The sequence below is a fragment of the Phoca vitulina genome, unplaced genomic scaffold (genome assembly GCF_004348235.1).
Source record: "Phoca vitulina isolate PV1807 unplaced genomic scaffold, GSC_HSeal_1.0 scaffold3, whole genome shotgun sequence".
NCBI lineage: Eukaryota > Metazoa > Chordata > Mammalia > Carnivora > Phocidae > Phoca > Phoca vitulina.
Genome location: NW_022589706.1, coordinates 6,402,150 through 6,546,328, shown reverse-complemented (window position 1 = coordinate 6,546,328; position 144,179 = coordinate 6,402,150). Strand labels below are relative to the sequence as shown.

Here is a 144,179-nt window from a genome sequence, read left to right as displayed (position 1 = left end):
GTCTGCTGCTTAGTGCTCCATAAAATATCTATTCTCTTTTCTGTCCCTCTTTTATAGCACAGACTACAAATAGTATAGGCATTCATAGAGAGGCCAATGAGGACTATATGCATCAGTGAAAAGCTCAGGAAAGAGTCAGGGAAGGGGGATGCTTAGCTCAGTTTAATGCCTGGGTGGAATTTGTAAAAGGTAAGGTAAATCAGCTTGACAAACTACCAGGACATCCTACACTTCGTCTACAAATAGATCTTCAGAGGCAATTCTGTATCAGCACCGTGTGTGTGGTTGTGGATACCAAAGTAAGCTGCCCTGTTCTGTTTAGCTCTTTGGTTCAGCAGAGAAAATAGGCCTACCTAGGTTAATATAATGTTACAGGTCTCTAGGGGGACATTTTTTCATGGTAAAAATTTTTCTGTGATATTTTAGATATACACAAATGTATGAAAATTAATAATGAACATCATATACCCAGTTAAAGGAATAAAGCATTGCTAATACAATGGGAACTCCCTGTGTTTTCTCCTGATTGGCACCTCTCTCCATGACTGGTGGGAATATTGTTCAGGAAGTGATGCAAGTAAACTAGGTTGACACCAATAAGAAAATGGGGACCTCAGTCCTATAGCCACAAGGAACTGAATTCTGCCAAGAACTTGAATGAACTTGGAAGCAGAGCCTCCAAATGAGAATTCAGCATGGTCAACACCCTGATTTCAGTTTTGTGATAACCTGAGCTGAAGGACTTCACACCCACAAAATCCAGAGATAATAAATGGGTATTATTTTTAACTGGAATGTTGTGGTAATTTTGTATGCAGCATAGAAAAGTAATAAATGCCATAAGGAAAATGTTCAAAAGCTGGGAATGTGTACTCTGTAGTTAGTGGTGCTGGCTTCCCAGTTTGGGAGGCTTGTGGATTCCAGACAATGGTACTATGTGCTTGAACATTCTGACTTATCCCCAAATCTCTCTTATCCTAAGAGAAAGGCGAAGGACATCCCAGTGGCTCCTGAGTTCTACTTGGGACATTGCAAATTAGAAAAGAGAGCAAAAGCAGAGAGAAGGCCCAAATGCCAACCAAGTGAAGGACGCCTTGTCTGGCGGACGGTGGGGAACAGAGATGGTTAGCAGAGGTTGAAGAGAGAGGCCACTCTCTGAATAATAATTGTTGTCTTAAGCCACGTTTGGGGGTGGTTTATTATACAGTAAAGAGATAAGTGGAATACTCTCTTTTCTGTCTTTTCTGTCCCTTCTAACTCTTCAAGGAAACTGAGGCTCGGTGAAATGAGGCGAGGCAGCCGAGCCGGGATTGGAACACAAGGTTATGTGACTCCAGTACACACACATTTCTATGGAGGTGTCTTAGCTCTGGCTGCTGTAAAAAAAAATGCCTTGGGGTGGCTTAAACAACAGAAATGTATTTCCTCACACTTCTAGAGGCTGGAAAGTCCAAGATCAAGGGCTGGCCTAATCAGTTCCTGGAAAGAGCTTTCTTGCAAAAGACTGGCTTCCTTGCTTATCCTCCCATGGCCCTGAGAGGAAGAGAAAGCTTTCTGATCTCTTCTTATAAGAGCACCAATCCCATCATGGGGGCTCCATCCTCATGACCTCATCTAAATCTAATTACCTCCCAAAGTCCCCACCTCCTAATACCATCACATGGGGGTTAGGACTTCAACATACGGATTTTGGGGGGACACAAACATTCAGTCCATAACAGGATCTTTCAGGGTCAGAGATATTGCCGCCAAATATCATGATCAAAAGCCCTGTGGCTCCTGAACTGGATGCCTTGGAGATGAAAATAAATTGAAATCCTGAATGGGGGAAAGGAGCGAACAAATCTCCATGGGGCTGCCGGTTTTCATACCATCTTAATGCCAGCGCTGCCCTTGAACATCAGGAGTTCCTGGTCATTAAGCCCTGACCAGCCATTCAAGCCCACATCAGCACACTCTGAGCCAAGGACATCGTCATTGCCCTGGTAACAATTCAGGCTCCACCGTGGGGGCCACATTCCGGAGGCCAGGGAACAGATGGAGGTGGAGAGCTGGCATACAAAGTGACACCGCTCAGAAAGCAGCCCAAAAGAAATTCACAAAAGCCCCATTTGCCTTGGTCTAATATTTGCCATTCCAGAATTCCCCATCTGCAAACAGCAGGGTTGAGCCCGTGGTCATGGACGCAGCCTCGGCTGAGTGCCGCTTCTTGCTCTTTATGGCTTTTCCAAGAAACCTGCTGTGTTCTGCAGGCATCAGATGATTTGTCTTTTGAACCTGTCTCTCTTCTCCTCCTTACCTCCTTCTCCCACTCTCTTCCCACGAAGAGGCTTGAAAGAAGACATCAACAAATTAATATTTACTGGGCACTTACTGTGTACTAGACATCACATTGGGTAAGGAATGCTATTTTATTTGATTCTTATGTTAATCCCATGAAAAGGGGTGTATTACCTCGACTGGTGGGCGAAAATAGTTAAGTTCAGAGATGTTGAGTAAAATGCCCAAAGTCATACAGCCCATAAGAAGGAGGGAGTACTGGGATTGGAACTTCTGTCTAGTTGCCCTCAGCTCCCTGCTCTGTCCACCCCGCCTTTCCAGCAGAACGCTGAAGCAAAGCAAAAGTAGATCCAATGGGAAAGGTGGTAGGTGCCCTCTCCAGACCAGAACTTGAGATGAAAATCCTTTCGTCTCATTGCCTACCTAGGACCCAATCCCAGAACCACAGGGCCTATCTGAAGGGCAATTTAGGGGAAGGTTGGGTGGGGACAATGTCTGATCTTTTATCACAACTTAGAGCAAACACTTTCTGAGGTCCTAAGGACCATCTGTGGAATGAGAGAGGCTAAAAAGATAAGATTCATCACAATCATTTTTATAAATGTCGAAGTTCTTACCATTGTTTTATTGCTGAACCTAAAAAAGACTAACAAGATCATCTCTACCCTTAATAATGGCATATGCTGTTACCAAGCATTTAAAATGTTGTACTCTCTTCTTATTTAATTCTCACAACAAGAGAGTTAACAACTGTAGGGGCGCCTGGGTGGCTCAGTTGGTTAAGCGACTGCCTTCAGCTCAGGTCATGATCCTCAAGTCCCGGGATCGAGTCCCGCATCGGGCTCCCTGCTCAGCGGGGAGCCTGCTTCTCCCTCTGATCCTCTTCCCTCTCGTGCTGTCTCTCATTCTCTCTCTCTCAAATAAATAAATAAAATCTTTAAAAAAAAAAGAGAGAGAATTAACAACTGCTTAACAACTAGTTAAGAACTAACAAGCTGTTAGGCATGCCTGCTTTCTAGAAGAGAAAGTCCAAGTCCCAGTGATCTCAGCAGGACCCACAGCAGGACAGACACAATTGCTGCCAAAGGTTGCCGAAGTTGTGCATGGTCAGTGAGTCCCAATCCATCGCAGCAACTGGAGGGGCTCGTCCTGGTTCAGGCGACGAGAAGGTCCATTATCTGAAGACAACCTAAAAACAGCACTAAAACCGACTGGAAGTCTGTTTTTTATTACCACTATGCCCTCATAACACTGTTCAATGTCAGTGGTCAAATACTTTGCTCTGAAAAAAATATTTTGCCCCTCAAGGTTGTAAACCATTCTGCAGTTGCTATTGTGACTTATTATAATGCAAACTTCAGATAGGCTCATTTTCACTTGTTATGCTTTAATACATGATGTATTCTACGCAGAAGTTAAGTCGGAGGCCTCCCAGGTGTCCAGTTGGTCCCTGACTCCCACAGAGTCATGGCCTTGTTTCAAGAGTAAATTTGTAATGGTTTGAAATTGTTTGAGCTTGCTTCACAGGCAGTTTGTGTCCCCAGCACAATACAGTTCTGCTATTAGTGATTACCAAGCACTGCTGGGAGCCAGGGTCTGTGCCAGGCATGGAATAAGAAAGGCATGGTCCCTTCTCTCATGATGTGTCTATCTTGTGGAAGAAGGCAGATAATGAACAAGAAAAGAAATTGAAACACAAAATGATTTCAAGTAGTGGAAAATGCTCTGAAGGAGAAAACAGCAGGGTTCTTTGGGAACATAATGGGATGAGGAACCCATTTTTTGATAGGATGACCAGGGAGTCCTTTCTGAGGAAGAGGCATCTGAGCAAAACATGAGGAATGAACAAGAGTTGACTAAGAATCAGCTCCTCAAAAGCCAGTGCGTGAGGGCCCTAGCCTTGGAAACAGCAGGTACAATGTGAGAGAAAGTTCTAGAACGTCTGAGGACCTGGGGAAAAGCCTTGATGAAGCAAGCCTAGTGAGGGAATCAATGACACATACAGAGCTTGGATAGGACAGGGGCATGGATTTTATTTGCATTTCATTCCACTTGCCATGTAAGGATTTTATTTTATTTTATTTTATTTTTTATTTTTTATTTTTTTAAAGATTTTATTTATTTATCTGACAGAGAGAGACACAGCGAGAGAGAGAACACAAGCAGGGGGAGTGGGAGAGGGAGAAGCAGGCTTTCCACTGAGCAGGGAGCCCGATGCAGGGCTCAATCCTAGGACCCTGGGATCATGACCTGAGCCGAAGGCAGACGCTTAACGACTGAGCCACCCAGGCGCCCCATGTAAGGATTTTAAAATGGGAATAACCTTATTCTGATTTACATTTTCAGAAGATCTTTCTTGCTACCATATAGTGATGACAGTGGGTGAAGTCAGGAAAGATGAGGCAATGTCCCTGGGAGTGGAGAGAAGGGGGGGCTACCAGAGATATTTGGGGGTATAATTTTATTGATGAGGCTTGTGAGGTCAAGAGAAATAAAGATGCCTGGGGCAGCCCCTAGCTGCTTGTTTTCTTTTGAGTAGGTGGTGGAGCCATTTGCTGGAATAAGAGCAGTCGGGGAGAAATATTTAAAGAGAGAGCAAGAGAGAGTGAGAGTGTTGGGGGATATATAAATTAATGTTTAAGAAAATTTGGAAAATATTGGGGCGCTTGGGTGGCTCAGTCGATTGAGCATCTGACTCTTGATTTTGGCTCAGGTCATGATCTCAGGGTGGTGGGATTGGGCCCCACGTAGGGATCCCCGATCAACGGGGAGTCTGTTTGAGATTCTCTCTCTCCCTCTTCCTCTACCCCTTCCCCCCCACTTTTTCTCTCTCAAGTAAATAAATCTTTAAAAAAAATTTTAGAAACAGAAAATTTGGAAAATAAGAAGGAAGTGAAAGCCATCTCACCACTTAGAGTCAAACACTATTAGCAGTTTAGTATAAATATCCTTCCAGTTCTTTTTATTTCTTTATTTTTATATTTTTATTTCAATACTCAGTATACCGTTAAAGGCATCACAATGTATCAAAGTGATTAGGAGTTAGGTAAACCAGAAGCTCTTACTTCCTTTACCTTGCATGAGACCTTGGCAATGTACTTATCCTCCCCAAACTTCATTTCTTCTTCTGTAAAATGGGGTGGGGGACACGAATCTGCAATCCAATGCATGGTTGCAAAGATGGAATAAATGAGGGAGATGATGTGCTTGGCACAATCCCTGGCAAATCTAAGGCCCAAGAATTGTTAATTATCATTATTATTATTGTTAATATTTATATTATTACTTCTCTATAATAAATTCTTAGAATTAGAACTGCTATCCTCATGTCTTGTACAAATAATAACAATAACAGAAAACAAGAAAACAAAGGACAGAGTAAATTGCACGCACCACAATGATTCCTCCCATTCTTCTTCTAACCCAAAGGGACTTGGAAGAGAAAAAAAAATAATGAAAAATTCACATAGTAAAAATCTGACCTGAAGCCATATTCACATATTTTTCGGAATACTGATTTGGCGGGGATGAAACATTACAATTGTCATTCTCAGTTATTTCTAAAATGATCCAATCTTGCATTGAGTCTTACTGGATGGAATTCTTTCCTTGCCACAAATCAATGTCATGTTACTGCTCCGGGAGGGGACATTCCACTTGGGCCAGGTGAACCAATGGATGTCTCAATTTACTTTGATGCTTTCTGAGGACGGCAAACAGGTGTGGTGACAAGGTAGGTCAGAGTCACTCCGGAGGCAAAGTTCACCTGGAGCTGCTATCACTAGCTTGCCTCTACAATTGATAAATCTGCTCTTTCCCGGTGCTTTTTGTTGGCCAGATTCCCATGCCTCAAAAGTGCTTCCATTCATACCAAAGTCATTTAAAGGACCCAAAAAAAGCTCAGTCCATGGGAGGGGCCAGTGGCTACCCTGGAGGCTAGGCATGAAGCCAGGGAAACCTTCAGTCCAGCGTAGGAATAAACTCAACTATGAACTCAAGAGGGGCCTCAAGGCAAGTGATGGAGTCTGTCCCATTGATCCTCAGTGCCTTGGAAAACCCTGGGGACACCAGCACATAGAACAGTGAATGCAGGCCAAACAAATATGAAAGTGCAAGGAATAACTCAGAAACTTCATGAGCACTGGTTAATTACCTTGTCAAATTAAATTCATTAGCCCAGAAGCCAATTAAGTTGGAACATTTGTTTGTTAATAAAAACAGCACCTAACAAGGACCCCCTTTGTGGATGTCAGAAATGATTTGGCTACACGGAAGAGACCAGAGCTAAAGGAAAGAAGTGGTTCTGATCGAGGTGTATTGTCATCGTAAAGCCTTATTTTGTAGAAACTTAGATATACTGGCAGGATTACAGAGGGAAACCAAGAGGGTGAAAATATGCTATGGCCATAAGATGCTCTAAAATGTTTAGCAATATTGTCTGTCTCAAACCCACAATGTAAAGATGATGAAATAGCTCAGAGAAGTTAGATAACCTGATACGGACACATAAGAAGTTAGTGGCGACCCAAGGAAGCTGCATCCCTTAACCCCCCAATTCACTGTTCCTTTTCTATAGCATGAGGCCTCTACAACCATAATGTTAATACATAGAGTAATTCTCACTGATGGGGCATTAAGCATTTTTCATACTAATCTCACTAAGTCCTCATCAGAACCCTGTACAGTCACATGGTTATCTTCATTTTCTGGGTGGGAGGAGAGGTTAAGAAACTCACTTGTAACAGAGGCAGGAAAAGGGGGACCTGGGAATTGAAACCACGTATCTCTGGTTCTAACATCTATATTCTCAACCACTGCTGTATGTTGCCTCCCACAGATAGCCTCCATCTAAAACCATATCTCAATGGTGTCAGCAATTCTGTAGAAAAAAACTGACGCTTAGTAAGCATTTGCTGTATTGCCGGAACCAGGCCAGCGACATCCCAAGCATTAACCCACGTCATCCTCCTGATCCAGTAAAGCAGGTATTCTTAGTCCTAGTTCATAAAAGAAGAAAGTCAGCTAATAGGAGTCAAGGAACTTGCCAAAGGTCAAAGTGTGGGTGGGACCACTCCTCCTTTGCCTGACTCCCAAGAAATGTCTTTGTACTTGTAGCCTCTCACATAGCTGCCTCGGGAATATTGCAGGTAAGTTAATAATCATTGTTAGGAATAGAAACTGACTCTAGCAGCAACCATGGTCACTACGACTAACTGTTGAGGCAGATGGATTAGGAAGGAACAAAAGATAAAGTGTTAAAAGCATTTTTTTAAGATTTTTTTTTGATCGAGAGAGAGAGAGAGAGCGCGAGCGTGAACACATGTGTGAGCAGGGGGAGGGGCAGAGTTCGAGCGACAATCTCAAGCAGATTCCCTGTTGAGGGTGGAACCTGATTCAGGGCTCCTTCCTGCCTTGAGACCATCACCTGAGCCGAAATCAAGAGTCAGACACTCCACCAACTGAGCCATCTATGCATCCCTAAAAGTACTTAAAAAACAGATTAGGAGATCAAGGGAGGGAGAGATGAGATGACAAAATGAAGGAGTGTATGGCAGATAATAAAGAAAGAAATAATGTCTTTCATCAAGCAGGCACAGGTACTCGTGTCCTGATAGACAGGCATAGTTCTTCAAGGAAAAATGGATTTATAGCTCAAAAAAAAAGTTTGTAAACTAATGGTGTAAAATCAAGTTGATATACATGTGTGAGCTTGTTCATGTATCTGTATGTTTATACTTATGCAGAACTCCAGATTTTTTTCTTGTTTGAGTAAAATTTAAATTTTCATGAAGACATATGCCACTTCTTGGGCTTATGTGATGGTAGAACTCCTTCCCACTTTTTTTCTCAGAATACTGCTTTGTATCTAGAACAGAGATAGGCAAATTTTTCTGTAAGGCCTAAATAATAAATACCTTAGGCTATGTGGGCCATACAGTCTCTGTTCCAATTACTGAACTTTTCATATTCTATGAAAATAGCCATTGTATGTATGTAAATGAATAGGGCATAAGTGACTGTGTTCCAATAAAAGTGTGTTTACAAAACCAGGTGGTGAATGGGTAGGATGCGGCCGATGGGCTATGGTTTCCTGACCCCTGATATAGTAGAACATTTGTTTCCTAAGACAGTTTAGGTGATGTTACATTACATTATATTCACTGATTGTTTACAAAGTGCTAGAGTCGACCATGCAGTTTACCTGGCTCTGCCCATGGCAAGCATCAGAATCTTGAGTCTAATAATTAGGTAGAACCTATGTAATAAAGGTATCTGTAAAAATATCTGGAGGGATTCTTTAACTGAGAGTTTATCTATATGATAGAATTAGCTGGTACAGATGATCCCAGACTCTAGAATAATAATTCCAAGTCATACATTTATACAAAAAACATAAAACACATTGTTACTAGTCTTCTTAACATAAATAATATGCAAACAATAATGATGTTAAATGGCCATAAATAAATTTAACATCTACTAATAATAAAAATGCTAAATATGTAAGAACTTGAAGTCTACATTATTAGCATGAAAGAGTATATTCCAAAACAGCCAATATTGTGCGTAATGATAAAACTCCAGAAGTTTCTGCATTGAAATCAAGAATAAAACCAACCTCCAAGCTCCTAGCATCCCAATCATTATTTAATTGTATTCTATATGTCCTGGACAGACTAATAAGGCCTTGACCAGATATAAGTGTTATAAGTATAAGAAGGGATATTGTTATGTGAAGATGCTATGATTTAGTACTTACAAAAATCCAAATGAATCAATTTTAATGCTTTTAGAACTAATAAGAGTTTATGGGTAAAGAGGCCAGAGAGAAGATAAATATATATAAATCAGTGCCATTTTTCTAAGCTAGCAATTGCTAGTTTGAAAATGTAAGGAAAATACAAATCAAAAGCAGAATGATAGTTAATTATAAAATATGAAGCAATAATTTTGACCAAAAAAAAGTGTGTATATTTATGTCTTCACTAAAATATAAATATGATTTGAATATAACTCTCCGTGGTCCCCACATAGGGGCAGAAAAGGAATTGGAGCCATGCACTAACCCAATGGGGACATCCTAAGAGACTTTCTTTCTATTGGGTGTCACACCAACAGAAGAATAGGAGTCAGAAACTGGGTCGTTCATCTTAGGAGTGGCCCTACTAGTGGTAAAGGAAGAACATTCTAGGAATATTAACATCCATGAGATGATGTTGTATCCTAATTGATCTGATCTTTATCCAATGTTCCTGGCACAGAGTTTCTGAAATCCTTGTAATTTCCAAAGTGATAGAAGTGTCCATTATTCAGGCATCCCTTGGACGACATCTGAATTTATGCTAATGAGATGACTCATGGTTGGCCACTAGATAGTTTCAGGATGGGAACTGGTCACCGCAAAGACTAACCACATGATTAGAGGGCTGAGACTTTGAGCCAGCTTGACCTCTGAAGAAGGGAAGGGGACTGGAGATTGAGTTTAATGATGTGGCCAACAGTTTGATCAGTCAGGTCTACATAATGGGGCTTCAATAAAAATCTGGACACTGAAGCTTGTTGGAGCTTCCTTTTTTTAAAAATTTTTTAAAAGATTTTATTTATTTATTTGACACAGAGAGACACAGCGAGAGAGGGAACACAAGCAGGAGGAGTGGGAGAGGGAGAAGCAGGCTTCCCGCTGAGCGGCGAGTCTCACGTGGGGCTCGATCCCAGGACCCTGGGATCATGACCTGAGCCGAAGGCAGACGCTTAACGACTGAGCCACTCAGGTGCTTCTAGTTGGAGCTTCCTGGTTGGGGAACACATCAGTGTGCTGGGAGAGTGATGTGTCCTGATTTCATGGGGAAGAAGCACAGAAGCTCTGCATTCAGGACTCTCTCAGTCCTTGCCCTACGCGTCCCTTCCTCTGGCTGTTCCTGAATTGTATCTTTGATAATGAAACTGTAATTATAAGTATCGCACCTTCTTGAGTTCTATAGGTCTTTCTAGCAAACTGCCAAATCAGAAGGGACTATGGAAACCCCCAAATTGTAGCCATTTGGTCAGAAGTGTGTGTGGCTCCGGGACTTCACTTGTGGCTGGTGTCTGAAATGAGGATAGTCTTTTTGGAGCCATGCCCTTTAACTGGCAGGGTACACACTGATTCTGGGTGGGTAGTACCAGAATGGAATTGCAGTACATCAGCTGGTGTCAGGAGAGATGGAAGACATCTTTCCCTGAGCAAATAATCATGTTTATGTGCCAGTTAAAAAGTCTTGCAGTACGATGTCTCATAACCTTTAATAATTGCACTATCTTAACTAAAATCCTTATGGTTAGAGTATTTAGCCTTTTTTTCTTTTCCAGAATTTAGAATTTTTAGAAAGCTATGCCCTAAAACTCCTAGCAGAGTCTGGGCAGCACCTCCCAATACCCAATCCCTTATACTGCCCCCAGAGATACATGTGAAAATTGATGCTGAGATAACAAGGACTATAAGTAGCCCTACTTGAATTCAAGTTAGGTGTTACCACCATCGGAGTTAAGTAAAGTGTTGGTTCAGAGCTTTCTAGGTTTTGGAACTGTGGTTGAGGAACTGAGGGCCTCTGTATGCTGGAAGGAGATCTGACATGCAACGCAAACTCAACTCATCTGACCAGAGAACATGTTTTTTGTTTTTTTCAGAAGACAGACAAAGGTAGTGAAGAAGAAACAAAGGTTGAAATGTGTAGAGCCCGGAAACTAATCTTTGGAAAATTCTTTCAGTCTTGCCATGTGAAATCACTAACAGAGAATTCAGTACTCATCAATGCCTAGGCAAAATAGAAGCTGTTAGGAATACATATATGATAAGGGACTACTGTAGTCCTGAAGGGGATGGCACTATAAAACATGTCAGAATTACTGGATCTCTAAGGCACAAGTGTGTAATAAATAATGCCTCTGTAGGCAGAATTGTAAGATGAGCCCCAAAATATATACTAAAAAAATTATAACCTGGCCCTGGTCTACAGACACCTTCCTCTAATTAGTGAGTCAAACACTAATCTAGGTACTGCTATCACAGGATTTTGCAGATGCAATGAAGCTACCAAATCAGTTGATTTTAAATATGGAGATTATCCAGGGAGAAGTGGAGGGGCTAACCTAATCACATGAGTCCTTTGAAAGCATAGATTTTTCTTCTGGCTGACTGCAGAAAAGGAAGTCATAGAGATGCACCCCAGCTAGCTTGGAAGAAAACAAACATCCATGTTGTGAAATTCCTACCAGGGCCACGAGGCAAGGACCTGGGCGCAGCCTCTTGAAGCTGATAGTGGTCTCAGGCTTAGAGCTCAGTCTTCTAGGTGCAAGAAAATGAATTCTGTCAATGACCAGTGAAACCAGTAAGCTTGGAAGAGGACCCTGAGTTCCAAATGAGAATTGCCATTCTGGTTAACACCTTGTTTCCTGCCTGGTGAGACCCTGAGCAGGGAATCCAGCTACACTGTGCCTGGACTTTGGACCTGGAGAAATCATGAGATAATGATTTGTGTTGTTTGAAGCCACAAGTTTCTGATATCTTGTTAAACAGGAGTAGAATGCTACTACGAGTATCAAACAGGGAAAACACTGCCCCAAGAAGTCACCTGTTTGGCATTCCCGCATGTACAGATCTGATGTACAAGAAAGCTGGACATTCCGGGTGAAATAGCACTCAAAATTGCCGTTGATGAAGTCCTCTAAAGACACAAATATCCCAGTGACTAAAGCTCTATATATGCACACCAATATGTCAGTGTATGTAAAACAACATTAATTTGATTGCACACTATTATGTAGCTCAGTAAAATGCTTTGAATTACTTTTGTGTTTGAGCTAATTTTGTATATTCTTCAGAATTGTGGGTTATACCAATTTAAAGTTTATTCTAGGTGGGTAGGCCAGATAACTAAAATATATTATTTTGTGGTATTTGCGGTATTTGTGGTAATTTATTAAATTTTTAAAATATATGATTTGCATATTTTTTCTCATTTTAAATAAATATTTTTCCATACTTAATTTTGTATAGGATATCTGTCCCCCCAAAATATAAGCTTCATAACTACAAAACCTGGATCCACACCTGAGCAAGGCTAAACTCTATAATCTGTGTTTCCCAATGTAGAGTTTGAGCAAATCTTGGGGTGGTAGTCACTGTTCCTCTACAGCTAATGCCCTCCCTCTTGCCTCCCACTCTCCCTTATTTTATTTTTAGGTTTCCCCTCTTAAGTGCCCAGTGAAGCAGGCCTTGCCCTAGTCCCATCACATGACTGATGAGTGGCCAAAACTAATCAGGGCAATTCCTTCCATAAGCCACTGATTGAAGAGTGCATGGTCACGTGACGTCAACCTGTCCAGTGAGATGTATGGGAAAGTTGGCGGGACCATTCCTGGGAAGGATCTCCCTCCTTAACAGAAGTAAGGAGCCACTGCCCAGCGAGAGTCTGGACTGTGCTAAGATGCCATGGTTCCCTGATCTGAGGCTGCAGCAGCTACGGGGCTGACCCACTGAGGATAGACCACCTGGGAAAACACAAAGCTTTGGAGACGTTGTGGAGCTGATGAGCTAACCCAGAGAAGCCCCGCCTGAGGATTTCTTCTTGGTGAGGGGATAAGTCACTGCCAGTGGTTCAGGCCACCTCGTTGTTGGGTGTTGTGTCGCTTGGAGCAGAAAGCCTCCGGTTGTAGTGGGGAAGCCAGAAAGGGAGACCATGATGCTTAAGACTTCCTGAGGCAAGACGCTCCTCATATATGCGGCGGTGAAACTTCCTCCTGGGACAGACTTTACTGAATGTTAATGGGACTACTTCACTTACTAAAACAAGTCCTGTCACAATGCCAAAGGGAATTTTTTTTTTTATAGGAATTTAACAATATGATCCCCAAATTCATCTAGAAATGTAAACAGAAAAGACAATAAAAAGAATAATGAGGAAAAATTATTGATATGACCAGCCCTAAATATATTAAAACATATAAAGCCATAATAGGTAATTGATTGTGTCCCATGCAAGTATATATGAAAGTTAGTAACAATGGAGAGATCAGAAAAGACCCAATTACCCACTAGCAAAAGAAGAAATGCAAATTCAAATAGCTTTATGTGATTTCATTTAATTATAAAACTGAAAAATATCAGTTTTAGTGCTGGTCAATGTGCGTATGATGGCTACTTTCATATTCTGCTGGGGAGAATATAAATTGGAAGGACTTTTCTAGAAAACTATTTGGAAATTCATAGCAAGAAGTAAATCTGTACATTTTGATATAATTGTCCCACTTTTGACAATATATCCTAAGGAAATAATTCTAAGTATGGAAAATGCTTTATGCAGGCAGATGTTTATTACTGTAATAATGAAAAATGGAAACAAATTAGATTTGCAACAAGCAGGGGAAATTTAAGTCAATTATGGCACATATACTCCCCTCTTGTGCAGGTATTAAAAATGATGGTTATGAAGACTAAACGAACAATGAAAAATGTCTATAATTTAATATAAAAAAATGATATAAAGTTATATACAGTATAATTACATCTTGAAAAACAACAATTGTATGTGTAGGAACATACTGAAAAGAAATGAAACAAAATATGAATTAACAGTTGGATTTGAACAGCGGGATTATCAAGATTTTTTTTTTAACTTTCTAAATTTCTATAAAATGGTACATTTATAATGAGTAATTTTAAAAATCAAAGTAATTGTCTTCAAAAACGTCAAAGGTGTGGTATTTAGTAATGCTTCTCCAGGAAAATAGAATCAATAGGAGGGTGTGTGTGTGTGTGTGTGTGTGTGTGTGAATGTGTGTGTGTGAGAGAGAGAGAGAGTTATTAAGGGATTGCCCCATGTGATTATGGGGGACGAGATGTCCCACGATCTGCCATGTGTAAACTAGAGACCCATCAGAACAGGCAGTGTGGCTCCAGTCGGCGTCAGAAGTCCTGAGAACCAGGAGAGCAGACGGCATGAATTCCTGTCAGAGCGCAGAAGACCAACATCCCAGCTTGAAAACAATCAGGCAGAGTGAATTCTCTCCCTTACCCCACCTTTTGTTTTATTCGGGCATCCAAAGGATGGGCTGAGGCCCACCCACACTAGGGAGGGCAATCGACTTTACTCAGTCTACTGATTGAAATGTTAATCTCATCCAGAAACACCCTCACAGACACACCCAGATTAATGTTTGCACAAATATGTGAGCATGTCATGGCCCAGTCAAATTGACACATAAAGTTAATCATCACTGATATAAAATCTTTGACCACAGTAGTATTATAATAATCACTTCACTCAATTATTCGGTATATATATCAAAGTATCTTTATATCTCTGTCTACATATGTGTGTGTGTGATCTCAATATATGCCAGGCACAGTTCTAAGCCCTAGAGAAACAGCAAGACAAGATCCATACTCTTACAGAGCTTATGTTCTAGGGGGTGAAACAGATTATAACTGGAAAACAACGAGAGAAAGAAAGAACAGAACTTTAAGCAATGAAGCATACTATGAAGAAAAATAAAGGAGAGTTAAGTGGTTAGGTGAGAGTGCTATTTTCAATAGTGTTGTTGGGAAAAAACCCTTTGAAGAGATACCATTTGAGCACACTCCTGAATGAAGTCAAGGAGCGAGCCACTTGACAAAGGCTGCTGGGCAGATGGGACATTACATGGAGGTCCTGAGGAGGACACACTCACCAAGGCAGCTGGAACTGAGTGCAGGAGGGGTGTGATAGCAAGGTAGGCCACAGGGTGGGCAGGAACGAGATTGTGTCTAGCCTTAAGGGTACGGGGAGTGGTTTGGAATTTCCTCCAAGCATGCTGGGGGCCAGTAAATGGTAGTTAGCTGGAAAGTGACTTGATCTGATTTATATTTAAAATTCTGGCTGGAAAGTAGGACAAGCAAGGGTAGAAGCTGGGAGGGAAGTTAAGAGCTGTTGCAGTAGTCCAAGTGAGAGGTGTTCCCCATCACTGAAAGGGGATGCCAGGGATCCCTCAGAATTGACTGAGGCTGGGAAATGGATGAAGGCCAAAGGAACTCTGGAGAAATGGGCAGAACTGCCAGAAGAGCCTGATCTTCATGCTGGGGCCACGGTGATTATAAGGACCACTCACTGTCCAAGGATAGTGCGGTTAGATCAGCTTGTTACTCTCCTGTTACGGTGTGGTTGTAGGGGATATTGTGCAGAGACAGAGAGAGGATCTCTCCATGGTGGGAAGTGGGTCCTGCCTCCCACCAAGGCTACACCCATTCCTTAAATGAATTCCTTTAAATGGAGGGATGCTGAAGGGAGTGGAAAGATTATTTTGAAGGGAAAGAGGTGTTGTGTGCTATGACAGGCAAAGAATGACACATTCACTCTAACTGAATAAACATATCTATGTACCATATGTTGTTCTGGGAAAGTTCTTGTTGATATGCAGTATACTGAATGAACACAATCAGTTCTCCAGAAGTGCTTGTTGAATAAATTCATTTGCTTCTCCCTTAAGTCCTAGAAGCATTATTAGGTATATTTAAAATACTAGGAAACTGTCCTTCAGAAGGAGTAAGTGGATTCATTGAGGCCCCTCAGTTTGTAAAACAGCGATATGAGGTCTGAAAGGCTTGAGTCAGAATCTCAAATCTGACACTTGCCAGCTTTGTAAACTTAGGAACATTATTCCACCTCTCTGTGCCTCAGTTTACACTGTGGAATGGAGTTAATATTAGCACCGACCTCACAGAGGTGCTGTGAGGATTATATTAGATGATGAGCAGAGCTGATGTTATCATTCTTAGAGCTGAGGTTCTTTCCCAGGCTTTCTGGCTCCAAGTAAATGTACTGTTCTTGGTACTTATTTGACTTGTTATAAAATTATGCCAGTACACAAAATCAAATCAACACAGTCATCTGACATTTAATAGGAGCCAATTTCTCACAACTACCTTGCACATAAAAGAGTCTGCTCATAACCAAGATCAGCAAGGAGCTGCTCTTTCTTTTCCAAAGGATCTTTGTTTGGTAGAAGCATCCTGGTATGCAGGGAAGAGCCTAGCTGGGTCAAAGAACACACCATCACTGTTTCTCCTGCATGGGCTGGTCCTTCTGCTTCTTCCAAGTCCAGTTTCCCTGAGGGTGTCATATGTCTCCCCAAATGGACCATTACTGCCTTGAGAACAATGTGCCAAATACTGAACAAAGGCTCCGTTTAGGTCCTCCCACTGGAGAGCCGAAACCAAGGGTCACATTCCATTTTGGATTTCTCCATGTTGCATCTCTGTTCACTTTGGCACATATTATCAGAGAATACAGACTACAAAGCTCCCCCCACTGCACCCCCTGACATACAACCGCAGCTCTGTTTTGAAACTTCTCTTCCTTTACCATTGCATGGTGGACCTTCCTCCTGGTTGAGGAAAACTCTTGTTAGTGGTGCCTATTTGGAAACACATCCCTTCCCAAAAACTCGAGTGTGTCTCAGTAAGCACTGCTCATATCACCCTCTGAAGTCATGGAGGGAGGCTGTTTCCATTTTATTAGTAGAAACTTATGCCCTGACTTAAAATTGGAGGAGTCATTGAAGACCATCTTGTGAGTCTCCTTTCTGATGCTTTGTAGTGCTCGACAGTGTCACTGCCAGGTGGTGACCCTGCACTGCCTCCATTCTATCCCATAAGCTATCTACTACAATTTCAAACAAACTCATTTTGATTGAAAGCTCTTTCTACATGAATAAGGCAGATGTATCACTTCCTTATAGCAGTCTTCATATGTCACTGAATTAAGAGTATTTGTATGACAAGAGCATATCATGTTGATAAAAATTATTTATTTGGTCCTAAGGAGGAGCTAATAAACTTTTGGGGAGTATTCTTTTTCTTTTCCATTTGCTCCTCCAGATCCACTCTTAACCCTCCTCTGCCCTGCTCTGTGACTGAAGAGGCTAACTTTTATGGACTGCATCAGTGAGCACCCTTGGCCTCTGACTTCCTACTGGTTTCAGTGAGGTCAGGGCATGTGTCATTCCAGATTCCCCCAAAAGCAGAGTCCAAGAATAGGGTTTATGTGCAAGTGGTTTATTTTGGATGTGATAACAGAGAGCAGGGGTAAAGGAAGAGGGAGAGTAAAATCAGGTAGGAAGCAAAGTCAATATAAAGACCTCAGAGTTGGTTACTGTGGTGAACAACTCATGTTTAGTCCTACTAACTCAGTGGTTGTGAGAAGAAAACAATATGCCTCAGCATTTTCCACCAGAGGGAAGCAAGGAAGAAGCAATTAACCATTGTCTCCGGTCTTCATTTCCTGAGGTTGCCCCATGGGCTATTCATTTCCTCCACATTTATGGTTTCTCATGGATAAGTGCTGAGAGGGTTGTCATAGGCATTAGAGAAGATCTGGAGCGAAAAACAAGGGAAGATCAGCATGCACATGAGTGCAGCACTGTCAGCCTGAAACAGCTCAAAACCTGCATGGAATTGTTCACCAGAGCAATGGCTGGGGTTAGAGGTGAGGACAAGAGTGTGGGAGTTGGTGTACCAAGGTCTCATATACTATACCAGACGTCTCATATACTGTGGATGTATTCCCCTGGCTCCCTCCATGCTTGTTTGTTTGCTCTTTTTAAGATTATAGCTCCTATTGGGTGGTGCACAAGAGCGGGATCTGAGCTAATATCTCTGAAAGTTCCATCGAGTAGGAGGCCTGAGGTGCTAATATAAAACGTGGTTCTGGACTGGGGAATCTAATACTCTGCAAAACCACAAGACCCAGAAGAATGGACATTATAAGTGGGAGAAAAACCATAAGGAACGTCTACTCAAGATGAATCAGAAAGCAAAAATTACAAAGTATGTGATCAAAACAGTTATCAAGAAGGATTGCCTACAACCTCAATGAACAGAAGAATTTATTCCTGAGAAGTTCTAAGTATTAGAGCCATCTTCTAATAAGGAGTTTAATGATATAGATTAAATTCTCAAAATAATAAAGGAAGACACCATATTCATAAAGAAAAAAACCCAAGAAATTATGATATAAAAACAGGTAGGTGTGAACCAAGAACAGAAAGGTTTTGAGGGGGAGATGTCTTTTCAAAATAAGCTTTTTTTTTTTTTTTTTTGAAGAACTCTAGATTTCTATGGGATGATTGCAAATATAGTTTCCCTTATCTGCCATGCCCAATTTCCTTTATTATTAACATATTACATTAATATGGTACACTTACCACAATTAATGAACCAATAGTAACACACCACTAAGTAAAGTTCATACTTACTCAGATTACCTTGGTTTTTCCCTAATGTCCATTTTCTGGAATTTCCAGAATCCCATCCAGGATACCACATTATATGCATTAGTCATGTCTCCTTGGTCTCCTCTGGTAGGCAGCACAATGAAGCTGGAGGCTGGCTCAGAATATTAAGAATGCAGAAAACAACAGAATGGAGATGGTGGCTCTTGGGCACTGAAATGGTACAGCTGGAAGTGGAGCTCTGAACCAGGTGGGCCCAGAGGAGGTATTACCTTCCACAAGCCAAGAACCAAGAACCATGCAAGGGAGTCTCAGTTGTTGATGCTTGTTTTCAATATCCTTAAAATAGAGCTGACTAGAATTCAGCAATATAAAAAAGGAATTATACATCATAACTAAATGGGGTTCCATCCAGGGATGCAGAGTTGGTTCAGTATAGAAAAATCAATCAGTAGAATCCCTCATAAAACAGTGTAAAGAAAATCACGTGATTATGTAAATTGTTGCAGAAAAGGTATTCAACAAAATTCAACAGCCATTAATGATAAAAACTCTCAGAAAAACAGGAAAAGAGAAAACTTGCCCAACTTGAAAAAAAGAGCACCTAGAATACCTAGCATTTTATTTAACCATGAAAGACTGAATAGTTTTCCTTTAAGATCAGGAGCTACAATTTCAAACAAACTCATTTTGATTGAAAGCTCTTTCTACATGAATAAGGCAGATGTATCACTTCCTTATAGCGGTCTTCATATGTCACTGAATTAAGAGTATTTGTATGACAAGAGCATATCATGTTGATATGCCCCCTCTCACCACTCTTGTATGACATAATGCTAGAAGTTTTAGCCAGTGCAATAAGGCAAGAAAAGGTAAGAAAAGGTGTACATATCAGAAAGGAAGAAATAAAACTGTCCCTAGTTGTGGATGATATAACTGTCTGTGTAGAAAAATCCCATATATGCTACAAAAAACTTGGAGCCAATAGTGAGTTCAACAAGGTCACAGGATACACAATAAATACACAAAGATCACTTTAATTTCTATGTACTAGCAATCGACACATCAACACCAAAATTAAAAGTATAATTCTGGGGGTGCCTGGGTGGCTCAGTTGGTTAAACCTCCAACTCTCAATTTCAGCTCAGTCATGATCTCAGTGTTGTGAGATCAAGCCCCATGTCAGTATCTGTGCTGGGTGTGGAGCCTGCTTAAGAGTCTCTCTCTCCCTCTCCCTCTGCCCCACCCGCCTCTCTCCCTATCTTGAAAAAAAGAAAAAAGTACAATTCCATTTACAATTACTCATTAAAAAGAGAAATACTTATCTGATAAAACCCATGTAGGACTTGTATCCTGAAAACTACCAGATGCTGATGAAAGAAACCAAAGAAGAGATAAATAGAGAAGCATACTCTGTTTATGGAGTACAAGACTCAACATAGTAAAATGTCTGTTCTCTCAGATTTATACACATGTATAACAGTTCCTCTCAAAATCCCAGCAAGACGTTTTGTAGATATAGACAAAATTATTCTAAAATTTATGTGGAAAGACAAAGGAACTAGAATTACAAATAATTTTGAAAAAGGAGAATAAAGTAGGAAGAATCTATCTGGTTTCAAGACTTATCATGTAGCTATAGTAAACAAGACATGTGGTATCGGCAGATGGATAGACACACAGATCAGTGGAACAGAATAGAGAGCCCAGAAATAGACCCACACAAATACGCCCAACTGATTTTTGATGAAGGTGTAAAAGCAATTCAGTGGAGGAAGGATAGTCTACTAATAAATGGTGCTCAAGCAAATAGACATCTACAGGCAAAAAAAGAAAATAAACCTAGACCTAAGCCTCATACCTCATATAAAAATTAACTAAAAATAGATCACAGACTTAAATGTAAGATGTAAAACTATAAAACTTTTAGAATAAAAACATAGGGGAAAAAATCTCTGGGATCTAGGGCTTGACAAAGAGTTTTTAGACTAGACACCAAAAGTACCAATTGTTTACTTGTTTGGTGCATAGGTTTTACACTGATTACTTAACAGGAGATGGCATTTAGCTAAATTCCCTTGTATATAATTACATATTTCTTTAAAGATTGAGGTCAAGAAAAGACATACATAGGACCAATAGGATTTGGTCTTTGGGGATGTGCTGTGCATGAAATTTCTCAAGTGCACCAATAATAAATGAGCTTTTCAATACATTTGTTGAATGGTTCCTACCACTGGTTAAAGCAAACATTTCATATGACTGACAATAATAATAAAAGGACTAAAGGAGATATTTTAATCCTTGAAATTCATGACTGTAGGTAATTCTCAGTGGCAGGTATCTTTGAATGGGCCGGGCATTGGTACTGGATGCTGGTTATAAGATGATGAAAATACATGTTGCCCATAGTCTAGAACAGGGATTGGCATACTATTTTTGTGAAGGGCTAGATAGTGTGTGGCCACATGGTCCCTGTTGCAACTATTCAACTCTACTGTTGTAGCATGACTGCAGCCGTAGACAATACATGGCTGTAATTCAGCAAAACTCTGTGAAAACAGGCAGTGGGCTGGTTTTGGTCCATGAGCTGCAGCTCGCTCATATCTGGTCTTGAGGGGTGATAAGCATTAAATGCATAAATATGTATTGGGCATATCATCATATATTGTCATAAGTACCATGAGAGAAAAGAGGAGATCACCATGCTAGAGAAAAATGAGGTACAAAAAAATTAGCTCCCGACTGGGTGGAAGGGGGCCAACAAAATAGCATACAGTACAATATATCTTCTTGACCCTAAATTGTCAGTAAAGTCCACACTAATCAAGAAATGCTTATGCTAAGGGGATTTCTTATGGAAACCAGTAGCTGAGCTCGATAGTGCAGCCCGGTTGATACGTGGTCGACTTTGAAATGGTACAAATGGAGAAAATGGCAAGGAGCTGACATTGGGGTTCCATATATGTTTACCTGTGTGTAGGAGAAAGGTCTAGAAATGTGCACACCAAATGTTAGCAGCAATTACCTCTGGGGAATGATTGTTAGGTAGGCAGGCAGTAAAAGGGGACTACTTTGTTACAGATACTTCTTCCATGTTGTAATATCTTACAACAAACATGTGTTATTTCTAAAAACTAGTCTTTTCATGGCATTTTCAAAGCCGGATTTCCTAGCACTGAGGACAGTGCAAAGTCTATGATAAGGACTCTGGAGACATCTCTGGAGAGACCCCAAATCCTTTTAGTTAGCTCACAATGACATCACATCACACGGGATGTGTGCACACACACAAAACCCCAGGTGCACAAGGATCAAAATATAAAAGGTAAAAATATAAAGTTTTTGGAAGACCGTGTAGAAGAATATCAACCTGATCTTAGGGTAAGGGCACAGTTGAAAATGGTGACCACATTGGACTACATCGAAATTAAGAACATCTATTCATTGGAGAGTGAAAAGGCCAACTGTGGGAATAAGAAGATATATTCAAGACATATCACTGACAAAGGGCTCATGTCTGGAATTACGCTCTTACAAATGAGTAAGAAAAAAAACACAATAAAAAATAGGTGAGAAACTTAAGAGCACTTCAGAAAAGAGGAAATCCAAATGGCCAAGAGACACTTACACAGTAAATGTGCTCAACCTTATCAGTAATCTGGGAAATGAAAACTACCCCAAGATCGACAATAAAATAAAGGCAGACAGAACCTAGTCTAGACTAGGATGTGGAAGGTCAGAGTTTATGCAAATTGCTAGTGAGTGTATAAACTGGTGTAACCACTTTAGAAAACAGCATTATTTAGTATGTGGAAGCTTGTGTACCCTATGACTCAAGCAATTCACTCCTGGGTAATATTCTCGTGAAATTGGGGCATCCATACCCAAGGAAATGTTGTGATGTTTACAGTAGCACCTTTCACAATAGCCAAAACCTGAAAATGATCTAAATGCCCATCAACAATGTTGTATATTTGTACCATAAGATACTGCCCGACAGTGGGGGTGCCTAGTGGCTCAGTCAGTTGAGGCTCTCTGACTTGATTTTAACTCAGGTTATGTTTTCAGGGTTGTGAGATAGAGCCCCGCACTGGGCTCTGTGCTGGGTGTGGAACCTGCTTAGGGTTCTCTGTCTTCCCTCTCCCTCGGACTCTCCCTGCCCTCTCTAAAAAAAGAAAAAGAAAAAAAAAAAAAAGACACTATCTGGCAGTGAAAATGAATAGCAGCTACAGACAACACAGGTGTATTTTACACAAAATAATGTAGCACAAAAGCAGACACATAAATACATAGCTTTGATTCCCTTTATTAAGAGTTTAAAAATCATACTGTTTTGGAATTCATGCTTAGGTGATAAAACTAAACAAATATGAAAGCTTGGAAAGGGTTTGCTTCAGAGAGGATGAGAAGGATGGTTATGCTTGAGAAGACACAGAAAGGTTTCTGGATACTGTCAATTTTCTCTTAATTTTTTCTTTTATTGTAGTAAAATATACATAATACAGCATGCACCATCTTAACCATTTTTAAGTGTACAATTCAGCAGCATTAAGTACATCCACCCTGCTGTGCAACCATCACCATTATCCATCTGTAGAACTTTTTTTATTGTCCCCAGCTCACCCTCTGTACTTACTAAAGAGTTAACTTCCATTTCCCTCTGTCCCCAGCCCCTGGAAATCACCATTCATTCTACTTCTGTCTCTGTGAATTTGACTACTCTGGGTACCTCATCTGATGAAATCATAAAGTCTTTGTCCTTTGAGAAGGGTTATTTCACTTAGCATACTGCCTTCAAGGTTCATCCAGGCTGTAGCACATTTAAGAATTTCCTGCCTTTTCGGGCTGAATGATATCCCACTGTATATATCTACCACATTTTGTTTACCCGTTCATCCATCAGCGGACACTTGGGCTGTTTCCACTCTTTTGCTATTGTGAATAATAAAGCTGCAATGAACATGAGTGTACAAATACCTGTGTGAGTCCCTGCTTTCAATAATTTTCTATTTTCTTGACAAGAGTTTTACAATTATTCATAGTGCCAATTAATGCTTAATTCATTTTCTATACGTGCATTACATTTCATAAGAAGATTTTTAGAAAAATCCTATAGATCTGGAATTCAGTTACCATGGAAACTAGCTTTCTGATTCTGTTTTTGCCTTTCTTCCTGTGATCCTCTCTCTCTTGTCCCTTCTATGAAGCAAGCAGTGCTTTCTTGCCCATTTAAAAATAAACCTTTTAGTGAGGTATGAAACCTACAGAAAATTGTGCAAGTAATAAACATCAATGTGACAAATTATTCACAAAATGAACAGTCTGGTTTGAGGGTATGTGTTAGGTACATGAAGGGTGTGTGTCTGGAAACAAAATAATGCACATTTCAGGAGGTCAACAAAGTATCTATCTATCTATCTATCTATCATCTATCTATCTATCTATCTATCTATCATCATCTATCTATCATCTATCATCTGTCTATCTCTTTATATCTATCTATCTGTCTATCATCATCTATCTATCATCTGTCATCTATTTAAGGAGGTCAACAAAGCTTTAAACTGAAAAACAAGTAGCTACTTAGATCTAAGGAGGTAAATAACATGATATTGTAAAGTTTAAAGTGTTTGCCTCTCAGGAGTGAGTATTGGGGGTGAAAAGTATTGGGGCAGTATGTTATTCTTTTCATGATTTATGTATTTGACTTTAGAAAATATATACGTGCTACATATTGCAATTTGAGAAATAATTTCCTATTTACAATAAATTAATCAATATCTATAATCTATCCTCCTCCACTCTAAACCTTTGTCATCATTTCAAATGTTCATCTAGGTTCTTCTCTGTTTTGTTTAAAATACCTTGACTTTTAGTATTATCTTGATACCATGTTTTAAATCATGTCTCTACTATTTGGACTTATTTACGAATTGTGGTAAGCTTTTTGGCCACATTTTATTTCCTAGCTATAAATTAGACTGGTGTCTTTACCCACAACAGCATCTACTATCCCATGTTACAATTCTGACACCAGTTACGTGTTTTTCCCAACACACCACCAAGCAATTCTCTGACTCCTGAAGGATATCCTACAGTTCAACCCAATTCAAACACTATCTACTTGGAGATAGCATCAGATGCCACAGATTAAGGATTCAGCCCTACAAGACTGCCCACCCTCCCATTTCAGACATCAAAATCCGGGCTGTTACCTGTGCTTCTGACTGACTGGCTACAGGTAGATTGGAGGTCCAACAACCGCCTCCTTGGGTTTGACTAATTATGGGTTTAACCTAATTACAGCCAGATGGAAGAGATTCATAGGGCAAGATATGGGGAAAGTGTGTGGAGCTGCCATGCCATCTCCGAACTGAGCTACTGTCCCCGAATTTGCACCTGGTCACCAACCTGGCAGTTCCCTGAACCCTGACCTTTTGGGTTTTTATGGAAGTTTCACGACTTGGCGTGACTGATTAAATCACTGGCCACTGGTGATCAATTCAATCTCCAGCCCCAGGCTCCTTCCTGGAGGTGGTTGAACGGGTAGAACTCAAAGTTCTACCCTCCAATCACATGGCTGGTTCCCAACCCTTGGGTGCTTCCCAAAAGTCACCTCCTTAACCAACTCAGGTGTGACTGAAAGGGGTTTGTTATGAAAATCAAGACCTCTTTATCACTCTTACCACCTAGGAAATTCCAAGGATTTTAGGAGCTCTGTACCAGAAACAGAACAAAGACCAAATATATATATTATAAATCACAGTATAACATGTCTTCCCGTTGCTGGGATATTTTGCTGTTATTCCTTCTTTTTGGTGGAATAGATCTTCAAGTAATTTTCTGAGAAATGGTTTGTGAGTGCTCAGTTACGCGTTCTTCTAATTTTTCGCTCATACAAAAATTCCAAATGCTAACTCCTGAGAAATTCTTAAACAAAATCATTTCAGAGACATGAAATCACTTCAGCAGTCTTTCCCTTTGCCCTTGATACACATTCACCATGGTCTATTTTATATATTACATTGAGATTGAATTAACCTGATTTTTCACCTACAGGGCTGTAAAATGGCCTGGCAACCAAGGATCCTGCATTGTTAGTGTCCAACACTGGTAGGTATTCAAAATTTATTCTTTTCTTAAATAACAAGGGGATGGGAGCACAGGAAGATAATCTTTATGTCAGCAGCTGGGGAGGGAAGACAATGAGAAACTCCCGCTAAGTCTTAAAGATAGGCCAGAATGCAGAAGAGGCTCTTCGTTTTTGTTATGGAAGATTTATTGGCCAGAAAGGAAGGAAGACTCCAAATAGAAAAATGGTAGCACATGCCAAGATGCCGTGTGCGGAGATGCATGATCTGCTTGGAGGACATGGGTGACAGTGACAGGCTCTGAGGTGCTGCTAATGTCAAGATTAGCCCATTTAAGGAGTTTCTGTGACGTCATGTAGAATATGAAGAGATACAGGGTTTCCCCTCTCCGGGATACCTATGTCCACAAAGGTAAAGCAAAAAAATTGACTACGATCAGTGATTTTAAAAATATTTTCTAAAAAAGCAACGAAACTCCACCCCCCACCATGCCTGCACACCAGTTTAAGAATTCTAGCTTTGTTAAAGTTAAAAGAAGAGCTGTTTTAGCCATCAGTAGGATGAAGAACTTAGCCTACACCTCTTCTTCTCCTTCTTTTTCATCAATAATGTGGCCTTTGAAGAACTGATAGGCTGTGCTGAAAATAAGGAGGAAAATGACAAGTGACTTCCAACCAGAGGGTGTCTGAAGAAGCATCCTGGAAACTGTGCACTTATAGCAAAATGATCGACAGGGTTTCATTTTCTGAATGCAGCGTCAGTTTAAATATGGTAAACACGGATGATCTGGGATGATTGCAACACCACACTAGAATTTCTACGGAATGTACGTGGAGGCTAAAGGGCGAGAGTGGGGAGGAGAACTGATGCCAGGAGTGCCGGGGTCAAAATACTGAGAAAAACTGGGCTACTGGTCTCCAAGTTTCCCTCGCAGCCCTGACACTGAGCTCCAGAGGGCCCTGGGCTGCATATATTCATGTCACAAAGCTCCCTGAATAAAAGTTTACTGGCGTTGATGAAAATTTTTGTAGATCTGAAGAATAAGATTCCACAACTATGCCAATAACTTAATAGTTTATTAGTCAGTCAACAATATTACAAATATTTAAAAATTACTTAATATAAATAGTTGGCAGCAAACTATTCCATTACAGAGTTAAATTACCAGTACAACAGACAGACTGGAGATTTAGACATCTGGAAGATAACAATAAAATAAACTAAAATATTTTAACGAAAAAATTTAAGCTGAAGGCGTTTACCTAGTGTCCATAAAAGCATGGGTTCTCTTTTTATTTAGAAAAAAATAAAAAACGGCTTTAACACCCCATTAGGAATATAAAATAAAATCAACTGAAAATATTAATTTGCATATCAAAGAACCATTTATAATTACAATCCAAACACTCCATAAACCACTTGTGCGATTCTATACAGAAACTGGGAATTAGAAACTAGTTGCTTTAATATTACAAAGATTTCAGCTCCAAAAATAATTCAACATAAAATAAACTTTAGCAATTAGTGTCATAAAATTATATATTTCCACATAAAAATACAAAATAATATTAATGACAAGAATATGAAAAATTATTCCAAGTATTTTACTACTATTAAAATAAAATAAAACCCAAAAAAACAAAATAGAAATATGCATGAAAAAAGTCTCTCCTTTTGTTAGCAAAACACTATCCAAAATAACTACAATCATTTACATCAGTACAAAGATTTCTGGATTTAAAAAATAGTTGCAATGACAAAAGGGGTATCTTTTCTGACAGTAAAAAATGACACTGTGGATAAAATCTGCAAAATATGCAATGAAAAAAATAAATTTGCATTAAAAAGGTTTACACTGTTATTTTTTTTTATACAAACATTAGAAACAGTATTGCACATCACAACACAGAATCGAGGTTAGTCAGCCTTCCAAAATGTGTTATATTCAAGTTTTGTAGCATCTTTGAGGAGAGGCTCTGTGCAGCCAGATGCAACAGGGATAAATATCAAGTGTTTTCCATACACAAATATATAAATGCTAAATGTTTCCTTCTTAACAAAAAGTGTGGATTTTTAAAGTTTTTTTTTTTTTCCTCCACAGTCATACTTTTGGGCAGCAATATGAACATTTAGGGAACACAAGTGAAGAAGCTTTGAAAATACAAAAATACAATCAAAATTAATAATTTTCTACAAAAATAGTAAAATAAATATGATCTGTAAATTAAAAAAAAAAAAAACTCCAATACAGTGTTTAACAGTTAGAAAATAAGAATGTAGTACATAAAAGGCAAAAAAAAAAAAAAAAAGAGGTAGGGGTGAGGTGGGGAAGGACAAAAGATTAGCTTTAACTACAACAGAAACGAAGGTAAAACAAACCATACATTTCTGCCATTTTTACCCGTGGGTGAAAAGGGGGTTCTGTTTCATTTCCCTTCATTCCCAATATTTATTTCTGTTTAAGAAGGGAAAGTGATTTTCAACATCTCCAATTATTTTCATCATATAATTTATTTTAGTGTTCATTATTTAATACATGAAAAGGCTCTTCAATTTTAAACATTAAGCAGAAATTATGAAAATAAAGTTAAAAAATCTGCGAAATTAAATATCTAAATAATTAACATTGCAAAACTACTGATTTCTTTTCTAAATTCCAAAAATTGAGGTATAGCAAAGGAGATGTCATCAGTCAAAAAAAGTGTGCCATAAAATAGCTGACTGTTGGAAAAATCTCTCACAGAGATATAAAAATAGTGCATAACAAATGTCAAATGGATCAAGGTTGGCAGGGTTAAGGTTAGAAAAGAATACTCCAAAAATCTGGAGGATCATGGTTAAGTAACAAATAGGGAACATCGACAAATAAATTAGTAAAAAGCTCTTCTGAAAACAGCATCAACTTTAAACATTAAAAACTTGAACCACAACCACAATAAAACAGCAGAGTTAGACATGAACCACATATTTTTACAGTACAAAAAAGCACACCAGAGACAACCTATATTAAGATCAACACTTTGCTCACGTGAAGGATTGTCCCAAGGGGTTGCAATAAGGCAACACCCTTGTAATTTTCTCTCTTTAGAGTCAAGAACCTTAGTTCTGCATTTTTAAAAAACATCTACCATTGTTGGGTGCTTTGCTTAGATTGCAGAGTAACTTTTACATTAAAATATAGGGGCTAGTTGCATTAAAAATGCTCTAAAGAGAAAAAATATCACGAATGATATTCTAATAGTGTTCAGTACCAAGAGAAACTCATTAACTATTGCATGTTTCCATGCCACTTTCTCAAAAAAACTGCAAGCAAAGTCATTACCAAAATTCCTTCATCAAAATCTAAAAAAAAAGCAATTCTTAACCGTTAAGAACAATGTTCCATGCAACAGTGACCCCAGTTTAGACAGAAGACCCCAATATACATAGGTCAAACACATAAGCAAGTTTAAGCCAGATTTCACCATTGTCTTTAAGGTAAAATTGAATTTTATGCAACTAGCCATCTGTATGTTTCCCCATCTCCATTTTGACTTTACTTAGGTTTACTAAGTTTTGCATTCCTCTATAAAGTTCATTTGTTTAGATATGGGCTTCCTGTGGGTCTTACATTTGGTGACTGGTTAGCAGTGTGCTGGCCATCTTTGGTTTATAAAGGATGTCTTAACCGTGAACTATCAAAGGGGCTAAAATCAACCTTCTTTAAAATTCTAGTATTTTTCTTTTATTCAATCTTTTATCTATACTATATCACTGCACATGAATTAGAACCGCACATCACAAAATTGCACAGGGATTACAAATATTATATCCAGTCTGCATAAAATCGAATTCCACTACCGACCAGATCACAAAATGGCTGCACTCTCTAATCTAAAACTAATTTGCATATTGTACACATGTAGGACAAATTTTTAACTTGAAGTCACAATAATGCATGCAAGTTTGCTTTTTTTAAACAAATTTTATAATTTGTTCATGCTACCTAGATTCAAGAGAGCTTTTTTGAACATTTGCAATACCTCACCTCTTGTTAATAATTCTAGTGCATGCATAAGGTGTATACAGGTAAGTAAACATGCATTTTTTTCACATTCTAAAACTATGGCAGTTTAGGCCATATTGTGCTGCCTGCATTTTATCTGCAATGCAGTGTGTCTCTAACGTTTTCAATCCCGTATTAATAGGTGGCATTTACACATAACACCTATATAGCAGCAAAGCTAATACAGCTTGTGATTAAAAATGTTTAAAAATAGCTAATAAATCAGATTATCTTGAGGTATTATTTCTTGCAAGTCAAAATGGAGAGCAAAAAAATCAACCCTAATTTTTAGTTTATGTATACACTGAAAATAGCAACAATAAAAATAAGCATTTGTAGCAGACATATTCCATCTTCACTATATTTTGCTACCTTTGGTAAATTACTGGGGCAGATCTTGAAGTTAAAAACCCACGTTTAGAAATAAGTGCACGCTTCACCCACTATATAGCAGCAGACTGTTTGCCCCTACGCAAAACATTCTCATATCTAATTTTAACTTTACATATAAAAATAACTTGGAGAAAATACAAAAAAACATTTTATTTTAACATGAAAATATCACAAAAATTAGTAAGCCTGAGATGTAGGGTTTTGGTGAAAAACAAGAGGCTTGTAGTGTTTTGGCTGCTGATAAAGATGCATGTATTGGTAGCTGGGGTGAAAGCAGAAGAATGCACTTATTTCTTCCGCATGTCGCGTCTTCAGACACAGTAAGCCACATGCACCCTTTCTTTCCTTGTTACATACACAGAGGCCGGTGTGCTATTCTTAGTTCCAGCGGAAGTGGATCTGACGTGGGCGATCAGCACCTTCCTTTACCAATGGCTTATGGAACTCACGTCCTGCACGGGAGTGGATATTTGCCCAACAAAACTCACAGTAATACTGCAGGCAAGTGACATTGGCACAGAAAAAGGGAGCAAATTTTCCACCACAGCGTGCGCCCTGGCATTCATCACACATCTGGTCATCTAGCACATATGGCTTTACCTCCACCTGGAGAGAGAGACAAAAAACATCTCCCATTAATTCTGCTTCAGAAATCATTTTAGTGAATTTAAAATGTTCAGGGTATTCTCGAGAAAAGGACCAGCATTAAACACTGAGAAAGTAGGCAGTTTCCCAGGGAAATAGCTTTACCATGTAGTAGGTTAAAAAACAAAAAACCAAAGCAAAAACAAAAACCAACAACGAAGTCACTCTGTTCCGGCACTAATCATCTTTGTCTAAGATGTTTCATGTTCGTAAGTGACCATGTGGTTAAACGAGCGTTTAATTTAATTTAATTTTGATACTTTTTCTTCAGAGGACTATAAACTGAGTGGTATTTACTGTATTTTTCAAAGGAGAAAATACTTTAAAAATCTATACATCTAACTGATTCGTAAAACATTCTACCCTCACCTTCCGTGAAGTAACATCTTTAAAACACCTGTGTGTTAATGTTTTGGCGGCAGGGTGATTGTGAGTGAAAAAGAGAAGGGCATGGAAGACAAGTGGTTTTTACACCTTTTCCCCTTCATTCCAGTAGCACCTGAGAGACAGCCCAACCCCAAACCACCAATGATTATGGCAACACTTCTGTATGCACCCTGCTTGTAACTACTTGGTACACACACACCAGAACTGGATAATCTTATTAAGGGCATGTCCAGACTTCTGTGAATTTATGAGATATAAAGTCAAAGGTCCACAGAGAAGGCCTGACTCAGAAGACCTCAGAGCCCAGGGAGCTGAGTGTCAAGCCTTTTCAACCTTAGTTTCCCTGTCTGTCAAGTGAGAAGAATCCTAGAACCTAATTCACGGAGCTGCGAGGATTAGATGATGCGGGTAAAAGCAGTGAAGCAGTGCCTGGCACACGGCAGAGACTCTGTAAGCCACTGCTGCCTAATAATTACTACAGATGTAGGGCTACTACCTTTGTCTGACTGAACGGGGCCAGGCAGCCTAAGACCTCAGCCTTTCCTGAGGAGAGGAGGGAAATCTGAGTGTTTAAAGGTTTGGTTAGAGATAAAGTAGTGTTTGCCCAAGGTAAAAAATAACAAACCAACAGTTTCTATTCTGAATGTATTAATACTTGCATGTGTGCAGAAAATGAGCATATAAGGGTATTTTCTGAAGCATTTTTTGTCACAACAGCAACAATGAACAGGGAAAAACCCAAAAGCTGATGAAAAGGACTATAAAAGAAACATTTGATAGAAAGGTAATGGAATTAAGTTGTTGTTTATATTTGCATTTCATTGATTAGGGCTGGATAAACATTTTACGTACATTCAACATTTTGCTTTTCTGAACAGTCTGTATCTTTTGCATATTTTGCTGCTGGAGGTTTTTTTCCATTGGCCTTTGTTGTTTTTTTTTTTTTTTAAAGATTTTATTTATTTATTTAACAGAGGGAACACAAGCAGGGGGAGTAGGAGAGGGAGAAGCAGGATTTTTGCTGAGCAGGGAGCCCGATGCGGGGCTCCATCCTAGGACCCTGGGATCATGACCTGAGCCGAAGGCAGATGCTTAACGGCTGAGCCACCCAGGCGCCCTGACCTTTGGTTTTTTAAAAGATCTTTGACACTCAGTCTAAAATTTTTATGCTCTATGTTTATTTTTCAACTTTTTCCTTTATGGATCCTATCTTGATTGCCAGGCTGCTATTTCTGATTCATTATCTTCATTATAATATTATATAACTATGTATATATAACTATATATAGTATTGTTATTAAAGAAATTACCAAAGAATATCCCAAAGTGGCATGAGAATTACTGGATTTCATTTTACTAGATGATTAACAAAATGAGCACAGGGAAAGTGTCTGCTCAATACTTAGTACCCAGGATCTAGCAGAATATTTAGCACAAAGTAGAAACTGTATCTGAATAAATGTGGTACATTTACATATGCTTCTGGGTTTCTTTCTCATGATTATATCTCTTGGCTTTACTGTAATTAAAGACAGAGTGTCTGTGTGGTTTACTTCATTTCCATAATACCTCATAAAATTCTTAGTGCTCAGGAGCTACTTAATGTAAAACTGTTGAATAAAATTTCAAAATGCAATGACTTCAATTATTTGTATTTCAAACTTCTAGGTATCATTTTATGAAGCTAATCTAATTACCTTCAAAATCAGACTTTAAAGATAGAAAACTGGATTTCAGACTTAGGGTTTTAGATTATTCTGATTAATAATCTCTAAAAATTAACTCTTGTATTTGTGAAAAGGAGTTGGAGTTTCATCAGTTCTGTACCTATTCTTATTTTCTATTATGATGCCCTTCCCTATTTTACTTCAGAGAACCTATCTGTATACTTTGTCACCTGGATTCATAACTAATGAAATAATTCATATTTAATTATCCAACTTGAACTGTAACACCGCTCCCTTCAGTAAGTACCAGAAGGCACAGTGAGTAATACTACTTATGGAATAACATACCAAAATTACAATGAATTACACTTTTGTGGTGACAGTGTGTCCCAGCTTTTGGGAAGATAGGGATTAAATCTCAAAGTGTTCATGAGCCAAAAGAGTAAGCTGAATGAACAATTTTAATCCTCCCCAAATCTTTGGGTTATCAGTTATAAATTTAAAATTAATCTGATGTTATGGTTTAATAACTACATTCATACTAGAGACATGAAAGGTATAAAGATTAATGTTTTTTATGTGTGTGTGTGTGAGCAATGCTAGTGACTTACAAGATACTTAAGGCTCAAATTCTTTTTCTTTTTTTTTTTTTTAAGTAATCTCTATACCCAACGTGGGGTTCAAACTCATAACCCCAAGATCAAGAGTCACGTGCTCTACCAACTGAACCAGCCTGACATCTCTTGTTATTTCAGATAAAGTTCAAAATATGTCTTAAGCAGCACATCTTAAAAAATAAACTTTTCTCTTAGGCATTTCAATGCCTTTTTAAGAAGACATGCATGTGTTTCTTAATTCACTTGCTCTGCATCTGAGTTGCTCTTTAGGAATCAATACTCTGCCCCAAATAATTGGTCCTTCACTATCATTTTGGAAACAAAGAAGGAGAGGTAAGACACTGCAACAATTTTTTACCCTTGCTCCTGCATGTTAAATAACTATAATTATATACAATGTAGGTAACCTCCTCAGTTGACTGGATCACTTCTTTGCAAAAGTTAGGGTTAGACTAGATACATGGTCTAAAGCATGGCTGCACATTAGAATCACCTGGGAGCTTTATAAATTCCTGCTGTCCCTGACCAATTATAACAAAATCTCTGGAGGTCAGGGGATGGGAGAACCCAGATGTCAAGACTTTTCTCAATTCCCAGGTGACTTTTTTCTGTAGCTGAGCGTGAAAACCACTGGATTAGAGGAATTCCAGTTCAACAAATTTTCCTGCACAGTGGAATTAAAGCAGAGACCTTCCACTTAGATATTGTGTGTGTGTGTGTGTGTTTTGCAACATTTTAAGTAACAATGCAAAAAAATCACTCTGCTTGTATGAACTGAACCTATGCTGTACTTTTTTCCCCCTAAATGGGATGGCTTGGTAATTAAACTGATGACTACTTTTAGAGTCCATGGTCTAGTCAAACCATATTCCTTAACCAGCTCCCCTGCCTCCAAAATAGTTTTTAATATATACAGACAGGCTCAAAGAAGAAACTTCAAGAAACTGTTACACTGGGAAAATACAGACTCAAGTTATATCTACTAATTTGGATGTAAAAAAAGTTAAATTACCTCTTATTCTTAGCATATCTCATCTGTACTATAACGCAAACATGATTATTTTAGCATACTGCTTAGCTGTACATAGGAACTATGAACAGATTTCAGTATGAAATAGATTTGCAAATGAACAACTGAGTTTGGGTCACTCCTTTTCCCTATTTTAGATGGTAATCAGTACTAGGAATTATTCAATGGGGTGGCTTTTAGTTAACATTGATAGGACTTCCTAAAAAGTTTTTATTGTGATTACCTAAACAATGCTACTAAAGAGTAAATGTTTTAAAGTTTAGGATAATAATCTTGTGTGTTAGACTTACGAAAATATACACAGAATATTATTTTAAATTTAATGATAAAAGATAAAAACACGTAAATAACACTCAGTGCCAAACTCTAAATGTTTCTACATATGAGAATTCATTTAATCCTCAAAATAGCTGTGACAGAGATACTACTATTGCTTTCCATTTGATAAGTGGGGAAAAAGAAGCAAACCGAGGGTTAACGTCCTGTGGGTTACGGAGCACATGATGGAGAGGGCGTCCTGGGCGTGCTGGCTCCAGGGCACAAGCTCTTTTCTTTTTCTTTCTTTCCTTCCTTTTTTTTTTTTTAAAGATTTTATTTATTTGAGAGCGAGCACGAGCAGGGGGAGAGGCAGAGGGAGAGGGAGAAGCTGGCTCCCCGCTGAGCAGGGAGCCCGATGTGGGACTCGATCCCAGGACCCCGGGATCATGACCTGAGCCGAAGGCAGACGCTTAACTGCACCCAGGGTACAAGCTCTTAAAACAAGCTCTGCCTCTATGGTTTGAAAGGTATTAAGACCTTATTGGTGGAGTAAAAAACAAAAACCCAAAAACCAAAAAACAAAAAAAACAAACCCACAACTTGACATGCTTTTACAATGACATTTATATTTTGTATATTGTATCTGAAGTTCAAAGCACGGGGACCCCTGGGTGGCTCAGTTGGTTAAGCATCTGCCTTCGGCTCAGGTCATGATCCCAAGGTCCTGGGGTCGAGTCCCGCATCAGGCTCTTTGCTCAGTGGGGAACCTACCTCTCCCTCTGCCTGCCCCCCCCCGACAAATAAATAAAATCTTAAAAAAAAGAAAATAAAGTTCAAAGTATGTTCAATAATGTTATATTTCAGTGATATTTTGATATAATACTCTAAGAGTTAAAGATATATAAAAAAATAAAGTGTTTGAATTATATTATTAACTCGGTAGGGTAGTAAGCTTTGGATCAGCACTTTATTATAGGACGTTAAATGCTTTCCCAATATGCAACTTACGCGTTTATCAATATCCCCATGCTGAAGCTGAACAAACCGAGCACTGATGGCAGCAATATAGCTCTGCTGATTGGAGAAAGCAACTCGACCAGCACCTTTTGGGTATTTTAGCTCAGGATCTGTATCAATTCCTGCATAACAAACTCCACCATACAGCCGGTCCATGATCATAGCAAGTTCCACTTGAAAAGGAAAAGAAATTCACATCAAATGTGAGAGAACACAGTAAATCAACAGTTTTAACTACTTTTTTAAAAAGGAAAAGTCAATAGGGTAATAGTTTTATGCCGTTTTCTACATCCAATCCTTTCACCTGCATACTGGACCCAATCTGCTCTCAATACAGAATTACTTGGCAATTCTCCTCTCTCCTTTTTGTATCATGTTTTTCCCTCTATACTGGATCATTCCCAATCTTTAAAAAAAACACAAAACAAAACTCCTAATTCTATTTTTCTCCCTCTCAGTGACTGCTTAATTTCTATGTTCTCCCTTTACAGCCAAATTGTTAATCTTTTTTCTTCTACCACCTCATCCCTCTCTCTTCCCATTCCTTATTCAAAACTTTCACCCTATGACTCCATTTTTAATTGCTCATGCCACCGCCAAGTACAATGGTCAATCTACCTGGAAGCAGCACTGAACACAGTTAATCTCTACTTTCTCCATCTGGCTTTCAGGACACATTTTTCTACTAATTTTCATCCCACCTCACAATTCCTTCTTAGCCTTCCTTGCTGGTTCCTCTTCAACTCCTTAACTTTTCGATGTCAGAATACTCTTTCAGTCCGTGTTTTTTTCCTCTATACTTGTGACTATGGTGACTTCATCCCATGTCATGGCTTTAAATACCATCTATCTGTTTTCAGCTCCTAAATTCCTATCTCCAGCCTGGGCCTCTTCTCTGGACTCCAAACTCATCTATGCAACCATCAGAAGACAGTCAACTGGAGTTGTTGTCCTGGACAACTCATATTGATATTTAACAGACGTTCATCACTTAGTTTGAAATGGCACTCCTGATCTTCCACTATCCCATTAAATCTGCTCCAATGAGTTCCTGCTGACTCAGCTGGTAAGCAATAGAGAAGATGAAGTTGCCAAGACCCTTGGCTTCATCCTTTCTATTTTCTGTTTTGCCCCACTATACATGCAATCCTATGAACCTGATTTTCCAGACCTCTCTAAAATCTAATCTCTTCACCTCCATCAACTAACATCCTCTTCCAAACTCTATTTTTCATCTGATCATGGCAATAGCCTTAACTCTTTGCTTCTGATTTACTGTCAAAACAATAGCAAGGCCAGGGCGCCTGGGTGGCTCAGTCGTTAAGCGTCTGCCTTCGGCTCAGGTCATGATCCCGGGGTCCCGGGATCGCGTCCCACATCAGGCTCCCTGCTCGGCGGGAAGCCTGCTTCTCCCTCTCCCACTCCCCCTGCTTGTGTTCCTGCTCTCGCTATCTCTCTCTCTGTCAAATAAATAAAATCTTTAAAAAAAACAAAAACAAAAACAATAGCAAGGCCAGTCAAAATTTATTTTCAAAACAGTAGCAACAGTAATTCTTAGTTATCAGATATAAATGGCTTAACTAAAATTTCTACTTAGGAGCTCGAAATGGTACCACAAACTTGCTTTCAAAACCAAGACCACAATCTTCCTTCTCCAGTGTTCTTTATCTCAGTAGAAGGTACCATTATCTACATAGTGGCTTAAGACTGAAAGCTGAGATTCAGCCTTTGAGTTTACCTCATAAATTGTCTGTGACATGTGTTCACTTCGCTCCTCACCACTGCTACCTTCAATCCAAACTCACATTATCTTTCTCCTGTCCTGCAAGAATGGGCTCCTAAAATGGTCTACCCATATCTACTCTCAACCCAACTGCCCCCAAAACATGTCACTGGCTACACTTATCTAAAAGTCTTCATTAGTTTCCCCTTGCTCTGAGGATAAATACCAAATTAGCTTATCAGACTTGTATGATCTAACTCCTATTCACTTTTTCAATGCCTTTTTTTAATCTCTCCCCTCTTCTTATACCCCTAGTCAGCCACTCTGGATTTCTTTCAGTTCCTCCAATGCCCTCCACACTTCCCTCCACTAAAGATCTTTGAATATGCTCTTCCCTTTGTCTGAAACACACTCCTCACAACCCACCTGCCACCTCAACTCTATTTCTTCTACTGTGTGTCAGCTCAAATACAAGTATCTCTAAATATCAGACTATACCACATTCCCTTGATGCTCTATTTTCTACAGTCTTTCTTTGTAGCAGTTATGTTCTATAAGTATTTACATGTGTGAATGGTTCTTTTAACATATATCTCCTATACTGACTGGAAGAGGATGTTCTCAGTGGTGGAAGGCACTAACACACTTCACAGGGCACATGGAATCATAAAACATGCTTGTACAGTGGACATTTAGGTCTGTAATTATGTTCCTAGATGACATTTCTGGTAAATCTCTGGTTTCTGCTTACTCATGAACAGAAGTTTCTTACTTATCAAAGCACTATTAAAAAAAAATCCCATACTTCTTCAAATATCAGAATCAACCCACATAAAATAAACAGACCCCAAATTCTTATATTTTAGAGAATTACACTTAAGAAGTCAGAAGTATTTGGATTCTTCTTATAGAGTCTGCTTGGAGTTAACTATTAATATTGATAGATGAGTGTCCACTTCTCCACTTACTTGATGGTTTTAAGAATGCTTCTCAGAATTCTGTAGTGAACAACTCTTGGAGCATAAGGAATCTGCCCCTTGCCTGCCCAATAGTGCCATGTACATAATAGCTCCCCAAACTTTACTGAATTAATTAATATTTAATTTTTTTTTTTAAAAAGAAGCAACATTTGTTAACATTCTACTTACCAGCCCTTAATGGCCTAGGAACACCTCCAACAAAAATTGTTTTTCGAGGATCCAAAGGCTGAGAACCATCCATCACAAAATCACTATCACTTAAGTTCCAAGGACGGATCTGAACCTATGAAGAAAATCACATCACTATAATGGGTCTTATTCCCTTGACAACTTAGGCTGCTTTGTGCCAATTAACAGTGGTCCTTTTATTTTTCAAAATTCAGTTGGATTTGAAAACAAATTATTTTTTTTAATCTAGATACTGTAAGTTATCCAGATTTTTAAAAACTGAACTCTTAACATGGTATTTTAACTTTTTTATCATTAATAATTACTTCAAATCAGGTTTTGGAAAACTCGCATTTGTAGCCTAAAGTTCACGTAGTATTTACTTACTGGTTTGTCCTTGATGGTGGGGCTGGAAACACACAGATACAGTTTTCCATCTTCTTCAATACAAGCATCAATTAGTGCCTGAACTGAGCTCTCTTCTTGAAAGAGAAGGAATGCATAGCCTGTAATAACCATTAAAAATGAGGCAATATGGCAAAGTAAGTGATTTCACCCAAATTTCAGTAGTGTTTAGAAAATACATGCTTTTGGAAAAGAAAAAAAAAATTATCAGATAGAACCGGAACCATTAGACTTTCTATAGGAGAACACAATATCCTATGGAATACACACAAAAACAGATACTCATTAATTAGCTACCCTATATAGAGTGCTTACTATACAGTTCCTTGCTAACAGCTTTACATAAATTATTGCATTTGCTTTCCACAACAAGTCTGTCAGACATTATTCCCATTTTATAGAAGAAAAACCCGAGGTATCCAGCAGTTAAAATGATTTGCCCCAAGTCAGTCAGATGAGCAAACAGTTGATGGAGTAATTTCAAACCCAGGAGAGCCCCCAAGGTCTCCCAACATACTGTCTTATTCAAGAACTTGGCAGGATTAACCCCTTGAGCATATTAGAAGAAGATTCCTAGAAATGCCCTCAGGCTAAGACACGTTCTGGTGCACACTTTGGACTAGAGCACACTTGGAAAGGCCCAACAATTTCCATAAGGAGGGGGAAATAACCACAGTCAGCATGACAACTTCAAAATTGTACTAAGGAAACTACCTTAAGGAGGCTGGAGTGAAAATGGGTACTCCAGCATGGGTCAGAACCTTAAAATCAAACTCTCAACTGGGATGAGCTGTGGAACACTCCTTTCAAATCGTCTGGAGACTATGTTTGGACTTTGGACCCAAGCTCTTGCTTAGATGCCTGTACCTTTGGGAAATATGCCCTTCCTCCTTTCTTTGTGATAACAGATTGTCAATCTTTAAGTAGAAGAGACTTCATTATAAAAAGAAGGTATCAAAATTTACACTGCAAGTTCACCATTACGTAATTATTCCTTAGAAGCTGATAACTAACTGACCAAAATACACCCCTTTCCTTGACGAGATTTCTATGCAAACAAACCTAGGGGATTGTAATCTGGTTCTAATACGAAGAAGTCATCAAGCAGGCCATGCACATCTATTTATTCCATTAGACAATGGTAAATGTGAGGTCATGTTTTATGCAGAAATCAAAACACATAGCTTTATTGCCAACAATGGCTGTAATTGCCACAAAGGTCTGATGTGACACAAAAGTGCTTCATTTTAAATTTATAATACCTGATGGCATAAATAAGCCATCAAACCAACCTTTGCAATAGAAACTTCCAAAGGTGTGATTATGCAAGATTAAGAAAACACACTGTAGACGTTTCCAACTGCTAGAAATAATTTAAATATGCTTGAATAAAAAATGAAGACTGGTTTCAAGTGAAGGCTTTAATTTTGATCCAAGTTAAGGATTTGAGAGTTATAACTGTTTTGTAATAATTGAGAGGATATAAGACCAATTTACTAAAATAGTATTTTAAATTCAGTATTTTTAATGTTAAGATTTGTGATATTAATTTTTGATATTAATATTTTAATTTTGCTTAGTTTTTAAAGTAATACTTTACATTCAATATATTTTTTAAAGATTTTATTTATTTGACAGAAAGAGAGAGAGAGAGAAAGCACGAGCGGTAGGAGGGGCAGAGGAAGAAGCAGGCTCCCCGCTGACGGGGCTCAGATCCCAGGACCCTGAGATCATGACCTGAGCCAAAGGCAGATGCTTCACTGACTGAGCCACCCAGGCACCCCTACATTCAATATTCTTAATATTGCTTAATGATTTGTGTGATTATTAGGGAAGAAACGTTTGTATCACAAAACTAATTAAGCAACATGGCAGGTAAATCATGATCTAGCTAAGGAAAACCATTAAATATTAAAATACTCTTACCAAAAACATACTATAGAGCAAATTAATACTCACACTGGGTGAACCTTATTCACTGTAAAGGAAACCTAAGTACATGTGTGGCTCCATATCCAAGGGCTCATTGGATGCTTCTGCACCAGTGTTTCCAAACCATGGAAAATGAATTACAACAATGACAAAACTGCTTAAAAGAACAAGGTTTGGAAACACTGGTCTTTGACAATGACAATTAACTATAATTGTACCAAAAACTATGATTGGCCAGTGCTACTTTTTTGAGGTCTTTTTGTTTTGTTTTCAGTCTGAGAAAATAAACTAACTATCACCACAAAAACCACAATGACAACAACAATGGCAACAAGAGCAACAAAGACAGCAACTATTCTGTTTGATTAAATTTGTGCCAACACATCTTTCTAGGCTTAGAGTCCATCATCCTGTTATATGAACAAGAGGCTCAGGCAAAAAATGTATACCTGTCTCCACACAAACCAATTTTCATTCCTTTCTAAAACTGTATTTCAATTCCTGCCTGGAACTCTGTTCAACAACTTTATGTCTATATAGATTACACAATACCTTCAGATTTCATTCAGAACTTCTCAGTGAAGCCTTGCCCACCTACTTCAGGTCAAAGGAACTTCTCCATCCTGTAGTATTTATAGCTGTTTATATCATTTGTTAGCCAATTATTATTCTGTGCATTACCAAGAATACAAAGATGAGTAAAGGCAGAGTCTTACAGACTATGGGAAGAATTGAGTATTAGCAAAACCATCACAGATTTATAGAGTTGTAAAAATGTAACACCATAGCTGTGACAAGTGTTATGAAAGAGCAGAGCCGTGCTAGGAGAGCCTACAACAGGAATTTGTGAACCGTTAGGCGCGTCCTGAAAGTATCCTGTGAGCAACCAATGTTTAAACAGATAAACGGGGGTATGTAGATGAAGACACATGAGAAGGGCCTTCAGGGTGAGAGAGAATACCATACACAAGAGCCCTAAGGCAGGAGAGAACAAGGCTGGTTTTTGGAACCGGAACAAGAACCAATAGTGGGAGAAGAAACCAGAGAGATGGGGAGGCTGGGCAGGGCAAACAGATTTTTGCCTTTTTTCTAACTAAAAGAAACCACTGAAGGGTTTTAAGTAGATGGTCAAGGGATAGCACTATCAGATGAGTTTTCAGAGAGATTATTCTGGCTGTGCTATGGGAGAAAAACTGAAGAGAGCCAGAGGTATGGACAGACTAGTCACATTCCTGAAGTAGGCCAGGGCACTGGTAACTTAGGCTGGAATATTAGAAACTAATTGGCATTTTTATTGAACACTTAAAAAACTATAAAAGGCCAAGAGAGTGAAACAATGGACAACATATTAAAATTCAGCTTAAAACTCAGCAATAAATTAAAACTCAACAACAGATTAAAACTCAGATGAACAAATGAACATCCACATCTATATGGAGCTAATTTTCTCTCTAAGTATCAGCACCTCCAAGTCCAGTAAACTCCAAATTTGGGTGAAAATTTAGAGTACGTGGAGAAAGGTCTATAGCTTTAACCAGATTCTCATAGAGACCTGGGATTCAGAATTCCTGCTCAAAAGATGTTCTTGATTCCATAAATATAAGATCTAAAGGTATAAAACAAAAACCACTGTGTTATTCCATTTCTCTAAAAATCTACGTGAACTGGTAATGGAGGTTCTAGAATTCTCAGTGACGAAAAGTGAGATATCCCATATAATTCAGTACCAGAAACCTTTAGTTTTTGTATGCCAATAACTATTCTAACATGTTTCCTTTCCCAGAGCCCGAATCAGGCCATTTAACATATCTATTGGGAGTCTTTTTTCCAGGCTTGAAAATTCACTTAGCCATGAGAATAACAGGGTTTTTGTTTTTCTAAAATTTTATTTCAATGATGTTCAAAGAAAAGTCTTAGTTTTTCAACCTCTCCCTTTCTTTTTATTCATTTCAGAGAATCTGCCATTAGTAACCTGACTGGATTCATGTTTAATTCTCTCCACTCACCTCCCCTGCTCATTGTGGGCAAGGGGTACCTACTTCTGCTCCCCACTGATGGTGGCCTTGCTTTTGCTCACACGAATGAGAGTGTGATTTGTGATCTTGTGCTATGGTGACAAGCCACAGTAGCATCCTAGCAATAAGTTACTAGCACAACTAGGTATTCTCTTCACATCTGATCTCTTTATATAATGGGGGTTCGGAGCAGTCACCTTCTCCTCTAACTAAATTCACCCACAGAGTAAATATTGCTCTGTTGCTATCTCCTATTGTTTGGAACACTTAAGTAAATCTTGCAATATTTATACTATTCATGTGTTTATATTTTTCTCTCACTTCAAATAGATCTTAATTTCACTGCATAGAGGGACACTTTTTATATGTCTGTACCCAAGTTACTTAGAAGGATGCTTCAAACAGAGAAAAAAAACCTCAAAACATTTGTTGATTTGAGTCTTTGAAATTATTGTCAAATCATTATAGAGAAAGCACGACAAGGGTCTAATGGTTCCTGAGTGGCTTAAAGTGAAACTATGACAGTCCTTAGGCCCATTCTTCCTCACTTGACACATGTTATCAGCCTTCACAAATTATTAGTTTTTATATAAAGATAGGATGACACACAATTCTAAAAGAAAAGAAAACACAAAGTAATTGATATTGTCTTATTTGCTCTCATAAAACTGATTCCTTAGAAAATATTAACAATAAAAATTCTTACCTTTTGGTGGAAAATAGGACTTGCTTTCGGCTTTATGAGGCCAATCTACTACCAAGGGCCCAAATCTTCTGAAGCTAGCAGTTATTTCGTCTTAAAAAAGTACAATAATACACATTAGGAATTAGTTTTAATGGTTCATTTTGGAAAACAAAACAAAACAAAACAAAAAAACGAAAAAAAAAACCCCAAACCCATATTTTATAAGTTAAAGATTTAATATTTAAAAGTACCAAGTACCCTAAGCTAAACTAGAATATGAAAACTCAAAACACATCTAATACCCTTACTAAAAGAATATATGAAATAAATAGGTATTTTAGTCAAAATAAATTTATTTTTAAGCCGCACATTGGCCAGAGCAATCAATTCAGTGTGAGTTTTAAAATTTTATATAACATTGTGTAGATACTAATGGATTGATAGTATACCAAACTATAAATATTACTGGCTTGAAAAACATGCCGATGTTATCTCAAGTTAAACAAAGAGACGATTACTGTTTGATAAGTAAAATCTCATAGGGAAAGAAAAGGTCTGCTAGAACAAGACATGTAGAATTATCACACTCATAAAATACACTAAGGGCTGACACACACCGGGTAGCTTCACTGAGACAAATACAAGTCAAATACAATGATATGCTCTAGGTTATTTCATCACATGAAAACCTTATTATACTAATTAACACTTAGAATAGGTTGTGGATATTTGAATCATAATTGAAACATTTCTCAAAGTGTATCAATATCCTCTTAGTTGTGAATAAGAGTGGCAGATTTCCCACAACTGCACAAACATTAGACAGCTTCAGTATTTTTAATCTTTACTTTGAATTTTTTTCTTTTGTTATTATTATACATGATTATTTTTACTATGTTCTGTTTCCATTACCCTTTTGGGTTTTATTACCTATTTCTTACCTGTTTCTAACAGCCTATTTATTCTTAAGGAAATTAAACTTTTGACTATCATGCACTGCAGGTATTTTAGTTTGTGTCTTGTATTATGGTAATACAAAAGATTTTAAGTTTTATTAGAAATAACAATCTGCATTTTAACATATAAAGAAAAAATCTTTAAACTGTTCAATTACCTCCTATTTCATATTTCAACAGGTGACAGAACATTTAAAACAGAGATGGATATCCATTCTGACTGAAAATCTTGAGGTAAAAAATTCCATACCCCCAATCACATTGTATTTTAAGTTTTTGTTTGTTTTAAGCTCAAATTATCACTCTACCTTCATCAATATCTGGAGGAAGACCACCAACAAAAACTTTTCGAGAGAAGCGTTCTATTCGTTCTCCATTTTGATGAGCTGAGTAACATGTGGGTGAATTTAAAACACCAACTTGATCATTATGACCATCATCAAGCAGACCATCATCTATTGGAAAGAGGGAAGAACGACCTAAAATATAAGAACAAATATAACCTGAGTCTCAGATACAGGGAAATGCTAAAGTCAGGCACTAAAATAGCAATGACAAATTCAAAGGCTTAAAATAAGGTGACACAGGCATAAAAAAAATAAGGGAAATTCAGATAGTTTAAGGTTTTAATTACCTGGATTCAAAAGAGAAGCAGTCTGAAGAATGACTCAGAAATAAACGTAGTCATATGACAACAATTATACTGCAAACACTAGATCACTTCAATTTTTTATTATGGAAAGCAGCAAGAATCTGATGTATGGGGACAGTTTAAACTGGATGTGTTACAGGAGAAACCTTTGAGAAATTGGTGGCAAAAGGGAAATGGCACAAACTAAATAGATAAGAGCACATAATAAAAAGCTACTTGCAGACCACAGTAAGTAAGGACAAAGGCAACAAGTAAGACTTGCATATAAGGTTTTGAATTAATTGATTACATATGTGACAATTATATAAAAGGGTAGACAGGGCTTCTGCACATGTGCAAAACAGAAAAAGGCATCCCCTCTAGGGCTTTGGTCCCCATCTAAGCCCACCATTCAGGGGGTACACCCTTTGTACAGGGCACGTCCTGTATAATTCTCTGCAGCAATCCTGATGCTAGACTCCATGGGATTCTAAAAAATAAAATGACCTAATAAAATATAGTCCCCTGTTCTCAGGGAATGTACTTAGAAAAGATAAGATCTATACATATAACTATTGCACATATCCATAAGAAAGCTTCAAAGTACTTCAGAGGAAGTTTGTTGGAGGAAGGGAGTAGTCTGCCTAATAAATGGGTAATTTCTTAAATCCCCAAGTGAAACTGAATGGCAATTGTGGTGAAAAGGGAAAGCTAGTGGTATTTACTCAGTGCATTAGAAACGTTAGAACATGGTTTTGATATCTTCTGCCCACTTTTTGACTTGATTATTTGTTTTTTGGGTGTTGAGTTTGAGGAGTTCTTTATAGATCTTGGATACCAGCCCTTTATCTGTAGTGTCATTTGCAAATATCGTCTCCCATTAAGGAGGGCACGTACTGCATGGAGCACTGGGTGTTATAGGAAAACAATGGATCGTGGATCACCACATCAAAAACCAATGATGTATGGTGACTAACATAACATAATAAAATTAAAAAAAATTAAAAAAAAAAAAGCACATGGTTTTGAGTAAATTTTCCAAATGGAAAAGAGGAAAATATGAATCTATTTAAGAAATAGGGAGAAGTCAAAATTGACTACTACATGTTGGAAATAAGGAGATTACAAGTAATAAAACAGCTTTGAGGCTGGTCAGAATACTTAGCCTTGAATGCCAGTGCTAAAGGAGATGTTTTATTTAGTATGTGATTAAAATAAACAAAAAAATGGATATGCGGGCTCAAGCAAGATAATTTTACTGGTGCTTTGGGAAGACATATAGCAAATGTGGTTAAAGTGATTAGAAATGAGCAGATCAGGAAGGATGAACAGAGGAGATAACTACAGCAGTAAAGAGTAGATATCTGGGAAACAAAACAGAAAAATGGAAAGGAGAAACTAAAAGAAAGCATTAGAACATGAATAATAAGAATCATTAACTAAATATAAGGACAATAAAGACAAAAACTGGTATAAGAAAGGGTAGATATGGAAGGAAACAATCAACAAAATTAAAAGGTAACCTTTGGAATGGGAGAAGACATTTGCAAATGTCACTGACGTATCTTTTTTTTTTTTTTAAGATTTTATTTATTTATTTGACAGAGACACAGTGAGAGAGGGAACACAAGCAGGGGGAGTGGGAGAGGGAGAAGCAGGCTTCCCGCTGAGCAGAGAGCCCGATGCGGGGCTCAATCCCAGGACCCCGGGATCATGACCTGAGCCGAAGGTAGACGTTTAATGACTGAGCCACCCAGGCGCCCCAGACACTGACATATCTGTTAAAAAATTGGCAGAAGACCTGAACAGACATTTTACCAAAGAAGACATACAGCTGGCTAACAGACACATGAGAAGTTATTCATCATCACTCATCATCAGGGAAATGCAAATCAAAACTACCATGAGATTATCACTCACACCAGTCAGAATGGCTAAAATCAACAACTCAAGAAACAACAGGTTTCGGGAAGGATGCAGAGAAAGGGGAACCCTCTTACACTGTTGGTGGGAATGCAAGCTGGTGCAGCGGCTCTGGAAAACAGTATGGAGGTTCCTCAAAAAGTTAAAAATAGAGCTACCCTATTATCCAGCAATTGTACTACCAGGTATTTGCCCAAAGGATAAAAAACACTGATTCAAAGGGATACATGCACCCCGATGTTTATAGAATTATCAATAATAGCCAAATCATGGAAAGAGCTCAAACGTCCGTCGACTGATGAATGGGTAAAGATGTGGTATGTATATGTACAATGGAATATTACTCAGCCATCAAAAAGAATGAAATTTTGCCATTTGCAACAATGTAGATGGAGCTAGAGAGTATTATGCAAAGCAAAATAAGTCAAAGACAAATATCATATGATTTCACTCATACGTGGAATTTAATAAACAAAACAGATGAACCCGGGGTGGGGGCAGTGGCAGGGAAAGAGAGGCAAACCAGGAAACAGACTCTTAACTACAGAGAACAAACTGAAAGTTGATGGAGGGGAGGTGGGCAGGGTGAAATAGGTGATGGGGATTAAGGAGTGCACTTACTGTGATGAGCACTCGGTGTTGTATGTAAGCGTTGAATCACTAAATTCTACACCTGAAACCAATCTTACACTGTATGGTAAGAAACTGGAATTTAAATAAAACCTTGAAAGAAAAAAAAAAGAAGGGTAGGTATGTGAAGCTGCATAGACTGAGAGGATATTCAGAATGAAATATAAGATAGGGGGTTGCAAATGGTGTGGAGAAGGGAAATAAGCCACATTTTTTAGAAGAGAGTCAACTTTACAGAAATGACACTTGAAGGTTCTTTGTAGTATCACTAGACAACTCCAGAGAGAAATGATGAGGTAGTTCCTTGAGAAACTTAAAAGGAAGTAATGGAACATTCAAGGAGCTCAAGAAAGGAGTGGTAAGAAAAGTATAAGGGAAGTCAAAATATTATTGTAACACAGTGCCAAAGAAAAATGTGATAAAAGTAAAAACAAACAAACAAAAAAAGGAGCCATGAAGTAACAGTGTGAGATGTTAAGATAATCATTTTAAAAAATGACAACTGTATTCAAGGACATGCATGATCTTTGAAGGTAAGCAGTTTTAATAAAGTTGGATGGGAGCCATGCTGTGTGTAGAGTTTTATAAAGACATCAAAAGAAGATGATTCTTTAGAAGTTTATTAGAGAAGGAAAAAGAGAAAATAAGAATGCAGAGAAATTGTTTTTCTTTCAAGATGGAATGAAAGGTTTTTTTTTTTTTTGGATGAGGAGACTATGCACAGAATCTATAGCATGTGCCTTAACATGTACAAGTAATATTCAACATTAAAATGTCATTAATATATCATCTTGAAAAATATGACACATGATACAAGTGATATAAACAAAGACAATGTGAAATGTGATGGCCTGTGGAGAACTGGGGTTGGGATGAGAAGGAAGGGGTTTATATGTTTGTGAACTGTAGTTAGCTGGGTGCTGGAAGTAAGAATCTGAAGTTTCTAACACCAAAAACAAGGAGGAAGATCCTATTTGTATAGGAATAAGGAATTATTATACAGATTCAAATTCAATTTAAATAAGATGTTTTGAAAGATGTCCTTGTTCACTGAGTTAACTTTGTGAATATTAATTTAACTTTTCCAATACCTTTGCTATCAGAAATAAGGACCAATGTAAAACAAATGTCATTAGTCTGTGTGAGCAACAGAAAGAAAGCCCTTCAAAAGTATTTTATCTATTTCATTTAAGAAAATAAACCTCATCAAGATCCATTACAAATAATATTGTGAATAACTGGTTCAACTTCTAAGGTTGGACTTTAATATTCTGTATTTTAAAAGGAATAAGATGAAGCAGAGAACATGCATATTAACTAGTTTTTAGTAGAAAAATTACAAATCCAAATTTTATACTTATTTCAGACATGTCAATACATTTGAAATTATTTCACTTTGAAGTGCCCTAACACACATGTGAATTTAGCAGTTCCATGAATATAATAAACAAAGTCTTTCTAATAGATTTTTATCTTGAGCAAAAATATAGATCATAAATATTTAGGTTCTAAATAGAAATACTAAATGCAGGACAAAGGAAATCACTACATAAGAGAGGTGACCCAAAAAGGGTTTAAACTTTTTGTATTAACTATAATACTGTAAGCACATTCATAATATAACTATATTTTAACAATGATTCTATATTACTAACTATAATAGTTTTAACTATAACCAATAAATTATAGTAAATAAAATAACTATCAAAAATCTATAATCTATGTCTAAAATCTAGTAACCAAGGCTCAGCTGAACAAAGGATGTAATAGAAAGTCTAAGAAACATCACACACTGGCCATACTAACAATTTTCATTGCTAGGGGTGCCTGGGTGGCTCAGTCAGTTAAGCATCTACCTTCGACTCAGGTCATGATCCCAGGATCTTGGGATCGAGTCCTGCATCGGGCTCCCTGCTCAGTGGGGAGCCTGCTTCTCCCTCCCCCTGCCTGTGTGCTCACTCTCTCTCTCTCAGACAAATAAATAAATAAAATATTAAAAAAAAAATTTTCATTGCTAGAAAATCATGACCACTTTCAAGAAGCCATAAAAACTATGGAATTAAGTACTCATTTAAAAGAGGAGTTAACCGAGTATACATCAAAAATTTCACTTTTTATCTTGCCAATTATCTTTCCCTATAACCTAAATTAATATGACTATAAAAGGAGAACCACTAAATAATGACATCTTTCATGTGCAGTACACTTTAAACATGCTTTGTAAGAATGATACACACATATATTTAGTGCCTGAAAATGACTAGCAATAAAGGTAAAATTATATATGTGGGGAGAAGTAAAATTTGATTATAAAATGATTTGGACTAAAATACAATGGTTTTCAACCAAAATTAAATTACCTTTCTCTTTTTTTGCTCTGAAACTAGGATGTATTTTCAGGTTCTTACACTTCAAAAGACTGAAGCTGAATGATAAGGAAAACACAATATAAAATTTGCGGGAGGTAGCAAAAGCTATATGCTTAGAGGAAAATTTCCATACTTAGAGAAATCAATTTATAGTTTTAAATGCATATTAGAAAACAAGGAATGCTTAGGTAATCCTAGTTTCTGCCACAAAAAGATAGAAAAAGAATAGCAAATTAAATACAAAGAAAGTAGGATGAAGGAAATAAAAAACTAAAATCAATGACATAAAATATAGACTAACATGAAAGCAAATCAATAAAGCCAAAAAATCGCTCTTCAAAAACTTATAAAATTGATATACCTCTAAGCAAAGTTTATAAGCAAAGTTTATCAAGTTTATTAAGAAAAAAAAACTCGGGGGGCCAGGTGGCTCAGTCGTTAAGCCTCTGCCTTCGGCTCAGGATTGGATGGAGTCCCACATCAGGTTTCCTGCTCGGCTGGAAGCCTGCTTCTCCCTCTCCCACTCCCCCTGCTGTGTTCCTGCTCTCGTGTGCGCGCTCTCTCTCTCTCTCTCTGTGTCAAATAAATATTTTTTAAAAAAAACCTCAATTTACCAATACTAAGTATGGAAAAGGGGACATCAACCAACACAGAGTCTATGTACTTTTAATAAAAGGCTACACTTCCTAACTAGTTTTACAACCCTGATATTAAAACCTGGTAAGAACATTACAAGAAAAGAAAACTACCTTCCAATATCCCTTATGAACATAGGAGGCAGAAATCCTAAAGAAAATACTGACAGATTGAATCTAGAAATATACATAAATGGAAAACACATCATGATTAAATGGAGTTCACCCCCAGGAATATACGACTGAGTCAGTAAAGCATGCCACTCTTGATCTCGGGGTTGGGAACTCGAGCCCCACGCTGGGTGTTAGAGTTTACTAAATAAATAAACAAATAAATGGAAAAAAATTTTTTTTAAAGTATAGTGATATAGGATTAAAATTCTGCTCTTCTCTCTGTTCAAAAGACAAAGTTTTCTTAAATTGCTGGTTTGCACTTGATAAAAAAGAGTAAGCAAAAAAAAAAAGAAAATCAATTACTGTAATTCACATTAACAGAAGGAAACAGAAATATCATACAGTCATTTCCACAGATATCGGAAATGCACCCTGAAAGTTCAACAGCCATTCATGACTAAAAACTCCCAGGAAACTAGGAATAGGAAAGAATTTCCACAATCTGATAAAGAGAATTAAAAACTCAGAGTTTACATCTTCAATGATAAACTATCAAATGCTTTCCCCCTGAGGTTTGGAAGAATGTTCACTATTTCTATTCAAATTATTTTGAGATAGAACTAGTACAGTAGAATGAGAAAAATAAAGTGTCAAATACTCGCAAGGAAAAAATAAAGCTGTTCCTGCTAAGAACATGATTTCATATGGAAAATTCAAAAGACTCAAACTACTAGAAATAAGTGCATTTAGCTAGGGGACAAATACAAAGTCAACTTACAAAAATCAACTTATTTCTAGATGATAGTACTAATTGGGAAAAAATTTAAAATAATGCCATTCCTTATGTCATCAAAACTCATCAAACAGTAGGAATGAATTAAACGAAAGATATGTAAGACCTTTACACTGAAAACAAAAATTCGCTGAGAAATTCTACAAGACTAAAGGAAATGATAGAGAGAAGAAATCAACATGTGAGATGTAAATTCTCTCCAAATTATAAATTTAATACAATGTCATTCAAAATCCAAGAAAATTTTGTCTTCTAGAAATCTCAAGGACATTCTGAAATTTATGATAAATCAAAGGATTCAAAACAGTTTTTAAAAATAAAAGTTAAGGAGGATTATACAACCTGATTTCAAGACTTACTAGTTAGCTATGATTATTAAGAATGTAACACTGACGTTAAGACAGGCAAACAGCTAACTGGAACAAAACAGAGTCCAGGAAGAGACTCACAAATTTACAGTCACTTGATGTTTTTCAAGGTTATCAATGCAGTTCAATGTGGAAAGGGAGATTTTTTTCAATAAATGGTGATGAACCAGTGGATATCCAGCTGGAGGGGGAAAAAAAAAAGGAACCTTGATCCCTATTCTCACACCATACCAAAAATAAATTCAAGACTTAAATGTGAAAGATAAAACAACAAAGTTTCTGGAATTTCTTCATGATGTTTGGGGATAGGCAGTAATTTCTTAGGACCAAAAGGCACTAATGATAAAAGAAAACAACTGGGCTTCCATCAGAATTAAATACTTTGCTGCTTATCAAAAGACAGTAAAGTGAAAAGGCAAGCAACTACTGAAAGTAGGACAAAATACATAAAGAACTCTTCTTAAATGAAATGGACAAAAGACTTGTATTGCATTAAAAATGGGCAAAAGACTTGTACTGAAAGTTTACAAAAGAATATAATGGATGGGTTATAAGCATATGAAAAGGTGCTTCAACATCACCCTTAGTTATCAGGAAGATGCAGATTAGAACAATAATGAGATGTCACTTTCATGCCTCTCAGGATGGGTAAAATTAAAAAGCTTAACAATACAAAGTCATGAGTATAAAACTGGCAAACTAGTTGGTAGTTTCTAATAAAGTTAAACATACATTCACTCTATGAACTAGCAATTCCACTCTTAGTTATACATCTAAGAGAACTGAGTGCTTATGTGTACACACACACACACACACACAGAAAAGAAAAAGGGAATAAAAATGTTTATGGTAGTTTATTTATAACAGGTCCCAAATGGAAACAACTCAAATGTCTGTAAATATTTGGGAAAGGGACAAACTGTGGTATACTTATACAATGATTCTACTCATTAATAAAAATAACTACTGATAGTAATTTCAATTCTATCTTCTATACAATCTTAATATCTTACAATTTCCCTTTGAGACTGAAGTTTGTAAGTATTTAAAAGCAATTATTTATGAAATTTTCAAATGTCTTCTTCTTTTAAAAGAAGAACTGGATATGGTTGTTCCTAAGGTTCTTACCATAATAATTAGAAGTGTTTTTTTTCTCCAGATAAATAATCTTAAAGGTGAGATTTCCATGCTGTTAAAACCAGCAACAATGGATACTGATTAACAAGCCCTACAGTCAAAAGAATTTTAAACTATAATTACAGTTGCATTGTTCGAAGGGTTAAGGTTTTTTTTTTCCTACTTTTTGAAATCATTTGATCTTGGACATCAAACACCTCATTTATATTCTCTGGCTATTGTTATGAAACTCTTGACTCAAAATTCTTGACCATACTATAAGGTAACAAGGATAAACTGTTATAAAGAAATCCTACTTTAGTGATTCTAACTTAAAATGTATATACATCCATATTTGCTTATAATATGTATGTCTAAATATACATACATTTATAACACATGCATGTATATAAACATGAAAATTAATACAATGCAGATGAGTTATAACCAAGATTAGAGTGAGATTCTTTTTTTTAAAAAATTTTTATTGTTATGTTAATCACCATACATTACATCATTAGTTTTTGATGTAGTGTTCCATGATTAATTGTTTGTGCATAACACCCACTGCTCCATGCAGAACGTGCCCTCCTCAATACCCATCACCAGGCTAACCCATCCTCCCACCCCCCTCCCCTCTAGAACCCTCAGTTTGTTTTTCAGAGTCCATCGCCTCTCATGGTTCGTCTCCCCCTCCGATTTCCCCCCCTTCATTCTTCCCCTCCTGCTATCTTCTTCTTCTTTTTTTTTCCTTAACATATATTGCATTATTTGTTTCAGAGGTACAGATCTGTGATTCAACAGTCTTGCACAATTCACAGCGCTCACCATAGCACATACCCTCCCCAGTGTCTATCACCCAGCCACCCCATCCCTCCCACCCCACCCCCCACTCCATCAACCCTCAGTTTGTTTCCTGAGATTAAGAATTCCTCATATCAGTGAGGTCATATGATACATGTCTTTCTCTGATTGACTTATTTCGCTCAGCATAACACCCTCCAGTTCCATCCATGTTGTTGCAAATGGCAAGATCGATCAGAGTGAGATTCTAACTAGGAGTTATTTAAGAGATTTACAAAGAATGTGATAGTTTTAGATAGAAAAATGTAGACGAGAAAAAAGAGGGGACACTTTATAGGTAGAAGATACCTGCTTGAGCAAAAGTACAGAAACATTCCAGAGGCCATATCAAGGTAAAATATAGAAAACTGGAGACATTCTTAACTATGTGCTCAAAAGCCCTACTTAACAAATGCAAGTAAAATACCTTACAGTAAGTTAGTCACCTAAAATGCACAATAAAAATTTTAAAGGTAAAACAGTTACAATAAAGATTATAGAGGAAGTAATAAGAAATGAATGACAGATGGAGATGAAAAGAGTCTAAGATGGCTTCCCTGCTGCCAGGGCTCTTTAACAGGTAACCCAAATCCTTCTAACACGAAGGCAACATTTTAGGATCTACATTCCTCTAACAAGACTAAAAATATACCTTCTACCAAAACACAAAATTGGCAAAGGTTTTAGAGTAAGAAACACAGCCATTACCACAAATATGAGCCTCGTTTGTTATGGATAATTAAGATTCAAATTACTCATTTCAAAATATTTTAATAAAAGGGATTAGAGAATGCTTGAGACTTTTCTATATTCCCATAAAAAATGTTTACTCCAACCAATAATAAAAGTTACATGATGAGCTTCCTAAACTGAAGATGGGGAGAGAGACTAAATTATGAATAGGATGCTTGTGTGACAGGACGGTTGGCCCCGACACCTGGTTTCCTGGTGTGGGCAGGTCTGTGCTGCACACATGCCTGGAGTCAGAAGGGGTTGTAAGCAATTACTAACTTTACTCTGGTGGCTATGTTAATATGCCCAAATCTATAGCTACACTGACTCTTCAGATTTTGACCTTATTTTGGAAGCCCAGATTAAAGAAATTTCTCAACATATCCAAAGGGGGAGGCAGGAAAGGAGAAGAAAACATTTGACAAAATTAGGCATGTACAAAATGTACAAAATTTGAATCTAAGCATAGTTCTTTGATCTCAATGCATTATCCTGTACTTTCATTTACTAAATGTTGTTCTAAAAAAAAAAAAACTATATAAATTAAGGATGAATATGAATATTCTTCCCATCTTCTAAGATCCTAGCAGTCACTCTCTTGGAGTAGAAAAATCTACCAATGTGATGGCATGATTTTTATTTAATATGAAAGGATCAAAAAAACTATCAAAACAATAGAGGCAGATCCAAGACTGAACTCTCTCAAGCACCATCTGTTTAATCCGATAGAATCACTGAGAAGGCATGCTTTCCCAAAGAACTGAGGAAGAAGCTATAAGGTACCCTTCCACCTAAAAAGATTTTGCCCCAATAATAGGTTCCTCCTTTTCTCAGAGAGGATGGCTAAGACACTTAATTTTAATAATCAATTATAGCCTAGTATGTCTTTGTAAATTACTTTCTGGACATAATATATCTGATAAGTTCACTAACATTTTGTTTCTTTTAGATACTGGTATGGCTGGGTATAGGTGCAGAGTAGGTACAGTCGGCCTCTTTGAGGAGGAGGGGTAAGCAAATTTCTTTCTGTAAAGGGTCAGAAGTAAGTATTTTAGACTTTGTAGGCCACACTGCTGTGTGTACTGTTGTAACTACTGAACTCTGCCATCACCGTAGCTCCAAAACAACCAGACAAAAAGCGAATGGGCATCGCTGTGTTCTAATAAAACTTTGTTTAGGGGCGCCTGGGTGGCTCAGTCGTTAAGCGTCTGCCTTCGGCTCGGGTCATGATCCTGGGGTCCTGGGGTCAAGCCCTGGATGGGCTCCCTGCTCAGCGGGAAGCCTGCTTCTCCCTCTCCCACTCCCCCTGCTTGTGTTCCCTCTCTCGCTGTCTCTCTCGGTCAAATAAATAAAATCTTTAAAACAACAACAACAACAAACTTTGTTTATAGTTTGGAAGTTTGGCCTGTGGGCCACAGTTCGCTGGCCTCTGTCTTACAGTATTAATCTGGCTTTTTTTATTTTTCATGCTTTGGAGATTTTGCTCATTCTCTGACAGTTATAAAAGTATTTATCAAAGATGAAGAATTTCAGCCTTGACTTCATCATAAAAGGATTTGATAGTGGTGATATTTAGGGGGTGTACCCTTACTCTGGCTACTTCACAAGATTAAGAGTCAAACAAATTTGAATCAAATCTAACCAAATCAGAAAATCCTGGGTCAATTTTATTTTATTTTTTTTTTAAAGATTTTATTTATTTATTTGACAGAGCGAGATACAGTGGGAGAGAGAGCACAAGCAGGGGGAGCAGGAGAGGGAGGAGAAGCAGACTCCCCACTGAGCAGGGAGCCCGATGCGGGGCTCGATCCCAGGACCCTGGGATCATGACCTGAGCCGAAGGCAGACACTTAACGACTGAGCCACCCAGGCGCCCCAATCCTGGGTCAATTTTAAAGCAACACATGGTGTACTATATTATTAATAATTCCTTATTTATTACAGTGCATAAATCTGAATAGCTACACAGTATAAATATATCCAACCTCTCTAACTGAACTTCCATAATTTCATTCCCTTTTAAAATCATTTCTCCTATTTCATTCCATATACAATCTATTAACTCAAAGCTTTGGGATTACCTGCTACAACAGATTGCATTGTGATGTTTAGCCCTATCAACTAAAACAGGGTCTATGTCTAGTACTTAAAATATCCTATATATTTTTGTTCCTTGGGAGCACAGTAGCCCTTTAATCCCTTACTACAAGGATAGATTGCAATATAAAAATATTTGAAGTGGAGAGATAGAATTTAAATTACATTGCACACCTCACTTCACACTCCCACCCTAATCCAACCCCAGACCAGTGTGTTCACTCTTAGAAAGAATGGAAGAAACGTTGGACAATAAATACAAAAGATAGTTTTCCATATATTAAAGTCAGCTCCCCATATGAGTCTCCTCCTTCCTAATCCTGGTCCCCAGGCAGCTCTGAAGTAGAACTTTTTATGGTTCCCAGGGTATAGAGATACATAGGACTTGGGGCAGGTCCCAGCTAAAAAACAGGGAAAGAAATATTTGCTCTTCTTAATTATTCCCAGTATAATTAATTTTTGAATATTCCTAAAATATATTTTATATATTTATATCTAGAACCAGCTTGATTTAAAGTTCTTCTTGACATTGTTAAGGAAATTAAAATATATAAAGTCATTTTGGTAGCAATTTGGTCTGACTGCAGTCAAGTGGGAAATCTTTTAAATGAAAACAGCTCCTCTATGCCTGGGTTTAAATGTGAGTCAAAGGTGGCAAGTAAGAACAAACAGTTCTTCCTAAACTGCTCTACAAAGTCAAAATGCCTTGTGAAAATAATACTGTTCACCCACCACTGCACTGGTAAAGAGCAATGTGTTATTTTTGGTAAGAATTATATCAACTCATTGTGACACATCCCACATGAGCAGTAGATCTGATATGTATCAGACTTTTTGTTTTTTAAGAAAAATGATTAAATAAAATTAATTGATGCAGTTCCTTTGATGGACAAAATGTTAAACACGAAGCCCATACAAGGGGGATCTTGGTAGTTAAAAGGTTAGCAGTGTGATAATGATATTGTATCTAGCGTAGAAAGGGGAAAAAAATGAGTGGAAAATAGGAAGAGAGCCAGGCTACTTCTAGTCCTTTCTTTTTTTTTTTTTTCTTCTTCTAGTCCTTTCTGAGTCATTCCTTTGGTATGTGTGTGGGTTTCTTTCTTTCTTTTTTTAATGTTATATTACTGTGTTAAAGTACGTTCAAATTCAAATAAAACCTCTCAATAGGTATTTCTAATGGGTCTACTTTTCATCTGGCCATCAAAATTGAAATTTTAAAAGCAGACTCTGACTATTCAAAGAGGACCAACTAAAAAATTACTAATTCCATATAATTTGAAAGGAAAATTCAGGCATTACCCCTCCATGTTAAGCCAAGTAAGTGTGACAACTATCAGTTCCGTCCTAAAGAAAGCTTCTCCAGAAGCCTTAAAACCATGTGAGTCTTCTTTCTTCCAAAGCTGGCAAGCAGTTCTGAAGTAGAGGAAATCTTTATATCTCTATCCTCTAGGAGCCATAAAGAATAGTAGCAAGTTCCTATCTGAAAGCAGAAAATTTTGCTTTTTCTTAATATCATAAAAATAGTCTATAATTACTGAATTGAGATAAAAGAAGATAAACAACAACATGACTTTCTGATACTGTGCTCCTAAGAACTTCCTAGATCATAATATTTATGTTGTAGTATGCCAAATTAAACATAAATTACTAAGGTTAAAAGATGAAAAGTGTATAGAAGGAAAAGATCCTAAATTAAATTGCTCTAGTTTCAAAAATACCTAAAATCACAGCTTGGTAAGTGGGTTTTTCCAAAAGAATTGAAGCTCCATATTAAAATAGCACAGTGAAATAAGACAGTCCATAGATGTGAAAATAGGTACTAAAATTCTAAACCTTCCCCCTCTTCTCAGTTGCTAACAATAACGTTTACAAGGTAATTCAGCTTTAGTTTTCTGAGTTTTGAGTTTCTATATCCTATAATTTTTTAGTCAGAAAACTAAAGAACCAAGAGATTCAGTCAAGCATTTGAAGAAACCAAATTCCAAAAATGAAGTTAAATTCAGACAATGTGAAATACAAAACTGGAAATACTCCTTAAGAATATATAATACTTGTTTCTGTCATTAGTGGTGGCAGAAAGTTTGAGCTTGTTTGTTTTCAAAGCACACATACTCATGACTACATGAAAAGAAATTGAACCACGGGCACATATTTATAAAATTTATCAAAAGGCATTATTATTACTGTCTGTCCTCCATGGCTCAAAGGAGGTTTTAGGGGTCAAGGAAAATCCTTTTTTATTCATTTTGGTACTTACAACAGCTATTTAAATATCATGATTATTGCACACTTAGAGGATAATCTGGTTGTGTAAAATTACTTTTGCTTCTTCTCATCCCATCTACTTTGCTCCCTCCCAGTCTGCACATGAGAAAAGAGAAGCCAAGTTTAAGCCACAGAACATGTCAGCTACTGTCCGAAGAGGTTTAGTAGTCCAGCCTTTCACAGTCCTCATTTTGTCCGGAAGACAGCAAGAACCCAGAGGGGGAGAATGGTGCGGGAGACAGAGTGTGTGAATGAGTGTGTGAGTGTGCCTACATGGTGTAGAGAGAGGGAGAAGGAAAGCATTATATTCTTAGAAGACACAGAGAAATATTAGCAACATGATTTCTATACATCAGTGTTAACAAGAGCCTATATGGTATTTACTTTCAACTGGGTCAGACATAAAACTAACAGAGTTGTAAATTATATACCAGAGATAATCAGTTATAGATTTAGAAAGTAGAAAAATCATACTGCATGTCACCTTCACTAGTATTTATTAAACATATTTCTTAAGCAAACTATAAATAGTAGCTTTATTTTAAAAGGTATAAAAATTACTTTAAACAGTTAAAATCTGGACAGTTTAAAAGACATTTATTAAATAACCATATTAGTATGAAAATGTGCTTTAAAGGTTAAGAGATTTAGGATTCAAAACTTTGACAAGTGCGCAAATCAAAATATAACTTTTCTGTGAGTTTTTGGACAGTGCAGAAAAAAAATCTAGGCTAATTACAGTGGTGATCAGTAAAACCCAATTAAGAACAGTTATACCATAGCAAACAGAAATGAATTACCTCGTCTTCGCCCATAACTCCTTGCTGCATGTAAACAAAGGACAAATTGTAAAATGTCAGAACTAAAAACAAGCCCACCCATACAAATACTTATGATATGAAAAGCTAAGTGGGCATCTGGTAATCAGTGCTACTTTGTTTTAAGAGCTAAGACAATGTCACTGTACAATATCTGTATGGTGTTTTACCATTTACAAAGCACTTTTATTATATATATATTCTGAACTGTACAAAAAATGAAATGAACAGGAAATAAACCATTTATTCTCATTCATGCTCAAATTCATGAATAAATATTTCTTTCATCTGATCAGGATAGTAATGTTAACACCTTACAGTTAAATAGCATCCCAAATAATGAATGGAAAAACCTGAATTAAATCCTTATTTTCCTAATTATAAAGAGTGATATAGCAGATACAGTCCAACAAATAGTTATTCAAACCCAATTCACATTATACCAAGCCTTGTGTGAAGAAAGTATTGGAAGACATAGAAGAATGAAAAGATATAACAATGTTAAACTGATACTCTGAAGCCTATAGAGCTTAGATAGAAGGTAAAGAACTTAATCCATGTTCAACTTGCTTAACTGAAGAAATGACTAATGATACACTATAGCTAACAATGCTTTCAATCCTTTTGGTACATTTTATAATCTCTAAGTGTTTATGTCTCTATCTCTGGGGTAAGAGGGATTCAGACACAAATTATTATTAGCATCATCATAGAATAGCACATTTGTTAAATACTGTAAAAGTATAAAGCAGAAAAGTATTTCAATCTACATTATTAGCAGTTTACATAATCCCTTAGGGAAAAAAAATACTGCAATTTATTCTCCATAAGAAATTGCCAGTTTGATAAAATCCACAACGTATTTTTAAATAACTCCTCCCCCCAAAATCTGAGTGTACAATGAGTATTTTTACCCTGGAATTAATATATGAAATCAAAGCAGTAGACCAAAACAAAAAATGACTGTTAAAATCAAGATTTTAACAAGTGTCATGAATTTTTTAGGCCTGGGAAACTTTCTGAATAAATCTCAAATCAAAATATATATTGAAAGTCATCAGAAATATAGTTTCCCCCAAAGTACAAAGCAAAGATCAAAAGAAAATGTTTCACATCACATCATTAACTGCATTCTATTATAGAAGTTTTACAAAATATAAGGCTTTAACATAAAGAAGTATGTCCACAGGTGAGAATAATATAGCATTAATTCCCCTATAGTAACAATGGGAAAAACAAACTTGTCAACCCGTAGTCATTTACACTTCTAAGTCAATAAATACAATGCTTACATTGGCGTCTTTTATAAAAAAAAAAACAAACTTCATTTGTATCTCTGCCTCTCTATTGTCTTTATTTAGCTAGAACTACTGCAGATTTAACCTTTTTGGTAGCTCCAATTACCTCACAGCCTAGCAGACTGACTGACCTGTACATTAGCTTATATGTAAACCTACCTGTTTGTTTGTGTGTATATATAGCTTATATGTACATTACCTGTATATATTATATATAACTTACCTGACCTATATATTAGTTTAGGGTAAGGGTAGGGGTGGAAGTAACATTTTTGCTGTGGAAGTCTCCCAAGACTTAAAAAAGCCTTAAAAAAATCAGGGTCTCAAAGAGATGGGAGACTTACTGTGGAAAATCTAAGAGCAATTTTAAAAGAGCTAACAAGAACAGACCATGGAGGAATCAATTCACTGAAGTTTTGATAGTTGTATTAAGTGCGGAAATGGCCAATAGGCCCCAAACAGTCACAACACCAATCTTAGGAGTTAGGCTTCCTACTTATCTCTAGGCATGATCTAAATGGTATTAATCCAGTATAAATTTGCTTTATGGGATTTCATTCATGGGTGTACAAGGTGGATCATTTATAAAGCAAATAAAACTATTCTCATCAAGTTTAAAGTCAAATTATGAATTATACTGAAGTAATAACGTGACAAATAATTCTTGACCTACTGAATAAAGACATCATAACCATCATAGCCGTTATATTCTTTGCTGAGGTTATTCAATACTAAAATAGTCAAAATATGTACAAATGTTCATAACATCTTAGGTTTCATCTCATTCCTAGGCTTGAACACATTATTTAGAAAATTTCTCCAACTATCTCATACCTGAGGAATTTTAGAATCCTGTAAAGAGCTATTCCACTTATTTTTTGGACAACTCTCAAATTCCAAATCTCTACATTACCAAAAATAGAACTGACTGCAGATGAAGCTAAACCATGCGAAACATTTCCCATCCCCTGTCATGGAAATAACCAATCTGCTACCATCACACTCAACAATGGTCTGTGTACTCACTTTCCTACCAGTGTTCTTATGGGAATTTCTGGGGTATGTTCCTCTATAACTCTGATTCAGAATTATGAAAAGCCCCCAGTAAGAAAAGAAAATCATTAAATTATTATTCGTTACGTTTTAATTAAAGAAGACTTCTTTAAACATACGCCCCTCCAAACTCATTTAGAATATGACTTAGAAAAAAAGGGAGCAATTTTTGCATAAAAACTATTTAGAATATTAAATTTCAGGTACATAAGTTTTATAAAGCATTATAAAAAAGTACAACTCATTCAAAAGTAAGGAATTGGCTTTTTAACATACATATGTGAATATATATGTGTATACATGTATATGCATGTATGTTAGATTATACATATATTTTTTTCATGGAGATAACAAGGTTGTGAAAAAAGACCTTTTCTATACAAGTGACTTTACAATTAATTTGGTCCTGGGTTATCAATAATCTTATTTAGGTTCTAACCCATAAAAAAGAAATAGGATTCTGACATTCATTTTGGTGTCTTTGTGCCTTTATATATTTGCTCTTAGCTACAGCTGTGGTACATGAATTACTGCAGCTGGAGGAAGAGATGGGTAAACATACTAAATTAGCTGGAAATACTTAGGTTAAAGTTCTCTTGGTGTGAAACTAAAGAAATTCTTATTTCTTGCTCTAAGAAGCCAAAGCCAGGGAGAGAAATATACCCCCAAATCAGAATCCTTTTCAAGATCCAAAATAAATCTGTCATCTACTCCACTTACTTCCATCAGCATAAAAAAGAATTGATTATGTACTCAAGTTTCCTATTTTCATGACTTAATACAGTACATTTAGAATATCTGCCCTCAGAAACACAATTCCATTACTGAGTTAATTTTCTTAGTTAAAAGATAAATATAACTTCTCTCCTCCCAAAAAGTAGAGCAAGCTCTTGATTACAAACATGGCTGCAAGTGGTTAATCACAGCAAATTTAAATTTCAAATTAGTTTGCATCACCCCATACTTCTGCTATCTGTTCTCCTTTTGAAAAGCCATATGTTCTAATAAAGATATAAGCTATTTTTCCTTGGGAGAGGGGTGAGAGGAACACAACATGATCCAAATAGAAACAAATACTTGAATGATACATCATTCTGAATTAGTTCTCACCACTACAAAAACAGGGTGGCTCTGTTTTATTTCGTTCTTTCCTACTGACAATAAAATATGTCAGATTTATACACTTACAAATATAAATATTCAGGCTGTCAATCTAATTTCAGACAGTATTTAACTTTTGTTTTTTAGACAATCTACTCATTCCTATATAATGTGACTTCCCTAAAGTGCTTCTGGTTGTTAAACTTGGACTCTTCTACAATATTATTCAATAGTGGTGGTCTCCACCAGTCAATTCAACTTGATTTCTAGTTAGATTGAGGGACATGGTGTGTTCAGGAGCCTACTTGCAGTCGTATTTCTATGGCATTTTTTATTGGTTTTTTTTTTTTTTTTTTTAATCTATACAACTTCCCGAGACACATAGATGTGGGATTATACCTCTTTTTCTCAGAGTTAACAGAGGCTCAAAGGATTTGCCAGAGATATTTCACAGTTTTATCTTGTCTGACCAACTTCCTGACCTTTACCCCATTCCCTGTTCATTTCTTAAAGGAATATTTCAAAGTTTAACTATAATGTCAACTGACCAGGAAGGTAGAATCATGAAAGCTTTACAACATATGCCTTATCTGCATAACAACTGTACTACTATTTATGTATTATTTTTTAGTAAATGGGCTCAAGCCTGGCACCTAGTAATAGCCTAGTAACATCACAGATTTCTGCCAGTTCTGTGTTTTCTAAGTAGTCATGCATTTATTTTAATACGTATTTGTGTACCACTAAAGTCATCTTGGGTACCACAAGGGACATGCACACCATACTTTAGGAAACACTGCCCAAGAGAGTCATTTTGCTTTTGACCCAAATTTTCTTCCTATTATAGTTCCTTCCAAATGGTTCTGGTTTGGCTTCCTGCAATAACATAAAACAAACCTTCTTTGGTCACTATACGTAACTTCCTTCAAATACTTGAAAACACTGGTTACATCTTCTTTTAATTTTATATTCTCCAACACTTTCATCTATTCAGAGGACATGAATGTATTCTTTCAAAGTCATTTTGTCACCTTTCATCATCACCCATTGCCACAGCTAACTCTTTTCTTATAGGAACTGTTCTAAACACTTTACATGAATGAATTCCCTCACTTCTCAAAACAATCCCCGAGGCGGGCAGCACTTTATCTACTTTTGACATAAAGAACCTGAGTCAAGTTGAAGTTAGGTAAACTGTCCAAGTCACACAGAAATAGCAAAGTTGGGTTTAAACCCAGATAATCTAGCTCCAGAGTCTGTGGTACCAACTATTGTTTTTTCTTTAAGTTCAATTACCCAACATATAGTACATCTTTAGTTTTTGATGTAGTGTTCAATGATTCATTAGTTGTGTATAACACCCAGTGCTCATCAGATCACGTGCCCAACTACTGTTAACTATTGCTAAACCACCACAAAAAAATACTGATGTATAATTTATTACCAAATATTGATTTTCAAAGTCAATAATATTAGCTATGCTTGCTGGTTAAATAATACAACTTACTTAATCAATTGTTAACAGTGAGTTTAAATCTGTGATATATTAAAAAATAATAATTTAAAAAGTCTATGTATTGAGATGCTATAATTTCTTTCATCAATAATATTTAATAATAACTTAATATAGGCAAAGGCTTGGTATTGATATCACTTAATTCCCATATTTCCTAGGGAGACAATATGCTATGAATATACTTAAATTACAAGAATTAAAAGCAGCTCAAGGAAAATTTCCCCTACTTTGTATTGCCATTTGCCTACTTCTCTCTTCAATACCTTAGATGTCTACAAAAAAATTACTTAAATCCTTAATATTCAAATACCTCCTTACCCTATAAATATACCCAATTTCCTAATTCCTGCTTCTCCCTTAACAATGATCCCAAATGAGCAGAATAATTTTTCTTCTCTTGGATCAAATTGTCCTTACTGACCTAAACACATTTTGATGTCCTAGTTTCATTATCTTTTCTCTCCCTAGTGCCTTGCCAGAAAAAGTTCAGAATATCCAGTAGAGCTTACTGTATCGAGTATGTAATGTGGCCCTAGAGTGGCAGGCTATGAAGAGTGCTCACATACTGAAAAAGCAGATTTGTCCAAGATTCAACTCCTGCCTAAAATAAAATACTCTTGTATCTACTAAGTGATGAAACACTTCTAACCTAACATCTAGGCTATTTATCAAGGCTTTAGGTGACTGATGAAATCAATTAATTTACTAATATTTAGTGTAACCATGGGGCACCTTGGTTAGGTGTCTGACTCTTGGTTTTAGCTCAGGTCATGATCTCAGGGTCCTGGGATGAGCCCTGCATGGGGCTCCTGCTCAGTAGGGAGTCTGCTTGTCCCTCTCCCTCTTCCCCCCACCCCCCAGCTCATGCTCTCTCAAATAAATAAAATCTTTAAAAAAATAGTAATATTTAGTGTAGCTGAAAGTGTAAGTTGTAAAAACAGTGCAGCTCCTAAGTTCTTTGCTCACATATAACTGATGTATTCCATTGTGATTACAATATACTTCTGAATTGCCCTAGTGTACTATGCATAAAGAAATCTCAGAACACCTGTGAATGATCTAACGTACTGTCTCATACAGTAGCTTCCTTCAAATGGATCTTAACAGAGTATGAGAAATATACACATTCTATTTTTTCTACTGAATTGTTTTTAGAAGTTATAATAGAAATGTGAATGATTTTTATTACATAGAATGTCCCAAAAGAAAATTATTTAAGGAAGTCAGGGTAAATATATAAATAGTTTATTGTTACCTAAACACATCATTATTTTATAAATCACGTCATGAAGATAAAAATTATGATCTATTTTCAGTTTGTAAACTCAATTTCAACACTGTAAGTTTTAGTAACAGATTTAGAGTTCAGAGACTAGCTATTGAAATGGCTTTTTTTTTTTTTTAATTCCATGGTAGAAAAAAAGTTGACTGAAGAAGCCCTGGGATGCAATTTCTAGTACCTGTCTGGTCAAAGTCCATGTAAGCACTATAATTCGCTGAATTCATGCATGTGGTCTGCTGGACTGTTGTAGGTCTAGCCCAGATGTAGCCTCAGCCTAGAGAGCACAGTCAGGCCCCAGGGTGAGAACCTTGACAATTCAACCTCTAACCATCCTTCAAGATCCTAACAGATAACCCAGTGCTTAGACTAAGCTGGCACGTGGTGGGCAACTCAATATATAACAATCCAATGTTAAATGAACCAATCAATCACATCACCAGACACTCTGCTTCTTCAATTTCTCTCATTCCAAAATCCTATTTCCCTTGACAATCTCCCAGGTGGCCTGGACTTTATTCCCACTTTTCCGTCACTACAGTCTTTACTTAGTATTAGTTCACATGGTCGAGCTTTATACTCGCTTTTTTTAGACTTTGTTCCCCAACTTCACTGCCATCTGTTCTTAACAAAGTTTTCGTTAAAATAGAAGAGCGAAGCCATTCTAATTATATAATTATGTATTTTAAAGTAAGTACTATCTCTACTCTTCCTTCTTCCTACTTCCCTCTCTTCGTCCACCCTCTGATTTAAAAATACCTTTGTGAAGGGTATTTTCATCCTCCACGTCTACTCCCACAGTCACGGATGTGCTAAGTACTGCCACTCTGAATACAATGTTTGTCCAACAGAAAGAAAACAAACTTTAATGAAAGTTTATTTATCCTGTTTCTAACTCTGGTGAAGTTCACTGTGAAACTTCCTAGTCAGAATAAATTAAGTTAGTGTGAGCACCACATTTATATAGAATCACTAGTATATTCATTCCCTGGTTAACATAAGCACAAGTACTATACTAAGTAACAAGTTCTATGCGCTTTGCAAATATCACCTCATTTAATTCTCATAATAAACCTTGAGATTGTTATTCCCATTTCATAGATGGTAAACTAAGCCTCACAGAAATTACTGCACAAGGTCTCACCATAAACTAGAAAGCCAGTATTCAAACTCAGGACTCTCTCCAAAGTCTGCGATCAATGAATTAAATCACACTGTCACAAATACACTACAATGACTGCTTTGACAGCCAGAATATATTCAAACTTGTAATTCTGCTTTCTGTACAGAAGTTGTAGTTTTATTTTTATACTTATAAAATAATTACCTTCTGTGTATGGGGAAGGTAATTACTCAATCATATTTATTTATATGAGTCAAATTGGAAACGTAAAATGTTTTTATAAAACTTACCATTTAACATCAACAGATTATCAGTTCCTGGATGTGGATAGCTCAATCGACCTTTAAAAAGACAGGAAAGGTAAATTTGAAGATTATGGAGCTACTTGAAAAGCAAAAAAAGGGAAGAGGGATAGGGAGGAAATTACCGAACATGGTATATTTTTTAAATTAAAAAAAAAATTTCTTAACTCAAAACATATTAACCAAAATCATCTTTGAAATTTGAAAGCAAGACACAAAACAGCTAACCTTAGTTCCCAGATCATAAGAGCACAATGTGACTTAGGAGCAATGCCTGGAGAATAAAGCCTATTTGTTTTTTGAGATGTAAAAATAATGTAGGTATCCTGGTCCTCCAAACTTAAAATAGGATGTAAACATTTTTTAGTATTTTCAAAACTGTTTATAATTCTCTCCACAGCTTTCTTTTTCCAAAAATAAAATCTGAAGAGAAGGAATTTATATTCCTAACCAAAATACAACCAAAATATTAAAATAAAAAATGAGTACCAAATCTCATCACAACTTGCCACTTAATTCAATATGATTTTATATATAGTTGTATTTAAATAAGGATGTTTGATGAAAACGTCTTCAACATATTATTACAAGTGATATTGCAAATTTAACCTGTTCAAAGTTTACAAGCGATCTAAAAATAAAAAAAAGGAAAATATTAAAGCTAAGGAGCATAGTAGCCTAGTATTTCCTTTGAGCCATTCTTCATTTAAGAGTTTTGCACTTAATACATGCAGAAGGGACAGCAGTACTGCAGACTGCTGGGGAAAAGAAGAAAAGGCATGTCTGAACATACTGTGAGGCTCATTCAGCATTTCTACATCGTAACGCTTGTTTGACTACCTGCCAACATCGAGGATGATCATTGTTTTTAGCCCGTTAAAATAGAGGATCTTCCTCTAATGCCTGAATCTCTGATGGACTATTAGAAAGGTTCATTAAAATCTATTGAGAAAACGACTAAAATTAAATGTCTGTGCGATAGAACATCAGCAGCTTTCAGCACAGCCCTTTAAAGACTGTGACAGCTTGGGATGCGCTGCCACCAGAATAGTGACCAATAAATATCCGAATGAATCTGACATGATTAATAAGGAATACAGATTAACTGCATCTACCTCGACCACCTCAGCAACTGTAAGGCCCCGTATTACACCCAAACATTCCATACAAAACACAGACTGTTGGGTTTTAATTATGAAGCTAAAGAATTCAATCATCTGCCAATGAAGGAAATAATCCAATTCTGACATTAAAATATATATATATATTTGAGCTATAGATTTATACATATACTAATACACACACACATACTTCATCTGGGCTCTAATTTAACTGTAGTAGATTCAGACTCAAAGTGGTGAAACAAAACAAACGTTACTGTCCTTCAAAAGACAACTGACCACCTCTTATTTACTCCTGCATTTCATGCAGCATGACCTCAGTAGACTAATAAAGTCGTCATACTCTGAAAACATGCAAATAAGTTTATTGTTGTAATACCTTAGTATGGAGTGAGAAAGAAGACAGCACATACAAAAGGCAGAAGATACAAAGAGAAAGCAGACCTTTTCTAAACTGGATTTCAACAGCACAGAGCTTTACTTTGTCTGAACTATCATAGCTTATTCTGGAAATATGCTTATTTCTAAACATCTTGTTGCAGATGACTAAATTTAGAGAGCAATTTAAGGCCATGAAAAATCAGTTATTTTTGACTTGAGATTGAAAATCAAGACCCCTATGAAAGTGGTAGCTTGTATTGCTCTATCTACTGTAACAAGTTCATTAAGTCTTGTACCCCTACAGTGTGTAGGATGCTAAGGACACAACTATGAGTGAGTCTCTGCTTATGATGTGGTACGGAAGACAGGAAGAAACAACTTCAATAAAATCTGCCATGTTAAAAGAATCATGTACAGTATGCTATATAAAAAACAAAGGAGGGGCGCCTGGGTGGCTCAGCTCATGAACCCAGGGTCCTGGGATTGAGCCCCGCATCGGGCTCCCCGCTCAGCAGGAAGCCTGCTTCTCCCTCTCCCACTCCCCCTGCTTGTGTTCCCTCTCTCGCTGTCTTTCTCTCTGTCAAATAAATAAAATCTTAAAAAAAAAAAAAAAATAAATAAAAAAAAAATAAAAAACAAAGGAGTATTTAACCAAGCAGGGACTCAGGAAAGACCTCCTAGAGAAGGAAAACTGAGCAAAGCCTTAAGCCAGGTTCCACTCAACTTTCAACTGCCACGTATTTATCCTCTAACAGGTTCATTGTTTGCTTTACCTATCCTAAGACACAAGTAAGAAGATATTTTCATTGCTAATAGTCTTTTGATTTCCTGGCTCTGAATGGACTTAAAAGGCACACCCTTTATGTAAAAAGTTCACAAGGTAGATATCTATTTACAGGATGAATATTTGCATATATGTTCTAAATATATAATTCTCCAAATAGGAAAATCTCTCAATATAACTAATCAAATACTCCAAAACGAAATAAGCAAACTCAGACTCATTTTTCAATTATCCAATCCCTTTTCCTCTACCACAGCAAACTATCAGTACATCTTAAGACAAGTAACCTTTCTATTTACCTGGGATAGTATTAAAATTACTTTCACTAAGAACATGATAATTTATAGAAATAACTAAAATTTGAGGGCTTACTCCAGGCCAAGAGCTTTTCTAAGTTCTTTACAACCAATTATTTAGCCCTTACGGACATCCTGTGAATTAGGTACGATTATCTTCTCATCTGAAGGTGCAGACGCTGTACCACAAAAGGTCACAAAATTTGCTCAAGGTTATACTGCTGGCACATAGCACCAGCAAGACATGACCCTGGGCAGAATGGCTCCGCGCGCTTACTCATGATCTGATAATGACTTCCCAGTTGATAAAATAATACAGAGAAAGGTATGTATGGTTAGTTATAGGGCAAATTCCTATCCTAAATCCATTAAAAGTATTCACAGAGTGACTATGTAGTATATTAGATAACTTACACTTTAATACAGAAAAAAAAAAATCACATTGCCGTAAAACCAGTTTCTCCCTATTGTCTAGACGCCCTGGGGCGCAGAGACTGCCAGTTGTACATTAACCCCTGTACATGTCAATAACAGAAACCCCAAATCCTACCAAGGTGCAGGGCTGCCCAGAGTAAAAAAAAACTAAATTTCCCAGCCTCCCTTGTAGTTAAAGTGTGCCCATGGGAGTAAGACCTAGCCAATGGGATGTAAAATAAAGCTGGTGTGTGCAGTTTCTGGCAAGTATCCCTAAAAGGGAAGACTTTCCCTTTCCTTTCCTTTTCTGCCTGCTGGAATGCAGATTTGATGGCTAACCTGAATCAGCCATATTATATTATGAGGCCACAGCCAGGTGGTAAGGACAGCAGAACAAAAAGACAGGTGCCTAGATGCATGAACAGCACCACACCACTTCTAGGGGTGTTATATTTTTGTAATAGAAAAAAAAAAAATCTTGTTTAAGCTGCTTATGTGTTTTCTGTTGTCCCAGAAGAACCTAACCTTACAAAATAAAGCCCTCTAGTCTAAATTTGTGCAAGCCAGGTTATTATTTATTATTGTGAAAATATGATATAATAATTTCATGATGGTTTTAATATATCTATAATTAATGGGTATCTCCTACTCTTGGCACTTCTTTTACATTGATACTATGCAATTTAAAAATAGATAATTTTGAAAAACGTATTTATTCTTAGGTGTCAGTAAATAACTAGAGAACATACAGTATCTTAAAATTTGTCTTATTAGTCTATTATGATTTTAATTATCTGTATAATACATATATAAGAGGCAATTCATGTCGGCCATTTTAAATGTATATTCAAGCAGCAAAAAACAGAAATTTGATGACTGCATCCAACTTATCACTTATATAGATGAATTACCAATTACTAAAATAGAAAGCAAAACGGTATTTAAAGACATGCAATAACTTAAGCCAGCATTAAAGACTATTTCATATATACTTAAGTTGTTTCTCCAAATTACCTACTTACTCTGAATAAAAAGAACTTATAAAATAGAGATGATAAAATAATGACACTTATGTCACTTCTCTTTGGATTTAAACATACTTTTACAATTGCGGAAATGTGAATCAGAAAGGATAAAATGAAGCAATCACTTTCTTAACATCTGTTAATGTTTGTGTAGGCTCAAGTTGAAAGCCTCCAGTAAAAAGTAAGCTCTAGTACCCCATTTGCTAAAGCATCATATTTCCCTTCCCAGATACCATACACTCTTGGTTTGCTCTCACTAGCTACTCCTGAAATGCTCTTTCCTATGTCTCCCTCCTCAACTTTTAAATGGTGAGGCCCCAGTATTCACTCCTGGGACTTCTCTTTCTATACCACCCCCCTACGTGATGTTATCTACTACCAAAGCTTCATACATCATCTCTAAGCAGGTGACTCCCACATTTATACCTCCAACTGCAACCTCTCACCCATACTTCCCCAGAGTAGCATAGAACACAGTCTTCCTTTCATATGGATGCTCATCCCCAAACCCTGGGTTACCTCCACACTTCATTCTGTGTAATCTGTGTACAAATCAGTCAACAATTCCTGACTGCTCTATTATAAACACAGAGCTAGATTTGACTGCTCTTCATCAGCTCCTTCTTGGTTTCCCTAGCGCAAGCCATCCCCATCTCTTCACAGAGTACTAGAATAACCTGAGAGTCTAGTCTCCATTCAGCAGCCTGTGTGATCCTTTTAAAATCTAAATCAGTTCGTGTTCTTCTATTGCTCAAAATCCTCCCACGCTGGCCGCTCATCCTCTAACCATTCTAACCATGCTGGCCTCTTTGCTATTACTCAAACTTGGGCGTATTCCCATTTCAGGATCTATTTCCTCTTCTATTTAAAATGCATTTGCCCAGATATGACCAAAGCTTGTACCTCTCGCTTCATTCAGGTGTTTTAAGAGATGCCATCAGAGAACATTCTAAAATAGCAGCTTCTTTCTTTCTCTATCTCCTTGACACTATATTTTTTTCTTCATAGCACTGGTTCTTTTTGTCTCCATCCTTCCTTAAAACAGAAGATCCATGAGGAGAGGACTTGTCTTTTTTATTCTCTACTGTATCTCTAGCATCTAAAACAGAGCCTAGTACATAACAGGCCCTTAAGTATTTGCTAAATGGATGAATGAAATATCTCATTGTATTATGTGACCCTTGAGCTCAATCGAAAGCTTACTACTAAATATGTGTTTGTATGTGGGGCATAGGAAGGACATTCTCTCAGTAAATGGAAAAATTACAGAGTAAGTGTTTATTACTTCATTTTTAAACTTCTTAAGAATGGTAAGGAGAAGGAGGAAGACAAGTCTTGCTTTTTGCCCTTTGTCAAGATAAATTTTTCCCTTCTCCACAAATATTTTTTTTTAATGAATACATCTAAAACATGACCTCCAAAGTCCCAATATTCACAGTTAATGATGTCAACCCATTCCTCATTAGTGACGATAAAATTACTAAAGAACAATGTCACACATTCTGCCAACTTCTTTTAACAACAAAAAATTTTAAATCACATATTAGAATCATAAAGATATTAGGTTAGAATTAATATTAAACCAAATAACAAAACAGGCAGTATGGTACAGCAGTTAAAAGCACAAACTCAAGAGTCCAACCACTTTATAGCACTGAAACTTGGACAATTATTGTTAGTGAGCCACCATAGTCACCCAACTGTAAAATAAGAGTTAATAGCCACACCTTAGCTGTGAGAATGACTTACGTTGATACATACATGTAAAGTCCTCAGAGCAGTGTTTGGCATGTATCAAGTGCTTAGTACGTGATATGTATCATATGTCTTATATTGTGTGCATATGTGTGTGTGTTTATTATACACATGAACAAGTTATACAAATGAAAAGATCTAACACTTCCTTCTCATATGCTTTAAATATAAAGCATTCTTTCACGGGTTTGGTCATCTCTTCTAATATTTTTTCATTTTCTATGTTTTACCTTTATTTCCAAATCAGTTAGAAAGAAAATGGTTCACAGGAAGTCTGGTAAAATCCACTTAGAATGTGGTCATTACCAACCTTGAATAACTCCAATCTCTGTTCAGATCCAAGGGGCAGGACAGTCATTCCTGACCTCACTCCCAAATCTCAATGCATGCCTCATAAAAGCCTAAGAATAAGATCATACAAATGCAGAAAAGACCCTTAGATCCAAAGTACCAGATCCCAAGAGAGCAAAAGAATCATTCTTTAATAAAAGCCATCAATCTGAGTTTCCAGGAAAATTAACCTAGTTAACTCACTCTTAAAGCAGGGTCCCATTATAAGTTTTTTTCACTGAATTATTTACAACTTTAAAAACTTTTATCCAATCAATACTAGAAAACATACTAAGAAACACCAAAGAATACAGAATATCAAAAAGTTTGTTTCAAGTAAAGTATAACCACAAAAGAATGACAACAACAACAAAAGACTAAACTCATTAATCATCTGCTAAGATAATGTATCACCATAAAGTTATTACAATAAAACTGGTATTAAGATATATGCAATTAATATTAAAATCAAGTTGAACTAATGGTTGCAAATAAATTGTGATACTTTTATAAATGAAAATAATATTAAGAATAACAAATGGGCAATCAAGCATTGCCAGTGGCAGTGTAAACTGGCATAACACTTAAAATAAGTTGGCAATACATGTGTTTAGAGCCTCAAAAACAAATGTATTAAGTCTATTTTTGGAAAAAACACAGAAAAAGCTCACTGATTTTTATTTAAAAATTTGAAATACCTAAATTTCCAACTGTAGGGGAATGGTTACACAAACTATTTTAAATGCATGTAAATAATTTTTAAAAGTTCTAAGTAAATACTGATATAAATAAGAATTACTATAGAAAAATGTTTCATCATTCAACCAATAATTTATTGAGCCCTTTCTATTTGTTTGGCACTACAATAAACGCTGACTCAAGATACAGCAAAAACAGAGGTGTTCATTGCTCCCATGACACAATATCATGTGAGAGATACATACATTGAAAAAAAACGACTGAATCAAAAATAAATGAGCAAGGTACTCCATTTAAAAAGGAATATGATTCTTTAACAATCTTTAACAAAGTAATTTACTACTGACTAGGAGTGTTAGGGAGGCTTCACTAAAGAGATAAGCAGACTAGGGATTATAAAGATTTCCAATTGAACATGTTGGTCTGAATGCATGTGTGCATCTTTGTTGGTTTCTGAAACCCCTAAAATGACAGTACAGAAGTTTTAAAGAGGCATAACTTCATCAGGACAAAGAAAATGAGACAGGATCACAGAAGAACTATGTCAACAAATTTTTGGAAGCTGTGAACATGAACGGTTGAGTGGTTAACTGCCTTTGTAGACCAGAAATCATTGACAACACTGAAACCTAAACTGGTGTGTGCATGGGAAGACTATCCAGAAACAAGCCGTTTACTGCAGCAGATAGCTGGAGATGTTCAGAAATAAGAAGCTCTAGTTCTCACTGAGAGTAGATGTGGGGTGGAGAATCAGAGAGACACACAGGCCCCTCTTCGGCTTTTCTAAGGCAGCTAGAAGTCAGGTCTCCAGCTCCCAGGCAGAAGAATGGAAGACATAGATCCAGGGTTCATTTCCCGAACCAAAAGAAAAGACCTAAATACAGACATGGTGAGAGTTCTACCTGGTTGGTTTATAGCAATGCTCACCAATTTATAAACCCCAGCTACATACACAGAGCTTCCCAATCACCATTTTTATGTCTTATCTTTAAAAATGAACAGAGAGCAAAGGATCATAAGATATTTGACGAACACTTCCAGCACGAGTAAAAGAAAGAACAAACCAAACAAATAGAAAAGAGGAACTTAGAAGTATAAACAATATAAGGAAATGGAAAAATAATCTTCAGACACTACAATATAGTGTTCAAAGATAAGTACACCAGAGAATCAATATCAAGGAAGAATAGGAAGGTTCTGTGAATTTTTTTTAAAGAGGGTCTTAAAAGTTCTTCAGAGAAAAGTTTTGAAATACAAAAATCAATAAAAGGGCTGAAAAATAATAAATGAGGAAATGCCTTCAAAAACAAAACAAAAGATAAAGCAATGAGAAACAGAAAAGCAGAGGAATATAGGAAGTTTACTATTTGAAGAACAGCAATTCCAGAAAGAGAAATACTAAAAATAGAAGGGAAGAAATTATCAAAGAAATACCAAAAATGTCCAAGAACTGAAAGAAATGAATCTCCAACTTAAAAAGACCCAATGAGGGGCACCTAGGTGGCTCAGTGGGTTAAGCGACAGCCAGGTCAATGGGCTTCCTGCTCAGCAGGCAGCCTGCTTCTCCCTTTTCCTCTGCCCCTCCCGGCCTGGGTGCATGCTCTCTCTCAAATAAATAAAATCTTAAAAAAAAAAGAGAGAGACCCAATGGCAATGGACGTGCAGTGAAGGAAATAAAGAAATGGAAGGAAAGTAGAAAGGAACGAAGACAGGCAGCACCCCCTTCCCCGCACATCAGAAGATCCATATATCATTATGAAATTTCAGAACCACAGGCATGAAAATATCTTAAAAACTTCCAGAAAGAAAGACAAAAAATTTAAAAACACAAAACAAGGCAATCAATCATACAAATGAACAGATTTAAGAATGGTTAATACACTTACAGTAACCATGTAAGATAAAAGACAATGAAGCCATGCTTTCAATATTCTCAATTACTAATATGTAAAATTCTACATCAGCCTATCATCTTACATAGTAGAATAAACATGTTTTTACAGATATGAGATTTAAAATGTATGTCCCACCTGAAGGAAGGTACTGGAAGAAAGGCCCAATAAAACAAAGGTATAGAGCATTAAGAAAAGGCTATGGAGATCATGACATGGATTCCAGAGGAAAAAGGAACTCCTAGCATTATGGAGTCCCACAGTGACAGTTATGAAAGGCTGCAAGAAGGATGCCTTCGATGGCAGGGAAAAAAAAAAAAATCAATCTAAGATTATTTGAGGTTTTCAGATATATTGAAAGAAGCTTCAGGGTTCTACTGATAAATTTTGGGATGAATTCAAGTGACAAGTACTTAGATAACACAGCAATCAAACCAAGAGACAATGATTAATTCCAGGAAAAGGATGTAAGGGGGAAAAAAAGCTACATTATGATACAAAACATATGAGGTTAATCTATGAATATTTGTATTGTCACTTCCTAATTTAAACCAAAATGATCCTCTAATCATTTTGAGAGGACAGAGCAGGTAAGTGTTGGGGAATGGGTAAGCCAAAGTACAGAGTCAACAATTAATACCTAAAATGTAGGAAATTTACAAGCCAAACATATTATTTACAAATAATTACACGAAAGTAGCTACCTCTAAGGAATGGGAATCTGTAGCAAAGAGAAGAATGAAGAAAACGACTTCTATTTTTTGTTATATAAGCCTTATGGCACTACTTGACTTTTTAACCTAAGTACCTATATTTTTTAAACTTTTTCTTTAAAGTTAACCAGGTTCGAGGACTGATAAAGATTTGATTATTGCAAATATTTTAAGCTTATATGTAGAAAAAGAAAAGATTAGAAAAATTATACACCAAAATATCAAACGTGGTTATTTTAGTTTGTGGAAATAACTGATGATTGAAAACATTTTTTTCCAGTTTTCCCGAATTTTCTTTAATGAACACATACTACTTTTTTGTAATAAGAAAACAAACATTTTAAAAAAGGATAAAGTCTTATACTCTGGAGGGAAAACCTTCATTAGGGATTCTCAGATGCCTTTCAAATACTATATAAGCAACTAAAATCTGTAAGCCTAATTATCTCAAGTACTCACTTTTATGATGACAAATTCTATATAAAAAATATTTGTTTTATTTTCAATTTAAAAAGAGTTATGAGCCCGTAATTAAAGTCCTAATGAAGATTTGTGGTGAAAACACGCTTTTAGTAAACCCATATATGCTCTGAATAAATAACTGCGTTTTTAAAAAACTCACTGTGGTTTTGACTATTTAAACAGTTTGAGTTACAACAAGCTGCAGTTTTTTAAAAACAAAAACTGCAGCTTGTTGTAACTCAAACTGTTTAAATAGTCAAAACTGCCTGGAAGAAATAACAACTATGTTTCCAAATTTAATAATACTGTTGCTAATTATGTAAAAATAATATTGTTGCTAATTACCTGTTGTTGCAACTACCTAAAAAGAAATATAAATAAAATTTAAAAATCTCTATTCATGATGCCACACTTCAAGTTTTCTAAAACAAGAACTTTTACAAGCACATTTTCACAATTTCCTTTTCAATCTGCAGACATTCTCACTGACAACAAAAGTTAAAATCTTGAAAATTGTACTTTTCTTAAGATGAATTAAATTCTGAGTAGCTGGAGGATAAAGTATTAAGATTCAGGCATATTACAACAGTGATCATCTTAAAGTCAAAATAATTTAACAAACTGTGTAAGGCTTCTATATGAACGATTTATTCCAAAGTTGTTAATGATTTTTTTCTTAGGAAAAAAGAAAAACAAAATACAGGGGAAAGAATACGTAAATCTGACTCCTTTTTAGAATAAAAAGAAACATTTTCTTTAAAGACCGAAAGCATATACAGCAATCCCTCATCTTTTTTTGAAGATATTTTCTATTATACATGATTTTCATTTATACTTTCTGGCACTTGTAAAAATTTTGACTTCAGTAAACACAAGTGGGCTGACGAAAAGTAAAATTAGTTCTGAGAGACGCATTCCTCTCTCTGCCAGAGAATCAGTGAGGGCAGTGTATGAGGAACTTAAGACAATCGACATAACTGCCTGGGCATATATATTATTGGTATTAGTTTTATTTTGCACTTTGTTGTATTTTAATGAATGTCATTAAAACTTTTACAACTTTTCATAGATCTCTTTGATCTTGTTCCACTATTTCAGAGTTTCTCCAAGTGTGCTCTTTACACAACCTGGAGTGCACAGTCTCTTGGAGTGGGGTACTGAAACCTGCCTAATAAATGCTCTCAGAGTTTCAGAATCTCTGCCCAGCTTGAAAGTTCTTAAGTTCTAAAATGTAAATTCTCACACCACAGACTTTTAGAAATTTATACAAGTTACTCTGTGACTTTGTACTTCAAACTTACATTAAGGCCTGCTCAAGAGAATCAGAGGGAAAAGAACAATAGAAGAAAAGAGGCAAGAATTTATTTGATGCTACGGCAACCACTTACTGCCTTACACAGAAGTAATTCCTTATTTTCTCAGTAGTTATCTTCCTTAAAATAGCAGAGATTCTACTTCAGGAGTCTTGGAAAACAGGAGTTTAGCAGTCAAGTAATAAAAATGACGCTAGACACACAAAAATACAGAGTAAATAAAAAGTTTTAAAGGCATCCACTTTTAAACATGTGTTGGCATAAAATCATACTCTAAATCCTTTTTCCTGAATTCCTTTAAATCGTTCAGGGAACACTGGTAGTCATTGTGACTTGCTAAAACAGATCTTTCCAAGAACTGCTATATTACAGCATTTATGCATGAATGAAGTGCATCTTTCCACAGTTTTCAAATCATTTTTTTTAGCTGAAATTAAATTTTTATGTTTACTCTTATACTTTTGGGGAGGGTGTAAGAAATTTTTGGTAATAATGCTTACACAGTAAGACCTTTTTGCGAATTGCTGAGGGTAGGGAGGGAAGAGAGCTTAACAATAATCACTGTCTTGTTCTTTTGTTTAAAGCAGAATGAACTGACCCACACATACATAAAAAGATCACAGATTATTTAACATAGGTATTCAAATACAAAACTGCAATATCACAAAACTGCAGTTGGCAAACCATGATTTACTTTAACCATTAAAAGAATCCATATTTGTTTTTCCTTTGAAAATAAAAATATTTGCCAAGAATGAAGACAGTCATCAGAAAACAGGATGTTAATGGCAAAAAACCACTGCAGAATAAATAAAACAGATCAGTGTCACTGATACTAAGCAAAGCATAAAATGGTGTGTTAGTGTTCCTGATCTGGAGCAAAAGACGGCACGCACTCCTTAGGGCCAGCTGAGCAGTTACATCCCATGAGCGTCAGGCAGCCCTCAACAAGCTAAGCCAGGACTTGTCTACTTTCAGTTCCCCCAATGTGACAGGCTCTTCCATGCACCCTGACCCCTCTGTCTAGTTGACACTTTCCCCCGATACTTTTTCATCTTTGTGCTGTTCAAGCTTCAGGTCTTAGCTTTCTTTAGTCCACAGATAAACTAAGTACCCCCCTCCCCTTACTTATTACCTCTCCAAGCACCTTATCATCTCCCTCCACAGCACTTCTAACACTCTATGATTAGAGGTATGGGTTTTATGTATATAAATATTATATGAGTATATCATATGTATATATGCATATTATACATATGATGATGAGGTCCCTCTTTCCCTAGTAGGCTACAAATCCCACGAGAACAGAGACTATGTCTGTTTTGCACAATTACAACCAAGGTCTTGGACAGTGCCTGGTACAAAAGTGGACACACTTAGTGGATTAAAGTGCATACAGAGCTGCATCTTTGTTTGCCATCTCTTCACACCTTTAGAAATTCAATGAGACAAGACCCTTCCTACCTGCTATGCTAAACCACAGAACCTTAACATTAAACAATGGAGGTTCCCTACTGACCTGTAAAAATCATTGGAGGGTGGGAAAATGGAAACAAGCTGCAGTGAAGCATTCTGGGCTACGGTGGGGATGGGAGGTCCCTCTGTTAGTACTATCAGTCAGTTCTCAGGCCAGTAACTTGCCAGACTTCCTTTGGATTCCAGAGAGCTGCTTGATTGTTTTCCTTTCTACTGACACTAAGTTTTATCTTGAGTAGTTTTCTCTTTTCCTTTAGAAAAGTAGAACTGAATGCAAATTTAGTTTCCGCCTTTCATCTCTGTGGAAGCCAAGCCAGCCTCCATGATGGCCTCCACTGATGCTTGCCTCCCAATATTCACATCTCTTGAGTAGCAGACACCTCCCCAGTTGAGCAGGGATGACCTGTGTAGCTACTAGGATGTCATGGAAATGGTGGTGTGAGACTTCTGAAGCTAGGTCACAAAAGACACTGGGACATTCACCTTGAACTTTATCTTTGCTCTGGGGGATCCACTGAATACACTGTGAGGACACACCAGAAGTTCCGTGGAAGGGTCCACATGGTGAGCAACCGAGTTCTCCTGTCAATGGCCTGGGCTAACTTGCCAGCCACATGAGTGAGCCACCCTGGAAAAGGAACCTCCAGCACCAGTCAAGCCTCCACATGACTGCTACCTCATGAGATCCTCAGCCAGAACCAAGCAGCTAATTTAGCTCTTGAATTCTAACCTAAAGAAATTGTGTGAGATAATAAATGTTTATTGTTGTCTTAAGCTGCTAAACTTAGGGGTAATTTGTTATACAGCAATACATAACAATATAATCTCTCATCACTGAAGTTCCTGTGGAAAATTTTCATATAAGAAATTTTTCTATATGAAAATTTTCTAGAAACTTTTATCATTAATAGAAAGGGAAACAAAAAATTAATTAAAAAAAATTTACCCTACAACTCCCTTTTCCGTTTCCATTAGATCCCATAAGGAAGACAAAGCAAATGGCAGACTTTTTGAAAACATTTAAAAAGGATAACATAAGATTCATTCATTTTTTTTTTTTGGGAAAAAAAAAAAAGAATTTTCTTGTATTAAACAGAAGACACAATTTTCTGAAAGGAATGAAAGATGAGATGGAAGACGCGGGACATAGGCTGAAGTGCTGTCCTGAAGATGAGGAATGGAAAAAAGGGGAAAGTTCCGAGATTGGCTTCTGTTCTGTCACAACCTCACTTATAGCAGAGTTTACTGAGGTCCCACCCAGAGAAAATGTGCAATGATCAGAATACGAGGAGGAAGATATACAATATGATATCCTTATGATATCCTAAAGGCAGTGAAGTCTGTACTAATAAGAAAAGAAAAATCTTCATGTAGCAGCACTTGGGTATGAGGATCATTTTAAATAAGTATATGATGGTAGTATGCAGAAGTACCAGTCTTATTTCTATTTCTATGTAGAGAAGATTTCTCAATTCTTTTTATTTTTTTCTCTTTTAATTCCCTGCCATAATAAATGTGGAACACAAAATACTCCAATTAGAAACAGAGATTTGTTAACATAATTCCAAAAGGTGCTGCTGAACACATTTTCCCCCTTCCCATGGCCAAAGATAATTTTTCTAACAAGAGTTTGAATTCATTTGAGATTCTTTTTTAAATTATTAAATTCCTCTTAGCCTTAGGCTGCTTCCATTTTCTTTTCAAAGTCTTCTTTCTAGGTTTCTCCCAGTTCTATTATAACACAGACTTTAGAAAAAAAGAAAACCTGAGATAATTCTCCAGCAGAGAATGTTTACTCTTAACATTTTCAAAAGACCTTTTTAAAGAAGACTGGGAGAAACAACAATGAAAAATGTTTCATTATTCACTGGTAACAGTGAATAATGACTTTATCTTGTATAAGAATTTCTAAGAGTTTTCTTTCTAGATAAGCCAAAGAAATAAACAGATGGAACTTCTTCATAATCATAAACTGCTGGATTCTATTATTAAACAGTGGATCCAAGACAAATACCATTAGAACTGTCAGAGTAACAGTGAAAGAGAGCAAGACCCCAATATACAGATACTAAAAAAATTAGATTAGGTTTTGGTTAGAAGCACCCCCCCCCAAAAAAACCCCAAGTATAATAGTCTTTATTAGTTTGGGAGAATTACCATTGCCACACACTGTTAACAATCACTAATGATCTCTTGAGCTTTTCACGCTCCTTAAAAATAAAGGAATTAGAAAGACAAGAAACTCCTTTATAAACAAAATCTAGAAACAAAACAAAATGTTTAGATATCTGATCAGTATTACCAACTCAGCCTCAAGCCACCACCTTGCTGCCAACACTTAAGTTCTAGAGTTTTAGGCTAAATGTTTCAAGGGAATTCTTACTTGGCTTTATAGAATTAAAAATGTGGAAAAATTACCAAGTAGCCCACGGTTTTGATTCAATGAGAGATGCTGAGCCAGAACCAACCAAACTGCTCCTGAGTTCCTGACCCACAGAACTGTGTGACATAATAAATGTTCATTGTTGTTTTAAGCTGCTAAATTTTGGGATAATTTATTATGCAGCAAGAGATAGCATATCTCTTATCACCCAAGTACACACTTTTTCTAGATTTTCACCATGAAAATAAAAGGCAATGAAATGTATTGTACAAAGAAATGTAAAATAATTAGTAACATGTAATGTACAGACAAATGAAAACAAGTATGTTAATGAAATATCTTCAGATACAGTTAACAGTAAGACTAATACTCTAAGATCGGTGGAGCTGATTCTTTTTCCTAATCTGCCCCAACTTTTATGAAACCTCAGAGAAGCTACTATAAAAGATCTCCTTTTAAAACCCTATGACAGTAGAAGAAAAATCGGAAAGGAAGTTAACTTAGGGCAATTATAGGTAGTAATCACTGCAAATTGTAAATTCAAGCATTCCAAGGATTTTTTTTTTTTAATTTCTGTATTTGATAGAATTCTAGAAAAGTGACTTATAGTATACACTTAGATCCTATGGCGAACTGCAAAATATTTCTCAACAGTGGCTTTTTCTTAGATAACGAGTCAAGAGGCATGGGTTTACACTTCTCTCTGCATAAATCAGCATAAATCTAAATAAGCTACAAAAGAAAAAGTAGAACTTTTCACAAAGGTTTTTATTAGCAAACATAATAGAATCTTATAGATGACACAGGTGCTACTTAGTGCTAATTTTCTTATAAAAAATGGTGAGACAGACACAGTTCGATGCACGATATAAGAAATAAAAAAAAAGTCACCTACCCTTAAGAGGATCATGCTCTGCTCTCATAATATCAATAAGGGAATTCTCCAAAGAGTGCATATTCAAACTGTCATACATTCTACTTCGATCCTAGAAGAGAAAAAGACTCAATATGATGTATGCAACTTTTTCAAAAACTGATGATAAATATACCATCTAAACCTTCTTACATAAAACAGGACATCTGATTAATATATTACTAATCACTTGCATCCCAAGACAATACCAGTAACTAAGGATGCCATGAGTTACAATATCTCTTGTACTGGAGAATACTACATTTACTGTATTCATCTCTAAAATCACATATCAAAAATAACCTTAATTCACTGGAAGCATTAATATAGTAAAATAATTTCTATTATTATCTCAACTTATAAAGATTTCTGAAATGTTATACACACAGCATTTTTAGTTGTTAACTTCTAAGCTTTTCTCATATATCTAGGAAGACACAGGCACTTAAAAAATAAATATCTGGGGGGAAGGAATTAATCCCATAATGGCACCATACTTTAAATATCTATCAAACAGTGTACATTATTTGACTTAGAATTTCACAATAATAAATACATAAACAACCCATTCAGTTAATATCAAAAGCATGAACTACTAATATCAGAACAAAAACTAACACCTAGAATACTCATAACCAAATCTTGCTCCCTGAAGTCTTCACATATTGGTCTCTGCATTTCTAAATCCTCTTTCCCTCCACACCCTGCAAAGAAGGCAGGGATGCAGGGAAGAGAGGATGGAAAGTATTCTCATCTCAACAAGTTTCCTACCTCAAGTCCCAGAACAAAGTCTTTGTGTAGCTGAAAGTCTTGTTTGCTGTATGTTAAATCTGTCAACCTGCTTACCAGAAGGAATGAGATTCTTCAATGCCTATGAATTTATGCTGTTATTCTGCCCAACACATCTCAATGTACCTGAACAAACATACATGGGGAACAACGACAGCAAGCTCTGGCCCATGACCCCTAAATTGCCAAAATGTCAGAGATGACTCCCACTCATTTAAATGTGTAGGTGTTTGTACAGGTGTATGTATATGAAGGAGAGGCAGGGCAGGCCATTTTTAACTCTCAAAAAATAATTAATACATAAAAAGAAAACGGAAGAGTAAGAAAAATGAGGGGGAAAAAGTCTCTACAGAAATCAGAATTAGGCACTTTTTAACCTGAGTCCATGAACTTCAAGAAGGACCATGAAATCTAAGATTATATACAATATTCTGTATGTGTGTGTACACATAATTTTTTCCTGAAGAAAAGGGCTTCATCAGTTTTCCAAAGGAGTCCACAATCCAGAGACGATTCAGAGCCAGTCTTTCAGAAAGCTAAAGAAAAACATAAAAAGCTTTTACTGAAAATATGTTGATTTATTTACTCCAGCAAGTGGAGTAAATAAATCAGGGTTGTGAGCTTTTAAAGCTAGGGGACCAGAATCAGTATTGCAGACTAAACAAATTGCTGTTGAGGAATTTAGAAAGCGTGCAAAGTAATACTAAATGGTAGACTCCTAGACCAGTTGATCTTACTCCAGCTTTATCACCATACAGCTATATTGGTACTCCTTACTTATCTTTATTTACTTTATTTTACATCATTAATAGTGACTTTGATTGGTGAGGGAGGCACAGAGAATCAGTGAACTAGAATAGTGGTTCTCTCACTTGAGCATGCTTTAGGATCATGTGGAAGGGTTGTCAAACACACATATCGCTGCGCCCCAGATTGCTGGGACTCTGCTGACACAGTCTGAAATTCAACAGGTTTACAGTGGCCCCTGAAAACATGTATTTACAGTAGGTTCCCAGGTGATACTTAGACTGATAGTCCAGAGACCATATTTTAAGAATTGCAGAGCTTCTTTATCTTGAGTAAGTTACTAAACCTTTTTAGGCTCTGTTCTATCTTCTAGAAAAGAAAAAAAAAAATTGTCTCAGACTAGATAATGCCTAAAGTCCACCTTAAAAATAATAGAAATAATAGAAAAGCAAAAGACTCAAAGCACTATGTAATAAATTAAATAAAACTGGAATAGAGAGGCCTTTGGGCAAAAATGACATACAATTTTAGTAATCCAAATATTTCCATCTTCTGTGCTTCCACCATACTATGTTTGTAACTAATTTGTTGATTTTCCTGCCTTACCCACTAAACTAAATTAATTAGAGGCAAGGACCTTCTAATTATGGAATATAGCTAACTCTCAAATGTTTGTTGAATGAATAGTAGTTTATCTCTACTATAAAAACTGCGAATTAAAGTTGAGCTCTGTGAGGGCAAAGGCTGTTCAGAACCATAAAGTCTTCTTAGAATTCTCCACGGAATAGGTACTCAGATGTTAATTGACAAAGCTAAGACAAGATGTATTAAAAACATATTTAAAATAGAATTTAAAAATGTAAGCTATCATGATAAAAACTGTATATATAATTAAGTAAAAAAAAAACCTCAGGAGGTATGTTGTATCATGTAGGTTCTAAGATATATTATAAATACTTCGTATTCTATTTACCTTAAATTCTTGCAAAGAAAACGTGTTATGGTTCAGGGATATCTTCTCAGGCTGATGTTTTCTGAAAAGAATCAGACTATGCCCCATCACAGTGGACCTATGAACTTAATTAATGGTGACTACTACCACCACCCAAATGATATTTCTCACATTTTTTTTTTTTTTTGGTCACACACTAACTCCATTCAAGGAGTATGATCTTGCTTTAGAGCAAAATTTAAAGTAAAATTAATGAAGTAACTCCATATACACTGTCAATGGGCAATATTTAGGCTAAGAAGGGAAATATAAAAGCAAGCTAGTCAATAAATGTCGGTGACCACTAGGTAATAAACAAACAGTGGTTATTCAAAAAAGCTGCATGTATTGATAGCTTTAGCTTTAATGCCTATATCCAACTGAAATAGTGTGATGCCCACTTAATAAGGCCCCTTATTTTCCCTTGCATTTCAAGTCTCATCATGAAACAAACTCCTGCTTTAGTAAGGAAAATAACAAAGCTATTATAAAACTACTAGCTTACTTATACTTTGGTGAGCATCAGCTGCATCCCACATGATTTTTAAAGCACTAAACACAAAATAGCCTTGAGCAGGCAAAGAGCTCATGACATCTCAAAATCACTTTCTAAATTTAATGAAACCTATAGGTTCATGTTCAAAAAGTATAGATAATTTCATTAAATAAAGTGTGGGGATTAGAATATAACTTCTGGAAAAAAACAACAACAGAAACAAATCTAATTACAGAATAAGGATATTAGAAAAATCTGTGTTCACACAAACTGCCTGAAACTATTTTAAGGTAAACATAAACACACCAAAACTGATTAGCACATATATGGAAAATCATAGCAATGTAACTTATATTTAATGACTATATGACAACACCCAAGATGTTTCACAAAAGTAAGAATCCCTATGAGGAAAAGATTACCCCAATCTACTTTAAATATGAAAATTATCTGGCAAAGAATCAACTTAAATGGGTTTTCAGAAACTGAGATTACAGAATCCCACAAGCAGTGGGATTAATTTTCGGGAAAACTACACTCTATTATATTATAATATTTTATTATTTTCATAAACCCAGACATTTGCCATAAAGAGTTACAGAAGCAAGAATACAGTCCGAGAAAGACTGAAAAACACAGAAAGAACAAAGTAATCCTAATCTTAAATAGGATAACCTAAAAAAAGATTAGAAATGCTAAAAAATAAAGAGGTCAAGAATATTAAAATTAGTACAACAAAAAGAACTTAATTAAAAGGGGACATTTCAATGGGATGTTATATTTTTACTCTGATATATTAAAAACCCTGTCTCATTTCAAAAGAAGTGGTCAAGCAGAACATTTTCCTCTTGAAAATGAAGTATTCACCCAAAGAAAAAGGAGATGGATTAGGGGAAAACCCCATATTGTCATATTTAAAGATATACCAGATGCTTTAACATATATCCTTCTAAGTAGAAAGATCAGCTTTTGTTGCAGTTTTGTGTTGACTTTTCCAATTTTTGCTTTAAAATAACAAGTTGTACTAATATTGTCCTCAATCTTCAGTAAATACTGATTTTACATTCCTGACGACACACTGCTACTCTACTGAATTAGCCGCGGATGATGTGCTACTGTCTTACTGCACAATGTCGTGTTCAGTCTCCTACTCTCTCATTTCAGTCTCTGGTTGTTCCACACAGACACCCCTTCTTCATCTGACTGGACTTTCACCTTCTCAAAGGCAAAGAACAGAATTTCTCCCCATATATCCCAAGGGTAATTAAAACACTACGACATACATAACGAACATACATTTTTTGAACTTCATTAATCTGAACCTTGACAATGTGCTATGACAGTGACACGGAAAAAATTAAAAAAAAAATTTTTTAAAGGCCCCAAATAGCTAAAGCTATATTAGTATCCACAAGGATTAAATGGAAAGGCAAGGAGAAAATAGGCGGTATAAGAATATATCAAGTACAGTTAAAGAATTGAATGCAGGATACAAAACTTGAAAAGAAAGCATCCATTACCTAAGCAGGTACAAGAGAACCCATTCTTTCTCATTTTCAGTGAGTGTTAACAGTTTGCTGACTACCAATGCCCCCTGAGGTTCATCACATTTAAGAACCACAATTTAAGGAATGTTCTATTAAATGAAAAATTAGACTTGGTCTGCTACTATATATTGTTTTTTGTGCAAAGTGAATAAAGACACCAAATAATATATTTTTCCAAGAGACCCCCATATTATCATTTATCATGTTGTCAAGTAACAGTCTAGATATTAAAGACTAGTGGGAAGTATCTACAATTAATTCAAGGTAGTTTATGTGACATGCTCACTTCCACAGGAACAAAAATCTAGAATTGAATATATTGATAATCCCTTAGCTAGAGGACAGGCCAACATCCATCTTGTAAGGCTTCACGGCTATATTACACTTTTAAAGGCATTTTGTTGCTTACAGAGAACTGATGTACCATATATAAACCTGCAAGTAATAATCTCAGCTACTAGTATATTTACTTTTTGATTTAAAATATTAAAGTATTAATGAATATATTATAATCCCAATATCTAATTGAAATTCAATTTTAAGGCAATTAGAATTCATATATCGGAGTATGATTTCTTGCAAGGGTAACTACCTAACAGCATTTTAAAGAAAAGTATTCTTAGCCTTAAAGAAATTAACACAAATACCTAAAATTCATTTTAAAGTCTGAAATGTATTTAAAACTTTACCTTTGTTTTTAAAAAGTTTAATATTTGAAGCTTTTCCATAAGAAAATAATTAAAGTAAGGAAATGCCAACCAACCCTAAAAATTTTATATGCAACTGAGTAAAACCAATCTACAAAACCATTTCTTCCCTATTTGCTGATTGTTAATTACATGTCCAGTTCTTGCTTTAGGTAAGGCCTCAAGTATCCAGGTACAGGAATTGAGACTCCAGTTCTAGAATTTAGTATATTTTTTATGCCTAATCAATTTCAAACTAAAAGAAATAAAAAGTTAAATGTTTTAAAATAATGTATTTGTTAACTGAGATATATTAGTATTAAAATGTTCTATATAATTAAAAAAAAAGTCAGAATGAAAATACTGCCCCAGATATTTAAGTGCTTAAGAATTTTCTGTAATTTTAACTTTGCCAAATAGTGAGGAACTACCCAATGGTTTAAAATACCAATTGAAGTTTGTAGCTGTTGCTGTATTTTTAAAAACCTCAACTTCAAATACCTCAACCTTTTATGGAAAGATAGAAACACAGAACAAATTTTGTATCATTAAGTACCCTTAAGGTCCTCAAAAGAGAGAACCACATTAAGACCAGTTGGAAGGTCATACACTATACCTTGCCTGCCTCAATCCAATTCCCACCCCTTCTCCCCAATAAACCAGGACCTTTGTATTCTAAAAATAAAGTGTGTGTGTGTGTGTGTTGGGGGGGGGTTGGTGGTGCACAGGGAGGAAAAGAAATGGCCAAAATAGATCAGAGAAAGTATAAGAGCTGGCTAAAAAGGCCTTTCATGATCTAGTTCAAGGTTCTCCCTTTTATAGATACGGAAACTATGACCCAAAGACATAAAAGACCCATAGACTGTATCCTTAGATGTCATAAGGACTGAGAAAGAGGAAGAAGGTTCAGGTTTCAGACCTCCTTTACTTCTAGTTCAGTTCACTTCCCACTATCTTTTTCTTCACCAAGCTCTTCAACTTCATCATATCACACCTCTGGCTCAAGGGTCCCAAGGGAATGACAGTATCTCAGCAGTTTACCAAAAGAAAAAAAAATTATCTTTAAGCACCTAAATCCTTTCATGTAAAATGAATTTACCTAAAATCCTAGGTTATAGAACAGGTAAGAACAGATTGGCTTTGACTGAAATCTAAGTGGGAGTGCTGGAGGCCCTCATCTTATAGCAGCCCAGGGGCTGACTTCCCTTTCATTATCACCTCTATCCACTCTCTAGCACTCCACCAACTGAAACCATCTCAATAACCTCATTTCTCAACATGTGCCCTGCCCCCATGGTCCCTTTAAGACAGCTAATCTGTCTTCTCTGTTCTCCACAGTTAAATATCCCTCATATATATATCCTCTTGCTTCTTCCTACACATGCTCTTCAAATAATTATGTCCTGTCCTCTCTAAAAACATGTCCCTTGCCACCTTCAAAGTGATTATAATTTTCGTCTTCTAACATATCATCTCCTAGGCATTTATGTATTCAATTTGAACAACATAAAAGTGCTACCATAAAAATGTCACTAATATGGCCTAACTATAGGCCAGAGTGGAGAAGAGAGTAGAAATAGATGGATAGCTAACTTAAATTATTAACAAAACAATAAATCACAAATTGTGTGAGAGAACTACTTATTTCTAAGTGGAGATCCTGGTAGGACTATTTTGGTAAAACGGTAGAACTTGTCTAAAATAAGTGCTAATGATAGATTATTGAAGTTACTGCTAACCCTCCAAATTTGAAAGCTATTGACAAACGCATTATTAATCTATTTATAGAGTCCTTACTTGTAAAATCATCTCATGTTGATAAATTAACTAAGGAAGAGCCTTAGCTAAGGATAACATAGCTCCATTCAGTGGGCTCCCACAATGTCAAGTCTATACTCATTCAAGCTTTGGCTCTGTAGGAAAGAATCCTCATGTAGGACTGAGTTTTCTACTTGTCCTGTAATAATTCTCATCACTGGGTACCCAGTATGAATTCTAATTTAGTCTGCAGGAAAAGAGATAGCATTTTGTAAGCACAAAGGGCTTAAAGGTAATTTAAGACCAAATCCTAGCTTTTTGATTTATGGTTTTTCTGTAAGAAACTGATTATTTGGAAGAAGATAGTATATAACAGCAGTGACAAATTTTAGAATAAAGAAATACTATACATGAAGTTTTTCTTAAAGGTAAAAAAATTGAAGCTAGGGCTTCTTTAGAAATATACCTCAAGACAAATGTAGATTTCGTGACAAAAATTTACTAAAAAATTCTGTAGAACACTGATGAAATGTAAAATTGAATGTTAAGTAAACATATGATTTTGTCCCCAACTGAAAATAATTCTGAAAGATAAAATCTGTTCAGTTTGACTGATGTTTAAAGTCAGGTGCTCTTGGGTATATAATTCCTTTTTCCAAAAACAAATTCTGTTTTGGAAATATAAAATAGTTATGAATTACTTATAAATTTGAAAATGAAGCATTTTATACTAAATAACTGACCTTTTAAAAATAAATTGCTTTAATGTTCTTTGACATATGCTTACAAAGGTATAACTGAAAAGTAAATAATAAATCTTACTCATAATATAAACACTAAACTCCTAGTCAAAATCCTGAAAAATATACACTGTGCAGCCTACCTGGTCTATTCTGGATGTTCCGGCTGCAGTGCACCAACTATCTTGGAGTGAATCTGAGCCCCAAGCTGGTAACTGCAAACTAGATCTCACCTTCAATAGCATAGAAGTTTTCATCAGAAATAAGCAGTTCTCTTCCCCACACCCACCCACAAAAAAAAAAAGAAAGAAAACAAAAACAATCAAAGTTCCTTCTGTCTTGTATTTTTGGTCCTCTAAAAGTCTTAGGGGGAAAAAAGTCTCATTGTGAATAGTTACAAGGACCTTTATTAGCCTGTAATATCAATAAAACATTAAAATGCCTGAAAAAAATGCCTAATCATCATAACTATTAGGCCACATTTAGAAAAAAATAGTCACTGAACCAGGGAGGACAAATTTTAATTTGATGCAAAAAGCCCTAATATTATTTTGCCATAATCACAGCTGTACTAAGTATATTCTAATATATATACAGCTGATCACAGTCAAATCTATGCACAATTACTTAACATTTTAGTTTAGTTATATTGGAGAAGACACTCATTTTGGTGGCCTATTAAAGATGAATAAATTAAGGCATTCTTGAGCTGCCAATTAAAAGCTTCAAAATGTATTTAAGAAATACAGGTTTTTCTAGATTTTATGAAGCTTCTTTTCTACTGTGTGTTTAGAGAATATTTTAGTCTCAATTTTCTCTACATAAGTACTTTATCCTTTGGCAATTAAATTATATGCTTAAAAATTAAAACTTTATGTTTTAATCTCTTAATTTTACCATACTACTACTACTACTACTACTACCACCACTACTACTACCACCACCACCACCACCACCCAATTTCTTACTTTGAAAGATCAACATTAGAAATAAGACCATTTACATACCATTCTTACCTGTAAGGGTAAGAGTGTATTACTATTGTTGTCTGTTCTGAACACATTATCTTCAATCCAAGATTTTGGAGTCAGTGATGGAGTAGAGCGAGTAAATTTCGGTGGTGCTATGACATTACCAGAAAATGGTTTCTTCAATGGAGATATCTGATTCATAGTTCCTGGAATTCCCATGTTTCCAGTTCTACGATGATCTCTGCCATGCATTGCTCCCCAGGACATACTTCCAGTGCCCCAGCCACTGCTCTGATGGTTGCTCCAAGGAGATTGTTTCAGAAGAGGCTGAGAAAAACACATCTATTTAAATTATAGGCATTTAAAGAGTTTATAATTCAAACTGAAATTTAGGCCTGCGCTAAGAATATATATAATCTTAAAAAAATAAAATCTCTAAACGTTATGAAAGGTTAACAGGTTATGAAAAGTAATAGGTTTGAGATCTTGCTATATGAAAAGATATTCATTTAATGCTAGATGAATTTTCATTCTCTTGTCCATTTTAAATTACAATGAACCAAGCAGGTATTTCAGGATAATTATTGAAATAGAACCATGCAGTTACTTTTCTTCAGAATCATATACATAAGAAAAGAAAATAAATACTTGAAAATTGAAATTAACTTTGAAGATCCTTAAAGATATAACCTACATTGTTATCTCAAAACAAGCATATTCTGCTAGGCGTATAACTAAAAATATGGTCCTTAATTAATAAAGGTATGAGTAATGATAGGAGTACAATATTTAGACTTTAGGGTTCCCAAACAAATTGCACCACCGCAACAGTAGATAATGGTAACATTTGATGGTGTTCTCTTGCGTGAACTAAAAACACCTTTTAGTAGAGGAACAGTATAGAAAATATGTCTTCTTTGTATTGTTTACTCAACTTTTAAGGTATTTTATTCTGATTTTAATGTAGTTTCTTTTAAAGTGTTTTTGTTTTTCTTTCACTTAATTATCCATGAACAGTTAAGCAATTATCTGACGTTACCCATAGGTGGATCCACTGAGATATACTAAAGATAAGCAACTACACATGCTTTGATTATTCTAGTAGAGATCTTAATAATACAAATCTCCATCCAGTTCATTCATTTTCAAAAGTAAATTATATTCCAAACTAGAACCTATGACAAAAAAAGCTGAGAATCCACCAAGAGACAATAACTGTAGAGTTTTGAAAAGTATTATTTGCTAGCAATTATGTTGTCAATGAGCTTACAACTAACATTTAGCTAAAGGAAATATGGACCATGCAGTTGTTATAAGTAAATAAGTTACTATAAATATTCTTAAAATGAAACCTCCTTCTTATAAGACAACTTAAAAAAAAAAAAAAGAACTTGACCTATAGTGCCTATTTAAAAAACTTTTTAAATGCCAATATAATCATGAATATACACTGCCCCCTCCACATAGTTCAGAAGTACAGCTCAGGGACCATGAACAAATCACTCCATTCTTGAGGGGCCTCACTTTCCTTACTGATACAGTGTTCAAGTTCTCTTCAGTGATCTAAAATTCCATATGACAGCTGTGTGACCTCTTAAACTTCACTGTGAGAACCATCTTCTGACAGAAAGCAGATTACAGTTAAATATGAATCATGCTATATGGTCTTCTAATGTTCTATATCATGGCTCTAAGAATACAAAAGTACCTATAAATAATTTTCTGTGGCAAGCTTCCAGTTTAAAAACGACGACCCTGACACACACAAGATAACTGCTCGAGATTATAGAAATCACAGAAAGTGGAATATTATTTCAAAATTCCGTCTTTTCAATCCTCATAGGCCACATTCTCGTTTCTGGGGGAGACACCAGTGATTCAAAATAAAAACTGTTAACTGTTACTCTGGTTGATTTAAACAAACTCTTAACTGTTACTTTGGCTAAACAGTATTCACCTTTTAAAAGGTTAGCCCCTGAAAACTTTAACAGGTCAACGGAAAAAGTTATAGGCGTAAACAGGCACTGGTTAAGGTCCAATTTTGTTTCTCTCTCAATCCTTAATCACGAAAATGACCTTAAACACACCAATCACTACAATAAATGCTGACTGGATCAAAAAAAGAACAATAAAATACTCTTTCCATGTCAATTAACCAACCCAGCGGTCACTCAAACATTGTATTGAGAAGATAACAAAACAAGAGCTTGAACCAGAAAGGACCCGGATGGATAAAAAAAAAAAACCTGACCGGTGTTATTTCATAATTGCATTACCCACTTAAAATACACATGCCCCATCATTCAAGAAAAGGTAAGGCCACCAAAAAAATGGGAGTCCTCCCTTCGAGGTACAGAACACGAATCCCGAATTCAAGTTTAGTTTTGTCTTAGAAGCCACCAAGCATTCCTCGCACGCGAAGAGCGCAGACACTGACCCGGTCCCGGAGCACCTCGGCGGTAACCGAGTGAGCCCCGCGGGCCCGCTCCTCTCTGCAGGCGTCTGACAGCTCGGGACCGAGCCCGCGGCGCGGCGGCCGCTGCTCTCCCGACGCCGGGCCCTCGGCGGGCGCAGCGGCGCGGCGGGCAGGGCGTCCCGGCCGGCCACCGCCTCCCCGGCCAGAACTCGCGCCGGGCGGTGCAGAATGAAACAGACTCGGCGGAAGAAAACCTTCCCGTCCGTCCCCTCACTGGCCGACCGGGAAGACTCACGGGCTCCCCACACGCACCGTCTGCGGTGCTCATGCTCCCCCTGCGCAAGTTCGCTTCCCACGGCCGCTCGTCCGAGGCCGCCGCCCGAGCCCGCCGGCCCCGCGTCCCCCGCCCGGCCTCGCCGCGTCTCCCGGGCTCGCGGAGCGCGGACAGCGGCCCTCCGCGTCAGGGGCGCCCGCTGCGAGGGACGGCCGAGCCGGCGCGCCCGCCCGCTGCCGCCGCCGCCCTCGGTCCGGGCGCCATTCGGCCCCTGCCCCAGCCCCCACCGCCGCGCCGGGCGTTCGAGGGGGCGCCCGGCCGGGGCGACTTCCAGCGCGACCCCCCTACCCGAGCCTCGCAGCCCACGGTGGCCACTGCCCGCCCGCCCCGCCGGGGGCTGGCGTCCCGAGTCCTGTCACCCTTCTCCACCCCCCCGGCCCACTCTCATTTGGGCGAGTGGCCCTCGTCGTCTCGGTCCCCGGCCCCGCGGCGCAGCCGGGCCGCCGCCCGCCGTACCTGGTGGTGGTTGTAGGAGTTCCTCTGCTGCAGGAAGGCGGCGGCCGCCGCCTGGTGCTGCTGCTGGAGCTGCGGGCTGACGGGCGACCTCCGGCTCTGCGGCTGCTGCGGCGCCGCGGGCGGCGGGGGCTGCTGCTGAGGTAAATTCATGGCGGGCGGCGGCGGCGGGGGCACGGCGGCCGCCGAGAAGGGGCCGCCGAAGCCGCCGCCGCCGCCGCCGCCACCGCCGCTCGCCGGCACGCTGAGTCCCGCGCAGCCGTGCGGGGACACGGGCGAGAAGCTCGGGAAGAAGGCCGGGTTCATGGACGACGGCAGCCCGGGGTAGAAGCCGTTCTCTGAATCGGGGCTGGGCGGCGGCATGGCGCTGAGCGAGCCTCCGCCGCCGCCGCCGCTGCCGCCACCCGGGGTGGCGGCCGAGGAGCCGGGCTGCTGCGGCTGCGGCTGCGGCGGCTGCTGGGGCGGAGGCTGCTGCTGCTGCTGGGGCGGCGGCGGCTGCTGGGGCTGGGGCGGCGGCGGCGGCGGCGACGCGGTCTGCACCGACCAGGGGGTGCCGAAACCGGGCAGTGGCGGCGGCGACGCGGAGCCGCCTCCCCCTCCGCCTCCGGGGGGCCCCCCGCCCCCGCCGCCGCCCGGGTGCGGAAGGTCCGGGCTCTGCAGGCTGCTGAAGGCGCCCGCGCCGAGCGCCCCGCCGGGCAGGAGGTTACTGGGACTGTTGAGCAGAGGGTGGTTGGGGGACTCCATGGAGCCCGGCGCGGGGTTCACCGGCGGCGTCGAGGGGGCCAAGCCCGCATTGGGGGGCTCGGCGGCGCTGCCCTCGCCCGCGGCCGGGGTCTTGCGAGGGCTGCCCGCGCCTCCGTGGCGGCGCCGCGGGGCTGCGGGCGGCGAGGGCTGGAGCTGCGGGAGCGGGGGCAGGTCGGCCGGGCGCTGCCGCGGGGCGAAGTCCTGCGGCGGGAGGTGCTGCGGGTGCGGTACGCTGAACTGCTGTTGCTGCTGTGGCTGCTGGCGCTGGGCGAGCTGCGCCGGCTGGAGGAGCGGGCCGGGCGGTGGCGGCGGCGGTGGCGGCGGGCTGAACCGGCCGGGGCAGTGGAGCGGCGGCGGCGGCGGCTTCGAGTCCGGAGGGTGGGGAAGGTGGGGAGGGCTGAACTCTTTCCTCTTCTGGCTGCTCAGCTGCTGCTGCTGCCGCTTACTGAAGTCCTGCGGGGAGGAGGTGCGGCAGCAGCAGCAGGAGGAGGCGGAGGAGGAGGAGGGGTGGTGCAGACTCGGTTTGAAGTCCTGGGAGGGGAGGAGGTGGGTCACACCCGCGTTCGTGCCGCCGCCGGGGTGGTGGTTGGGGAGTTTCTCCGCGGCCGCCGCCCCCGAGAGCGGCCGCGCCGGCTGCTGTGTCAGCCCCAGCAGCAGCTCATCCTGCATGGTCTGCTGATGCGCCAGGAACGGGGAGGAAGAGGAAGCGGCGGCGGCCGAGCTACCCGCGCCGCCGCAGCCGAGGGGGATAGGAAAGGGGGAGGCGGCCTCCGAGATGCCGGTGACAGGCAACGGCGGCGGCGAGAGCGGGCCGAAGGGCGTGGCGGAGGGCTGCGGGGCGGTGGCCGCGGCGGGCCCCGCAGCGTAGGGACGGTACGCCCCGCTGCTGAACAGGGACCCGGGGCTGCTGCTTCGGAGCGGGGCGGTCTGCAGCACCCCAAACCCTAAGTCCCTCATTTATCAGGCGGGCGGCAGCGGGAGGAGACGCGCCCCGTCCGCTGCCCCGCCTAGGAAGCCGCCGGATCTGGGGCGGCACGGCCGTGGTGGAAGGAGGGGGAGTCAGTGAGAGGAACACCGTGACTGAGCCAGGGGCACCCACTTCGGCCCCGCCAGCCCTCGCGGCAATCACCGCCGCCTCCCGAGACCCGCTCGGGCACCGCCGCCGCCGCTGCCGCCGCCGCCGCCGCCCTCGCCGCTTAAGAACTCCGGAACGTGCGTCAGCGCCACCTCACAATCGCACCGCCCCCCGCGGTGCGTCTCGGCACGCGCGGGCGCGAGGCCGCCGCGCCCCCGCTGCCCCGCCCCCGCCCCTCCCCTCATTAATATGCAGGCTCGGCCAGGGGCGCGCTTGCGCTCCCAGGAGGGCGGGGGGAGCGCGGGAGCGAGCGGCGTGTGTCCTCGCGCCCCTTCGGCATCTAGGGAAAAGAGGAGGCCGGTGGCGGTAGCCGACGGCCGACTCGGGTCTGAGCGCCCCCCGCGCGCGCGCGCGCGCACAAGGGCAAGCGCTCGCGGGCGGCGCCGACGGTTCCTGGGCAACGGCCCCTCCCGGCGCGGGGTCCGCGCAAAGGCTGCCCGCGGTCGCACGCGCTCCGCCCCGCCCCCGTCGCCCTCGCGGCCCCGCCTCCTTCCTGTCACCTCGGTCCCGCCCTCGGTCACATGAGGCTTGGCCGCTGGGACGCCTCCCGGGGCTGTGCTGCCCGGCGGGGGAAACTGAGGCCGGAGGACGCGACTGGGAGCGGCTCCCAGTCACGGCGGTCGCGCGCGGCCTGCACTTTGCGAGCGCAGCGGAGACGCGGGCCCCTCCCGCCCTTCGGGCTCAGCCCCGGGGGTCCGTAGGCCCTCTAGGTCTTGTGGGCGCTGCCTGCCTTGCAGACCTCTGAGCGGCTCTCTCCACACCTCGTGCCCCACCACGTCCCCGACTTGGAGCTCTCGTCGGCGCCCTAGAAAGCGCCTTCTCGGGCTTGTTTCTGTTTTTAGCTTCTCCTGCTGCGTGCTGTTTGGACCTTCCTGCAGCCGCTTGAAGGTGTTTTCTGCAGGGCAGACATGAAACCCCCGCTGTACGCCAAACGTTTTCACTTTGGCAATGAGGACCAAAGTCCCAGGAACCTACCCAGGGCTCGGTGTGGCTGTCTACACACATATATGCATATAATAGGTTAGGAGGCGAGCTCCCATGGTAACCCTGGGCCAGTTCCAAGTCTTCGTATTTCATAAAACCATTTAATGTACCATCATCAGGACTGCCGTGTGGGACTCCTCCCTGCCACATTGGTTCAGGCTCCCCTGTCCCTGCCCCCCAGGGAGACTCAAATTTAAGCATTTCCTAAGCTTTATGAGTTTTCAAGGGAGAAAGATTTCTCACATCAGGGAAAAAAGGAGGTTCTGACTCAGCAACAGACTTGTTGAGGCTTGCAAAATGGAAGGGGAGAGTTTTCCATGGTTAGAAGAGGAACTAATCCTGTGTATTTCCTTTTCTAAAGAAGCATTTAACATAGAGAAAAAAAATTATGTGAGGGTCTAGATAAAGAATAACAGAATGATCCTGTTTTGCAATTTTAACTTTTTCTTGGTACTTAGAGAAGTGAAACTATTGAAAGAATCCCAGAATACAGACTAACCCCAAAAGCAATAGAGGGGTGTCCAGACTACTTGATTTTTTAAATTCTTTTTTTATTTGAGATATTATTGACCTATGACATCCTATTGGTTTTAGATGTACAACATAATGATTTGATATATCTATATGTTGGGAAGTAATTACCACAATAAGTCTAGTTAACATCTACCACCACACATAGTTACAATTTTTTTTTCTTGTGAGACTCTACTTGATTTTGATTTACAACTGGACTAAGATTAGTGTTATAGATCATAAATGTACACTCCTACTGATGTAGGCAGAGTGTACATTTTCATGAGTCCTCATTCTCTATTCAATTTCATTTCTACTTTTATTTCAGTGTTTCAGATTTACATAAATCATATTAAGCATGCTAGAAAGAAAACAACATTGCAGAAGCAAAATATGTTTCATGTATTACGTTTATGTCTGATATCCTGTCTAATGAACTAAGTTTGATATTGCCTTTACAATAGGAGAAAGTAATCTTAAAAAACTCAAATGGTTCAGAAATTGGTCAGGTGCATAGTAAATTGGTTTGAGCTAATAATCTCAAAACCATTTTTAATAATCAGGCAAAATATAGAACTGGAGAAGTACTTTTATTATTCTAAATTACTATGTCTAGAAAATAACTTGAGCTCATTACAATTAAAAATGTAAATGGCCATTTCCACAGCACCTGTTGACATATTCTTAACTATTATTTATTAATGTATTTTACAGGGAAAAACTACTTCACAACTGAAGACTTTAAGACTGTCTTAAAAATGAACACTTTTTTTCTAAGTTAAGTTATATTTGGAATCATCTGCAGATCCAACAACAAATCTTGAAAGAGGAAGAAAATATAGGCATGAAAATTAGCTCAATCATCCACCAAAATTGCAGTTAGTGTAATGTATGGAGGAGAGAGAGAGCATACATTTACAAGCCAAATGCTGCCATTCTGGGCTAAAGTTTGAATAAAAACAAGATTTCCTAGTGTTCAGGTTTTGTTTTGGAGGATTTAGAGATCTCCAAAACAGAGAAAAGCCATCACGTTTAATATTATGTAATAAGGTCAAATTTCATTTTAAGTACACCAAATTCCAAAATCCAAATGCCAGACCCCTGCTCACCACTTTAACATCTCAGAGTGTTGTGAGGACCTCATTTTTTTATAGAGAAGAAAGTTACATCCTGAAATCTCTATCTTTTAAACTGGTGAGCATGCCATCATTGAAAATACTCAAACAGAAAGGTTTCCTATAGTGGAGGTGGAGGTGGGTGAGAGGAGGGATTGTGGTCCTCTAGCAGCTACAATGCCAAAATCTTATGAGGCTATATTCTATGTTGACCATATGATCATTAACTCAGTCCCTGTCCTTATTCGACAGTCTCTTGTTCATTGCCTACCATTGTTCTGGGCCAGTGTTTTAAAAAATATTTTAGCTACAACCTAGAACACACACATACACCCGTGCACCTTAAGCAATTCTTTTTATACATGCAATAAACTCTATTTTTAAATTCTATGTACTGTGTTAAATTGCTAAATTGATCTCAAATCACTAAGTTGATTTTAAGTCCCACAATTAGGCCATGAGCTGAAATTTATTAACACTGTCCTAGAAGACTATTTCACACCTTCGCCTCTATCTCAAAACCTCCTGACACCTTCTCCCCTCCCCTCATTCTCAGCTGACCTGGCTATTTCCCTGAGAAAATAGAAGCAGTTCTAGGAGAACTTCCACAGGTCTTCAACTGTACCCTTTTCCAGTCCACTGTGCATCCGTTCCTACACACCTTCTTCCCTCCTGCTACATGGAGGGCCTGCCCAGACCCCACACTCCCATCTAAGGCCATCCCCTCCACTGGTGCACCAGATCCCACACCTGCTCAGGACATGGCTTCATAGACATCCCAGTCTCTTAGCCATCCTGCATTTAAAGGTCCAATATTGAACTCCCCCATCTTGGTAAATGGCACTCCACTGTTATAGTTGCTCAGGCCAAAATTAAAATAATAATAATAAATTAAAAGGTCATCCTTGATTTTTATTTTTCTTACAGCATATTCAAACCATTATTGCATGCTGCTTGTCCTATTTTTAAAATTATATCCAGAATCCAACCACTTCTCATCATGCCCACCACAAGCAGACCAGGCCAGACCAACGTAATCTCTCCCTGGCTTGTTGCTCTTACCTCCTAACTAGCCTCCCAGCTTCTGATCTTCTCTCCCTACAGTCTATTCACACAGCAGCCAAAAGGCTCCTTTCAAAATGGAAGACAGATCATGTCAACTTTCCTGACTAAATACTTACATTTTCCTAGAATAACAGTCAAGACATTTTCAATAACCAAATGGTTATTCAGGATTGCCTCCTGCCTCCACTAACCCCTCTGACCATTTCTATCCACAATGGAATCCTTATTTCTTTGACACACCAGGCCAAGTCAGCCTCAGAGTCTTTGCCCTTGTGATTCTCACTGCCTGGAATACTTGTCCGCTAAATACCAGCAGGGCTCGCTCTCATGTTTTTTGTGTCTCTGTCTCATTTCTTTTAGGTCTCTGCTCAAGCTCATTTGGTCAGTGATCTCTTCCCCGACCAGCATTATAAAATAGCAACTCCTTCCTTCCACTCCAGCCTCCCTATTACTCGTAAGTGGTTTGATTTTTATCCCCCATCGGGCACTCTTTATACTTAGCATTGTTTATCTGTCCTACCTGTTAGATGGCAAACCCCTTGAGGAAAGGTACCTTGTTTTGTTCACTGCTGCATCTTCCGCACCTAGAACAATCCTGGCGCACGGCAGGCACCCAAGAGTTGTTAAATTGCATGCACTGCTCCATAAATGAATAACAGTTTTAGAAAATAATAGCTGTAAGTATACTATAGTAATATGAAGGTCTTTGTTTGTTGGCAGGGGTTACCCAAACACCACCCACATGCTGCTAGGAATTATAAGCAAAGCAAGACAGTTCCAGGCATCGACAGGATACATGTGTGAGGACACACAGATAGGGCAGCTCAGGATTGAAAAACCAGGGGATAGATAAACCTAGACTCCAGAAGGCAAGACTTCTGTTTTAGGAGCCTGGAGGAGGATTCCAGACTTTAGAGACTGGGATATTGAGGAAGGAGACTGAAATGCAAGGGTTCATCACAGGAATTTGAGCAAAGACAAGGAGTCAAGACTCCAGCTCATAGAAACAGAATGGGTTCACATGGAATGGCCGTGAGGCCAACCTGATGCTGAGCTGCCAAGCTGCTGGTTTCCTACTGCTACTTGGCCTGTAAATGGGAAAGGGTTAGTCTTCATTGGAGGCTCATTGACCTGGCTTTGTATTGGGGAAAAATATTAAGGCCCATATTGGCCTTGTCCAGCTTCAAGTTGCTTAATTGACACAGCACCCCAGAGTACCACCATCTTTAATACTTCTGGTTCTTTTTCTACTTTTCCACACTTCCCTTCATACTGTCCTCCATTGCCTTCCTTCTCTTTACATATCCCTTACATGTTGGAGTTCCTTAGGCTTATATTCTTGGTCCTCTTCTCTACTTCTATATACTCTTTCTAGGTGACCTTATCCACTATCATGTTTTCAAATATCATCTTTATGCTAATGTCTAACAAATTTCTCTCTAGCCCAGAGGCCAAATTTGTATTTCCAATTGCCCATTAACCAGCTTGACCTGGATGTCCCTCAGACATATCAACTCAGTATGTCCATACCTGAACTTACCATCTTCCCCCAGACCCACTCCTCTTCTTTTGCTCCTTATCTGGGTTGATGGCATCATTACACAAGTTGCTTGAGCTAGAAGCATGAGTCGTCCTCTTCTTGCCTCTCTCACCCTCCAAAAACAATTGGTCACCATACTCTGTTAATTCTATTGCAGAAATACTGCTCAAATGTTGTCCCCTCAGTCCACTCCTCCACCTGTGCCTTAACTCTCAGTCTTTTCTCTCTCCTGCCCTACTGCACAGCCTCTTAGCTGGTTTTCCTACCAGTTCCTCTCTGAATATCTTCCCTTTAATGGTGTCAAAAAACAACTATAATCCTGCCACATGTCCTGGTCAATAAGCACCTTCCTAGCTTCTACCATATCACATCCAAACTTGCTGGCGAATAGGACCTTTCAAAAGTTATTTGCAACTTGCCTCTTTGCCTTTATCACCTGTCACTCCCCATAGTACCCAATCCTCTGGATCAGACCTGTCTTTTCATAGCTCTGGTCCTTTGCACATGATGTGTCTACTTTCTGGAATGCTTCTTACCTCTTTTCATCAGCTAATGCTTCCTTACCATTCAGGACACAGTTCCAATGCTATAGCCTTTCTTGGCTTTCCCTGGACAGTGAGTTAAACCCTCTTCTATGTTCTCTGACAATATTGTCATAATAACTTTTTTTTGTTAGAACACTTGTCACATGGACAATAATTATCTGTCTCCTTGGCTATCTGCCCTTTTAGACTCTGAGTTGCTCTAGGTCATGGACTTTCCTTTATGTATTTCTCTACATATGTTTACCTGCCATTTTACTTGAAACACAAGGGCTCAGTAAATGTTTGTAGATTAGTGAATTGCCCAGTGAATGCTGTAGGAAGGAAAAATGAAAAGAAGGGGAAGAGAGAGACAATGGAAAGAAGGGAAGGAGAGAAGAAAGAAGGGAAGGAGAAAAATGTTTCCAAAGCACACTTATAAGGAGATATGCCATTTTCTAGAGAACCATAATATTAGTGACTTATGTTTGCTAGAGGAAGAAAAAAAAAGAGAACAGATAGTAACAATGAACAACGAAATTTCACTCCCCTTCCCATTGTTTTCTTTGGCAATACCAATCTGAAAACTCCATTCTGGTTGTTATGCTATCCAAGGATGAATCCACTGACAAGGGAAAATATCTGGAATCTTTCCCTGCTGCTAATGTATAGGCGCCAAACACAATACAAGGTCTTCACAGTTTATGTCGCCCTTTGTGGAGCTTGGGACATTTGTCATCCAGCTCCAGTAAGGGAGCCGTCAACCTCTGCAGTAATTCCTGCCACATGCTCAGTGGCATGTAGACTGACTTAACTGTTCTATCACTTCTTGACTTCTATTTTTAGGTGTTGTCACCTTGACTGGATTATAAATCTTTGGAAGCAGTGGCTATGCCTTCTATATTCCTTTCTTTTCCTTGTTCTTCTTGATGCATTTATGTACCCAGAAACTATTGATTGAGTGACTGCTGTGTCAGACACTGTACTAGGCCCTGGGGATCCAACCAAGAGCAAAACCAAAGACACACGCACTATTCCGTGGCATCACAGAGGCTGTTAGTATCAGCTATGATAATTCCTGGCCCTAATTATCGAGACAGAGTCATAAACAGTGAGATTCTAGGCCGAAACTGACCTACTAAATTGGAGTCCTACATACTGCAACATAGCCTTGCTGGACTGGTCAAGGGTGAAGCCCCAGGATGAATGTGGAATATTGAGCTAAAGCAAACTCAGGAAGGCAGAAGAAATCACACGGCTGAAACACATTGTAATCCTAGCTGGAAAAGGGATTTTCACTTTTTATCTCCTTAACTTGTCACAGTATACTTGGTGACTAGATAAAGCAAATAATATTCTTATTTTAGAGGTGGAAAACCAAAGCCCAGAAACAAAGTAATTTGCTTCCAGTAGTTTGCAGAGCCTGGGCTTAAAGCCCCCATCTCCTCATTGCTCAGGCTTCTGCTCCATTAGCTGTCCCTTGGGCTATCAAAGATATGCACCATGTCTGAGCCAAACACAGCCACAGGGACAGGCCCTAAGAACAATGGTTGTTACTTCTACTAAAGCATAAGGGATGGAAAGTGTAATGCTTTAAAACTTTTCAGTAACACCTCACTAAATGAATAACAATTGGCAGTAGTGATCTCAGAATGAAAGCATTTTGTTTTCAAAATACATAGCCCCCAAAATTCAGAAATACTTCTCAAATGTGCATACTAATTTTTCTCCTATTAGAATAATGAGGCCTGGCAGTATATATTGGATATATTGCATTTAATTCTTTTCTTTCATTCTGGAAAGCTAACTCTTTCACTTGATAAATTATGCTCTGCAAAGTAGAGAAGCATTTTGACTAAATATTAAATATTTAAACTTCATATGGATGAAGAATCTTGCATCTATCAAATTTGATCTTAATATTTTTAGAATCTTAGAAAGATTAAAAGTTTAAATGGTTTTTTTTTTTTTTTTTTTTTTTTTGGCAACTCTGAATGTTTGGTAACAAAGAAAAATCATGAAGTTTAGTTGTACCAGGCATTACCTCCCTCCTTTATATAAGGATTAAGTATAAAGACAATGTCTGAGTAACATTCAAGGTGGATATTTAATATTAGCCCAGATTAGTGCTTCATCCTTACTGCTATCAATTCACTTTTACTGTAGGAGTTTATATCATCTTATATCCAAAATTCATGTATAAGTGTACATCATTGTATTAAATTTGCAGAACATAATTCATAGCAAGAAGAAAAATAGACTTCAGTTTTCAATAGAAAATAATTATAGACAAATTTTTATGAAAAAATACTTTAGAAAGTTTTCATAAGTACATGAATCATATCTATAAATAGTAATGTGTTTCAGGGCCCACAGTTGATCCATATTCCTCTCACTTCAGGAGTCAGGGAAGAGGGATATGCTGGACACATAAGTGCTCTTGAGTCAGAGACCTGGCTTTCAGTCCCAACTCCCTCCCTTCCTGTGTAACTTTAGCAGTACAGTTTTGGGGACCTTAGTTTTCTCTTTGTGAAAGTGAAGGGAGCAACAACCATCATCTGCGAAGTGTGGGTTGTGAAGATGATTAGCAATATTTTAAGTAGAGAGTCTTCTATAATGTTTGAGACAGAATAGATGTTTAAACAAAGGAACAAAAACTCCTAGCTATTATGTGCCATGCAGCTTAAAGGAAAGAGTAGACTCAAAGGCCAGATAGAAGAACTCAGTGGTAGTCCTGGCCAGGTGGGGCCTGGGGGGGCTGGGGGGGCTGGGGGGTAGGGGGGTGGGGGGGGTCAGTGGATAACAAAAGCAAAAAGAAAACAACAAAATGAAACAATTATCCAAAACATGCACATAAATGATGGTAATGGCTTGATGCCTAAGGAAGACAATGGATGTAAACAGGGCATACTCTAGCTTAAGGACAGAACTGAATTCCAGTATCAATTCTCATACCTACAGGGTGGAGTTTGTTCACCTGGGCAGGTTAACCATTCTCAGTCTCACTTTTCTCCTCTGGCAAGTAATACAGGGAGCTGTGCACAAAAGATACCCAATGCTGTTAGAGTCCTGGTCTTCAAAGATACATCTAGATCATCTTGGTCCCATAGATACATAATGTGAGCCACAAATGCAAGCTGCATATGTAATGTGGGATTTTCTGGTAGCCACATCTAAAAAAAGAAAATGAGACAAGTGAAATTAACTCGAGTATTATATTTTAACTCAACACATGCAAAATGTTATTAGTTCATCATCTAATTGACATGAGTAATTACTATTTTTTCTACATCTATTTAGATGATTGTGGTTTCTGTGGTTTATTCTATTAATATAATGTATTACATTGATTTCCAGATGTTAGACCAATCTTGCATTTCTGAGACAAATCCCTCTTGGTTATGCTGTTTAATATGTATATCTGGATTTGGATTGCTAGTATTTTGTTGAGGATAATTGCATCTATGTTCATAGGGGATATCGGTCTGTAGTTTTATTGTGATGTCTTTGGTTTTAGTATCCAGGTAATACTGGTCTCATAGAATAAGTCGGGAAATGTTCATTCTTCTAATTTTTTGTAAGAGTATGTGAAGGATTGGTATTAATTCTTCTTTAAATGTGTAGAATTCACCAGTAAAGCCATCTGGGCCCAGACTTTTCTTTGTGGGAAGTTTTAAAATCGCTAATTCAATCCCTTTATTTTAGGTATATTCAGATTTTTTATTTCTTCTTACTTCTGTTTCAGTTGTTTGTGTCTATCTGGAAATATATCTATTTTGTCTAGGTTTTTAATTTGTTGGCATATAATTGTTCATAGTATTTCCTTACAATCCTTTTTATTTCTGTGAGGTTGGTTTCCAGATCCTCTCTTTTATTTCTGATTCTAGTAACTTGAGTCCTTTACTTTTTTCTTTGTCAGCCTAGCTAAAAGTCACTTTTGTTGATTTTTTTCAAAGACCTAACTTTGGGTTTCATTGGTGTTCATTATTATTTCTATTCTCTATTTCATTTGTTTGTGCTCTAAATCTTTATGATCTTCTTTCTGCTTGCTTTGGTTTTAGTTTATTTGTCTCTTTGCTAGTTTCTTTCTTTTTTTTATTTTAATATTTTATTTATTTATTTGACAGAGAGAGACACAGCAAGAGAGGGAACACAAGCAGGGGAAGTGGGAGAGGGAGAAGCAGGCTTCCCGCTGAGCAGGGAGCCCGATGCAGGGCTCGATCCCAGGACGCTGGGATCATGACCTGAGCCGAAGGCAGACACTTAATGACTGAGCCACCCAGGCGCCCCATCTTTGCTAGTATATTATGGCAGAAATTTAGGTTATTGATTTAAGATCTTTATTCCTTTTTAAATGAAAGCATTATATCTTGCATTATAGCATTATTCCCCTCTGATTGCTGCTTTAGTTGAGTGTCATAAGTTGTAGTATATTGTGGTTTGTTTTCATTTATCTCAAATTATGTCATATTTGCTTTGTGATTTCTTCTTTGACCTATTTATTCTTTAGGTGCATTTTGTTTAATTTTCACATATCATGAATTCTCAAATTTCCTTCTGTTATTATGACTGTAACTTCATTCTATTGTGGACAAAGAACATACTAAAATTTTAAATTTATTGAGATTTGTGTTATAGCTTCTTTTTTTAAAAATTTTTTTATTGTTATGTTAATCCCCATACATTACATCATTAGTTTTAGATGTAGTGTTCCATGATTCATTGTTTGTGCATAACACCCAGTGCTCCATGCAGAACATGCCCTCTTTAATACCCATCACCAGGCTAACCCCTCCTCCCAACCCCTCCCCTCTAGAACCCTCAGTTTGTTTTTCAGAGTCCATCGTCTCTCATGGTTCGTCTACCCCTCCGATTTCCCCCCCTTCATTCTTCCCCTCCTGCTATCTTCTTCTTTTTTTTTTTTTTCTTAACATATATTGCATTATTTGTTTCAGAGGTACAGATCTGAGATTCAACAGTCTTGCACAATTCACAGTGCTTCCAGAGCACATACCCTCCCCAGTGTCTATCACCCAGTCACCCCATCCCTCCCACCCCACCCCCCCACTCCAGCAACCCTCAGTTTGTTTCCTGAGATTAAGAATTCCTCATATCAGTGAGGTCATATGATACATGTCTTACTCTGTTTGACTTATTTCGCTCAGCATAACACCCTCCAGTTCCATCCACGTCATTGCAAATGGCAAGATCTCATTCCTTTTATGGCTGCATAATATTCCATTGTATATATATACACCACTTCTTCTTTATCCATTCATCTGTCGATGGACATCTTGGCTCTTTCCATAGTTTGGCTATTGTAGACATTGCTGCTATAAACATCGGGGTGCATGTACCCTTTCTGATCCCTACTTTTGTATCTTTGGGGTAAATACCCAGTAGTGCAATTGCTGGGTCATACAGTAGCTCTATTTTCAACTTCTTGAGGAACCTCCATACTGTTTTCCAGAGTGGCTGTACCCGCTTGCATTCCCACCAACAGTGTAGGAGGGTTCCCCTTTCTCCGCATCCCCGCCAACATCTCTCATTTCCTGACTTCTTAATTTTAGCCATTCTGACTGGTGTGAGGTGGTATCTCATTGAGGTTTTGATTTGGATTTCCCTGATGCCGAGCGATGTTGAGCACTTTTTCATGTGTCTGTTGGCCATTTGGATGTCTTCTTTGGAAAAATGTCTGTTCATGTCTTCTGCCCATTTCTTGATTGGATTCTTTGTTCTTTGGGTGTTGAGTTTGATAAGTTCTTTATAGATTTTGGATACTAGCCCTTTATCTGATATGTCATTTGCAAATATCTTCTCCCATTCTGTCAGTTGTCTTTTGGTTTTGTTGACTGTTTCTTTTGCTGTGCAAAAGCTTTTTATCTTGATGAAGTCCCAATAGTTCATTTTTGCCCTTGCTTCCCTTGCCTTTGGCAATGTTTCTAGGAAGAAGTTACTGCAGCTGAGGTCGAAGAGGTTGCTGCCTGTGTTCTCCTTTAGGATTTTGATGGACTCCTGTCTCACATTGAGGTCTTTCAACCATTTGGAGTCTATTTTTGTGTGTGGTGTAAGGAAATGGTCCAGTTTCATTCTTCTGCATGTGGCTATCCAGTTTTCCCAACACCATTTGTTGAAGAGACTGTCTTTTTTCCATTGGACATTCTTTCCTGCTTTGTCAAAGATTAGTTGACCATAGAGTTGAGGGTCCATTTCTGGGCTCTCTATTCTGTTCCATTGATCTATGTGTCTGTTTTTGTGCCAGTCCCATACTGTCTTGATGATGACAGCTTTGTAATAGAGCTGGAGTCCGGAATTGTGATGCCGCCAGCTTTGCTTTTCTTTTTCAACATTTCTCTGGCTATTCGGGGTCTTTTCTGGTTCCATACAAATTTTAGGATTATTTGTTCCATTTCTTTGAAAAAAGTGGATGGTATTTTGATGGGGATTGCATTGAATGTGTAGATTGCTCTAGGTAGGATTGACATCTTCACAATATTTGTTCTTCCAATCCATGAGCATGGAACGTTTTTCCATTTCTTTGTGTCTTCCTCAATTTCTTTCATGAGTATTTTATAGTTTTCTGAGTACAGATCCTTTGCCTCTTTGGTTAGATTTATTCCTAGGTATCTTATGGTTTTGGGTGCAATTGTAAATGGGATCGACTCCTTAATTTCTCTTTCTTCTGTCTTGTTGTTGGTGTATAGGAATGCCACTGACTTCTGTGCATTGATTTTATATCCTGCCACTTTACTGAATTCCTGTATGAGTTCTAGCAGTTTTGGGGTGGAGTCTTTGGGGTTTTCCACATAAAGTATCATATCATCTGCAAAGAGTGAGAGTTTGACTTCTTCTTTGCCAATTTGGATGCCTTTGATTTCTTTTTGTTGTCTGATTGCTGTGGCTAGGACTTCTAATACTATGTTGAATAGCAGTGGTGATAGTGGACATCCCTGCTGTGTTCCTGACCTTAGGCGGAAAGCTCTCAGTTTTTCCCCATTGAGAATGATATTGGTTGTAGGTTTTTCATAGATGGCTTTTATGATATTGAGGTATGTACCCTCTATGCGTATACTCTGAAGAGTTTTGATCAAGAAAGGATGCTGTACTTTGTCAAATGCTTTTTCTGCATCTATTGAGAGGATCATATGGTTCTTGTTCTTTCTTTTGTTAACGTATTGTATCATGTTGATTGATTTGTGGATGTTGAACCAACCTTGCAGCCCAGGGATAAATCCCACTTGGTCATGGTGAATAATCCTTTTCATATACTGTTGGATCCTATTGGCTAGTATTTTGTTGAGAATTTTTGCATCCATGTTCATCAGGGATATTGGTCTGTAATTCTCCTTTTTGATGGGGTCTTTGTCTGGTTTTGGGATCAAGGTAATGGTGGCCTCATAAAATGAGTTTGGAAGTTTTCCTTCCATTTCTATTTTTTGGAACAGTTTCAGAAGAATACGTATTAATTCTTCTTTAAATGTTTGGTAGAATTCCCCTGGGAAGCCATCTGGCCCTGGGCATTTGTTTTTTGGGAGATTTTTGATGACTGCTTCAATTTCCTTAGTAGTTATAGGTCTGTTCAGGTTTTCTATTTCTTCCTGCTTCAGTTTTGTAGTTGATACATCTCTAGGAATGCATCCATTTCTTCCAGGTTATCGAATTTGCTGGCATAGGGTTGCTCATAATATGTTCTTATAATTGTTTGTATTTCTTTGGTGTTGGTTGTGATCTCTCCTCTTTCATTCATGATTTTGTTGATTTGGGTCATTTCTCTTTTCTTTTGGATAAGTCTGGCCAGGGGTTTATCAATCTTGTTAATTCTTTCAAAGAACCATCTCCTAGTTTCGTTGATCTGTTCTACTGTTCTTTTAGTTTCTATTTCATTGATTTCTGCTCTGATCTTTATGATTTCTCTTCTCCTGCTGGGGTTAGGCTTTATTTGCTGTTCTCTCTCCAGCTCCTTTAGGTGTAGGGTTAGGTTGTGTATTTGAGACCTTTCTTGCTTCTTGAGAAAGGCTTGTATTGCTATATACTTTCCTTTTAGGACTGCCTTTGCTGCATCCCAAAGATTTTGAATAGTTGTGTTTTCATTTTCATTGGTTTCCATGAATTTTTTTAATTCTTTTTTAATTTCCTGGCTGACCCATTCATTCTTTAGTAGAATGCTCTTTAGCCTCCATGCATTTGAGTTCTTTCCGACTTTCCTCTTGTGATTGAGTTCTAGTTTCAAAGCATTGTGGTCTGAAAATAGGCAGGGAGTGATCCCAATCTTTTGGTACTGGTTGAGACCTGATTTATGACCTAGGATGTGATCGATTCTGGAGAACGTTCCATGGGCACTAGAGAAGAATGTGTATTCCATTGCTTTGGGTTGGAATGTTCTGAATATGTCTGTGAAGTCCATTTGGTCCAGTGTGTCATTTAAAGTCCTCGTTTTCTTTTTGATATTTTGCTTAGATGATCTGTCCATTTCAGTGAGGGGCTGTTAAAGTCCCCCACTATTATTGTATTGTTGTCAATGTGTTTCTTTGCTTTTGTTATTAATTGCCTTATATAATTGGCTGCTCCCATGTTAGGGGCATAGATATTTACACTTGTTAGATCTTCTTGTTGGATAGAACCTTTAAGTAGGATACAGTGTCCTTCCTCATCTCTTATTACAGTCTTTGGTTTAAAATCTAATTTGTCTGATATAAGGATTGCCACCCCAGCTTTCTTTTGGTGTCCATTAGCATGGTAAATGGTTTTCCACCCCCTTACTTTCAATCTGGGGGTGTCTTTGGGTCTAAAATGAGTCTCTTGCAGACAGCATATCGATGGGTCTTGTTTTTTAATCCAATCTGATAGCCTGTGTCTTTTGATTGGGGCATTTAGCCCATTTACATTCAGGGTAACTATGGAAAGATATGAATTTAGTGCCATTGTATTGCCTGTAAGGTGACTGTTACTGTGTATTGTCTGTGTTCCTTTCTGGTCTATGTTGCTTTTAGGCTCTCTCTTTGCTTAGAGGACCCCTTTCAATATTTCTTGTAGGGCTGGTTTTGTGTTTGCAAATTCCTTTAGTTTTTGTTTGTCCTGGAAGCTTTTTATCTCTCCTTCTATTTTCAATGACAGCCTAGCTGGATATAGTATTCTTGGCTGCATATTTTTCTCATTTAGTGCTCTGAATATATCATGCCCATCCTTTCTGGCCTGCCAGGTCTCTGTGGATAGGTCTGTTTCCAATCTAATGTTTCTACCATTGTAGATTACATATCTCTTCTCCCGAGCTGCTTTCAGGATTTTCTCTTTATCTCTGAGACTCGTAAGTTTTAATATTAGATGTGGGGTGTTGACCTATTTTTATTGATTTTGAGAGGGGTTCTCTGTGCTTCCTGGATTTTGATGCCTGTTTCCTTCCCCAAATTAGGGAAGTTCTCTGCTATAATTTGCTCCATTATACCTTCTGCCCCCCTCTCTCTTTCTTCTTCTTCTGGGATCCCAATTATTCTAATGTTGTTTCGTCTTATGGTATCTCTTATCTCTCGAATTCTGCCCTCGTGATCCAGTAGTTGTTTATCTCTCTTTTTCTCAGCTTCTTTATTTTCCATCATTTGGCCTTCTATATCACTGATTCTCTCTTCTGCCTCATTTATCCTAGCAGTTTTGCGCCCCCATATTTGATTGCACCTCATTAATAGCCTTTTTGATTTCGACTTGGTTAGATTTTAGTTCTTTTACTTCTCCAGAAAGGGTTTCTCTAATAAATTCCATATTTTTTTCAAGCCCAGCTAGTATCTTTAAAGTGATGATTCTGAACTCTAGATCCGACATCGTACTAATGTCCGTATTGAGTAGGTCCCTGGCAGTCGGTACTACCTCTTGTTCTTTTTGTTGAGGTGATTTTTTCCGTCTTGTCATTTTGCCCAGAAGAGAATAGATTAATGAGAGAACAAAATGCTAACAGGGTAACAACGTCCCCAGAAAATATTCTCTAAACAAATCAGAAAAGACCTGAAGCAGTGGGGAAAAAAAGGGAAAGAGAGAAAAAAGAAAAAGAAAAAAAAGAAAAAGATAAAGATACAAACAAACAAAAACAGAACAAAACAAAAAAAAACAGAATATGATCAAATATGATCGGGCTGGTATATAGATCAGTGCCACACACTAGATTTTGGGTGTATTTTGGTCTGTTAAAAGAAAGTGCCTCCCAAAATTTTAAAGAAAGAAAAACTTATATATGTCCAAAAATAAGGGTTGATATGATGAAGGGATGGAATATGACTGTAAAGATGGAAATTATAAAAAATTTTATAAAAGGAATTGATAAGAAGTTGTTTGAAAAAAGAAAGAAGAGGATTTAAAAAAAAAAAGAAAAGGAAAAGGAGAGAATGTGATCGGGCAGGGGAGTAGAAAAAAACTGTACACCAGAGATTTAGGGTATATTTTGATCTGTTGGAAGGAACTATCTCAAAATTTTAAAGAGAGAACAACTTATATATATATGCCAAGAATATGGGTAACTACTATGAAGGGATAGAATATGACTCTAAAAATGAAAAATAAAAATGTTTTTTAAAAAAGGGATTGATAAGATGTTGGTTGAAAAAGGGAAAAAGAAAAATTCAAAAAAAAAAGACAGTTAAAAAAAAATTAACTTTGAAAGACTACAGAATCATGGTAAAAAAAGCCATGGATTCTATGTGCAGTATTCCCCTAGCGCTGGAGTTCTGCCGTTGTCATTGATCGGTAAACTTGGTCTTGGCTGGCTGTTCTCGCTGATCTTCTGGGGGAGGGGCCTGTTGCCGTGGTTCCCAAATGTCTTTGCCGGAGGCAGAATTGCCCCGCCCTTGCCGGTCCGGGCTAAGTAATCTGCTCGGTTTGCTCTCCCGAGCTTTTGTTCCCTGCAAGCTTTCCGTACAGCTTTGGAGGCGGAGAGTGAAAATGGCGGCCTCCCAATCTCCGCCCCAGAGGAGCCGAGAACTCGTGGCCCCGCTCCTCAGTGAGGCCCCAGAGAAAAGCAGTCAGTCACTCCCGTCTCCGGCCTCACTCCGTGCTCACCCGGCCTGTGACCGCGTGTTTCTATATCTGGCACCCCACCCCGTGTGGAGTGTCCGAACCCAGCAGATCCCTGCGGTGTGCTCCCGCACCTCTCCTCCCGGGGGAAGAAGGTGAGTCTCCCTGGATCTGCCGCTTGTTGGGTCCCTGCTGGAGGAGCAGTGGCCCGACTGTGCCGCGGATCATGGTTTATGGCAACCCCGAGCTGAGAGCTCGCACCTCGGCTCCGTCTCTGCAGCCGGCTTCCCCGCTCCGATACCTGGGAGCTCTGCTGCACTCAGGCACCCTCGGTCTTTCTATGACCCCGAGGATCCTGAGACCACACTGTCCCACGAGGGTTCCACTCCCCGCTTAGCCACTGGACTGACGTCCCTCAGTGGAGCCGACTTCTAAAAGTTCCGATTTTGTGCTCCACGGCTCTATCACTTGCCAGAAGCGGCCGACGGAGGCCCCTCCCCCGCCGTCTATCCTCCCGAATATCGCCTCGGATTCACTTCTCCGCACGTCCTACCTTCCAGAAAGTGGTCGCTTTTCTGTTCAGAGAGTTGTTGCTATTCTTTCCTTCGATCTCCTGTTGAGTTGGTAGGTGTTCAGAATGGTTTGATCCCTATCCAGCTGAATTCCTCAGACCAGACGAAATCCAGGTCTCCTACTCCTCCGCCATCTTGCTCCACCCCCTGAGATTTGTGTTATAGCTTCTTAACATATACTCTATTTTCGAGGATGTTCCACGTGTACTTGAGAAAAAGATCTACTTTGCTGTTGTTGACCCAGAGTGTTCTATAGATATGTGTTACATTTAGTTGGTTTATAGTATTCAAGTTTTCTGTTTCCTTGTTGATCTTGTGCCAAGTTGTTCTATCCACTACTGAAAGTGGGTTATTGAAGTTTCCAAATATCATTGTTGAATCCTCTATTTCTCCCTTTAATTTATGTATCTTATTTCATGTTCTGGGGGACTCTGTTGTTAGGTGCATTGTGTTTTTAACTGTTTTGTATTCCTGATGGGTTGTCTTTCTTATTACTATGCCCCCCCCCCCCTTTTTATTGTCTTTAGGAACAAATTTTTGTCTTTAAGTCTATTTTGTCAGATACTGGTATAGCCACTCCAGCTCTCTTTTGGATACTGTTTGCATGGTCCATATTTTTCTATCTTTTTACTTCCCACTTATTTGTATCTTTGCATCTAGGGTGTCTCTCAGATGGCATGTAGTTGGATCAAGTTTGTTTCATTCTACCATTCTCTGTCTTTCAACTGCAGAGAGACACACATTCTTATTGGAAGAATGACACCATCATTATTTCATAAGCTGTACACTCATCACTCTATTACAAATTGGTTAATGAGAACTAGCATATTGATTCATCTTTTACAATTTATGAACATGTATTATTTATATTAGATCTATATTATTTTAAACTTGACTACTTTTCATAATCCTAAAAGATTCATTTTGTAACTTATTTCTCAATGTTTTTATAATATTGCAATGCTTATTAGTATATTTATTTGAACTAGAAAGATAAAGGCAGAATTTTTCTGAAAGAAAGTGTAATTTAGCTTATTGGTTTGCCAATAAGATATATGATGGACAATTTCTGTAAATTGAGCTAAATATGCAGTTCCACAGTTTTGATTTCATGTATATGTATAAAATCCAGGGAAAAAGTATATTGGAAATGTGAGCTCAAAGAGAAAAAGGAAAGGTCTAAAATTTCCAAAATAACTTTTTAGTATATTTTTAATAGCTGGTCATGGGTATTAAATTATTATAATATTCAAATTTCATTGGATATATTTGAAATGATATAGTCATTATGTTTAAATATATGCTAAAATTACATCCTTTGCAACAATTTGAACTTATGATAAAAATTTTTAGGTGACTTAAAATGTACAATACACTTTTTTTTTTTTAAAGATTTTATTTATTTGTCAGAGAGAGAGAGAGAAAGAGAAAGTACAAGCAGGGGAGCAGTAGCCAGAAGGAGAAGCAGGCTCCTTGCCCAGCAAGGAGCCCAAAGTGGGACTTGATGCCAAGACCCTGGGATCATGACTTGAGCCGAAGGCAGACGCTCAATCGACTGAGCCACCTGGGCATCCCAAATGTATAAAACACTTAAAACTGTTCAAATATGTCATTTGCAAATATCTTCTCCCATTCTGTCGGTTTTCTTTTGGTTTTGTTGACTGTTTCTTTTGCTGTGCAAAAGCTTTTTATCTTGATGAAGCCCCAATAGTTCATTTTTGCCCTTGCTTCCCTTGCCTTTGGTGATGTTTCTAGGAAGAAGTTGCTGTGGCTGAGGTCAAAGAGATTGCTGCCTGTGTTCTCCTCTAGGATTTTGATGGATTCCTGTCTCACATTTAGGTCTTTCATTCATTTTGAGTCTATTTTTGTGTGTGGTGTAAGGAAATGGTTCGGTTTCATTCTTCTGCATTTGGTTGTCCAATTTTCCCCAACATGAAATCTTGCCATTTGCAATGACATGGTTGGAACTAGAGGGTATTATGCTGAGCGAAATAAGTCAATCAGAGAAAGACAAGTATCATAATGATCTCACTGATAGGAGGAATTTGAGAAACAAGACAAAGATCATAGGGGAAGGGAGGGAGAAATGAAACAAGACGAAACCAGAGAGGGAGACAAACCGTAAGAGACTCTTAATCTCAGGAAACAAACTGAGGGTTGCTGTAGTGGAGGGGGGTGAGAGGGATGGGGTGGCTGGGTGATGGACACTGGGGAGGGTAGGTACTATGGTGAGTGCTGTGAATTGTGTAAGACTGATGAATCACAGACCTGTACCCCTGAAACAAATAATACATTGTGTGTTAATAAAAAAATTTAAAAAAAACTTCAAATATACAAGATTTTTTAAATGTTCAAAATTTCTCTGGGTGATTCTTGAGGAAAAATGTTTGAAGACTAGGCACAAAGAGCAAAGTATTTCAAATTCATCATCTCTAGTTGCCTTATTTACTGCTATATTCCCAGTGCCAATCAGATCCCCATGACTGACTGAATGAATGATTGAGTGAGTGAATGAATGAATGAATATAGTGAATAGTAACATTACAAATTATATACCTGCTGCTTAAAAGAAGGATGGCCCTGGAGGTAGATTTTTCCCTATCTGGGTTAGGTAATTATTAGTTGGTAGGTAGAGAGAGCAGGGTCCTGATGGAAAAGGGGGGGAAAAATTCTTTATTCCTGACTTGAGAAGATAGCTCCAAGTGACTAGCTTTTCCCTTGTCAGACCCCAGGAACCTGAGAGAAAGATTGAGACCAAGATTTAAGGGAGGCCAACAAAGTATTATGATCCATACATAGCAATCACCTTGAATTCTGTAAGTATTTTGTGAGCATCTACTTCTTGTCTGGCACTCTGCTGGGCACTGGGCATGCAATGGTGAAGAAGACGGGGTACGTGAGGAATACATTTAAATTAAGAAGTCTAATGAAGTGGGATAAATGCTATCAGAAGAGGAATATATTAAATTACTGCTATTTGACCATTTTTGACTTACCAAAAACTGCCAATTCATTTGGTTCAACCTACATGGAAGTGTAAATCCATATGAAAGAACAATAGATTTACTAATCAGTGAAAGTGATATGTGGTCGGTGGCATTTGGGCTGAACACTGAAGGATGAGAAAGAAGGTGAGTGGATGGATGGATGGCAGATAAGACATTTGAAATAGAAGGATCAACAAGAGCAAAAGTGGAGAGGTATAGAGGGTATAGATGTGTTCTGGAAAGATGCATTGAGTTTTTTTGTGTGTTGAGGTCTGAGAAATATGGAAAAAAGTAGAAAGGAGCCTGAGACTTATGTTAAAAGTCCTATAGGCCTAAGAAGACACTGTTGGATCAGCAATAGGAAGCCACTGAAGATTTCCTAGAGGGATTATTGTGAACAGATAACAGCTTTAGAATAACTCAGGTGACTGAATGGGGAGAGGATGGGGGAAGGGAGGTTGAGACTACAGGCATCAGGATGCTGAAGAAGCTTTTGTAACAATTAAGATGAATGTAGTAGGTGTGTATAGGAGTTGTGAAGTGGGGCGTAACATTTCTGTGATAGAATCATCATAGTCTGGTCAATGATGAGGTTGAAGGGTTAGTTGAAACAGGTACAGGGTCAGGTACAGGGGGAAGAGAGTAAGCTACATGGAGGTATCTTGCAGTGAGAGTGGAATTCTGGGCTAGGGGTCTTGACTCTGTTCATGCGCCGTTGATAGCTGAAGCCATGACAATGGATGCAGTTATCAAAATAATCTGTCTTGGGAGAGTGGGGAAACTGAGTAAGAGCAAAAGGACAGAGCAGGGGATTAGGAGTGAATCTGTGCCCTATGCTTTATCCCATTGTATCTCCATCATAACACTTGTTTATCTGAGTGTCCGCCCTTCACAAGTCTGTGAGACCTCCAAAGGTGGGATGTAGATCTTATCCATTCCTTGGCATCCTGCAAACTCACACATAGTCAAAGGGTAGCCACTTAAAAAAAATCCTTTCTGGATCATAACCAAACTTTTATGGAATGCTTTTGAAGTTCTAGGCATTGTTCCAAGTGCCATGCAGGTGCCCTTCCATTTCATATTTCACAGATGAGGAAACGGAAACATGAACTTGTTCAGGGTCACAGTTAGTGGGTGGGAGCCTGGATTTAAACTCAGGTGGTCTAACACAAGAGGCCACCTGCACCTAACTCCCATGCTATGGAACAAGTGGAGTCAGAGTGACATCTGCATGTCACTTTGCAGCTTAGAATTGTCTACACAACAACATTTTCTAGAAAATTCTAATATCCTCAGAGTAACTCTGTGAGATGGAGGGAGGGTGCAATATTATTATTGAGTAAATGAAAGTTAAAGTTAACTGAATTCATGAGGAAACACAGCTAGGAAATGGCAAAACCAAGCAAAACCCCCGTCTCCTGAGTTACACCCCATGTCCTGTTTCAGTCTTGCTCACTGTGAGTGCAGTTGTTTCCCCTAACCTTCAAGAAGATGGAATGCTTCAGCAGGTGTCCAGAGGAATCTGGAGAGAGGGGCTGTGGAAAAAGCGAGAAAACTCTTTGGCTAGCAGTTTCTATTTCCTTGAGGGACTTAGGAACTTGGTTCTGGTAAGACTGTGAGATGTCTGTGGGCCCAAATTGCTTGTGAATACTAGCATAGTCTCCCTTTCATTAATAATCATGAGTGTTCAAATTTAGGCACAACCCATGTGTAAAAAAAATATTGGTTTGTTGACTTTAAATGTAAATGAAAGATGATCTATTGACTTGTTATTTATTCATCCTTCTTGGGGACATAATCTGGAATCTGTCCATGGTGAAACATCAGGCATCCCTTGCCAGTCTAAAGGTCCCACCCTCTTTAGAGCCTTCTGTGGTTCATTTATTAAGGAGGATAAGATATGCCCTCTTAATAATAGAATGGAAAGAGAACGATGGATACTGAATTTCTGTAAGCATTTTTTTAACCTAATCCCCTATGACACATAGACTGTTCTCTGATGGCTGGTCTCCTTAGATAGGGGAGACTCATAAAAAGATTTCAAAGGAACTGAAAATGAGATTGATAATAAGCTTTATACTTGTGTTCAGCTCAGTCCAGTATAGAAAAAAAATGTCCTGGTGTGTCTGACAGATACTGCCTTATTTAAATTTTATGAATCATAGGCAAGGTTGTTCTGCCATTTCTCTGCCATTATACAAGTTTCGCTATCTTGCCAAGTTTCACCATTGCCAATATAGACTCTGAGGCAACAAATACCACAGAGGATTCAAAGATGAAAAAACTCCTATTTTGTAAGTTAAGTGTAGACATATTTATGCAGAAGGTGAAAATATATCCTCAATGTGGCCAATATATTTGGCCATGACTTCTAAAATAAGCAATGTTATGATAATTAAAACAGAGGCACCTGCATTCTTCCTATTTAAGGAAGGATGGAATGAAGAAAAGGAATTCAGTAGTTCTTGGCTATATGTTAACTAACACATAATTGTAACTGTTAACAATTTATAATATTAAATATTAACATTTACCTAGTACTCTCTTACATGCACAGTGCTATTCTAAACATTTAATCCACTTTACAACTCTATGGTAAAAACTCTATTATTGTCCTCATTTCACACATGAACAAACTGAGGCAGAGAAGTGTTAAGCAGCTTGCCTAAAACCACAGAGCTAATAGTAGAGCCAGAATCCCAGAGCTGCTACTCTTAATCTGCTGGGCTAAAATAGTTGTGAGTCCAATGACTTTGTTCCCACCAAACTGAAAAGACTTCAGTCTTTTAGCGGGACTGTAGAAAATCAAAGATGGGAACAAATTTAGAAAAATGGAGAGCTAGCAAATTTACAGTGTTTGTAAATAAACCCTCTCTTGTGTAGCTTTGAGGGATTCTTCTACTTACTCAGATAACTGAGTCTCATTGAAATCTGAAGCAAGGTCTCTCTATTCAGCAGTCATGATGGTGTCTCAGGTCTATGAGAAGCTAATGGCTTTGTGCTGGGATGGTTTTCCTGTTGATCTTATTGAAATGGGGGCCATCAATTCTCATGGGTGCATTCTTGCCCACTGAAGGCACCCCTCAAACACCATACAAAAGGATATCATACCTTCTTTCTTCCCTTCCTCCCTTCCATTCCTCTAAGTCAGTGAAATTACTTAAAATAGCCAGGTTCTATGCCAGGTGTTGATAATTAAATAAATACATATATAAATAAATAAGGCAAGGGTTCATGAAGGCTTTTATGAAGGCTCAAACATGGTTTTAAAAATGGCCATCTGAGGAAAAAAAAGGGGGTGCCTTGGTGGCTCAGTCAGTTAAGTGTCTGACTCTTGATTTTGACTCAGATCGTGATCTCAGGGTTGTGAGATCAAGCCCCACATTGGGCTCTGCACTGGGTGTGGAGCCTGCTTAAGATTCTCTCTCTCCCTCTGCCCCTCCCCCTTTTCTTTCTCTCTCTCCTTCTCTTAAAAGAAAAACAAAAAACGGTCATCTGTTCATGGTATAAGCATGTGCAAAAGCGGGAATGGTTACTTCAACCTGGGACATTCAGAAAGGCTTCATAGAAGAGGTTGTATTTGAACTAAGCCTTAAAATATGTGTAGCTTGGGGGTGGGATGATCAGAGCAGAATGAGAAAAGCACCTCAGGAAGAGGGATCAGCAAAGGACTGAAGGAGTAAAACAGTAGGACATGTTGGAGGAAGTGGAGAGAAGGTTGCCTGAATGGGGGAAGAGTGTGAGGTGCAGCCATTAGAACAAGGTTAGAGAAGCAGGCAAAGGCCAGACCAGGAGAGACAAAGAGAAGTTTCATCACTGAAAATCCACTTCCAGGACCTAAACAACACAGCGCCTGTGTATGGTGATAATGTTTTAAAAATTACCTGCAGTTCATCACATATTATCTGAGCTTCAAGGTTTCAGGAATACTGGATGCTTTTATGAACATTATGATAGCCTCCTAACTGCTCTCCTCAGTTCCACTCCTGCCCTTTTATAATCCTTTCTCCTGTATCATCTGTTGCATCCAGGCGCATCATTCACTTGCTTACATTCTTTCAGTGTTTTCCTTGCCTTGGCCTACGAGGTCCTGCATGATCCACAGTGAACTTGTACCGCTCTCCCCTTCTCCCACATGCTCAACCACACTGGTCTTCCAGTTCCTCAAAGACCTCAAGATTTCCCCTGGCCCAGCAGACTCTTCTCTCAACTACATGGCTGGCTTCTCCTCTTTCTTATGTCTCGTCTAAATGTGATTTCCTCATAGAGATCTTCATGGATCATCTGCTCCAAAGTACCTCTCTTCTCAGGCCATCCTTTATTTCCTTAATAGCACTTACCACCAATCCATAAAATTAAATTAATTAATTAATTTTATTGTCTGTTTATTTCACAGAATATAAGATCCATGATAGATTAATGCCTGCCTTGTTTTAACTTATCCCTGGCTTGTGCCTTAGCACATGGCACAGAATATACTCTCAAAAGACTAGTTCTATGTTAAATGAGTATAAATATCATGAATCTTTGGTATGTAATTAGAAAAACCATAAAGATCTTTTTCCTTCTTTTCCTAAAAAAGAGTAAAGGCTAAGGGCATCTGTGTGGCTTAGTTGGTTGAGCATCAGACTCTTGATTTCGGCTCAAGTTGTGATCTCAGGGTCATGAGATTGAGCCCTGAGGCTGGCTCTGTGCTCAGTGCAGAGTCTGCTTGAGATGCAATCTCTCTTCCTCTCCCTCTGCCCCTCCCCTGCTCGTGCATGCTCTCCCTCTCTAAATAAATAAATAAAATCTTTAAAAAAGAGAGAGAGAGAGAAAAGACTAGATTAGTGGTTCCCAAACTGTATTTTATTCAGTAATGAATTAAGGAAAAAAAAAAAAAAACAAGAGCCAAATTGGGTTGCCAAGATTTTACTATTAAGTAAGTCTACATATAAACTGTATAAAAAATGCACCCTTTCACCCCTCTCTTCCTCACTGCTGCCTGCAGAAGTGGCAGCCATCTCTTACTCGACATCATGGTCGCTCCCAGACCTCCAGTGAAGTGTAAGATCATTAAAAAGAGGCTCAAGAAGTTCATCCAACACCAATCAGACCTATGTGTCAAAATTAAGCACAACTGATGGAAACCCAGAAGCATTGACAATAGGGTGTGCAGAAGATTCAAGGGCCACATCTTGTTGCCCAACACTGGTTACAGGAGCAACAAGAAAACAAAGCACATGCTGCCCAGTGGCTTCCAGAAGTTCCTAGTCCACAATGTCAAGGAGCTTGAAATGCTGCTGATGTGCATCAAATTTCACTGTGCAGAGACTGCTCACAATGTCTCCTCCAAGAACCACCAAGACACTGTGGAAAGAGCAGCCCAACTGGCCATCAAAGTCAGCAATCCTAATGCCAAGCTGTGCAGTGAAGAAAATGAGTAGACAGCTTATGTACATGTCGTATTTGTGTTAATAAAACCATAACACTACCAAAAATTGCACACTTTCTATGCCTATCATCATTTTACTAGACAAATAGGTGAAGAGCTAAGGCATTACAGACCAAAAAAGGCATAGAGATGGAAATAGTATGATGGCTTTGAGCAAAATCAATAAAATGGTTGGAAGAGAGTAACAAATAAAGAATTTGAAGAATTTGGTAGGTTTAGACAATGGAGAGTTTCATGTAGTATGCAAAAGCATTCAGACTTTATACTATAGGGAGTGAGGAGCTCTATAGAGTAAAAGAGCTATAAGCAGGAAAGCTACATGGTTCCATTTGTATGTAAAAATTATCATCTGTGGCCAGTATAGCAAATGGCTTCGAGGGAGTTGAGATATGAATCAGGGAATCCACTTAGAAAGTTGTTACAATAACCCACAAGCAAGATGGTAGATCAGGCATGGCACTGAGGATGAAGGGGAAGGCATGGGTTTTTGCTATTAACTCGTCTTGGAATGATTTCTGTGAAACTTTAACAAAGTCTTGATTCTGTGTTGGCTTGTATCATCTACCTAGGGGCTTTCAAAAAATTTCCATATTATTTATCTGTTGGCCTCTTAGCTACCTTTTTTGATGACTATATTTTTTTCAAAAATCACTAAACTATAGAGCCTTCATTGTGAGGATAAAAAGAATAAATGGATGTGAAAGCATTTTGCAAAGTATTACACAAATGGAAACTATTTTTATTCCCAGTAAGTCAATTTAGTTTACAAAGAGAAAAAAATCACTTCCCTACATGTAAGCTCCCATAAGCAAACTCCCCAGGCAGAATGAATCACTCTTATAACCATAGCACTTTTTTGTACTTCTATCATAACACTTCCATTAATTATAAATTGTTTATGCATTGGTTTTTCCTTATAGCATATAAATCCTTTAGAGGCAGAGAGAGAGTCTTATGAATCTTTGCAGCCTGGCTTGTGGTAGACAGTAAGTGCTCAGTAAATGTTAATTGCCTGCATGAATGAATGATTAGTTCCCAGGAAAGGATAAAGGCAAGTTGTAGGGAGCTGATGGGGACTTCAAAAGTAAAATAAATAATAGAGTAAATGTGTTAAAGTGAGAAGATTCAGAGTGATTGGTGATCATATATTTTATTTTAGTGTAGAAGATATACATAGATTTACTAAACTGCCAAAATACAGTACCAACTTGCTCTTGGTAAAGTTAAATATTTTGTAACACTGACAATTAAACATCCTTTTGCAGTATTGTATTCTTTACCCATTCATTTAGCAAATTTCTTTCCCGTGGCTGATGAGTACAAGGCACTGTGCTATGGTTTATAAATGGTCATATTCCTGTCCTCATGAAGTTTGTTATCCAGCAGAGGGGAGGGAAGAAGGCCTGCTCCAAACCAAACAGTGTCTTAGAAATTTTACATATTTTAAATAATTACCATTTACTGAGTATTTCTTATATTCATAACAACCTTATCAGGTAAGCACTTTTATGCTCATTTTCCAAAAAGAACCCTAAGCTAAGGGAATTTTATTAATTTAGCTGGGATCACTAAGCTAGGAAGGGAGTGAACCACATCGATTAATCACAAGGAAGAGCATCAAGGGTTATTTTTTCATTTCAGAATCTAGATTCTCTGGCAGTCACTGAAGTTAATTCAACAAATACTAATAGAATACCAACAAGGACAGATGTATAAAATGATAATGAATTATAATGATAAAGTTTCCACCCTCGTGGAGTTTTTGGTTTGGTGGAAGGGTTTAGAAAAATGAACATAATCATAAGGTGGGATTTTAACCAAAGACTGACAGAGCTTCGGGGGAAAATCGTTCTCAGGACCTGAGCAGTATTTCAGTGTGGTGTGAAAAGTGTCTTGGGCCTGGGGGTTAAAGGCCACTATTTAAGACCTCACTCCAATTCTTCTGCTTGGGGGACTATGGGCAAGACACATTTCTGGACCTTACTGTCTTCTTTTGGTGAACAAGAGCAACAATAGGTGAGGTTTCTACCTTATTCGAGAATTAATGTGTTGGGATAAGGGAAAACAGTTTTTAAACTGCAGTACAGGTGAATGATAAAGAAAGCCAATTTCCTAGAAACATCTCTTTGGTGTAAGAGCCATCAAATAAGAGAAAGCATAGAGAAGTGATTTATAAATTCTTATCCCTAGTACATAATCTGGTGCCTGTCATACAGTAAATGCTTAATAAATACTTACTGAGCTTAGCTCCTGAATTGGCTGCAAGAGAACAGAGGGGACCAAACCTTCTTTCTTCCAGCTAGTGGGGAGGACATATTGCACCCAACTTCTTGGCACCTTGTGAACACACCAAGCAGCTGTCAACAAATATATTAGTTATAATCCAAAGTGCCGTTTAAATGGGGTATTTTTGTTTGCTCATTTGGTTGTTATTTTGGAGATTATGTATGTGACTGTGTATGTGTGTCTAAAAGAACATATTTGGGGGGTTGTGAGGACCAGTCCTCATATCTATTTGGTTCTGTTAAGTATCTGTTTGCTCCTCTCTACTGGTAAATTCTCACAGCATGCAGCACTATTGGGGTCTAGAATAGTACCATATATTCTCCATGGATGTTTATATTTCAACAGGTATTATAGACATAAGCTAGGGGATAAAGCTTAAGCCTGGTAATGCTATGCACTAGCCAGAGAGAGGATTTATTTGAGGAAGGCTGGCTTACTTAGCAGCATCAAACCACACACCCAAAGGCAGTTATCTATCTGCTTACCAAGACTAGCTTTTAGTTTGGATCATTGGCCAGACATATATGTGCCTTTGCTACAGATATGAGCAAATAGGTACCACTTCCAAGTTTTAGTCTTGTGTGTGATTGCAACTTTAATATTAGCAAACTCATCTAGAATTCTTTTTTCTAGCTTTCACATTTTATTTAATGTGACTCAAAACTGTTTTTGTAATAACATTTTAATAAAGGTGAATATTCATAACTTCAACTTCTATGAAGATAGATGATTTTTCTCAGTTCCTCCCACTGAGTACAACTAATAACCCCTGACATTATATATAAAGCAAACATAGAATGTCTGTTAGGTGAGAAAAGAGGGCAAACTGTCTAGGGACCTCGGAACCCAAGGAACAACGAGTTAATTAGGTCCTTGGATTTTCTTTTTGCCTTACATGTGTCAAAATTGGAATTGGAGAAGTTAGAACACTGAAAAGCTAACAGGTACAGGGAAAAGAAAGCCCCCCAAAAAGCCTGCTCTCTGAAACCAAAGGACCAGGAAAAGGATAGTCGCACATCACAGATAATTTTTAGACAATAGCTGCTCTATTCTAGCCAAACACCACAAGAAAGAGATTGTGGCCCCACCCCCACCCATGTCAGCAAACACCAAGGGTATCCTAGGGCTCCACCCTAGCTTGGGTATAACAAGGTACCCTTCCACTCACTGGATGGCATTAGAAAAGGACTTTCATTCCTGCTAAGCAGGCATGAACCCTCCTTCTGCCCCCCATTCCAACCACAGTGTCATGTGTGAAACCTAGACTTGTACCCACAACCTACAATAATGAGGTTCACCTCCCTCTCCTCCCTGCAGTTAATATGTCACTCCAATTCTCCTAGCTGTAGGACTGTGGGAAAGACACTTAGTGGGCTGATTTCAGAGGAGCTAGTGGATAGTCAAGATTTTACCAATGTCTAGAGGTAATGAGACCATACAACCCCTGTGGTGACATTGGACGGTGTGAGGGGAGCATTTATGAGGCATTCTTACTCCTATCCTTTGGGGTTATTGGGGGAGGCCTACTGAGAAGTTGGATATCCCACTTCTTCCCAATAGTATCATGGAGCCTCCTGCCCTGTCCTCCTCAGGTGTCAACAGAGGCCAAGTGAGGACCTTGTCTATCTCAACCTGGCAGTACTGAGGAAATACCATAGAAAGCTCATGAAAACAGAAAGCTGAAGTAAATCTGGAGTTTCTTAACAGAATACTAAGAATGTCCACGTTCCAGCTGAAAATAACTTATACTACCAAGAACCAGGAAAATCTCAACATCAATGAATAAAGACAATGAGTGCTAACACCAAGATGACAGAAATGTTAGAATTTGGGAAGTCTTCAGATATTATTTCTTTCAGCTTTTTTTTCTTTTCTCTCTTCCATATTCTGGTGATACAAATGTTAGAACATTTATTATAGTCACACAGGTCCCTGAGTGTCTATCTCTTTTTTCAGTTTATTCTTTTTGTTGTTAAGATTGGTAAATTTGTATTGTTCTTTCTTCCAGTTTACAAGTTCTTTTTTCTGTCCCTTCTGCTCAGCTGATAAAATTTTAAAGCAGCCATCATAAAAATGCTTCAATGAGCAATTATAAACATGTTTGAGACAAATTAAAAAATGAAAGTCTCAGCAAAGAAACAGAAGCTATAAAGAAACCTAAACTTTAGAACTTCAAAATACAGTAACCAAAATAGAAAGCTCAGTGGATGGACTCAATAGCTGAATGGAGGGATCAGAGGAAAAAATCAGCAAATCCAAAAAAAGAAAATAGAAATTACTCAATCTTAACACAGAGAGAAGATAGACTAAAGTAAAAGTATCAGAGACTAAGGAACCTGTATGACAAAAACGAGAGACCTAATATCTGTGTCACTAGAGTACTGCAAAGAGAGGAGAAAGAGATTGAGAATGGAAAGTGTTTGAAGAAATAGTGGCTTCCCAAAGTTGGCAAAAGACATAAGCCCTATAGATTCAAGAAGCTGAGTGAACTCCAAACAGGATGAACTAAGAAAAAATCCACACCAAGACACATTATGGTCATACATCTAAAAGTTGAAGAAAAACTCCTAAAGCAGTGAGAGAAACAACACCTTAACTATACAAGAAACACCATTCAAAGGACAGCACATTCCTCATTTGAAATCACAGAGGCCAAAAGAAAATGGCATGGCATTTTTTTAACAGCTGAAAGAAAAGAAATATTAATCCAGAATTCTAGATCTGTAAGAATATCCTTCAGGAATAAAAGGGAGATAGTCTAAGATAAAGGAATTTGTCACTAGGACAACTACTCTAAAAGAATGGGTAAAGGAAGTTCTTTAAACAAAAAGAAAGAATCTTGGAACATTAGGGAAGGAAGAAGGAACGTGGTAAGCACATATAACGGTGTCTTTTGAGTTTCTAAATTATGTTTGACAGTTGTAACAAAAATAGTAATACAGTCTGATATGGTGCTAAAGGTATGTAGAGGAAATATTTAAGACAATTATATTTTGAGTATAGTAGGGTAAAGAGACATAAGAGGAGTAAAGTTTCTATACTTCATTCTAACTGGTAAAATGTCGACACCAGTAAATTGTGATAAATTCTGTATCTATCACATAGAGCCACCACTAAAACACTGTGCAAAAAGATATACTCAAAGACATCACAGATAAATGAAAATTGAGTTCTGAAAGTGTTTCAGTAGCCCATAGGAAGGTAAGAAAAGAAAACAGAAAAGAAAAACAGAACAAACAAAAGATGGAATTAAATGGCAAACCTAAGTCCTAATATATCAATAATTATTTTACAGGAAGCAAAACTCATAGAACTGAACAAAGAAATAAAAAAAATCCACAATCGTACATGGAGACTTTAACATTCCTCTCTCAACAACTGATAGAATAGCTAGATCGAAAATCATCAACAACATAGTAGAACTCCACACCATCAACCAATAAAATCAAATACACATTTACAAACCACTCCACCCAACAACAGAATACATGTTCTTTTCAAGCACCCATGAGACATATAATAAGCTACTAACCATATGCTGGGCCGTAAAGCCAACCACAGCAAATTTATGAGAATGAGAATTATTCAGAGCATGTTCTCTGACCACATGGAATCAAACTAGAAGTCATTAATAGAAAAGTAACAGGAAAATTTCCACTTAACAATTAGACAATACACTTTTAAATAACCCATGAGTCAAAGAGGAATTCTCAAGGGAAATTAAAAAAAAATACACTGATCGGGCACCTGGCTCAGTTGGTTAAGTATCTTGATTTCTTTAGGCTTGGGTCGTGATCTCAGGGTTGTGAGATCAAGCCCCGCATCAGGCTCCACACTCAACGGAGAGCCTACTTGAGATTCTCTCCCTCTGACCCTGCCCCCACTCACACACTTTCTCTTTCTCTCTCTCTCTAAACAAATAAATCTTTAAAAAACATATTGAACTGAAAGAAAATGAAAGTAAAATATATCAAAATTTGTGAAGTGCAGCTAAAATAGTGCAGAGAGGAAAATTTAATGCTAACTGCTTACATTTGAACATAGGACAAATTTCAAATTAATAATCTAAGCTCTCACATCAAGAAATTAAAGGATGAGAGAAATAAACCCAAAGTGAACAGAAGGAAGAAAATAATAATGATGAAAGCAGAAATTAATAAAACTGAAAACAGAAAAGTAGAGAAAATCAATGAACAAAAAACTGGCTCTTACAAAGGATCAATATCATTGGCAAGCCACTAGCAAGCCTGACAAAAACAGAAAGGAGATTCAGATTTCTCACATAAAGAATGAATCAAAGGATATTACTATAGATCCTGCAGGCATTTGAAAGATAATAAGTGAATGACTACACACAGATAAGAGAGATAATTTGAATAGCCCAATAACACTTAAAGAAATTGAATTGGTAATTTAAAAACTGTCAAAAAAGAAATCTCCAGGCCCAGATGGTTTCACTGGATTATTCCACCAAACACTTGAAGAATAATTAAGAGCCATTCTGGGGATACCTGAGTAGTGCAGTTTATTGAGCTTCCGACTCTTGGTTTCAGCTCGGGTCGTGGTCTTGGGGTTGTGGGATCAAGCCCTGCAGAGTCTGCTTGGGATTCTCTCTCCCACTCTCTCTAAAATAAATAGATAAATCTTTAAAAATAAATCTGTTCTACACAACCTTTCCTCCCCAAAATTAGAAGGTAACACTTCCCTATTCATTTTCTGAAGCTAATATTAACTCTGAAATGAAAGCTCAAAAAAGACAGTACAGGAAAAGAAAACTACAGATGAATATCCCTCATGAACATAAACATAAAAATCTTTAAAAATATAAAATATTTAACAAGATATATTCAATAAAATAATAAAAGATACAAAAAACTTTAATATTTAATATATTAAAAATAAATAAAATTAAGTTATATATGAAGAATTATGCTTCATGATCAAATGATATTTATCCAAGAATGCAAAACTTGTTCAATATTGAAAAATCAATCAGTGTAACTCACTATATTAACAGGTAAAGAAGAAAAATTATACGATCTTGCCAACCAATGCAGAAAAAGAATTTGACAAAACTCAATACCTGTTCATGATTAAAATTCTTTTTTCAGAAAAATAGGTATACCAGAGAACTTTCTCAACTTGATAAAAAGAACCTACAAAATATCTACAGTTACCATTTAGTGGTGAATGACTGAATAATTTCCCTTTAAAATTGGGAAAAAGACATGGATGTTAGCTCTCATCACATTTAATCAATATAATACTGAAGTTCTAGCTGGTGAAAATAAGACAAGAAAAGAAATAAAAGGCACACAGATCAGGAAGGAAGAAATAAAACTGTCATTTGCAGATGATATGATTGCCTGTATAGAAAATTTAAGGCATCTACAAAAAGCAAATGATAAAACCCAAAACCCTCTTGTAGTACTTAAAAGTTCAGAAAGATGATAGAATACAAGACAACCATACAACAACTGTTTTTCTATTTATTTATTTTTTAATTGATGTATAATTGACATATATACATGTATATGATGCATAATATGCATATAACATTGTATTGGTTTCAGGAGTACAACATAATGATCCAATATTTGCATGCATTATGAAGTGATCATCACACTAAGGCTTATCCTCTGCCCTCCTACAAGTTATAAACATTTTTTTTCTTGTGATGAGAACTTTCAAGATCTACTCTTATAAATTCCAAATATTCAATATAATATTATTGATTATAGTCATCATGCTGTACATTACATCCCCATGACTTACTTCTTTTCTAACTGAGAGTTTGTACCTCTTGTTCCCCTTCATCTGTTTGCCCACCCCTCCAACCTCTGCCCCCTCTGACAACCACCAATCTGTTCTCTGTATCTCTGTGAGTTTTGTTTGTTCATTTGTTTTGATTTTTAGATTCCACGTGTAAGTGAAATCATACAGTATTTGCCTTTCTCTGTCAGACCTATTTCATTTAGCATAATATCCTCAAGTTCTATCATGTTGTCACAAATGGCAAGATTTATTCCTTTTTATGGCTGAGTAGTATTCCATGTGTATATGTGTGTGTGGGGTGGATGGGTGGGTATGTGTGTATACCATATCTTCTTTATCCATTTGTCTATCAATGGACACTTCAGTTGTTTCCATATCTTGGCTATTGCAAATAATGCTGCAATGATTATAGGGATACATATATCTTTTTTGAATTAGTGTTTTTATTTTCTTTGGATGAATACCCAGAAGTGGAATATTTCTAATTTTAATTTTTTGTAGAATCTCCATACTGTTTCCCACAGTGGCTGCCCCAATTTACATTCCCACCACAGTGCACAGGACTCTCTTTCTTCCCCATCCTCACCAACACTTGTTATTTCTTGTCTTTTTGATACTAGCCATTCTGACAGGTGTGAGGTGTTATCTCATTGTGGTTTTGATTTGCATTTTCCCGACTGTGATGTTGAACATCATGTTTTCTTGGGAAAAATGTCTATTCAGATCCTCTGCCCATTTTTAATTGGGTTATTTTTTCTTATTGAGCTGTATGATCTTTTGTGGGTCCATGTAAATTTTCAATTTTTTTCTATTTATGTGAAAAATGCCATTGGAATTTTGACAGGAATTGCATTGAATCTATAAATTGTTTTGGATAATATGAACATTTGAATGATATTGAATCTTCCAAACTCCAGTGCGCAAGAACAGTGCGGAGGAATGGGGGGCGGGGCGTGCTGCCCAGGGTCAGGGGTCAGGCTCCAGTGGGAGCAAGATGGTCAATGGGGCTAGCCAGCAGGGAGAGTTTGAAGATGGCTGCCACCCACACTGGCGCCCGCAAGGTGGAGGGGAACACCCAGAGTGGTGCCTGCCAACACCTCCATCCCCAGAGAGAGTCCCAACAGGCTTCTGCTCCCCATGGCTGATTTAAGGTTAGCAAATCAATCTAGTTCAGATGTGGTCTAGGCGCTTTTCAAATGCTGCTTTTCCGCAGGGTTCCCGAGTGAATGAGTCTGCACATGAGCCCTCTAACAGTGGAATCTCCATTCCCTACAGCCCTGTGTTTCTCCTGCATGCAAGCTCTGTTGGTCTTTGAAGCCAGCTGTTTTGGGGGCTGTCTTTTCGGTATAGATCCCAGGAGTTGTGTGCCTGATGTGTGTGATCTCTCGTGACTCTGCCGAACTGTGGGTTGCCGGTGGGGGGCGGGGGTTTGGTGACACCGTCTCTGCCTTTCTTACTCCTCTAGATGTGGTCTTTGTGTCCTTTGCTGTGGAGGACCTGTTCAGCTAGTTTTCAGGCTTTTCTCAGAGATTTGTTGCATATGTAACTGTAGATTTGTTGTAACTGAGGGAGGAGTTCAGGATCCTCCTAAGCTGCCTTATATCCTCGTTGAACTGCCTCATAGTTTTATGAACTAGCAATGGACACACAGACACTGAAATTAAAATATAATACCATTTGCAATTGCTTATAAAATCAAATAGGTGGAAATAAAACAAATTTGTACAGGGCATGCATGTTGAAGTATTATAGGACAAAATACTGATGAAAGCAATCAAAGAAGATTTAAATACATGAAGAGGAATGCCATGTTCATGGATTGGAAGAATCAGTATAGTAAAAATGTCAATTCTCCCCTAACATACACCGATTTAATGAAATTCCTATCAAAATCTCAGTAATATTTTTTGTAGATCATATTATTCTAAGATTTACATGGGAAGGCAAAGGAACTAGGATAGCTAAATTAGAAATTTTGCTGTGGGAATGACATTATGAAGGGGATGAAAAGACGAGATGCAGACTGGGGGAGAATATTTGCAAACCACTTATCTGACAAAGGACTAATATCTAGACTATATAAAGAATTCTCAAAACTCAATAGGAAAGAAACAACCCAGTTAGAAAATAGACAAAAGTCATGAATAGACATTTCACCAAACAGGATAAACAGATGGAAAATAAGCACATGGAAATTGTACAACATCATTAGCATTAGGGAAATGCGAATTAAAACCATGAGATATCGCTACACAGGTATCAGAATGGCTCAAATAAAAAATAGCGACAGTACAGTGACTGGTAACTGTACAGCCACTCTTGAGAACACTTTGGCAAGTTCTGTCCAACCTAAACATGTAACGACCCTGTAATCCACTCTGGGACAGGAAATGAAAACATGTGTTCACTCAAAAAGCCTGTATATGAATGTTCAAAGAAGCTATATTTATAATGCCAGAACTAGACACAACTCAGATATCCCTTAAAAGTTCAGTAGAATAGAATAGGTATACACACTGTGTACATCCATATACTTATTCAGCATCTACTTGGTGTCAGGATTCAAGTAGGGGCTTAAATGCATCTGTGACTAAAAATCTTGGAAAGTTAATATTTTTATCATAATTTTGTAGATTAGAAACTTGAGGTTAGGTAGATTAAATGGTTTACTCAAGGTTATTCAGGGCAAAGCCTGGAATTTGCAACCAGGTATTTTTGATATTCCAAAACCCACACGTTTTCCACTGCAGAAGGCTGTCATGAAAATTAGGGAAGGGGCTCTGTGTGTTTGCTGTTCTTTGTAATCTGGAAGGATGTAACTAATGGTGTTTTACCCTGTTTAAGGATGGGTTCAGCCAGCAGACTTTTAGCACAGGTGATTGGCTAAGAACAGATTTTCTTTTTCTGTTGTGCACAACTGTTACTTTTACCCAGGCATCTGCAAAGTCATGTCCTAGCTTATGAGTCCTCCTTTTTCCACGGAGGAGGGCGGGCTCAAACAAATTCCCCTCTGTTGACTCATTTTATCACGTAGAAGAATTAATTCTTGTCCTCTGTCATAAGTTTGCAACTTATGGAGCCCAACACACTCAGCGGCTCGCAGAACTGCCTGAAATGGCTTTGTTTTGCAATGTGTATCCCTTCCCTGCCCTTCAGGCTCAACTAAAACACAGCCCTTGATGTCCACAATTATTCAGCAGGCGTGGCTGAAAAAGTTGATGCAACATCACATTTCAGGGCCAGAAGGGATCAGCATTCAATTAGAATAATCACCCCATTTCATAGAGAGGTAGTGACTTGTCCAAGTCACACGTATATTTTTAAAATGAAAACACGAGTCTTAGATTACTCAGGAGGCTCAGATCTGAGCGTTACCAACTTTATTTTCTATACCCCATACTGTAAGCTCTAGTTGCTCTTTGTTCCCAGGTTTTCTGAGAGTAGTTCATGTTTTATGAATTGACCCTCAACAAAATATCGATTTATTTCAGAACGAAAAAGCAAAACTCCAAGGTCCTTAAACTCAGAGGAATGGCAGCTGCAAAGTATAATGGGAGTACCTAAAATCTTATGATTAGATGATTATAGAAATTACAAACATCATGTGGCTGGAAAAAATCCAAGAATTGGAATTAGCAGTTCTAGGTTAGATGACTTGCTATGTGACCTAAGTGGTTCTGTGTCCTTAGCGGTGTCTCTTAATTTTGATTCCTCCAACAAACTCTTATTTGGTGCCTGCTTTACACTTTGCATTTTGCTTGGCTCTGGAGATTCAATACTGGTCAAAATAATAATAATGCCTGCCTCTTCTACCTAAGTCACAGTGTTGGTGCATGAGAGAAATGAGATAGTAAATGTGAAAGCTCTTTGTAAAGTGTGCAATTCCATAAAAATTAGACATAACCTGATACCATTTCCAATTGCAAGTGTATGTGGTATCACAAATGGAGCTTTGAAGATAATGAAAACTCCCTGAGCATAAATTGAAAATACATTTATATTGTGAGACTGTGAAGTCTAGAAATCGAAATTGGACAGAATGCTTAATAATAAACAATTGCAATGTGCCAATCACTTGCTTATCATCTGTGTTCTCCACTCAAATATAAATGCAGAAACTTTTCTCTCTTTTACTACTATTATTTCAGCTCTTAAAACAGTACAGGCACACGGTATGCACAAAATATTTGTTGAATGAATTAATAATTTAACGAACCTCTTTTTGTGTATAAATGTTAATTTTTTTTAGGATAAATGACAAGAAGTAGAACCAGGGGCATAAGGTTATATGCATTTAATCTTGATAGATAGTGCTGAATACTTCTAATCAACTGCTAATTCATCTTTTAATTGTCTAATTAATTTAAAAAGATATTTATGCCTATATATTTTGACTGCTTTTATATCTGGCTAGCATATATATATATATTTGGGAATAGCATTCCCCTTTTTTAGGAATTATGCCTTCTCTCATCCTTCTGTGGGAGTTGTCAAGTTGAATGTACTCATCTTCTGCTGCAGTGCATGGCATCAAGAGTGGGCCCAGACTCAAGCTGCGCCGGTCCTGGAATCCCATCTCTCAGGTTATCAATTATTGGTCCAGGTGTGGCCATTGGTTCTAATCAGGGCCAGTGAGTCCCTTCCTTGAACTTGAAACTTGAATTAGTAATTTTCTGTTGGTTGAACCCATAAGGCATAAAGTTCAGAATCTGCTGGTTGCCATGTTTTCCACCAAATGGAGAAAACCAGTCAACACCAAGAAAGAGAAATCTGAAGCTAACATGCAGAGATGATCAGAAGGGATGAGTCCAAATGCAGTCTGTGTGTCTGGTTCCGGGGGTCTCAGTCAAACCACATGAGCAGCACCAAGATTTGAAACATCATAATTTCTTTTTAATGATTATAATAATAATTTCCTTTTTTGTTTGTTTGTTCAAGTTAGTTGAAGCTGGCTTTCCCCCATATTTAGAGCCAAGAGTCATAAGAATGAAGCCTGCTGCATAGTATCTTGACTCATAGTATCTTATATGTAGCAACATATAAAAGTACCCATTTTCCCATTTATCTGTCTGTAAGGTATGTTATTAATATTGAAGATTTCTTGTCAATATGGTGGGTGAAAACAATGATATCACCTCATTATTTAAATCTAAGTTCCTTATGAACTAGCTAAGTTGAGAATGTTGTCAGATCTTGATGGACTATTTGTAATTCTTCTGGGAATTGTTCATATATAATAGTTGGTCATTTTTCTGTGGGGTTGTATTTTTCTTATTAATTTGAAGAAATTCATTAAATACTATAGCTATTGATCTTTGTTAGTTATGTACATTGCAATTATTTTTTTCCTAGTCTGTTATATGCTTTTTAAGAATTTTGTTCATGTATATGTTATCATATGGAGGTTAATAATTTGTATGTATTCAAATCTATTATACTTTTCCTTTATGATTTCCAATTTCTTTTTTTACTTCTTTAGGAGGACTTCTCCTACCTCCAGATTATTTTCAAAAATCAAAATTCCTGGGGTGCCTGGGTGGCTCAATCAGTTAAGTGTCAGCCTTTGGCTCAGGTCATGATCCCAGGGTCCTGGTATCGAGTCCCGCATCGGGCTCCCTGCTCAGCAGGGAGCCTGCTTCTCCCTCTGCCTGTTGCTCCCCCTGTTTGTGTGCGCTCTCTCTCTCTGACAAATAAATAAATAAAATCTTTAAAAAAATCAAAATTCCCTTTTTCCCATATTTATACATTTATTTTCTACATTTTATTTTACTCTAATCTAATCACTATACTTTGCCCTTTGCATATATAACACTTTTCAGGATAGCTGTTGCTATCTCTACTTTTCAGATTATGAGAGGGAAAATGAGGTTCAGAAAGTTGTCCAGGTCATCCACAGTAAATGCAGAGATTCTGACACCAAGGTCATGCTCTTTCAACCTTGTGATGCAAAATATAGTTGAGACAATGGGTCATTTATAATTACTGGAACTTACCTTCTTTATATTTTCATTTATTCTCAAAGTGATTTGAGTGGCTAATATTGAAAATTAATATAACAAAACAGATTTTTATTGTGTAAGGTAACTGATGTGAGCAGGAACTGTGATCTAAATGAATTCTGTGCTTAATTATGACCTTGATTAAGGATGTATGGATGGATGGGTGAATGAATGATAGCATCACTCAGGGACTGGGGTGGCAAGGATCACACTGACCCCATCTGTGCTGGGAGAGCCAAGGTTAAGCAAAAGCCAAGGTTTGGAGTAAGATGAGGAAAAAGCTGGCTGTCAGCTGTGCACAGTAGCCTGTCAAGGCTGGCTGTCTGGAGGTCTCAGCTAACCACTACTGTTCCCGTAATCAAGGCTCACTTCTCCGAATTCCCAAAGCACCTCCAAAGACCTCTCATAGCTCTTTGTCCTTGTCTGTTTTGCCCAATAGGCTATGTCCTCCCACGTTTGGCACTGAGTCTTTGTGTTCTATGCCCTTTTGCCATCGCAGTGCAAGGTCTGGAACAGAGCTGTGGTCAGCCCACAGGTCGAGGGCCCGCTGGGGATGCTGAGCTTCGGAATGTGGCCTGTGAGCTCATTTCAAGAGGGAAAAATTAGAAAGTCACCAAATTATTGATGCTTTTCAAAGAAGTCTCAATACTGTAATTTTGGTGGCTAAAAAGCAATGTCAGTGTTCTTAATGAAAATCTTCTATTCAATAAAGTGGGTAGGTAATTAAAGGTCCAAGAATAGTTATTTTTTTGGTGGAAACTAATACAGCTATTTTCCTTTTGAGTGAAAGCAACGTGGCCTCTAAGTAATATGTACATACACACATACCCATATACACACATACATACATACATACACACACACACACACACACACACACACACACATTATGCCTGAATTTGCCTTCATGCAAAAGGAGGTTGCTCACCACTGGAGCCCATGCTCAGTGAATGCCTAATCCAGTAAGGGTTCAATGCATTAGTTTCCAGACACATTCAACCAGCGATATACCAACTTTCCCTATTGATGGATCCCACTGGAGGGCCAACACTGGCCTCAGCCGCTTCCTCCTGGCTGGTCCCTCAGGAGCAGAAAGGTGTGCCGTAATGCCTGCTAGCTGCCCAGGACAGTGTCAGCTTCTCAGCAGTGTTCTTTAAGTGATGGCCTAACCAAAAATCGCTCAGCAGACATTGCATCATGCGTGCATTTCACTCCTACAAATGCAGTCCCAGGGGCTGTGGTGGCTGTGGAGAAGAGCCACCTGTATCTCCCTTCAAGAGACACTGCTGCGGGCACGCCTGGGTGGCTCAGTCGTTAAGCGCCTGCCTTCGGCTCAGGTCATGATCCCAGGGTCCTGGGATCGAGCCCCGCATCTGGCTCCCTGCTCAGCTGGAAGCCTGCTTCTCCCTCTCCCACTCCCCCTGCTTCTGTTCCCTCTCTCGCTGTGTCTCTCTCTGTCCAATAAATAAATAAAAAATCTTTAAAAAAAAAAAAAAAAAAAGAGACCCTGCTGCGGAGAGTTCAGCTGAGAGCAGCTGTTGGACCATTCCCATCTGACGGTGCCAAGGCCGTGCTTGCCTTAGATTCTTCCCAGCCGACATCTGAGCAAGGCTGGGGCACCCGAGCCAGGACTTTCCTGCCTGACATGGGATTCCTCCAACGGGCAGTGTTTGCTTGTGGACTCCCCCACTGGCCTGGCTGAGACTTTCTGAGAATTGGACGGGAGTCTGAGGCTCTTCCCAGTCAATCCTCCTTCCTTCCCTCTCTCCTTTCACAGGTGTTTGACCTGTGTCATGGTCTGAATGCTCTCCCTGTTCACCTCTGCTCCCTTCTCCCTTATCCTATAAACTCCTTGTGTCCATTCTTGATGCTTGTCTCTCAGAGAGCCTGAACTGATACACTAGTTCATAAAAAAAAAAGGTGGAATTTTTGTTCAATAAATAAGAATTTTGTAGGATTTATGTCATGCCAGGCATAGTTCCAAGCATTTTACACATACCGAATCATTTAGTACTCACATCAGCCCTGTGGTGGATTATTATTCCCATTTTGCAGATGAGAACACTGAGGTACAGAGATTATATGAACTTGTCCAATGTCATAGAACTATTGTAGCAGGGCTGGAATTTACTTCCACTCCACTATGTTGTCTCTTATGTTAGGAGTCCTTTGCTGTGCTGAGATTGAAGTATTTAAAGATAGGTATTTTTGTTAAGTTTTTATTTAAATTCCAGTTAGTTAACATACAGTGTCATTTTAATTTCAAGTGTACAATATAGTGGTTCAACGCTTCCATACAACTGGTGCTCATCACAACAAGTGCACTCCTTAATCCCCATCACCTATTTAACCCATCACCCCCCCACCTCCCCTCTGGTAACCATCAGTTTGTTCTCATAGTTAAGAATCTGTTTCTTGGCTTGCCTCTCTCTCCCTCTCTTTCTCTTCAATATATCCTCTAAATTTTGGTCAATTATCTTGCATTACCAGCTAAAGAAATAAGACTTTTTCCCCAATACTAGAATGAAACTGCACTAAATTTGCCAAGAAAGAAAGCCTTTAGTGTGGCAATTTCCTATTTCCAAGAAGATTTTCCAGAATTTTGACTAATTTTCTGACATTAGAACATACCCCTACTCTCTCTCTTACCCTGCAACTTCACTGAAAAACCTTGCCTGGATGAAGCAAGTCTGTGAACTGTCATTCTAAACAGCTAACTTCTTCAGACTGCTGGGGGTTAATTAGCAAGAAAATGCTCTTCTCTGGAAAATGTACTAGGTAATGTACATACTTCTAATAATTTAAACCTCTGGGCCACATGTCAAATTGCTGCCCATTTTAGAAAGAAAAAACCTGAACTGGACATGTTGAATAAATTGCCCAAAGTCAGAGCTAGAAAGTAGCTGAGTCATATGGAAACCAACCCTTATCAATTAGCTTATGGTTTTTCTTTTTTTTTTTTTAAAGATTTTATTTATTTGACAGAGAGAGACACAGTGAGAGGGGGAACACAAGCAGGGGGAGTGAGAGAGGGAGAAGCAGGCTTCCCGCCGAGCAGGGAGCCCGATGCGGGGCTCGATCCCAGGACTCAGGGATCATGACCTGAGCTGAAGGCAGACGCTTAACGACTGAGCCACCCAGGCGCCCCAAGCTTATGGTTTTTCTTTACTTGTATTTGTTTCCATCTTTTTAAACTTTACCAGCGGACTAGAGTCTATCTTTCTGAGCCCCAAACTGTAAATCAAAAATAGCCTTGTCTTGCTGGATTGTCTTTACTATGGCAGTCGTACCCAGTTTAACCTTTTCATGATGTCACAGGGACATCTTTATGAATCATAATTACTTTAATGTTTACATTGGTGAAGTTATTTATGGTTTTAGATGAACACATCTGTTATTCAATTTTTTCATTCAGCAAATGTTTGTGGAATACCCTCTGCAGTAGGCAGATTTCTAAAATGGGTGCCAAGATTCCCTGCCCCTGGTGTACATGTTTCAAATAATCCCCAGGGCTATAAATATGATAGATTTTGCTCCTGCAATTGGGTTATATTACTTGGCAAGTTGACCTTAAGATCTGGAGATTATCCAGGTAGGCCTCATTGAATCACATGACTCCTTTGAAAAGAGTTTTCCAGCTGGTTGTAGAAGAGGAAATCAGCTATTCAAAGCAGAGGAAGGATTTAACATGCAGTTACTGGCTGAAAGATGGAGGAGGCCGCATGGTAAGGAATGTGGTTAGCCTCTAGGAGCTAAGAATGGCCCCTGTTGACAGTCAGCAGGAGAATGAAGACCTCAATCTTACAGCCTCATGGAGCTGGAATTTGCCAACAGTCTGAATGAACTCGGAAGCAGAGTCTTCTCCAGAGTACCCAGAAAATAACTCAGCCTGGCTGACACCTTGATTTCAGCCTTTAATGCCCTGACCAGGTTGTAGAACCTAGCCACCCTGAGCCTGGACTCCTGACCTGTAGGACTGTGAAGTAATAAATGGTGTGTTGGCTTAAGGTACTAAAATGACGGTAATTTGTTATGCAGCAATAATAAACTAATAAACCCTCTGTGTGCCAGGCACAGTTCTTGGTGCTGGGGATAAAACATGGCCTCTGCACTCATAGAATTTATGTTCTGGGAAGAGGATGGGGGATGAAGGAGATGCAATGAAGAAAAACCAATACATAAACATACAGTGAAAGATCAGATTGTGGTTAGTGCTGTGGAGAGAATTATAACAGGGAGATATGATCGAGAATGTCTGGGTGGTTCCTTTAGATCACTTGGTCAAGGGAAGTCTCTTTGAGGCTGTCATATCTGGAGAAGCTTGCATGACAAGAAGATTCTGGGGGAAAATGTTGCCCATGTGTAGGAGGGACCATGGAAAGGGGCTTCATGTGGAAACGAACATGTGATTGACAGAGAAAAGGGAAACATGGCTGGGAATTGGATAATCAGAGTGCCAGCAGAGGAGGCTGGAGAGATGGTTAGAGGCTAGATAAGGCAGGACTTTGTGGGTCTTGAGAAAGAATTTGAGTTTGATTCTAAATGTGTTGGTAAGCCCTTGGAGGACTTTAAACAGGTTATGATATGATTTACATTTTCAAGATTTTGTACAGTGTGGAGGCAAGTAGAAATATTCCAATTGAAATAAGGAATAGAGCAGGACTTCCTTTTTTATTTTTTGTTTTCATGAAATTGAAATATTTTGCCACCTGTTTATGCATAGGATATATTTAAATTTTTAATGCATTCTTGGGCTCAGGGATATTTCCCTTTTAACTTACTGTTCTTTATCTTCCCTTCTATGTGTTTATGTTCTTTTTATTGAGAACATTAGAAGAAATTTACAGAGAACAATATCCAAATGTCCAACTAAGAATTGACATTTTAACATACTGACATGTTTATTTCAAGTTCTTATTTATTTATTTATTTATTTATTTTTTAATGTTATTTTATTATGTTATGTTAGTCACCATACAATACATCATTAGTTTTTGATGTAGAGATCCACGATTCATTGTTTTCGTATAACACCCAGTGCTCCAGGCAGTACATGCCCTCCTTAATACCCATCACTGGGCTAACCCCTCCCCCCCTCCCCTCTAAAACCCTCAGTTTGTTTCTCAGAGTCCATAGTCTCTCATGGTTCGTCTCTCCCTCCGATTCCCCCCCCCTTCATTTTTCCCTTCCTTCTCCTAATGTCCTTCATGCTATTCCTTATGTTCCACAAATAAGTGAAGCCATATGATAATTGACTTTCTCTGCTTGACTTATTTCACTTAGCATAGTCTCCAGTCCCATCCATGTTGATGTAAAAGTTGGGTATTCATCCTTTCTGATGGCTGAGTAATATTCCATTGTATATATGGACCACATCTTCTTTATCCATTCATCTGTTGAAGGGCATCTTGGCTCTCTCCATGGTTTGGCTATTGCGGACATTGCTGCTATGAACGTTGGGGTGCATACGGCCCTTCTTTTCACTACATCTGTGTCTTTGGGGTAAATACCCAGGAGTGCAATTGCTGGGTCATAGGGTAGCTCTATTTTTAATTTTTTGAGGCACCTCCCCACTGTTTTCCAAAGTGGCTGTACCAACTTGCATTCCCACCAACAGTGTAAGAGGGTTCCCCTTTCTCCACAAGCTCTCCAACGTTTGTTGTTTCTTGCCTTGTCAATTTTTGCCATTCTAACTAGTGTAAGGTGGTATCTCAATGTGGTTTTAATTTGAATTTCCCTGTCGGGTAATGATGATGAACATTTTTTCATGTGTCTGTTGGCCATTTGTATGTCTTCTTTGGAGAAGTGTCTGTTCATGTCTGCCCATTTTTTGACTTGATTATTTGTTTTTCAGGTGTTGAGTTTGAGAAGATCTTATGTTTTTTAATAAAATAAGGAAATAGTATGTGTAAAAGTTAAGTCCATTTTGTCCTTCATTCCTATCCTATTTTCTTTCTAAGAAGTTAAATGCATCATAGATGTGTGTATCCTTGTAGGCCTTTGTTCAGTTTTTATTTTTTTTTTTTACATACACATGTGTATTTTTCTAAAATAAAAAATTCTGTATCAAATGCATTGCTTATTTATGTGTCATACATTTATATAAAAGTTCTAATAAATGTAAAAAAAAAAGATTGCAGAGGGCACTTGGTAAACTGGGCAACTATTTCAGAATCGATTGTAAACATTCAGATGAGCAAAAATGGTGGCTTGGACCAGGACAGTGGTGGTGGAAGTAGAAATAAGTGGACAGACTTGAGGTGTGTTTCAGAGATAGTGTTGCTAGGTCTTGCTGATGGATTGGATGTGAGAGAGGAGAGAAAGTGTAGACTCAAGATATCTCCTAGAGATTTTTAATGTGAACAATTGAGTGGATAACATTGACTAAAATGGGTCACTCAGTCGGTTAAGGGTCCTGGGATATAGCACCACATAGGGCTCTCTGCTCAGTGGGGAGTCTGCTTCTCCCTCTCCTGTGCGCTCTCTCTCTCTCTCGCTCTTGCCCTCCCCCCTCTCGCTCTTCTCTCTCTCAAGTAAATAAATAAAATCTTTTAAAAAAATAGGGAGGACGGGGCGCCTGGGTGGCTCAGTCGTTAAGCGTCTGCCTTCGGCTCAGGTCATGATCCCAGCGTCCTGGGATCGAGCCCCACATCGGGCTCTCTGCTCCGCGGGAAGCCTGCTTCTCCTTCTCCCACTCCCCCTGCTTGTGTTCCCTCTCTCGCTGTGTCTCTCTCTGTCAAATAAATAAATAAAATCTTAAAAAAAAAAAAAAAAAATAGGGAGGACTAGGATTGGTTGATGGAGAATGAAGAGGTCTATTTTGGCCATATAAAGTTTGAGATACCTATTAGACATCAAGTGGAGATGTCAAGTCTGTAGTTGGGTTTATAAGTCTGGCGTTCAGAAGGGAAGTTAAGACTGGAAATATAAATGTGGAGATGATCAGCAAAATGAATCATGCTTAAAGCTTTGAGATTACCTAGGGAGAGACTACAGATAGAGAAGAGAAAAAGAATGAGGACTGGACTCTAGGGTACTCCAACATTTAGAGATCAGAAAGTGGAACCAGCATGGGAGGCTG

At 38.2% G+C, this 144,179-nt stretch overlaps 1 protein-coding gene across 4 annotated transcripts; it reads right to left on the bottom strand.

The window, feature by feature from the left end:
• Positions 1–26,674: 26,674 nt before the first annotated feature.
• CPEB2 (cytoplasmic polyadenylation element binding protein 2) lies at positions 26,675–97,333 on the bottom strand. 4 transcript variants are annotated; one of them, XM_032399957.1, is made up of 12 exons: positions 95,437–97,333; positions 92,276–92,557; positions 91,403–91,492; positions 83,488–83,578; positions 67,537–67,587; positions 59,859–59,882; positions 44,851–45,021; positions 43,608–43,697; positions 38,937–39,055; positions 38,550–38,664; positions 35,670–35,851; positions 26,675–30,663 (listed from the first exon to the last, which is right to left on the bottom strand). In XM_032399957.1, exons 1-12 carry the CDS (start codon positions 97,132–97,134, stop codon positions 30,436–30,438), a joined length of 3,141 nt encoding a protein of 1,046 aa, XP_032255848.1. In that variant the 5' UTR covers positions 97,135–97,333; the 3' UTR covers positions 26,675–30,435. The 4 variants fall into 4 exon arrangements, with proteins under 4 accessions (XP_032255848.1, XP_032255853.1, XP_032255859.1 ...); XM_032399962.1 differs by lacking the exon at positions 59,859–59,882; XM_032399968.1 differs by lacking the exon at positions 91,403–91,492 and having other exon boundaries at positions 95,437–97,134.
• Positions 97,334–144,179: the final 46,846 nt, after the last annotated feature.

Excerpts from the sequence above, each read along its gene's own strand:
- CPEB2 (XM_032399957.1), bottom strand. The coding sequence starts at position 97,134 with ATGAGGGACTTAGGGTTTGGGGTGCTGCAGACCGCCCCGCTCCGAAGC. Across the intron at positions 59,883-67,536 it reads TAATCTGTTGATGTTAAATG|CAAGGAGTTATGGGCGAAGA; the intron begins GTAAGTTTTATA and ends GTTTACATGCAG. Across the intron at positions 30,664-35,669 it reads ATGGGGATATTGATAAACGC|GTGGAGGTAAAGCCATATGT; the intron begins GTAAGTTGCATA and ends CTCTCTCTCCAG.